Source organism: Vigna unguiculata, chromosome 6 (genome assembly GCF_004118075.2).
Source record: "Vigna unguiculata cultivar IT97K-499-35 chromosome 6, ASM411807v1, whole genome shotgun sequence".
Lineage (NCBI taxonomy): Eukaryota > Viridiplantae > Streptophyta > Magnoliopsida > Fabales > Fabaceae > Vigna > Vigna unguiculata.
In genome coordinates this window covers 33439580-33583758 of record NC_040284.1, presented here as the reverse complement: position 1 = coordinate 33583758, position 144179 = coordinate 33439580, and the positions used below count along the sequence as shown (strand labels likewise).

Below are 144179 nucleotides of genomic sequence, written 5' to 3'. Positions count from 1 at the left end.
AATTACATGCATATATTTAAATGTTTTTGGTGTTATTTTCTAAAAACAAAACTATTTGTTTGAGGGATTTCAATGTTACTTTTCAATCAAAATTAGAGTTTCATTATAAAAACTTTGATATAGAGTTTCATCTTAGAAATGAAATTGCATTTGATGTAAATATTTACTATGTGAATTATAAAAGTGAATTTTTAATTAATTAAAAATTGTTAAAATATCTAAAAGTACTTATATTTGTCTTAAAAGCAATTGCCGTATTGGTTACTACATGTGTCAGCATGGTCGTACTTATGTATAAAAAGAATACTTAACATTCTTGTTCACAAGTTAAAAAGATTAAAAAAATGTCTACAAAGTTAAAAAAATAAAAATAAAAGATAAACTTGTTAAATATATCTTTAATATATACCAATTATCACAACCATTGTTAAACTCAAATAAGTTATCAAACGATTAATAAATATTGCCGACTGGAAGTCAAATTTGCCAAATAATTTCTTATTAAAATTTAATTTGAAAGAGTTATAGAAAAGAATTTAGTACAAAGAAAATAAATAACATAACTTAGTGTCACATCTGTGTATATAGAACTACTTTTCCTTTTGGTGTAATACAACTACCACCAAATTATAGTGCATTCCCATTGTTTTGTTGATAACTTAGATTATTTATCATTAAATCCAACAACAAGCTCTTTTCATTGATGATTGCACAACATTATAGATCGAAAAGATATCATGGTTCTTTTTTAATTTTAGTATTAGGAAAAACAACACAGAGTTAAGGAATGATAAGTCTAATTTACATTAAAAAAATGAATTAAACTTATTTTTTAATTATTCTTGATGTAGAGATATGTGTTTTTTCATACATGTGATTCAATAACTTAATAATATATAGTATCAACATATCACACTGATATTATATTAAAAAATAAGTTTGGGTTTAATTTATCTTTACAAAATCAAATTTGTAATTGAGTTAATAAAAGGAGAAAAAAATATAAAAAAAGAAACTTGTCAAACTCAAAAAAGAATTAAAGGTTGAAACAAATTCCTGGGGCTCCACTACTGAGAATCTATTTAGTGTTAAAAGACAACTCCATCTTCGTATTCAACGACCTACAAATTTGCTTGAAGTGGCAAGGGAGAAAAAAAATATTACAAGTAGTGCAGGCACATAGAAATGTTTTATTTTATAGTATTTATATAGAAAGTATTGGTACTTAATCACTGTTCTATGGAGCACCCAGATTCGTTAATTTAACCACTGTTCTAAAGTACCTTTTTACACATCTTTTCACAATACTATATTTGTTGTGTTCATGGAGTTATTTTGATGAGGAGAAAGCGTATTTTGATGTTGTAATGAGAAGTGAGAGTTCAAAATTGAAACAACTACTTCCTCTGTTGTGTGAGTAATTGGTGATGAATAATGAATGTTCTTGACTACTCTCCATTCACCACAAACGCAGCCACCACTAAGATTCACCCTATATTTTTAGTCTTGGTTACTTTAACAGCTACCAATTAATGAATGTGTGTATGTTCCATAGTTTTCAAATAGTATATTATAAATAAAATAATTGTACTTAACATATTTTTAATTTAAAAATATTCAATTCATATTCTTGGATTTTTAATGGGTAAGTCAAGTTTTATCGTGACAAAATATGTTTGTCCCACCCATTTATCTCAATACATTTTTCCTTATCTTAATTTTTGTTGGGTTTTTATCATACAAGACATAAGTTTAGTGTTTATGTTTTTTTTTCTTATATATTATTCAACTTCCATTTCTATTTAATGTATGACTTTTAACTTGTATTAAGTTGAATTTTTTTCTTGAATTTTTACCGCAATGGATGGAACATGGTTCTCATAACCCTAACACGCGTAGGGTTGAATGAAGCGAAATCAGCGTGTATTTGAAAGAGAGTTTCCATTTGGGCCTGGACCGCTATGTTGTCTGCACCCCTTTTCCTCTTCACACTTCAAAGACAGCAACACCAACGTCCTATATAAATATTCTTTATCTTAATTATATTTTAAAATTATAAAAAAAATGTAAGCTACTTTTACATGTAATTGTACATCATAAATCATTTTTAACTATTATTATTTTTATATTTTCTTAAAAAATATAAAAGCACATAATACCTATTTTTCATTAATATTTTATAAAATGAATATATTATCTGAAAAAAAGAAAACAATTAAAAATATTTTTTAATATTTTTCATTTGTATTTTATCATTAATTTTAAATTTAAGTTTCAAAAAGATAAACTAATTTTAATATTAATTAAAAGTTATAGGGATAAAAATCATATTTAACAAAAAAAATAAATAAAACATAGTAATAGTCGATGTTGAGGAGTTCGGAGAGGTGAGTGTTTTTTCCTCTCAGGAAGAGAGGGAAGAACCTTATTTTATTGGGAATCGTATAATTATAAAAAAAATGTTTTAGTATTAAAATATATATTATTAACTTATAATTACCAAAAAAGTGTATGGACTTTACAAGTATAATCAGGAAATTGGATATAGTTAATGAAGTGTTAATTATAAATCGAGTTAATTACAATTGATTAATAATTAAAGATAATGATACTATGACTCTTATTTATTGACTTTCATTTTTTACTTTTTGACGTGACTTAGTGTGGATAATTGATTAATGTATTACTATCTTTTTTTTGAACCATTTAAGGACTCACACTAAATTACATCAAAGAGTAAAGAATGAAAGTAAAAAAAAAAATGGAGTCAAAATATAATTTTTCAATAATTAATTAGTGTTCAAACACACTTAGAGAAGTGAACTCAATAAATAGAGAATTTCTTGAAAAAAATATTGTGTAGGAATGTGTAGGAGATTAATTAATGAGTATATAGTGGGAATGTTATTCATTGCCAAAAGATGCGATGGTGGAAGAAGGTATTTGGCACGTTTTGAAGGGTATCCAATCTACTTTCTGCCTCTCTTTTTTCTTTCTATTTTTGTTGGGTTTTACCAATCTTTTCAAACTCTTCAAAGATAAAACTCAGCATGAAAGCATGCATGGATGATTGGAGTAGGTTGTAGGTGGCAAGTGATCACTAAACACTTTGAGCAAAAAAAAAAGTGATTGCTTCTAATGGAAGAGGCTAAGTTTTGCTTTTGTGGGTGAAGTTGGTGGAAAATTCAGTCCATTTTCACGAGGGCTAGTGCATTCTCACCCAAAGAAGAAAGTGCACGTCAAGGACCATGCACTAATAACTTTGCTATATATATCAAAGGAAACTTGCCCCATAGTTAATGCATTTCTAAAAACCCTTTACACTATCCTCACGTTAAATACTTCAATTCAACTCTACTGAGAGGGTACGAAAGATTAAAGATTTTCTTTTTCAGCAATGAAAGTTGTACAAGATTGAAGATATAAAAAAAGTTTTAAAAGTTTTGTCTCTCTTTAGTTTATTCAGAAACAAAATAATGGAATCCTGCGACCCCCACTAACCTAACTCTCATCCTTTTTCTGCTACTTTACATGTGTTCTTTGGCTTGGGTGTGCACTATTTGTGGTTTAACCAAGTAGCATGAAACATCAAAAATGACATTTGCTTCTCCTTTTAGATCCCAACCTACATCAACTTCAAAGTTACAATCTCAAACAATTGTCCAAGAAACACGCTTAAAAGTATTTTAAAAGGAAAATGATTTTTTGACTACTAAATTTTAATAATTTTTTTTATAATCTTAAGTGTCATCATCTAAGTAATTTTTATTTTTATTTTTTATTTTTAATATTTTAAAATTACTTAGAAGATCACACTTCATGTTATGAGATAAAGTGATTAAAATTTAGTAGTTAAAATATCATTATCCACCTTTTCCGAGCACATTCACCCTATTAATCAAGAAATGATATATTAATAATATATATAATTATTTGATAATTTTTTATTTGTCGTTAATAATATATATATAAAAAGTTGTAAAAACACAGGATGTTTTATCTAACCAACACCAAAATCTATTGGCTTTGTAAGATTGTATTCTGGTTCTTGAATTACGCACGCTCGTCATCTTTTTACCAAAGAACTTTTGCCTTAAAAAATGATAAAAATGGAATGGATCTGGCGAATCACTGAAAACAAGTTACACAGTTTCCCAGCCACACAAACCCACTCAAAATATTAAAATAAAATATTTTACGTGGCACGCACTTGAAGTTCAAATATGTGTATGTATGAAATAGTAATTTAGATAATATTCAATTCAACAATTCGCATCAGAGGAGAGAATAAAGTTTATGGTTTAGGTTTTTTTAAGAAAAAAAAATGGTTTTATTAACATTAAAATAAAAACCATTCATTCAAATAGCTTGAACCGAACTAATACAGTTCCATACCAAATTACAGGTTCAAATAACAAAAGAGCGTATGAAAATATTCTGATTTGATAATTCATATTTGAGATTCATGCAGCTGATGTTGACTTCCACTGCACACACTAGACTTTCACCGGAGAAGCTCCTTGTCCACTTATTAGTCTCATTTTCTTTTTCAAATGATTTATTCTGTTATCATACTCCCACAAAAATATCTATTTTTCCCAACTTTATCTTTCTTTGCTAAAAATACTGTTTAATCTATTTTTAAAAAAAAAATATAATATCTATAACATATATTTTTAAGTGAATTTTTCATTTTTTTATAAGAAAAAATTTTAAAACAAATTTACGCCAAGATATATTCATCTCATTCGTGAAATAATTTGTCCTAAAAAGTTTATTAAGATTTTAGAAGTGAATTTTAAGCCTAATTCAACCCCACAAAACTAGCTTGTAAGGTGAGGTTTGCATCTCATTTATATATTATGAATTGACCTTATCTCTAGTCGACGTGGGACTTCCAACAAGATAGAATTAATATTATTGGTTTCGCCATTTTTTTTAATTAATATTATTCACTCGTTTTATGGTTTTTACAAAAATATACTTTAAATGATTAATCAAACTTAATAGATTTGTATTCGTTTTTTATAAATGCAATTAGGAATGACATTGAAAAAGAATTAATACAATAATGTGTTGTTTAGTTATTTTTATACGGCTTAAATATACTTCTATTTCTTTCAATTGAGAAATTATATTTTTTATTTAATTAAAAAATTCTAATCCTTTGATTTGGATAAATGTTATTTTTAATTTTTGATATTAATAATATAGGGAATAATAGTCTACCCAACATCATATCATAATGTCATCTAATTTGAAAAAAATAAAAATAAAATTACCCAAAATCAAATAATTAAAACCTCAGACTTTATACTATCATGCATACACTAAAGTTTTATTGATGGCATATAGGTACAAAATTAAATAACTAATAAAGATAAAATATATTAAACATGTCTTACTAGAAATTAATACCATATTCATTTTTAACTATATCTGACAACACAAATTTCATTATAAGTTATAATGTTTAATATTATTATCTATTGCAACATATCATACATTAATTCAACCATAATTATCCTATAATTAAAATCACAATATTTATGTCCAAAACATAAACAAAAACAATAAAAAAAGAGCTAGCATAGTAAAATTTGCTTAGAAAATTTAATAAAAATATTTCTTAATTGCTTTCGGATTAAGATTTGCTTAGTGAATGAATTTATCAAATGCGCTAAACACATCAAAATATTATGGGCAGATCAAATCTAAAATTAATCATGAATCTATCTAGATAAGATCTGCTCAATAGAATTATGTCCAGTAAATATATTACACCAAATGATACACATAAAATTTAATTTCATTAGTACTACTAATGCCATTCAATTTGATCCTATCAAACTCAAATTTAAATATAAAATTAATAAAAAAAAAATCAAAGGGATAGATTACAAAGTGAATACGTAAAAGAAAGAAAAAAAGATAAAGAGGAAAGGAAAAAAAAGAAAGAAAAGGAATGGACCAGGCCCGAGGTAGTTACATTAACTTAAACACTTCTTATTAATTTTATATATATATATATATATATATATATATATAATTAATTAATTAATTGTGAAGTCTCTAGATGTTTGTCTATTTTTTTTTATTTAAAATAAAAAAATCCCCAATTTTGGCATGTCGTATCCAAATATTAGCCTAAAATTATTTTTCAGCTGTTCGTGTTTACGAAGCCATTAAAACACAACTTTGGCGGACTCGAAGAATCATCTTTAATTACACGGCATATAAATTTCTTTAGCTAATTTAAAGGTTTTATTTGAAAGAACACATTAATTTCATGTAATTTAATCAGACTAATATTTATTCTTAATAATGACCACTCTCTTTACAATCCAGTGTGATCTTCAGTCAAAGAAAAAACATTTATTTCTTTTTCAAAGTATTAATTAAATTTAAAATAATATAAAAAATTAAGATGATTAAAAAAATTAACAAAGATAAAAACATTTATAACAAGTTATTTAACTGTTACAAAATGATGACTAACAATTTTTTTTTTGTAGCAAAGCTATTAAAACACAACGTTGACATCTTCAAATCTTATCTTTAATTACACGAGAAGTGACAGCAAACTCTAAAAATGAATTCACAATAAAAACAACCGTATCTAGAAAAACAACTTTTAATGACCTCAATCAGTAGAAAAAACTCACGATAAAATTGTCCAAAAATTAGTACAAATTAAAAATTAGGGCAATAAGATTATTAATTATAAATAATTATTACAACAATTTATATTCTTATATTTATAAATCCAAATAATGTTCTTTATTAAGTTAAATAGTATTTTTATTACGAATTGGATTTTATGTCATAGAAAAAAATGATATTATTGTTTTTTGGTGTTATAAAAACCAGAAAAAGGAGTGTGGAAAATAATTGAGCACCACTTATTTTTGTGGAATCTACAGTGCACTGACTCTGCCTCTGTCCATAAATAACACTTCTCTCTTCTCTTTTCTGTGCAAGCCCAAGTGCATCACAACATAAATTATATATTGCGTCTCTCTCTTTTTCTTTCTTTCTTTCTTTCACTTTTCTTGTTTTCTTGGTACTTATCAAGACACTGCGATGGAGAAGTGGAACGTGGTGCATGCATTGAAACCAGTTCTGCTAATGGTGTTGGTGCAGGTTGCAAATGCTTGGGTCAATGTTCTCTACAAACTCGCACTTAACGATGGCATGAACTTGAGTATCATCGTTGCTTACCGCTATGTTTTTGCCACTGCTTTCATTTCTCCACTGGCTTTTCTTATTGAAAGGTTCTTCTTCCTCTTTCCTCATTCTTTCATTTTCTGATTCTGTCTGCAGATTTTTGTTAGCTACGATGTTGGAAATGATCAAAATGGAAAAGAATATTCTTTGTTTCGCAGTCAAATCGAAATTCAAGAATGGTTTTTTTTTTCCAACCAAACCACTTAAGAAGCCAAGAAAATGATTTGTGGGTGGGTCTTTTCATTTTGTTTGGTTACTATTTGGGATAAATTAAGAAGCAATAGCAATAGTGTATATGGTACCCACATGAAGAAATTAAGAAGATGACGATGAATAAAAAATGAATATGGTGTTTGTTGCAGGAAGACGAGGAAGAAGATGACTTGGACGATACTTTTTCAGGCATTCGTATGCGGCTTAATTGGGTAGCTAATGTGTTCTTTATTCATATTCCATATATGCTCTTCCACGTAGAATCGTAACCTTCTCTTAACTCTTTCTGCTACTTCATTTCATTGGTTTTTCTTTTGTTTTTTCATCAACTTTTGAAAAGGAGTTGCTATACACGTTAAGATTCAACCATGCACACTAACACCCATTTTTCTCAAAAATCATTATATAATTCCAATCATTACATGCCCCATAGTTTTAATTAATTACTATAAGTAATAAATAACATTCAAGTTTCTCTATCTGTGCGAGTAATTTCTTATATTAATCTAAGCCTAATTATTAGAGTGTTTGTTTTGATTAATTAAGAAGTTAAGCAACATATTAATAACTTTTTAATTCTTTAACCCTTATGAAGGTGGTGATTATTGGTATTTATCAAATTATCCTCTTCAATTATACTTTTAAAGTTCAGCTGGGACCATCAATTATTATTGTTGCGAGATTTAAGTGCGAGAGATTTCTAGAGTTTCTTTAAATGGATAGATTTCTTTTGAACGAGGAGACATGGTATTTTTGCAGCTTTAAACTGAAGGCTATAAGAGGCCAAAACAAAGGAATAAGTTCTGAAATTAGTATGGAATATATGTACTGTACCACCCCAACATTTAACCCCATTTTAGCTTCATTCATCTTCAAAGTTTTACATGGCTTTTTTTTTTTTTTTCTATCAAATTCATGTTTCTTAAATATAATAATGGATCACTATATCTCCTAATTTATATGACTCTTTAAAAATTATATATAATATTATTTTATTTCAAATTTATAATATTATATTATTAAAAATAGTTGTCAAGCACGTACTTCACACAAAGTGAGTATCAAAATATTATTTTCCTTTTTAATTACTTAAGTCTATCTTTTCCTCTAAAAACAAAAGTTATCTGACCATTTTCTTCTCAAATGTTATTTCTTCCAGACATTATAAATTATTTTTGAAAAGTATTTTCAACTATTGAAGAAATTTAATACCGATAAAGTATGGATAATTTCATATAAAAACAAATTAAAACACCAATTCTAATTTAATATTAGGATAATGAGTTTGTAACTTTTTTTTTATATGCGGCTCGTCTTAATTTTTTTCACTAACATGAATCTTTAACTAACATTGGAATTCCTACAAACTTGAGAATAAGAACTAATAATCGAGGAGAATAATATCAATCCACCTTTTCTCATTCGTTTGTTATATTAAAATATATATTCAGTTGAAAAACATGACTAACATATTAATATATTAATTGTTAACTGATTTTTTTATTTATTTATAGGTGGATGTTCAAAATATGAATATTACATTTTCATTGTGTTCTTAGTCAGTGGTGTGTTATTCTGTGTGTATTATATTTGTGTAGCAATTGATGAATATGTAGAATACTTGTGATGATTTATACGCAGTGGAGCATTGCCTCAAAACCTAAACATGGAAGCAATCGCTCTAACTTCAGTAACGTTCACTACTGCCATATCCAATCTCATCCCAGCCCTCACCTTCATCATATCCCTTTCTTTCGGGTAAGAAGCTTTGCATGTAAAAGCACCCATGAATATTTTCAGATTGTAGTCGTTTTAACTTTTGATTAAAATGAAAGTCCAATATAATATGTTTGTGTTTTTGGTTGAATGTGTTGAGATTGGAGAGATTGAATTTAAGAACAGGAGCAGGGAAAGCGAAGATAATTGGAACGATAACAGGAATTAGTGGAGCAATGATTCTAACTTTCGTGAAAGGCCCAGAAGTTCAGATGCTGTCGTTCCACATAAATCTTTTCAACCATCCAAACGGCAATGTCGTACATCCACACGCTACTTCTGGCGTTATGACCATATTCGGTGCACTCGCGTCTGTCGCAAGCAACGTCTCTTATGCACTATGGCTTATCATTCAGGTCGGTTTCATTAGCGTTCTAGCCAATGACGTTTAGGTGTTTGAAGAATTGTTTATATGAACATGGTTTTGGTTTTGATGAGTAATCTTATAGCGCAGGCAAAAATGAGTGAAAGATACCCTTGTCCGTATTCAAGCACAGCCTTAATGTCCCTAATGGGGGCACTGTTATCCGTTTCTTATGCATTTTGTGTTGAAAGGGATTTGAATGAGTGGAGATTGGGTTGGAATATCAGACTCTTCACTGTAGCTTATGCGGTATGTATTCTATCCTTCCTATTCATTATTTTTTTTATGTTTATTTCTATTTGGACTCATATATACTAACTCCATGTCTTCGTCATTGACTATCATGTTCTGTCACTGAATATACTACTATAATTGACTAATTGAGGCCATATACTTAGGTTTTTCATGTGTGAATTATTGATGCAGGGTATAGTGGTTTCTGGAGTGATGGTGGCTGTGATTTCGTGGTGTGTACGCGCCAGAGGTCCATTGTTTGTTTCTATTTTTAGCCCTCTTATGCTTGTGGTTGTGGCATTTGCTGGATCCACTATTTTGGACGAGAAGTTATACCTTGGCAGGTAAATATATATTTAATGCTTGTCGTTGTCTCATCTTTGCAATAATTAATGCTTATGTAATGCTCCAATACACATACGTATACCCTTACAAAATAAATTTTATACAACTATAGTTGTGTTACATATGGTTAACATCGAAGCTATTTTCTCTGCTAAGTGACATATCCCCTCACTCATCAACTTACAATAAAGTATTTGGCCTATCCTCCAAAAAAGGAAAAACCACACAGCTATTTGGTGTTTGGGTGGGATGTAGAGTTGGATCATGGTAAAGTAGTTTTTATTTTATGTATACCATCTCTGGTTGATACAATGGGGGATTTTTTTTTTTTTTTTTGTTGAAATTTGCTGGCACATAGATGGTAATGGAAGCCTTTAACTATTTAGTTTTTGTTGATTTCAGCATAATTGGATCGGTGATGATTATTTGCGGATTATACGTGGTTTTGTGGGGCAAAAGCAAAGAGATGATGAAGAAAGCGGTTTCATCAGAAAGCACCCATAAATTAGACACAGTTGAAATAATGGTCAAACCTGCAGTAGAAAAAAAGAGCAACAATAGCAATAGCCAGGCGAATGAAGTAATTGCGGTTGGAGTAAATGGAGAGAAGTAATATGTCAGAAGACCTAAACATGCCAAGTAATGTAGATAGCTTGCCATTCTTTTCTAATTGCCCCCAACATGCTATGGGAATTTTTTGTAGGGTTGGAGAAGGTGAGGCATGGCTAATTATAAATTCATTTCTCTTGTTTGTTCCTTCATTTTCTATATATACAGCATAACTTGAAAAATGGCTTAGCCTATTTGTAGTATCATTTTGATATTTTTCTTATGGTGTGTTTGGACGAGGTAAGAGGATAATTTATTTATTTGAAAATTTTGAATTTTTGAATTTATATTTTATTAACTTAAATTTAATTTATATTTTATTAGGTTGAATTTAATTAAAATTAAAATTTATATTATATTATATTATATTATATTATATTTTTTATAATTTAATTTAAGAATTTATAAAATATATACATTTTTTAAATATTCAGGATATGTGGGTATCCACGTAATTTATAGGATTTCAACGTAAATTTCCCAAATTGGTACAAAATTTTCCTTTCTTATGTACTCTACTCCTTTTCAAATCAAATGTCAAGTTGAATTAAAACACCATAAAAATGAAAAAAAAAACATGGTTTTCTTGAAAAAACCAATTCCTGTAATAATTTATTAAATTGTTTTATTTATCTTTCTTGAAAAAAAACTATTATAATTTATGGATGGTACGATTAGAATTTGTCTCGTTGTAATTTATGGTATAAAAATTTCTAAATTAATATTTATTTAATTAACTACAAAAGTGCACAAGCAAAAAGAAGATTAAATAAAAGGCAACAATCAAAACATATTTAACCCAAAAATATATTTTTCATACCAAAAATTTTAATAACATCAATTTTCTTATTCTACCTTACTTTTTTTTTTGTGTTGTATTTTTTTTATCATGGATAAATATCGACAAAGTGTACTAAAATATCAAATTCGGATACGTGTCAAACATAAATACATGACACAAATCGAATCAATACATCATAGTCGGTGACACAACTGGTTATCGACTATGACCACAGATAACGACAAAGATTTCCTTATTTTCGATGATATACGGTGACAATACCCAATTTCATCTTGGTAACAACGATAAAAAAATAATAAAGAGTAAAATTGATGTAAAAGAAATGGAAATACAAGATAAAAAGATGGAAAAAAAATGTATAAATTTAAGAAAGAATATATATTTAGTTTTTGTTGTTATTTTATTTTTATCTTATCTTACTTTTTTTTTGTTTTATTATATTTTGCTTTGGTTTATACTTATTTTATTTTTTACTTTCACCGTTATTTTATTTTACTACTTGTATTTTCTTTTTCTTTCTCTTACGAGTTTAAAAAAAGGGAAGTGATACATTAAAAAAAAAAATTTGACAAATTTTGACAAACTACTAAATAAAGTAAAAAAGTACTATTTTTATTACTTCTTTTTAATTAAAAAATAAAAATAAAAAGTTAATCTACTTTAATCCTATCTATAGAAAGTTTGTAAACTTTGTTAAAATATTTTTTGTCAAAACCTTATTTTCCTTAAAAAAAATGCAACACAAAAGAAGAAGAAAAAAAGAAAGTAAGGTACAGTAAGTTGCTGTTATTAACATTTTTGGAGAAGCTAGTTCGCACATGATCCGCATAGGCGAAACTCCGACTCTTTTCTGTTTTTATTTGTGCTGGGTTGTCATGGGAGAATGAATTTGTGTGTGATTGGAAAGATGAAACGTGAATATTTGGCCCTGGCTCCGGTTTGGTGTGAACGGAGATTCTCTGTTTTTTTATTATTTTGGTGCAGATAGAGTATGAAGGTGATTATGGGTGTATGATAATGGTGAGGAGTTACAGTGATGCCTGCGGTGTTGATGAAAATGAATATAGAATGGGTCTGTGTCCGAGTATAAGTGGCTGATTCAAGGGTCAAAGTGTTGGCGGATTATGAACGATGGTGATGGAAAAAATGAAGAAGAAAAGTTTGATATTGGATGAAGGTATGAGTCTGTGCTTGAAGATGAAAGCCGAAAGGGATGGTGGCACTGGTTAGGACTGAGTGTGGGTGCTTAGTCGTTGGTAAAGAACAAGAGTGAAATATGATGCTGCTGTGAGTTAAAGATGAATGTTGTCAGGTTGCAGGAGAATGAAAATGGAGATGATTGGTTTCGACAAAGGTGAATGAATGAAAGAAGAAAAATGACGCACACAACAGATTCAATGAGCCAAATAAATGACACGCAATATACGACCACATTCTCAAGCACACAATTGCATCAGTTTAATCTTAAACATTCAAGCACTTGAGTATTCAGAGGAAGTACCTAAGTACCTACCTTGCAGTCTTTATCAGTTGGTGGCTTCACCTCTCACAGTTCTTTCCTCCTTGGCTCGCTCGTTTCTCTCCCTTTCTCAAGTGCTATTCTCCCGTTTTATATTCTTCTTCTGTAATCCTCTCTATTCAAGGTCTCTCCAGAGAGCATCGCCTTCTCCCTCTGTGTTGCCTTTTCCTGTGTGTTATCAAACTGTATTTTTGAAAGATTGTAAAATCCTCTCCCCGGGTGTTAGGAAATTGTCCTCCTTCAAACGGCTCTCTCCCTTTGTCATGCTAGTTTCCCATTATATGCCCTGTTTGAATTTTCTTGTCAATGATCAAAAGGTACGAGGCAAGTTATCTTCCAGCCACCCCAACATTTCTCTTTTGTCCAAGACCCAAAAGCACATAAGAAACAAAATTTGAACGTGCATTTGTTGCGCCAACAGGGAAAGAACGGGAAATGATACATTAACAAAAAAAATTTTGACAAATTTTGACAAACTACTAAATAAAGTAAAAAATACTATTTTTATTATTTTTTTTAATTAAAAAATAAAAAGTTAATCTACTTTAATCTTATTTATAAAAAGTCTGTAAACTTTGTCAACGTATTTTTTGTCAAAATCTCATTTTCCTTCAAAAAAAAAACGCAACACAAAAGAAGAAGAAAAAAGAAAAAGAAAAAAGAAAGTAAGGTACAGTAAGTTGATGTTATTAACATTTTTGAAGAAGCTAGTAACGTGCGCTCTATATTTGGTCTTTGGGAGAAAGGGTGGCCTCCTGTCTGAAGCAGAGAAAAATATTTCCTTGTTTGCGATCCAGAGAACGAAAAAGAGGGAAAGGAGAACCATTGGCACCATTAAAAAAAGTCTCCAGCAGGTACGCACTGCATCAACATAACTGGTTTTGAGAGCACTTGCATGAATAATATAACTGCTTTTGTGTTTAGATAGCTATGTGTTATCTGTATGCAAAAACATTCTCCATTCACCATTTTCTCTCCATTCACCTTCAACAACCTCAAATTCACCAAATAAAACAGAAAAAACAAACATTACTCACTGCTCCAACATTTTCACAACAAAGGGCAGAAACAACTGCCGCCGACATCGCAGGCGGCAAATCTGAGTTTCGAGCGGAGGAGCATGGCCGCACGACGGTGATAGTGCTCCACATGTAGTGGCTTAAGTTTGAGTTGAACATTATTTTTGCTTACACACGCGCATCATTAATTTTATAGTACCACATTTGGTCCGGATAAATAATAAAATAAAATTGAGTTAAGAAATAATTAGAAAGAAAAGAAAAAAAAATACAAAAAAGAACACAATACAAATATGTATATTTTTATTTTCACTTTTATCTTATTTTTTAACTTTATTTTATTTTGTTTTATTTTTATTTTATCTAATTTTAATTTTAATCTTTTTTTCTTATTTTATTTTTTATTCTTTTATATATATATATATATATATATATATATATATATATATATATATATATATATATATATATATATGAAAAATGAAAAATGAAAATCAACGACATTTGCACTGGTATCCTTTTCTGGTCTAATTTGTTATATAAACCACGCACTAAAGCGCACTGATATGAACCATGCACTAAGCTAGACATATTAATATACTATAAACTACACACTAAGGGGCACAAATTTAATTTACTATGAACCACGCACTAAAGCAGGCGAATTTAATCCGCTATGAACCATGCACTGAGGCGAACAAATTTAATCTGCTACAAATCTCAGAGGATGAATCACCGAATTTAATTCACTATAAATCACGCACTAAAGCACACAAGTTTAATCCACCATAACTCACACACCAATGCACAAATATTTAATCTGCTATAAATCACGCACTAAGGTGCACAAATTTAATCAACTACAAATCATATAGTAAAATGCAAAAATTTATACAGTCCATTTATACATCGCACAAACATTAAGAATTAAATATTATTATAGTCTCAATGTCAAAGGTCTTACAAACATAATACAAACATAAAATCTAACCTAGATGATAGTTTCAATGTCAAAGGTCTTACAAACATAATAGAAACATAACATTGCTGATACGGCCATGGATATCCAACATCCAATTACAACCGTCATGCAATGCTTGAAGTATGACAACTTTCTAATCTTTCCTTCTTTAATACCAAGTATCAGCAGAGCCAAAGTGGTAATTCCAACAATGACTATTGTTCTAGGTATAAAATTAACAAAGAAAATGGCTAGTATAAATGGTATTATACTACCAAAAAATACCCCACGGTTAATAATATCATAATTTTAAATAATTTATACTTATTTTGTCGTTGATTGTTGCTTTTTCTATTATTTTTACGTTTTTTACTAAGATATTCAACCATCGGAGTTAGGAGAGTTGTGGTTACTAAAGAAGTAGAACTGACTCTTGTCACATCATCATTTATGCTTCTACTAATAACCTGACTGGTTATGAGTGCACCAATCTGAGCAACCCCTTCCACCATTTTTCTCCAAAAGGCTTCTTTTACATCATTTCTTTTCTTGTTCTGTTGTACCTGTAAATATAAAATCAGATAAGTATTCCAATTAAGAATATAAAAATAAATAAAAAAATTAATTGTAAAAAGATATGTAACTTTGATGAACTTTTAATCATGTTCATGCATTTGCATACAGTGTTAGATTTTTCTGTTGAGATATGTCAAATATTGTATTAGTTATAATTTAAGCGTATATATATATATATGATGTCCTATTCTTTGAAATAATATATTAGAATTATTCTTTACATCTTTTTTATATTTTCTCTGTTTTAAAAGCATTTCACAACATCAATGAAATTTATTTATCTGATTTTGCTGTTTTCTGGTTTAAATCTAGCTAGATTACCAATTTTCAGTTTGATAGAGTCTTTAATTGTGTTAATTCACTCATGCATAGATAGTTTTAAACCATTTTTCATGAAAAGGGTTTGGTTAAGATCAATTTTCAGAATTACACCCTAGTGAGACTCGAGCCATGATGAATTTATTCTTTGTATGATACAATCCTGTTTTCTAGTTTAACTAGAACTTGTAATGACTTAGTTGTCTTGGTTACAACTCTTGAAGTGATTTTAGGCCATTCTTGTTCTTTGGCTACTTCACCATACATATATACCTTGAATCATTTTATGATATAGTCTTGAAGCTTTTGCAACTTAAACTTACTAATTATTTTATGAACATGTTTCCAAAACAAGTAATAAAAATATATAATGAATATTTACGATTAAAAATGTTATTTAATTGTCATTGTCTAGTTTATAAGATAAAAATAAATTGCATTACTTACCCTTTGTAGACGCTGATTGATTTCTTCAAGGTACATTTCTTTCCACTCCAATTCTTCTCCTAGCCTTCCATGATCTATCATAAACTGCAAATTGAAGTAAATATTATAAAATGTATAATTTACAATAAAAATATATATAAATAATCATTTCAAGTCAGAAAAATATTTATATACTTGTAAGTTCTAATTTGTTTTTAATTTTGGATTTGAATCTTTAGAGAATATTTTCAAATCTGTTTATCGGTCCTTAGACCCCAAATTTATTTTTGCAGGGAAGAATATAAAAAACCGAATGCAATCTATATGTTTTTGTTTTTTTTTATAGATCTAGTTTGTGTTTATATATTTAATATAATTATTTTGATTGTTGTGTATCTATTATATCTTTTTTATTATGTAACAACTAAACATAAAGAAATAGGTAACAACTTTTCATAAAATATATTATTAACTTGTCATAATGTGTGATACTTACTTGTTCTAAGTGTTCATTAACACTCCCGTACATTCTCTTTATGTCATCAATTTGAACTTGAACTTCTTCTTTTTCTAACTCCACCTGCAAATTAAAAATATTAATAAAAAATATGATTTACAATAAATAAAATACATAAACACTGATTTCAATTCTAAGAAATATCTAAATATTTGCAATTACATTCAACTTAATATGAGTGATATTTCAATTAAAAATAGATGTGGAGCTGGAAATCAAGTAGCAGATCATCTGAGCCGTATAGAAAATTCAGTGGATCCTGATGAGTTTTTATATTCTGTTCTTATATTCAGTGGATCATCTTGATGGAGGCTAAAGCCACAAAAGCTAATGCCAAAGGAAATAATTAGTGATGAAGGATCCTATTTCTGTAATCAGGTTGTTGCTGCACTATTCAGCAAGTATGGATTAAAACATTAGAATATCCACTCCTTACCATGTACAAACAAATTGGATATATCCCTTGCTGTTGCAATTCATAGAAGTAGATTTTAGTATAATTTTAGCTTTAAAATTTACTGGTTTATTAACTTATTGATGAATTTGGTACATTTTGGTATTGATTTTCGGTTTTTCTTGTTATTCTGAGTTGCTAATATGTTTTTCAGCGTTGCTTTGTCATTTTAGACTTGCTTATATAGATTTTTAGTGTTTTTAGGTGAGTTCTTAGAAATTGCACCATTATACGTTCACTATTATGGTTTTGAACTAACCATGGATCAGTAGAAGTTAGTCTGAGTTGATTAGTTCTTAGTATATTGTTACATGATTCATTCATTCATTTTGAGCAGTTTGTACAAGATAAATGAGTTTGCAAATCAGATTTGACAAACTATTCCCTTTGTGAGACTTGTCCCTATTTTTCATTCTTTTGTGATTTCAGGCATGTAGGCTAGTGCTACAGAACTTGTGATGACTCTTTTTACATTGATTGGTTGGATTCATACTCTTGAAAGGACATAGACATAGGCCATTTTTTATGTTAGCCACTACCCAAATAAATAAAGACTACCCTGCACATAAATCCATTCCACTGACTTTGACAGGTTTCACTGGTTTGGTATTTTTCCAAGCCATTTGCATGCTCTCATGGGTTTTTAGACTACTAATTCTTAGTTTTTTTATATAGATTGAAGAAATCCAATGTAACAGTGCATTGGTATGCCACAAATACACACAGACAGAAAGAGTACCTCCACAAAACTGGTGCCCAACCAAGTGTATAGATATGATGACACCAGAAGAGGCATGAACAGGTGTCAAACCCAACGTTTCACACCTCAGAATCTTTGGCTCATTGTGTTATAAGCATGTGCCTGATCGGTTACCACGTGACTGGTGGATACAAGTTGCTTGATCCAGTTTCAAATTGATGAATCAGGCAGCTGGACCTGGAGAACCGCTAAAGAAGAATTGAGTACTTCCAAAGTGTTATTTGAAGATGAAAATCCAGTGGAACAAGAAGCACCTATTGTTGTTGATGGTGCTAGAAGATCAACTAGAGTTACACAACTCCCATCCCACCTTCGTGATTATGAGCTTTTTAATGACTCAGCTGTGTGGGCAGCTGAGTCAAACTGATGGAGAAGATGAGGGGAAAATACCACATTATTTTTGTTTACACATAGGTTAGTACCATGTTTCGTCCGGATAAATAATAAAATAAAATTCAGTTAAAAAATAATTAGGAAAAAAAATACAAAAAAACACAATACGAATATATATATTTTTATTTTCATTTTTATCTTATTTTATTTTTATTTTATTTTATTTTATTTTATTTTTATTTTATCTAATTTTAATTTTAATTTTTTTATTCTTTTATATATATATATATATATATATATATATATATATATGAAAAAGGAAAAATGAAAATAAAGACATGTGTATTGGTATCCTTTCCTGGTCTAATTTGTTATAAACTACGCACTAAAGCGCACTGATATGAACCATGCACTAAACTAGACACAGAGACAGATCAACCAAGGGACAGAGGGGTGTTGTAGCCCCCAACTTTTTTTGAAATTTTTTTATTTATGTTATATGAAAATTATTTTGTTTTTAATTTTTTAAATTATGTATAAGAAATTTGATTTTTTGAAAATTTTTAAATAATAAAAATATATACTGGGAATTGATAAGAATTAAAATAGGTACCTTTTTATTTATTTTATAAAATATAACATTTAATGCTAATAAATAATAAAGCATAAAATTAAATTTAATAAAAAATAAATAAATTTATTAAGATATTTTTTATTTTCTCTCACACTGTTTTTTGAGTTTCTCACATATTGTATCCACTTTAGACTTTTACTTGTTTTGTTTTCTTTTGTTTATGAAGAAAAAAGGAAGTTAGAACAAAAATTCATTATTTGTGCTCTCATTTTTGTATGCTTTCTTCTATTATTGAAGAAAAAAGTAATTCTTTTTTTCTCAATTAATAGTAAAATATTAGTTTAATAATTAATATTATTTTTTATCTTACGAGCATTTGGTATATTCATTTTTATAAATATAGAAGAAAAAAAAATGCACTAAATGTTTTTTAATAACTGGTTTTTAATTTTTTAATTGTGACTTGATTATCATATATATTTTTTATTAATTACATATCGCAATTTTTATTTAGATTATGATAAATTATCTTTTAGTATTTTTTTTAAAACATAAGTATATTGATGAAGAAATGAAAGAATAAATTAATTATTTAAAAAGTGATAAAATGGAAGCTACAGTGAAGAAGAAAATAGAAAAAATCAATCTTTGACAAAAATAGGAAATCAATTACATCTACTTGATTGATTTTTTAATCCGTCTCGTCTTATTTTAACTCTTCTTGTTTCTACAACTATATCAAAAAGATAATTTTCTACAATAAAAATTATCAAAATAAGATTGCAAAATAAAATTGAAGATGAATTTTTTTGCTAACGATATGATTATTTACATTAAAAACAAAATATAACTAAAAATTTTAGTATTGATTCAATTATTATTGAGTTCAATAATCTTACGGATCCATAATTAAATATATAAATTTTAAGTGTATTTTGGCACTCCACAAATGTCGAGCAAGATCCACCACTGGCTAGACATATTTAATCTGTTATAAACTACACATTAAAGGCGCATAGATTTAATTTGCTATGAACCACGCACTAAGGCAGACGAATTTAATTCGCTATGAACCATGCACTGAGTCGCACAAATTTAATCTGTTACAAATCTCAGGATGAGTCACCGGATTTAATCCACTATAAACCACACACTAAAATACACAAATTTAATCCACCATAAATCACGCACCAGTGTACAAATATTTAATCGACTGTAAATCACATACTATGATGCACAAATATAATCAACTATAAATCACATAGTAAAGCTGGGAGAAGAACACCAAGTTAGTTCTGGGAAGGAACCAAGTTAGTTCTGGGAAGGAAGAAGTTTCAAGAGGTATATTCTGAACTTCTGGCATTTTCACATCTCATCACGCACCGCACATCACCTTCATCTTCATCTTTGTCTCGTCACACAACTCACTTTCATCCCACCATCCATCCATATTTCACTCTGAAATGCGAGAACACCAAAATCTCACAAAACACATTCAACCTCTCTTCCGGCCTTCATTCATTTTTACATTTGGAAGACTGAAACCTAGTTTCGGGATTTAAAAGATGGAATATAGTTTGAATAAAGTGTGAAAGGTCGAAGAAGATGATTCCAGGCTCCAAAAGCACTGAATGTTTTCAAAACAGGGTCTCTCCTCTCCGTCCCTTTCCATCATGTATTTGGAATAAAAAATACAAATTTTCAAATAAAAAAGCCAAATGCATAGTCAAAAAATTGTAATAAATGAACTTAAATATGGTAATTTAACTTTAAACATGATAGCAGAGTCCAGACGCAAAGCTCTTATTACACTGTGAGTTGATGTGAAACATTTGTCTGCATTGAATTCGGTATCATTGCATGGTGTAATTGCATAGTGGCCTTGCTTTCATTAATGCATAGTGATCTAATATTCTTTTAATATAGATTTATAGTTTATATTATATTATATATATATATATATATATATATATATATATATATATATATTAAAAGTCATTTAAATTTAAATATATCATCGACCACGCCGTCTCATATATAGTTTTAATAATTTTTTATTTCAGATAATCTTTTGAAATAATTAGAAAAATAAAATGTAGTGATACCTGTCTGAATATCTGCATTATCATATGCATAATCTTATATTACATATACCTTATTCTAAAAAACAATAGTAGTCATTGCTCCAGCATTTTCAAAACACACCGAAAACCAACAAAGTGACAGAATCAGAAAAGAAAAACAGAGAAAGGGTAGAAGAAATCGTCGGCGGCTATTGCCGGCGGCTAGTGTGAGTTTCGAGCGGAAGAACATGGCCACACGATGGTGATAGTGCTTCGATACCACATTTTATCCGGATAAATAATAAAAATAAAATTAAGTTAAAAAATAATTTGGAAGAAAAGAAAAAAAATACAAAAAAAAAACACAATACGAATATGTATATTATTATTTTCATTTTTATCTTATTTTTTAACTTTATTTTATCTAATTTTAATTTTAATCTTTTTTTATTATTTCATTTTTTTATTCTTTTATATATATAAATAAAAATGAAAATCAACAACATTTGTACTGGTATCCTTTCCTGGTCTAATTTGTTATAAACCACGTACTAAAGCGCACTGATATGAACCATGCACTAAGCTAGACATATTTAATCTGCTATAAACTACACACTAAGGCGCATGAATTTAATCTGCTACAAATCTCAGGATGAGTCACCGGATTTAATCTACTATAAATCACGCATTAAAGCGCACAAGTTTAATTCACCATAAACCACGCACCTGCAGTGCACAAATATTTAATTTGCTATAAATCACGCATTAAGGTGCACAATTTAATCAACTACAAATCACAAAGTAAAACGCACAAATTTATACAATCCATTTTTACACCGCACAAACATTGAGAATTAAATATTATAATATTATTATATCTTAGAAAGGAGACTTCTTTCTACACCCATTGTTTTCTTCTCCACCCTCAACTTTTAGAGTATTTTCAATTTTACCCAAAATATACACGGGGTGTATGTAATTCGTTTGAGTTCTGAATTAGATTTGAAAATCTTGTATGTGTGATATGAGGTATGTGAAATTCCTATTTTAAATTTGATGTGTTCAATAATTATTTTTAAGTTATGGTAAAATATATTTGGATATGATATTAATCAGCTTAGATGGTAACTTTCCTCCAAATGATGTAAAGACGGACAAACATACCTTAGCATCCAATTTATGATGTTACGTATATGCTGTATATGCTTTTTGTATAAGAGAAGAGAAGAGAAGAATGTATGATGATTAAGAAAAAGGGAAAAGTATATATATCAAAAACTGATTGAGTGTTCTTTTATCTTACTTTTATTTTATTTTATTTTATTTTATTTCTTTTCATTTTTATTTTATTTCAATTCATATTTATTTTCATTTTTTACTTTTATCTTTATTTTCATCGTTATTTTATTTTACTTTTTGTATTTTCTTTATTTTATTTTCTTTTTCTTTTTCTTTCTCTTACGGATTTTAAGAAATGCAACACAAGAAAAAAAAAATAAAGTAAGGACAGAAAGAAAATTGATGTTATTCAAATGTTTGAAATCAAGCAGAGATTTTTCAAATTCTTGCTGGACTTAAGTATATTAATTCATTTCCTTATTAGTAGTTCCTTTCCTTATCTGAGGATGGTCTTCTGGCACCAATCTGAACAACCACTGATTATACACACTAAAAGGTGAAGCCAGTAACTTGTTACACTCTATATGTGGTCATGTGGTCGTTGGCAGGAAGGGCGGTAAAGGGTGAAAGAAAGAACATCATTTTCTTTCTGCACCCTATAATTTTTGGAATTTATTCTCTAAGTACAATAAACAATTCTAAAAATTATTTTTGGGAAGCTTTTTATGGGATGAAAGAGGAAATTTAATGGGGTATTTATCCATGATTAGGGATGTCAAAAAAATTCGTATCCGCGAGTATCCGTGGATAAAATCTGCAACAGATAAAAACAGATATTAAAACTGGATACCCGCTACCCGCGGGTATGGGTATTTTTGATACCCGCATGTTAACGAGGCGGGTACGGATATCATAGTATCCGTACCCGTGGATACCTGTACCCGCAAACTTACATCCCTTAACATTCTTCTCTTTCCTTTCTTTGACATTGGTCATATACATCAAACCTTATTTGACAAAATATACACCAAGGTACACTTATTTACCTTCCACCTCTGTCTAATGTCTAATAAAAAATTAATATTTTTATTTGATTTATCTCAATTTATATTATATATTAAAATAAAAATACTTTTTTGGAGGTGTTGAATATATATATATATATATAAATAAGCGTAAACACAGGTGCTATCGCGTTTGTGTGTACGTATTTTTTGAATTATATTAATAATTAATAATATTGTAATGTTATTAAGTTAATGAACAAAATAAAAGTATATTTATAAAAATTAAAGTGAAATGTATGGAGAAAATATGAGAAAAATAATTGTTGATGAATAGTAGGAGAAAAAAGAAGAAGGAAATAAGTAAATAATTTTATAAAAATTTGTAAAAGTAACCGTTAATTTTTTAAAATTTAATAAATAATTAAATTGTAAAGAATAAAGTTGAAATTATAAAATGTTTGAGGAAATCCCTTATTTATATATATATATATATATATATATGTATATATAAATAAAGGGAAAAATGTGGTATTTATGTCATTATCCTTATTAATGCATGCCCAGTTACATAATTTATTTTTCTTTTTTCTTTTTATGGTGTGATTTCTGAAAGTAATTGTATATAATCGAAAAAGGTGTGTGGACACCATCGTTTTTTTTAAATACTATTTGGTTTGTATTTTTTTAATTTATTATAAAAAATGTTGAAATTAAATTAAATTTTTATATAAATTTTATAATGATATTTTTATTAAAAATCATATTTTTATTAAATAATTTTTTCTTATAGTTAGTTTAAATTTATAATGAAAATTTTAAAAGAAGAGACCAATTTTGGATTTAAAATTATAAGAGGTTAAAAATCACGTAAAGAAATAAAAACTACATAAAAATATCATACAATATTATATTAATCGATTATATTATTTTATTTTTAATTTTTTAAAATTTTAAATCAATGATGTTAATCTTTACTTTTAAAATTTTTATTTTAATTTTAAATCAACTTTAACTCTAAATTAAAAATATGTAATAAAAATATGAATTTTAATAAAAATATTAGTATAATATTTATATAATAATTAAATTTGGTATTAGTTTAGAGAGGAAAAATTGTTTCATTTTAAAAACAAATTGGTTTGAATTGAACAAAAACAAAATATGTGAACTAAATTGAATATCAAATACAATGTTGACACATAATACAATGTTGCTTGACACATAACACAAGTTTGACTTGACTTGACAAGTGAACATTTCTTTAAATAAAAATAAAAGTAAAAAAAAATTATGAAATAATATGTGACGACTATTATTCATTGATGAACACTATTCATTGTCCATTAATTATTTAAACGATCATTAATTACTTAAGCATCGTAAGTAATGATCAAATTAAGTAAAATAGACGAATATTAAAATGAATTAGAAAAATATATATTAACACCAAATTAAAAAAAATTAAGTTTACGGTAATAAATTACAATAAAAAAATTATTTATTTAGATGTATATTCCAAATAAAAATGATCATGTTCCTCCAATATTTCAATCTAACTTTAAATTTAGCTACATTTAAACATATTTAAATAATTTACTAAATTTAGCCAAATACTTTAATAAAAAAAGGTAATGTCATTAATTATTTTTAGAGTATTAAAATTTGATCTATAGTGAAACTATTTTTTTACTCAGCTTTTTTTTTTAACTTCTGATCAAATTTATTGTAAAATTTTAAAATATTAATATATTATTTTAATAATAATTTTGAAATATAATGCAATTCATTCTCAATTTATTTATGTCAAGATATTTAAGATGAATTTAATATATTTTCCTTTCTTGCATCTAAAGACTACTAAAAAATCGTTTATTTCTTGTAAATTTTATTGCTACAAAAAAAAAAAATTGGCAGAAAAAACATGCACTTTTTCATGTGAAATGTTTTTCCACAAAAAATATTTTCGGATACATTTTAAAACAAATTTCATTACAAATACAATCCATTCACATACATACTTATTCACCATCTTCCTTTCTTCTTTTTTTTTTCTTATTTTTAGTCTAATGAAATTCCCCTTCTATTTCTTTTAAGATATTTTTTTTAAAGTGTTAAAACTAGATAGATTTTAAAATTCAGAAAAAAAAATCTAAAAAGTATAATTCTTTTAAGAAATCCTCGATTGACCAATCCAAATTATATCAAATTTTATAATTATATATTTCAATTAGATAATTAAATTATTATATGATTATCTATCTAAGAGCAAATATTAGAAAAGATAATTAGTGTGAGATGAGATCATATTAAAAATACAACTGATTGGTCAAATCCTACTTAACCATTTTATATATATGGTCAATGTAATCACATTTTCAAAACTGCAATATTTTCCAAAGCATTAAAACAAGTAAAAAGATGAGTAAGGAATTGATAGATAAGACGGACGAAATCAAGAAAGAAATCTAAGTTATAGAATAGCGTCCTTGAGGTGCCAGTAAAACAGCCAACAGGTGTGATATGAATTACTATTATCATTTCAATATATATCATTTCAATATATATGACATCAATGAAATTAGTAATACTTATCATTCTCACTTTTTCCCGTTAAGGTAGTAGTATTGAAATCTGAAAATATTAATAATTAAATAAGAACAAAATGTATTGAAAATTAAACTATGAAGGGTACACAGTCTGCAAAATATTTTCCAAAGCATTAAGTAAAACGATAAATAAGAGATTTGATAGGACGAAATCAAGAAAAAAAAAACCTAAGAAATAAATCTGTTATGGAATAATGTCTTTGAAATGCCAGTAAAGTAAAACAGTTAACAGGTGTGCTATGAAGTACTATTTTCAGCCATGTGTAGCTTATCATTTCAATATGTCATCAATGAAATTAATCCTAATACTTATCTTGTCATTCTTGCTTTTTCCAGTCAACTTTAACGTTCTTAAAACAAAAACTTTATTCATTTTTCATACGAAAGCAGAAGAGAGGCCACAATGTCAAAAATGATAACAGTCATAAAAGATATCAAAGAGCTTTTTTAGGTTTTAACCAAAATAAGAGAAAAAAAAAAAAACTGTAAATCTGTTCCCTCCTAGGATGGCTTCTAAAATATCCACTTTCACAAACAAACATTGAATGACTGAGTGCCATGGAACCCCAATGTATGTACAATCCTAACTCATTCTAACAGATTTTGTGCTAGCTAATTACTATCTCAGTTTGATTTCAAACTACAATTTCTCCTACTATACTTCAAGAAATATCGATCTGGTTGCCCAATGCATAGTTTTTCCCTATGCAAAGCAGAATCATCTTGCTTACGATCAAGTTCCATGCCACTATCTTCACTAACATTTATTATCCTGTCAGAACAACTTCCCTCCCCTTCCTTCTGCAGCTCTTCCCCGATCCCTTCACCATCAGATTCAGCTGTGGGCTCACCAACTTTTGAACCAGTTTCCATGCCACTTCTGCCAATACAGAGAACATTCAGACCAGTTGAAGAACCACTATCCAAAGATCCTACAGAAACCAAAGGCTCACATAAAGATTTACAAGAGTCCGCTAATAGCTTATCATCACAGGACACTTCATGCTTATAACGATAATCGGTATTCCTTGAGTTTGATGTTTTGCAAGACGAATCAACACTAGAAGACAACATCATAGGAATATCCAGGGAACTTGTATTCAATAAGCAGCAACTCTTTGATATCCTAGGCAAACAATTAAACTGCGGATGCAACTCAAAAGTCAATTCAGAGCCATCAAGAACTTCAAAAGCATCCCTCTTGAGAAGCGGATTCAAACCACACTCTTCCTTATTTGCTACTAGACCCAAAGCATTGTTTGCAATTTCAACCGCCCTTTTCGCCACCAAAGCTTTCTTCATTGCCCCCTCTCTAGCCCTAGCAGCTGCTTCAACCTTCTCCCCCACCACTCGTTTTGCGTCCTCAACCAAATCCTCCATTGACCTCTCCAAATTTTCATCGGGAAAAACCCTAGAACTACCCTTCTCTAGTATAATCCCACCATTTTCACCACCCATAACTCTTCTTTTTCTTCTTCTGGAAAGCTCTAAGTGTTTAGGAATCCAGCAATCCACACAGACAGAAAATTCAGAGCCCACAGAAGCATAGGACCACGGAGGAGCATTTTTGTATTTCAAAAAACAGGTTTTGTGAACAGAACGCTGACATTGATTGCAACGATATGATTCAAGAGACATTCCATAAAAACAATAGGAACACATTTGGGAAGATTCAACGGAAGAAAAACAATTCTTGCATAGGAGAACTACACGCCATTCGCTATAAAGGGTTCGGAGTCTGTTCTTACCGGAGCAGACGTCAACCTTGAAGCCACACGCATGACATTCGGTTAAGTTGGGCAAATCCCTAGTTTTTTTGTGTGTCGGAACGGAGTCTGAAAGATTTTCAGATGACTCTGGCTGCACCTCTGTTCGTTTCTTCGATTCGAGGAGCTTCATCGCCGGTGAAACTCCTATTATTCAGATCGAAGCTTCTGATAGGGAAATAAAATGTCTAGGGTTTTCACATTTTTTAGATTTGGGGGTCCTCAATGGATTTGGAAACAGCTTTCACGCGCTATCATTGCGAGTAGCAAGTTTTTCCTTTCTCCTTACAGAAAAAAAAAAAAAGTAAATACCCAGTTAACCAATTGCTAAAATTTTATAAATACAATTAATTTACTATCTTCATGAACTTAAATGAAAAAAAAAATAGTTTATTAAGTATGTAAAACATCTTTGAACTTCCTGCCTTTGATTGTCTATGTTAAATTTAATTTATTTTGACTAGCAACTAACAAATTAAATAAGTATAAGCATAATAGGAACCCACCAATATATAATAAAACATGGAAAAATGTATTTTTCATATACTATCTTACCTTTGGTTATTCCTTGTTTCTTATATCACCCAATAATAAATAGTTTCTTCGATTATTTATTTTAAAGTGTCATTGAAAATTGTTTAAAGAAAATAAAAAAAAATAAAAAAATATTTTACCATTATAATATTTATAATATTTTATTATTTTATTATTTTCATTTATATGTTATAATACATGGATATATGTGATATAAGATTAAGTAAAAAATAGAGATATAAACACAAAAGAGGTATTAAGGTGGTATTGAAATCTAATAATAATAAAAATAATAATAATAATAATAATAATTAAATAAAAACAAAATGTATTGAAAATTAAAAGGACATAATGAGAAATAATCAAGGAACATAAATTATAAATACTTGTACATGAACATTTTCGTACATAAGTGATACATGTCAAATTTTCTATATAGGTATCTTCATTAGAGTCATTTACACCATCTTAGTAAGTTTACTAAGTGACTTCCTAATTAAATTATGTTGATATGATATAAAATTTAATATTTGAATCTTGGTAAATAATATTGACATGTATAAAATTTAAAATTATGAATCTTAAACAATAAAACAGTAATCATAAAAGTAAAAAATATTTTAATATTTTAGAAATATATATTTTTACAAAAAAAAAATAGTTATAATATAAATTTTATAAAATGACTGCATTTAAGTAAAAAGTTACAAAATAAATAAGATATTAGAGCTGATATAAGTCTTTATTTATCGGTGGAAATTGTAATTAATATTTCTTCGAAATTTTGTTTCAATTTAATTTTTTATTTTAGAAATGCATGATTTAGTCATTTTAATCAAATTTTGTTAAATTTATTTAATATTTCAAACATGTTTTATGATAGTATCTAAGTTTTTTATATTTGACATATTTTTTCTTCCATATTAATCGAGAAATGCTATAAAACAAGTTTAAAACATTAAATAAACTTAATAAAATTGGACTAAAGAATAAAACTTCACACACTTTTAAAATTGAGTGAATATAATAATTTAAAACTTAGAAAAGAAAAACTAATTATTATTTTTACTAAAATTAAGAAATAAAAAAAAACATTCAACCCTTAAATATAATATTATTTAGAGTTAATTAAACATTAATAAACATATATGAGTATATTTGAAGAGTGGTCTATACTCTAATTATATTTTACTCATCGCAGACATATTGTAATATTTTTAGTTTTTAGTTATATAATTCTGTAAATCATTTATTTATATAAGCTAAAATTAAGATTATAAATATAGCAACCTCACAAAAATTATATATAAAGAAAACAGAAAATAAACAACCTAGACAGTATAAATAACCAATGTAAGGTGATTCAGTCCTTACTAGTCAATAGATGATTGCTCCCGACAAATAATATAGGAGGATACTTATTCTAAAGTCAATGTCAAAATCCATACAAGTTTAAATGGTAAACAAAACAATAATAATTTTTTCTCAAACTATCAATGATCATACAATCTCCTGTTGCATCGCTTTTGAAATGTTTATTTTTGTGTGTATTTAATTTATTCGTGTATCTATGAAAAACTAAAAAAAGAATCTGGTGGATGATTTTTTATGAAAGCAACATGTTTTGAAAGAGAAAAGCAAGCAAAAGCATCAATTTTCAGCAGGGCATTAAGTTACATTTGTGAACTGGTTCAAGGATTTTTACTAACTTAAAATGAAATTTAACTATTAATAAATATTAAACATTATTTTATTATCTTAAAATTCAAATTTTATATAAAAAATTATTTTATGTAATTTTCAGACCAAATACATGTTTAAATTAAATTCAAAACCGAAACACATCTAAGTTTTTCATTTTTTATATTAAATTTACTATTATTTGTACTGATTTTTACATTCTCATTTTTTTTCTATCTCCTAAGATTTTTTATTTTTGGAAATGATGTTGCAAGGTAATTTTAGAATCTAAAAAGTAACCAAGGATAATTACAGACCAACACACCCGTGTTTTATATTATATTATACAATTTAAAGAATAAAAAAGAAAGTAGGAGATTCTATCTTGTACTTATTATTTATATTTTATAAGCAAGGACTTCCTACAGTTAAAAAGCACCTGCACGGCGGTGCAGTTACGATCTAAGGATCATTATAATTTTCATAGTAGACTTTTAATCATATATATAAATCGAAGGGTTGAGATTTCGTGCGCCTGAAACAGCAACTGCAGGGAACTCATTTGCATAGATTCTAAGATCTTTGTAGGGACAATGGAGAAAAAATGTGGTCCACCTCAGACTCATGCCTGTGGGTAGGGTAGTCAGTTGAAGCGCGTGAAGGAATCTGATGCAGGTATAAAAGGAGGGAAGTTCAGTGGTGCTACTCCTTTTGGCCCGCATTATTGCATCTCTCTTGTGCCAGAGGCCGAGTCTTTCGCCGTTTCTCTCTTTCCTTTGTCGATTCCAACGCTTCTCTTTGCGGTTAGCTTTTCTTCTTCATGTTCTCTCAGATCTATCATCTTACTTCCATTTACGTCTTTTAATTTAACTATGCATGATCTCCTAATGTATTAACAATATTGTGTGCCTATTCTATTCTCCGTATCGTGTTTCTGCATTTTACCATCTCTCATTGCTTAGATCGTTGTTCTCTCAGCTTGCATGTGCTGTACACGTGATTATGCTGTGATTCTGTGAAGCCATAGGTCATAGCAAAAAGTCCTTGCTACTTTTCCAGAGTGTTTGAGGAATACGCGCTGCTTTAGTTATGGCTTTAAAGACGTGGTTGAATTATCTTCTGCTGATTGAGCATTTGAATGTTAATCTTTGTTTTGTTATTGGTGGCTGAGTTCACAATGATGACCTAGAATTAATTCTTTTGAATATGTGTATTCAAAGGAAAATTAAATAGATCTGTGTATAAATGTTGTTTTGCATTGACGGTTCCGTCTCCTTTTGCGCGGTCTTGTTTTGTCTTTGATTGATAGAAACTGTGCGGTTCGGTAGGTTGTGTTCCTTAAATCTATACACGGATTTGAGTGATGGCTTGGTTTCATATGTGAAAACTCGGTTTCTCACATCTGTCTTTGGGCTAATTGGTCTTTTGCTTTATCTTTTTTTTAGATTTTAGTTCTCATTTTTCTAATTTGCTCTTGCAATCCATTTATTTCAGGTGCTTTCGTGTTGCTGATAAAAAAATGGTTGGGAGTGTTCACACTTTAAATGAGGACTCGAGAATCAACGGAGCAGTTGAACCGTTGCCTGAGGATTTTGACGCAACAGCTTTAATCATGGATCCTGTACCTTCTTCACTTGTAGACAATGGCAGTGTCAATGAAGAGGTGCAGATCAATAAGGGAAAAGAGAAAAGACTAATAGTTCTGGGAAGAAATATCCATACCATGTGTCTGGAAGTCACAGAGCCTGATGCAGACGACGATGTTACTGGGGACCGGGAAGCTTATATGGCTGGTGTGTTGGCCAGATACAAAAGAGCTTTGACTGAAAGGACAAAACATCATTTAGGTTTGACAATATTTGCTCTTTTGGTGATCTTATTGCTTTTTGACTACATTTACGTACGTTTTTTACAAAATCAATCCATACAGATCTTGATACTGCTTTTGATTTTCCCCTTGGGATTTTGCTTAATTTACGAGAGGTTTCACACTCTGATTTATGACTAAGCAATTGATATACGTATGTGGTAAATTCAGTTTGCTTATTGCTGGTATCAACCTAACCTAGCACTACCAATCACCAATTAGCACTGAACCTGTACTTCTTTCTTTAGCTCATCTGCTCCCATGTCATCCTTTGTTCGGCTCATGTTTCTCTTTTATCTGTAGCGGAAATCCCAGCATGTTCTTGTCATAACTCTGGAATTCATTCAACCTACCTGCGTAATCCAGGTGTCACAAACAGTGTTTTAGAGCCCGGGTAGCAGGACAACCTCTATTCTAAGGATTTTCATGTAGTGTATAATGTAAACTCTATACATATATAACAAGACTCTTCACATAACGATGCATTAGATGACAATATGCTAGTCCATAAAAAAACTATTTTCTTACTACAACTTTTGTTGTAATTGTCATAGCCATAAAAATGATCTCCTTAGAATTAGAATCATCTACACGTAAATCCTATGTGTATTCTGAAGTCTGGATTTACTTGATGGTTTCTAACTCTGAAAGTCCAAGACCTTGATGATTTTCATAAAAAAAATCTTGAGAATAAATTGACGCAATATAGGAGATTCCAGTGTGTGGACGTAAATTCAAGTCCTGAATTTTCAAATTGAGATATTTTGATATAATATTCTTGGTTTTTCAAGGATTTTTGGACCTGTGCCAATTTAGTTGGGTGATTATTCCCTCATCATTTTATACTTGGGTAGATAATCTTTCATTTCCAAGCTTTAGGAAGCACTCTTGATTGTGTCTATTGCAGTGTTTGATACTTTTGATAATTTGTGGCTTCATTACATAGTAATCTGTCTTCTTCTGGAGCTAAATACTACCTGATTTTGAAGTCTGCATGTTGATGTTTTATTACCTTGGAATGAATTTACAACTTCCTCAATGTAATAGTAATACACTTTGCCCTTGTTTATATTTTGTTATATTCTTAGAGTGAATTGATAACTTCCTCGATGTTATTTCTGAATTATCTTGATATTGCCTTGGTATACCATGTTCACAAACACACAGTATTCAAATAGTTTTATCAGGATTATGCATAACTTTTGTTGCCCTCTTCAATTACCCTCTAGAGTTGAGTATAACTCGTTAAATTTATGAAAAACTTATTCCAGGGTACCCCTATAATTTGGATTTCGATTATGGTGCACTCTCACAACTTCAGCATTTTTCCATAAACAACTTGGGAGATCCATTTATTGAAAGCAACTATGGTGTCCACTCCCGACAGTTTGAAGTTGGTGTTTTGGATTGGTTTGCCCGACTGTGGGAACTGGAGAAAAACGAGTATTGGGGCTATATTACAAACTGTGGTACAGAAGGAAATCTCCATGGCATCCTTGTTGGGTTAGTTTTAGCTAGTCTTATTTTGTTCATCTTCAAAATTTGGCAAGGTTGTAAAGAACATCTAATATGGTTATATGACTTGTGCAGGAGAGAGGTTTTCCCACATGGGATTTTGTACGCCTCACGAGAGTCACATTATTCTGTTTTTAAAGCTGCTCGAATGTACAGAATGGAATGTGTGAAGGTTGATACTCTTTGGTCTGGGGAGATTGATTGTGATGATTTCAAGGACAAGCTTCTTCAAAATCAGGACAAGCCAGCAATTGTAAATGTGAACATAGGCAAGTTTCTTAGTCATTTCTTCTCTCTCTCCCATTCCCTTCCTCTTTACCTTGTTCATTCTAACCCTTACAACTGAAACAATTGCAGGTACAACTGTGAAAGGAGCTGTGGATGATCTTGATATGGTCATAAAGAAACTTGAAGAAGCAGGATTTTCACAGGACAGATTCTACATCCATTGTGACGGGGCTTTGTTTGGTCTCATGATGCCTTTCGTGAAACGAGTATGTGAAGATGTTACTATAAATTGTTTTAACTTGTATGAGATCTAATGATGGGATTTTCATCTGTTGTCCTTATTTGTTCCAATAGAAAATCGTGATGTGTTCTTATACTTGTGTTCTGGTTTAATGGTTTAATTTTCATCATTTTGGTTCTTCCTTGCGTAACCTGTCAATTTTCCGGTGGCTCATTTTGTCTTATATTTGTGCTTTTGCTATAAAGTCATAATTTTAATGATAGCAGAACGTCTATTAATGCTTATTGATCAACCCACTTTATATAAAGTATAAATGTGACTGTCACTATTATTTTACATGCCCATGAAACCGTATCATTCCGTTTCCATTTTAAAGTCAAGGAATGCTTATTTTGTTATATATTGGTTATATTTAGAAATAGGCAAGATTAAAATTTCATGCTTCTTGGTCAACCCATCTTGTGTGAACCTCACCATATTCTGCATTTGTTGTATTTGCTTTCAGGCTCCAAAAGTTACTTTTAAGAAGCCTATTGGCAGTGTCAGTGTTTCTGGCCACAAATTTGTAGGTTGTCCCATGCCTTGTGGTGTGCAGATAACAAGATTGAATTATGTCAATGCTCTCTCTAGGGATGTGGAGTACCTTGCTTCTAGGGATGCCACGATCATGGGTAGTCGGAATGGTCATGCTCCCATATTCCTTTGGTATACCTTGAATCGGAAAGGATATAGAGGTTTTCAGAAAGAAGTTCAGAAATGCTTGCGAAATGCACACTACTTCAAAGATCGCCTTGTTGAGGCTGGGATTGGTGCAATGCTTAATGAGCTGAGCAGCACGGTTGTGTTTGAGAGGCCACATGATGAGGAATTTGTACGCAAGTGGCAGTTAGCATGCAAGGGGAATATTGCACATGTGGTGGTCATGCCAAACATCACTATTGAGAAGCTGAATGATTTTCTGAACGAGCTTCTGGAGAAGCGTGCTACCTGGTTTCAAGATGGGAAGGATCAACCTTACTGTATATCGTCGGATGTAGGTGAAAAGAATTGCCTTTGTGCTTTGCACAAGTAATTGCAGCATCCAATTCAGAGTTTGTTGCTGTAGTTGATTTTTGGAGTGTTATGCAGTTTACTTGTCTTTGTTCTCAGAATTTTTATGTTATTAATAACATTTAGAATCTTCTTTGCTGTCCGTACTCTTATGCCTTAATTGTTATTACTTTTTCCGCTACTTAGCCTGTTATCAACATTGGTTTCGTAACCCAAGTAAAAGCTAAAACAAAAGGATAAAAGATTTAATGTCTATGTTTGGTTTATCTTTAAGTCACAGATAAAACAGACATATATATATGAAAAAAAAATCGTAATTTGAATTTATTATCATATTTTTTTGTCTCTTAATGCAGTGAATTCTTGAGAATTTGTTTAGTTTGACGAGAGTTGTCTTGTGCTGTATTAGTTGCTTTGTCTTAGGGCTTCAGAAGGAAAAAAAAAGAAAAATTGTGGTGGAGAGGGAGAAGGTTAGGGAAGAACAGAGCTTACACCAGTAACATGAATTTACTTATCTTACAACTTTTTATTATGATTTTTCTTGTCTAAGATTACATATCAGTAAGTACCCTTTGGATTATAATTGCGTCTTCTCTCGTTCCAGGAACTAACATGAAATTTTATCATATATATAATTTCATGTCAATTTTATACATGTAATGTAAATGAAGTGCATCATACTATCAGCTATGTAAAGGTTGGTACTAAATTGAAAATGATTCTACATGAGAGCAATTAGTAAAGATCAAAATTAACCATGCCTTTATACACGGGGTAGGTATACATAATTGTTAATTAATTTACTATTTTTATATTTTTAACTGTTTCGTTTTATACATATATTTTTTATTTATTTTATTATACATATATATATATATATATACATATATATATATATATACATATATATATATATACATATATATATATATATACATATATATGTATGTATATATACATATATATATACATATATATATATATGTATATATTTATATATATATATATATATATATTTATATATATATATATATATATATATATATATATATATATATATATATATATATATATATATAAAAGGATTGACATAACACTGTCACAAACCTTCTAATTCCAAAGTATCAACACGCAGAAAATACTCGCGTTCCGCTGAAGAAAAATAAAGGAGCATCAAACTTGGAAGTAACAAAAACTAACTTCCATATATATGAACACTTACTAGTCCACAAATTCCGAAGCACGAGTTATCAACGAATTTCTGTTTAGTTATTTATCACTGTTTGTCTATTGTTAAGTGTCTGTGTCGCTTCATTTATGAGCATAATTGAATTATATTGTTAAAATTCCCTATGTTTGAACTTTGTTTTTTTTTTTACCTTGATTTATGAGAAAAATATTCTTAGTATTCAAATACAAATGAGTAATTAAGTTGAAATTTTAACTCTTTTGCTTATTGTAAATGCAGAGAGAGATCAAGTCAAAGAAAATATACGATTAGTGTACAAGCAGATTTGTTGAGAGACAAGGAACTAAAATGAAGGAGGCAAAAAAACACCATCTTTAAAGAAGACAAACAAAATAGAAACTCGACATAAATGAGTTTCTCCTGGAATTGGATTTACTTATGTCAACAAAAGTTGTAGATACAGAAAGTGCATTCAGAATTTTGAAGATCCACTCAATAAATTACAATTTGTTTGGTAAATGTTTTAAAGTTTTGTCTCCTAACAACATATAAGTACGTTCTCTTTGAAATTTGGACATCCATCAATACGTAACAAAACTAAAATAAAAAAATAAATGAAGAGCTCCAATAAATTCATATATATGTTTTAGATTTTCTTCGTTCATATTTTTTTAATTATTCACTAGTATATTGACTCGTGCGTATGCACGGGACGTATTTATTTTATTTTGTATATTAAATAATAAAATAGTGAAAGTATTATATAATGAAATATTATGAAAATTAAGTTATATTGTTGTAAATATTGTTATTAAAGTAATGAAATAGTAAATCTAAGTGATGCAATAAAAATTTCAATTTTAAATATAATAAACAGAATTGATATCACAATATAATATAGTTAATTGATATCACAATATAATATAGTTAATTGAGCGAACATTTTTTTATTTTTTTTATTTTAAATTTTTTAGAATAATAATATAATTGCTATTATATTTATTTAACCATTAAAAATACTAATAATAATATTAATATAAATTATAAATTATAAAAATTTAAAAGATTAAAACTCTATTTAACAAAAGTATTTAGTATAACAAAATTTTCTATAATTAAGAAAAACACACTTATAATAATAACACCATTATGAATAATAATAATAATAATAATAATAATAATAATAATAATAATAATAATAATAATGATACCAATAATAATAATAATAATTATGCTATAAATATTAATATTAATGCTAACACTAAGGCTAATGTCAACTATAATAATTTATAATTATATATAAAGATATACATTAACAACAAAACAAATAAAAATGACAAGTAATTGAAATACGATCCCGTAGTAAATTAATTTAAGATGTGTGTCTAACTATAATAATAATAATAATAATAATAATAATAATAATAATAATAATAGTAATAATAATAATAATAATAACAATAATACCATTATAATAATATCTCATAGTGATAAAAATAATAATAATACAATAACTACATATATATAAAGATATATACATTTGTTGTGTCCTCTTTTGTTTATATAATTTTATCCTCTTAATTATTATTTGTTAAATTAAAATAATTATTCATAATAAAAATTATTTGTCTATTTTATCATTTTATTAATTTTAGTAACTATTTTTATAATTCAAATAATTACACAAATATAAAAATAAAATGAACAACAAAACAAATAAAAAGTGCTAGTAATTGAGATATAATCACGTAGTAAATAAATGTAAAATGTGTATTTAACTATAATAATAATAATAACAATAATAATAGATAATAATAATAACACTAAAATAATATCGCGTAGTGAAAAAATAATAATAATACAACTACATATATAAAGAGATAAATAAATAAACAACAAAACAAATAAAATGGTCAAATAACTAAAAGATGATTCATTGATAGTAAGTAAAAGTAAAATGTGTATGTAAACATAATAATAAAAACAATAATTAATAATAATAATAACTATTATAATAATTATAGTTCTAATTAATAATAATAATAATCTATAACAATATATAAAGAGATTATCTCTTTTGTGTCCACATTTCAAATACTAATTTTACCCTTTAAAATATAATTATTTATAAAAATTTTGAAAATTGACTCTTACTTTTACAAACTTTTTTATAAAATTGTTTATCTTTGCTATTTTCTTTTTCTCTGTTTATCAACCGTTATTCTTTTATTTTTTATGATATATTTCACTTTACTTTTAATAAATATAATTTTATTTTATATATTATAACTTAATAACATTACATTATCATCACTTACTATAATATCACGTATATTTAAAAAATGCATACACACAGGCGCAATAGTAATAATAATAATAATAATAGTAATATAATAATAAAAAAAATTAGTTAATAATAATAATAATAATAATACTTATAGTTAGTAGTAATACTAATCATAATAATTATAGTTAATAATAATAACAATAATAATTATTATTATAATTAGAGCTAATAATAATAATAATAATAATAATAATAATTAGAGTTATAATTGATAATAATAATAATAATATAATAAATATCATGAAAATTAGGTTATATTGTTGTAAATGTTATTATCAATTAAATGAATTTGTAAATTCAGTTTTAAATATAATAAATAAAATTAATATCACAATATTATGTAATTAATTGATTTTACAAAATAATTATAATAGTATATGACTCGTGTATCCAATTTTTTTATTTATTTCAAATACGTTTAGAATAATAATATAATTGTAATTATATTCATTTAACCATTAAAATAATAATAATATTAATATAAATTATAAAAATTTTAAAAGATTAAAAATCTATTTAACAAAAGTATTTAGTATAATAACATTTTTTATAATTAAAAAAAGCACTTATACTAATAACATCACTATGAATAGTAATAATATTAATAATAAAAATAATAATGATACTAATAATAACAAACAAATAATAATAATAATAATAATAATAATAATAATAATAATAATAATGTTTATCTTATAAATATTAATGTCAATGCAAATACCAAGGCTAATGTTGACATACTAATAATCTATAATTACATATAAAGATATATACAACAGCAACAAAACAATTAAGAAGGACAACTAATTGAGATATGATCTCGTAGTAAATAAAATTAAGATGTGTGTCTAACTATAATAATAATAATACCATTATAATAATAATATCTTGTAGTGATAATAACAATAATAATATCATTATAATAATATTCCGTAGTGATAATAATAGTAATAATAGTAATAATAATACACTAACTAAATATGTAAAGAGATACACATTTTTTATGTCCTTTTTTTTGTTTTTACTTTTTTATCCTCTTAATTATTTATTAAATTTAAATGATTATTCATAATAAAAAATTATTTGTCAGTTTTATTATTCTACTAATTTTAGTAACTATTTGTTTTCAATTCAAAAAATACCAAGACATAGAGATAAAATGAATAACAAAACAAATATAAAGAGCAAGTAATTGTAATATGATACCGTAGTAAATAAAAGTAAAATATGTGTCTAATTATAATAATAATAATAATACCACTATAATAATATTGCGTAATGATAAAAAAATATATTAATACTACTACTACTAATAATAACAATAATAATAATATTAATACAACTACATATATAAAGAGATAAACATCTTTGGTGTCCTTTTTATTTTATCAATTTTATCCTCTTAATTATTATATTTTAAATTTAAATAATTATTTATAATAAAAAATTATTTTTCAGTTTTATTGTTTTACTAATTTTAGTAACTATTTTTTTTTAAATTGAAATAATTGTTCAAATGGAAAGATAAATGAACAACAAAACAAATAAAAATAATAAGTAATTGAAACATGATTCCTACATAGTAAGTAAAAGTAAAATGTCTAGGGATGTCAAAAAAATATGTACTCGTAAGTATCCGCAACGGTAGGAAACGAATATTAAAAATGGATACCCACGGGTACAGATATTTTTGATACTTGCATGTTAACTGAGCGAGTACGAGTATCATAGTATCCGTACCCGTGGATACCCGTACCTACTAAACTTTAATTCATAAAAATACCTATATATATATATATATATATATATATATATATTAGTAAAAAACATTGTGACCTAATTTTTTCTAAGCTGCACATCTTGTCTTTTCTTCTGTCTTCATTTTTCCAACTTCAAGTATTGGTACATTGTCTTCTTCTAGGTACACCCCTTGACATTATTCTCTTTCCTTTCTTTGAAATTGGGCATATACATCAAACCCTATATAGACAGTGTATGGTATGTTTGTTGTCAAATGATGGAATCAAAATAAGAATACTTAAAACGTGGCAGTTGAATTTTATTATTTATTTATTTGTCAGGAATCAATCGGAGAAAGTGAGTTTATTGATCAAAGCACTAATTAAAGAATTTTCATTGTGTTGAAGGTCACTTTATATTTATTTTTATAATTATTTGGACTTGTATGAACTTGAGTTTATTTGAATTTTATATTTAAAATTTGACAGTGATGTATTTTATTTTATTTCAATTTATGATTAAATATTTGTTTCTTAAATAATTTTATAAATATCCGCGGATACCCGTGGTTACCTGCGGATATGAAAAAAATAAGTGGGTACCTGACATATATGGGTACGGATACATGACAGATATTTATCCAGCATGTATGGTATGGGGGGACTACTACCCGTACCCTACCCGACCTATTGACATCCCTAAAAATGTGTATCTAACAACAATAATAAAAACAACAACAACAATAATAATAATAATAATAATAATAATAATAATAATAACTATTATAATAATTATAGTTCTTAATAATAATAATAGTAATATAATAATATTAGTACTATAATAATAGAAATAATTATAATTAATAATAATGATAATAATATTTATAGTTGATAGTAATAATGATTATTAATTATAGTTGATAATAATAACCCGTGATGGATCTTGACCAATAATTTTGGAGGAGTCAAAATAATTTATAGTAAAAAATTTTGAACTCATCAATAATTTATTCGGAATAAAAATCTCCAGTTATTCCTTTTTGAATGTAAATAACCATATTGCATTCAAGAAATTCATCTTTCATCTTATTCTGAATTTTGTTTTGATAATCTTCGTTGTAGAAAATGAAACATTAAGAGTTAAATAAAATGAATTAGAAAATCAATCAAATAAAATATCGTTAATTTGTTTGTTTTTGTCAAAGATTGACATAATTCAATAATGGTTGACAAATCCTTCAAATTTGAATGAGTATGAACATCAACAATGAAATATTCGAGTGAAATTTTAAACTAATCATATATTTATCAATATACCTTTTTTTTTAAGTTTAAGACAAAAAAAATAATTTATCATAATCTAATAAAAATTGAGATGTAATTACTAACAAAAATATATAATAGTAATAATATTATATATTACAAATAAGAGTAATAACTTTACTACTAATAATGTTAATAATACTAATAGTAATAATATATAATAGTAACATATAATAATAATAATAACTATTATTATTATTATTATTATAATAATAATACTAATATTTGTTATAATTTTACTACTACCACTATAAATAATATTTATAATAATATATTATTAATAATTTGAAATTTTAATACTTATAAAAATAATACAAATAATAATATATTTATAATTAATATTATAGTTGAAATCATATAGGAAAAAACGTTGAACTCATCAATAATTTATTCTGAATAAAAATCTCCAATTATTCCTTTTTGAATGTAAATAACCATATTGCGTTCAAGAAATTCATCTTTCATCTTATTCCGATTTTTGTTTTGATAATCTTAGTTGTAGAAAATGAAACATAAAAGTTAAATAAAATAAGTCAGACAATTAATCAAGTAAAACATCTTTAATTTGTTTGTTTTTGTCAAAGATTGACATAATTCAATAATGATCGACAAATCCTTCAAATTTGAATGAGTATGAACATCAACAATGAAATATTAGAGTGAAATTTTAAACTAATCATATATTTATCAATATACTTTTTTTTTTAAGTTTAAGACAAAAAATAATTTATCATAATCTAATAAAAATTGAGATGTAATTACTAACAAAAATATATAATAGTAATAATATTATATATTACAAATAACAGTAATAACTTTACTACTAATAATGTTAATAATATTAATAGTAATAATATATAATAGTAACATATAATAATAATAACTATTATTATTATTATTATTATAATACTAATATTTGTTATAATTTTACTACAATTACTATAAATAATATTTATAATAATATATTATTAATAATTTGAAATATTAATACTTACAAAAATAATAAAAATAATAGTATATTTATAATTAATATTATAGTTGAAATCATATAGTAAAAAACTTTGAACTCATCAATAATTTATTCGGAATAAAAATCTTTAATTATTCCTTTTTTGAATGTAAATAACCATATTGCGTTCAAGAAATTCATTTTTCATCTTATTCCGATTTTTGTTTTGATAATCTTCATTGTAGAAAATGTAACATAAGAGTTAAATAAAATAAATTAGACAATTAATCAAATAAAATATTTTTAATTTGTTTGTTTTTGTCAAAGATTGACATAATTCAATAAAGGTCGACAAATCCTTCAAATTTGAATGGGTATGAATATCAACAATGAAATGTTGGAGTAAAATTTTAAACTAATCATATATTTATCAATATACGTATTTTTTTTTTAAGTTTAAGACAAAAGAATAATTTATCATAATCTAATAAAAATTGAGATGTAATTACTAACAAAAATATATAATAATAATAATAATATATATTACCAATAAGAATAACAACTTTACTACTAATAATATAATGTTAATACTACTAATAGTAATAATATATAATAGTACCATATAATAATAATACTAAAATTTGTTATAATTTTACTACTATCACTATAAATAGTATTATTAATAATTAGAAATATTAATACTTATAAAAGTAATACAAATAATAATATCATTTATAATTAATATTATAAATGAAATCATAAATAAATGAAAAAAATAAAAACAAATTGATTTTTATAAGATTTGAACCCGGATCCTTTTTTACCAGAGTTTTAAAATGACGAAAAAACTAATTTTTATGACACGTGTCAATAAAAGAAAATGAGTATTGTAGTAATTTTGGTAGTATCTTCTTTTCTTAATATGTAATAGATGAGCTTAATGCTACTTACATTCAAACAACAAGAATTAATTGAAAAAAGGAATTTGATCATGATTTAAAATGTATTATTTTTTCTTAATAGTTTTTCTTTGGTGATCATTGAGAAATCAATAATTATAAAAAGAACTTATAATCTAACCATTAAAAAATTAATAATTAATGAATTTAATGAATTTCAATAATATATTCTGGAAATACTATGTATATTATTTAAAAGGACAATAAGAGTATTTTTATATTTCCATAACTGTAATCATGTTTGATCCGGCAATGTTATCGAACAATTTGCCTTGCAGCATCTATGCATCCCACAATAACTAAAACATTTTGAGAAATTTGATTTTTCAGATGAAACGAGATATCTTTAAGGTAATATTAATCTGCCGCGTGATAAAAAAAAGTTGAAGCACCGAGCCATTACTTAATGCCACCAATAGATGTAATTGGAGGACTAGTTTTTTATGCAGGGGTATTTTTTTAGGCAACCATTAAACAGGAAAAAACAAGAAAATTCGTACTACAAAACTCAATAACAACGTTGGATCCATTCCAGAATACATCTTTCCAAATTTCGGAATAATGTTCTTATTAATCATAATCTAAGGTCTCCTCCATAGGCTCAAAACTTCACAATAAACACAATAATAACCATACCAGGATGATAGGTTGGTTATTATAACATCGAAAGTTCAGACGAAGTTATTTGGGAATGAAAATAGAACAGAATGCAATGACAATAAGCCATCAAATCCTTCTTTGTCACTTCAGTTTGGTGAATAGCTTGGGCGCGACCTGCATTACAGGATTATGATCTTGTCACAGAATACACAAGCAAACCAAATGACTCTGCTTATTTACTGACTAAATAATACTTACACATTTGTCAATACAAAACCAATAATCAAAATATTGTCCAGTGCAGTGTTTCTGCCCGGATTCATCGCCATGTATCCTTTTAATGCACGCCTGTAGCAAATTAAACGACAACTTTTCTCAGCTAAAAAAAAGATCGAACAAAAAATTTGTCAATTTAACACTCACTTGGGTATATGTTCGTCTAACAAGTCAAAATCTAAGGTGCCCCACAAATGATATGAGTACTAGTTCTCTAGTAAAAAGAGAGGAGCGGAAGCACGAGGAAGTCCCCCATGAAATTTTTTCTCATTAAAACTGTAACTTCTAGGATTCCCTATGATTAAGTTCCTTTTGTACTTGTGTTTAAACACTACCAAAAATTATGTGAAAAACACTTAGGGATCAGTTAGAAGAGCTTATCTAGGCTTATAAACATACGCAATTGAGAAAGTGTTGGTTTGGGAGCAGTATCATGTAAAGCAAATTGCAAAATATCGTGGAAAGCCAATATTCCGCTATATCATAGAGTCACATACATTTCATATGCATATCATAATTCATGAAAATAAAAATAAAATGCATTAAAATTAGCATAATGTTAGCTCAAAAGTTCATTTAGGCAGAGACTCGCTGGGGATGAAGAGGATGCAGGATGCATGCCAAAAACCCTTAGCAGTTGCAATAGTAGAAAGAGAGACTATCACCAATCCAAGGAATTTCGCAGTGCAATTACAGCTATTTAACAATACTGTTTGGAAGTGCTTATGACAATTCTGTTTGGGTCAAACATATCCATAAGCTGTTTTCAGCTCATTTCAATAAGCTCTCGTGATAGCTTAGCTAAACAGCTCACAGTTTACATGAAAACAGTTTTACCCAAATTTCTGTGAAATTGCAGAAACATGATACACATAAAAACTTCAAAGATAAGCACTTATTCAATAAACTCTTAAGTAGTTTACCAAGCAAACCCTTATTCACACGCTGCTAATCCCTCTACCAGCAGTTCTGTACAAACTTCCTTTATTTGGAACCAGAATCCCAACTACCCCCCTCCAAAAGAAAAAAGAACACAGCACAAGTTTCCATTCACCATAGAATATAATTAAATAGAAAAAGATATCAGAATAAAAGAAAAATAGCTAGATTATCATTGTGTGTAGCTCAACATAATAATTCAGCTTCATATCTATCGAGCCATTCATAAGCTATAAAACACCAGATAATGAGATCATATACCTTAAGCCAAATAAACCAGAAAACTCCAATATTTCTTCCCTACATTGTACTTTGTTCTCTTCATTTCTACACTCTAACTAGTACCCTCTCAATTTTTAAAAGAATAAATCTCGAAGAGGAATATCATAATTAACCAATAAATGAAAACTCAATCTATAGCTGATTTTAAAATTTTCAAAATAAAAGAATATCATATTGATAATTTAATTTAAGAATAAATCTCGTCTTTAAATGATCCAAAATATAATTCTACACTTCAAGAAAAGCACACCTGGTATTCCAGTAAAGGCTTTACACATTTTGGCTTGCAAGAATCTTCAAGATATCTCTTCTGATCAACAGGTTCCTCGTCGGCCCTAAGATTCATAAAACAATTCAAACATAAATGAAATGCAATAAATAGTATAGAATGCGTAAAATAGAAAAAAAATAAAGTAAAACATGCGAAAGACTCGGCAAAAGCTATTGCCGTGACACCACAATTACAATTTAAGTACCAATTGAATTAACCAAATTCAAAAATATGCCACACTTTCCAAATGAATTGAAGACAATAGAGTGGCACCTAAGTTATAAATTACTAATGAAGATAATTTAAATCGGCACTAGAAAAGCCATTCATATAAAGTTAAAAAAAAAAAAAAAAAAAAAAAAAAAAAAAAAAAACTCAATGCTTATGCAAATCTGTGAAGGGAACCAGGACTATCTTTTCCACAAAAAAAGGGTTCCATCAGTACATATTTGTCTGGGTCCTAAGAGATTATGGTTATACTAAACACAACACAAGCCCATCACAGAAGTCATCAAAGCATCATTTTCGAAGGAATTCATCCCACGCACAACATAACACAACGCAAATAAAAGCACGAGCGAACAAACACCGAATATATAGACTATTAATCAATAACTAGGTTTCAATAAACCACATCGGCTTGTGGCATACACCTAATAAGCATCCCTTACAAACTCTAGCCTTATATCATCGCAATCTCAGAAGGGATCACACCTAAAACACTTGAAATCAGCAAACCACCATCTTTCAGTTCGCACAGTGTGTCGCGAAACCCGGCATTAAAAGAAATAAATAAACGTTTGAATCAAATTGAAAGAGAGCCCCAAATCATTTTCGATCTCCACAGGATCTGGGGCAATCAAGCGTGCCAAATAAAAACAAAATCAATTGCAGCGAAACTTCGAGACCCTAGATTCAGATAGACGTAAGAAGGGCCACCATTAATGAAAGAAAAATAATAGATCTAGAAGATAAAAGGAAGAGAGAAACTCGGAGACTCACATTGCAGAATCGTTGCAGAGCTTTGATGATGATGGTGGGCAGTGTCGACGTTGGTTGGGTTTTGAAGAGCTTGTATTTTGGATCAAATAATACCGTGCCAATTAGGGTTGCATCCGATTTGGGTATAATTGGTCAAATTATACCACAACCACAATTAGATTTTTGTGCCTATTTCTTTTTCAATTTTACATTTTAACTCCACAATTCCTCGCACAAAATTACCATCTTTTTTATGGTCATTTAATAGATAATGAAATTAAAAAAAAAAGAAAAAAAAATGCACCTCACTTCTCTTTTTCTTACAAATCACTGTAATATTTCTCTGTTGAGATTTAAGGTGTATCTTTTTATATTTTTCAAAAACGATATCAATTTTTAAACTGTTCTTTGAACTTTCGAACATGTATTTGTGTCTTTTTAATTGTGAGATTATTATTAATAAGTAACTACATTTTTAATTAAAAACAAACATAGTTCTGTTTAGTTTCTTCTTTTAAATTAAAGTTTTTTTTTTGTCATGTTAGTCATCTTATATCTCGTGGTTTCTAAATAAAGTTATGATATCGTTTAATTATATATTTCTTATTTAAATTATTAGCAATCCAGTTCCGCTTTCCGCATATATTAGCTCCAACTTTTAAGTGATATGAATGTTATACGCACGAGGATGGTATAGATAGATACTAATGTACAAAAAACTACTTAACATTATAAAAATATGGGATTAAAAGTGAAATATGGAATAAATGACAAAATAAAGTTATAAAAATATACACATGTGATATTCTTGAATTTTTGAAATACACATCCTTGTATAACATTTATCCGTGTTACAAATTTTGAAATATACATATTTTTTATTTATTTTTAAATACACATACTTGTATATAGGTGTAGCAATGTGGGTCGATCCGGTCCATTTATGCGGGTTTGTGGTCCGACTCGCACAGGTTGCAGGCTTATGCGAATCGGGCCACTGCAGGTTCACTACCCTAGTTTACCCTACGTTTTTATCGCGGACCCACCCGACAGACCAGGTCCTAATTGTCACCCCTACTTATATAACACCAAATACACATATTTGATGTAATTTCTTTTAGATGAGTTCTAACTAAAATTAAAAAAATAAAAAATCCATTACAAAATAAAACTCAAACACCCAAGTCAATGAAAAATTTATATGAAATAGCTATATATATATATATATATATATATATATATATATATATATATATATATATATATATATATATATATATTAATTGACTTTTACATCTTCAATAATAAAGATAACTAACCTAAAATATATTTGATTATAAATAATACTAAAATACTTTCAATATTTAAACCAGCAAAAAGAATTTCAGAAGTTCGACTACAGTAATTAGTATTTTTTTTTTCTCCAAATTTTCATAATGCAATGAGATTATTTGCATAAATAAATAACACTTTTATATTAAAATCTATAGGGTGAAACAAGGATAAAAAATAACAAGAAAAAAGTTAATCCATCTTTATAGAATATCTTTCTTCCATTTACCTCATATATGGTTTATAACTCCTCCAGAAGAGAAAACACATGAAACTAAAGATAACCAAAAAAAAAACATGTAGTATTGATTATGGAATTATGGAATCTGAGGCAGAGTAAACAACTGTTGCAAAAATATATTATTTGAAAAGCATACATCTACAGGTAAGTATTATGATACACCGATTTTCTCTTCCATTGTGGGTGATATGCAAGTCATAAGAAAAGAGAGTAAAACTTGCACGGAAGGTGTTTGAGAGAAAGCCCAGTCAATGTTACTTTGCATGGAGAATCTTATTATAATAGAAATACACACAGTGTAATACAAGGTAGCGAAAGGCAAAGGGAACTAGTAAAACAGAAGAAACCCAACTCCTAACAAATATGAATGCAACTGAAATTTGTGGTGGATGTTGAACATCACTTCTTGGATGCTTGAACCAGTGTGGCTTACACATAGAGAAGAAGAAAGAAAGTAAGTATGAAGATGTAGCTAGTTAGGCATAAAGGTGATGTAAATCATGTTAGTAATATTCCAAAATCATTTACAAGCTTTGTTAAACCAAAGGTAACTGCCATGGCCATCCATCCTCCAATCAGAATCCTACAAATGAACTTCACCCTCGAAACTTTCCCTAAGCAGCCACTCAAAGCTCCAAACACAATCAAGGTAAGGGTCACCACACCCGCTAACACCGCCATCCTAATCCTGTGACTACTCACAGAGGCGGAAGCAAGTAGTGGCACCCCTGCACCAAGAGAAAAGGCAAGGGCTGAGGCAAAAGCAGCAGAATAAGGGTTTGGGAGTTTATGCTTCTGATCCATGTTTCCCTCTCTTTTCAGCTGAGCCAACTCAATATCATACTGTGAAGAGACCGAAACAAACTCTCCAATGGCCATGCTGCAAGCCCCAGCCACCAACCCTGCCACTCCAGACAGAATCATGCTCTGATCATCCCTTTCCACACCCCCCACTCCCATCATCAGGGCTGCCGTTGACACCAAACCATCGCTCGCACCCAAAACACCAGCTCTCACCCACTGTGCCCTCTTCGCATAGTCCAAACCCTTTCCCTCTTCGTCTCTCTCTTCTTCCACTTCCTGGTTCGACACTTTTAAACCCATTGCTGCAACAAGTTACACTTTTGTTATTGCATCGTCATTCATTTATAAAAAATATTTTTTTTAAGAAACTAAATTTTGATAATATTCTGAATAGAAGCAGTTTGAGATGACATTTTTTTTTATAGAAGAATGATATTTTGATTATCAGACAACTTTCTATTATAGTAGCATGAGGTGAGATATTTTAAGAGATTTTAAAAGATTAAGAATTAAAAAATAAAAAATTATTTAGAAAATGACACCTACAACTATAAGAGAAAGTTGTTAAAATTTAATAGTTGAAAAATTATTTTCCTTTTTTCTATGTTCCAAGACCAGAGATATCACTATGATATTAAAAGAAAATTGTCAGTACTAAAAATATTATCAATGGATGTTTAGACTCAAATGGCAAAGCTATGATACCACAATTTTTTTTAGAGTTTAAGATAAAAAAAAAAGAAAAAAAAAAAAGCAATACCTTTTAGAGTATGACAAAAGAAAAGTAATGAAGTCCAATTTTATAAGTAGAATTTAGCATGATTAAGTGTTTAAATACAGAAATAAAGATTTTAACAGCTGTATAATTAATAAGCATGGAATATAATTAAATATAGTAGATTATAATATTTGTGCATGGATGAATTTACGAAAATATGCACGAGATGTTGTGAACCGTGAATCATAAAAATTATTTTAAGTTTAAATTTCTTTAATTGCTGTAAAGAAATTAAAGTTAAGTCTTTTTCAATGTATTGTTCATGAATATGATTTTGGCTTGAAAATGTTAATTATTTAAATAAAGAGTTGTCGTTTGCAAATTTAAGAAAAGGTAAAATGTTTAACTACAGATTTTTTTTTTTTTTGACAAATGTATAATAAAAATACAATGACATAAAGAGTAACATAAGCATATAGTATAATTGAATACAAGCTTACTAGACATAACACATGTTTGATGGATATAAATTTATAAAAATGTGCACTTTGCCTTGTGAAGCATGAATCATAACAAATATTGTTCCAGTAGAAAGAAAAAAAAAAGTAAGTCTTTTTTTTAAGTGACATTTATGAATTTATCATGCGGTTAAATAAATTCAGGATTTTTTTTAAAATATATGAATAATTACACAAACATGGAATATAATATCATGTCAGTAGATATGGATGACTTTATGAATAATAATTTTTTTATGTCATTCGGAAACATGTATGTGTCCCTATGTGTCTTTTATAATTTTAAATATTGATTAAATTATTTTTTTAAGTAAATTTCAGATAAATTATGATATCATTAAACATTCAATATCAAAATAAATATATGCATTTTTTTACGATATAAAATATCAAAAATTAAATTATATGAATATGAATATCAAATAAAGATGAAATAATATAAAAAATAGTAAAAACAATCAAATTTATAACCTAAAAATAAATTGCAAAGTTAATATAAAAAATAATATAAATTTTATTAATTATCTAACAAATTAAAGATATTTTAATAACTCACAAAATATAAAAGCATGGATCATATAAGTACTAAGAAGAATATGAGATGCAAATAAAATTTAAGATGTTTCTCTTGAGAAATTAATATTTGGATAAACTAATACCGAAAAATAACAATTATAACAAGAGCTCTAAAGATTTTTGTTTTTCTAAATTCATAAATTTCAACATTGTAACTTTCTATACTATTATACTGTAATTATTACATTTAAATTTCTACAATTTTTCTCCAAAATATTTTTAAATAAACACTTGATGTAACATAAACTTTCATAATGTAGTATGCTATTTAAGATACAACCATAGTCTTATTACAAAATCATTGTCAAGAAAGTAGTAAAAAGTCATCCTTAACTATAGTTTATGATATTTTTACATGTGGTCTTAGACATTACATTTTAAGTTTGACGAGTGACTGGGACCAAGTAGAGGTCATTTTTTCTTCTGAGAGTAATTCCACCCAACTCAGTCATGTCAAGTTCTTCATTTTTCATGTTGTTGGGAAGCTTCCAATCAAAATGATAAAGTAACTGAGCAAGTGGCAACTCAATATTGGGAATGGCAAATGTAATGCCTGGACAAATCCTTCTTCCACCACCAAATGGGACAAATGCAAAGTCTGCACCTTTAAAATCAATGGAGTTATTAAGAAACCTTTCGGGTTTGAAACTCTCAGCTTCAGTCCAATACTCAGGATTTCTTCCAATTGCCCAAGCATTGATAATTACCCTAGTCTTAGAGGGTATCTCATATCCATTGATTTCACACCTGTCTCTACTTTCTCTGGGAACTAACAATGGCACAGGTGGGTGTAACCTCAATGTTTCTTTGATTATGGACTTTAAGTATACCAATTGTTGTATTTTTGTCTCATCCACATGTCCCTTCCTACCATACACTTTTCTCACCTCAGTTTGTGCTTTTTCCATCACTCTTGGGTTTCTTATCAGTTCTGACATCCCCCATTCCACTACGGAAGATGAAGTCTCACCTCCACCAATAAATATGTCCTGTAAAATATGGCTTAATATTATCATATATCTAAAAACAATTGTAGTTTCGAAACGAATACAATCCTAAGTTAATGAAAAAGTTAGAGCGGTATATAAAGTAAAAGACCAATGAATTGTTGTAAGATTTCAAAATACAAAAGTTGTCAATTTTTGAATTTTTCCTTTGAAAATTCAATCAACTTTTCATTTAAATCATAAATTATTTCACACCCTATCTAAAAAGTTAGGAGTTTAGTATACACCAACCTGGATGACTGCTTTAATGTTATCATCAGTTAATAAAATTTCAAAATCATTTTCCTGTTGATACTTGAGAAGAACATCAACTAGATCTTCCACTACTTCACCATTGCTTCTATTTTTGTGTTCCTCGATTATGTCTTGCAAAACCCTGTCAGTCTCTTTATGAATTTTCTCAAACTTCACATTTTCCATCATTTCAAACACTTTGTTAGAAGGATAGAGATCAGCTAGCGAAAACCCTCCCATAAGCTTCAATTGCTCCTCAATCTTTGATATGAACACTTGTTGATATCTGTTTTTTTTTCCAAAAGCCGCTCGTGCCACTATTCCATAAGTCATTGGGAAAATGTTCTGGGTGAGATTAATAGCACACCCTTCACTTGCAGCTATTTTCTCAACCAGTTCTGTCACCTCCTCTTCTCTTATGGACTGAAAAGATTGCACTCGCTTTGTCGTTAGTAGCTCCACTGTGCATATCTTTCGTACTTGTCTCCAATATTCTCCATATTGAGAGAAGACTATGTTACTGTTATTGTAAGAAACTATTCTGGACGATGCAAGGTTTGGCCTATAGGAAAAATTAACATCATGTGTTTTCATAACCTCTTGGGCTATCTCTGGTGAAGTGACTATGATGTTGGATACCTCTCCTAGTTTCAAGTGCATTAACGGTCCATACTTATCTGCCAAAAGTTTTAAGGAGTGATGTGGCAATAAACCTATCAACTGATGTAAGTTTCCTATGAGAGGTAGTGTCCTAGGTCCTGGAGGTAAATTGGTACCAGAATTGTTGGAACCCCAACTTTGAAGTAATTTGTATAAGATGAAGAGAACAAAGAGAATGGAAGTAATAAAGTAAACAGAGAAATGGTAGTAGTCACGAACCTCCATGGCCATATGATATGATGGTAGATCTAGGAGGAACCGTGAAAAAAAAAGCATGAATGAATAAACCAGGGCATCTACCACTTTATATATGTATATCTATATATATTAAGGGAAACTAGTTGTCACTTGTCATCCACATAAATTGTTGTTTATCATCCCGAGAATGTGGACAACATTTGTTGCCTTTAGATTACAATTATGAAACATGTGGCTCTTAATTATACCATAAAAATTATGGCTACCATGAACCAAAAAATTATCAATTGTACAATACTTATAATTATCATAATATTGACATCCACGTACAAATAAATTTAAGTATTTTTTCCGATAAATTTAAGTCTTTTAAGAGATACATAATTTCAGGGAAATAATTTGAACATTTGTAAATGGACTTTTTGAGGTATAAAATGTCGTTTTTTTTTATTTAATTTGTACGCAATATATTTAAGTGAATTCAATTATGATGAAATTGTTAGAAATAAGACAATAAAAAAAAAATCTTAGTGTAATCGTAGATATAAACATACACCTTGAACTACATTAAATTCTTTATGTTTATTTTTTTTTATTCTTTTTTTTATTACCATGTTTCTATCATAAATATGATTAATGCTTCACTAAAGTATGTATTGTTGATTTTTTTTTCAGCCTAGTTTTCCAGTGGTTATCATCGTAAATATCTGACACTTAAATTGACAGACTTGTTGTTTTTCTCATTTCCATGGTATAGATGGATCCACTGGTCACTTCCATATTTTTCTGTTTCAATGCTAAGATAATTATTTGAGATTTAACTGGACTTTTAGTTTATATAATTTATTCGATTTTTAATTTTATTGATTACGTACTCGCTCTTAGTTTATTTACTTCTCATTGATTGTAGTTATAATAAAGAATAATGATAGATTAACAATTAAATTTTGTCAATTTTTTCTTATAATTTGATATAATATTTTTTAATTGATTTAAAAGTATAAAAAAATTAAAAATGAAATACTGTTTAAAAATGATATAAAATTGTAAGAAAAAATTGTTAAAATTTAATTGTTAAAAAATCATTTTTCTATAATAAATTGCTGACATAACTGACTTATGCAAACAAGGTTATGTCTGGGGGTGGCAATGTGGGTCAGTCCGACCCGCATAAGGCCTGCACAATGCGGGTTGATCTGTCCCGTCCTGCACACTTTATACGGGCTGGAAACACTGGCCTGTCCCGCATATTTCTTGGTCCACGGGCCCGCGGGCTGACCTGCTTTATTTTTATTTTTATTTTTATTTTTTACTTTTTAAATTTTTTATAATAAAACTTTCGATGTTTAAAAATTGGAAACTTTAAGAAATTCATTAAATTAAATAAAGATTTTAGGAAATTGGATGATAAATTGATAATTCAACATTTTCATCATATTCATACAATGACATACACAATGTATTCTTTAAATTTTAGTACATTAAAAAATACATAATATTTATCTTCTCCAGTTATACAAAAATTTGAAACGTTAATGCAAGAGTCCATAAAAAAATAATTAATATACACAAGTACAAGTTTTTTGTTTTTAATTTTATGTGGGCCACAGCCCAGTCCGCACAGGCTGTGGACTTATGCAGGCTGGGCCACTGCGGACCTGTACACTCACTATTTTAGCCTACCCCGCGTTTTTTTTGCGGGCCTGCAAGCCCTAATTGTCGGTCCTAGTTACGCCTCTGTAAATATATTATATCACACGGATGTCAATTAAACAAAAAAATATCATTTTATATGATCTTTGACATTTTCAATATAACGTTTTCTTTTACATTCATATTTTTATTATTTCAATGTACATTTAAAGTTAAAAAATAAAACTTTTGATATTCTTTTAATTGCATTTTTTTGTCTTAATTTATATGGGTAGCGGGTTTATTGGGCCTGCATTAGTTGGATCTTCCTCACCAGATAAGTTGGCCCAGGAAGAACGAGACCACACAGGCTTGACTTCTGCTTTCTGCGCACCACTTTTTTCTTCCTACATCCCCATAAAAGTTGTAGTTCCCAGATTATCCTTCACTAAAATTATAATAAAAATTCATTGCTTATTTTTATTTTTTTTCGGAGTGAATTTCCAAATTTATAAATATCTTTCAAAACATCAATTCGAAATAGATTTTTTTTTTTCAGATTAAATTTTTCCAAAAAATATTTCTAAATCTAAAAATATCTTCCAAAATAATAATAATAATAAAAAAATTAAATACATGCTTCGAAAATCATTTATGAATCTGAAAATATTTTTCGAAAAATTCAATTAAAAAAAATATATTTCGAATTGGATGTTTCAAAAATTATTTTCAAAAAATAAATATTTTTAATCTAAAATATTGTTCCCGTAATAAGAAAAACATGGAGTATAAAATATATGAATAATTACGGTTGTCAATGACATTTATGAATTTATCATGGGTTAACTAAATTCAAGACTTTTTAAAATATATGAATAATTACTGTACACAAACATGGAGTATAATATCATGCTGGTCTAGATATGGACGGATTGATCAATATTATTATTTTTTTATCTCATTCTCATTTTCTTCAGGAGCCATATACACATACTCGCGTTCCTGTGTTTCTTATAGTTTTAAATAGGTTTAATTAATCGTAAGGTACCCAGTTTGGTACTAGAGTGTCAAATTGGTACCCGTTTTTAAAAAAATGTCAATTGCATTCCAATTTTTGAAAATTGCTTCAATTAGGTCCCTTTCAGACAGAGTTGACTAACGCCGTTAGTCAACGTGCCACGTGTCAATCTGTATTTTTTTTTATTTTTTCTTTAAAAAAAATTAATTTTTTTTTAAAATTTTTTTTTACAAAAATTAAAAATGCCATGTGTCAAGTTCCTGTGTGTGCCATGTGGCATTGTCAGTGCCACGTGACATTGTAATGCCACGTGTCAGTGTCACCATTAGATGTCATTGTTTTGATTTCGATTTGGTCCCCACATATGTCTTTTTGTTTCAATTTAGTACCTAAGTATGTGTATCTGATTCAATTTTGTCCCAATTTTTTTTTAATAATTAAAATATTTTTGTAATCCATTTTTTATAAGATTAAAAATAATTAAGTATAAATATTTTTACAAAATTAAGTACTAATATTTATAATGTTTCTCTTAATTTCAGACCAAATTTATTATTTGTATGAATGTTGTGCTATTTATAAGTACTAAAATGACTTTTACCACTAAATTTTAATATAAATATCAAATACTTAATTTTTTTTAAACTTTTATACTTAATTACTTTTAATTTTATTAAAAAATATTTTAATTATTAAAAATTATTATGTCAAAATTGAATCAAATACACATAAGTAGGTACTAAATTGAAACGAAAAAACATAAATGGGGACCAAATCGAAATCAAAACAATGACATCTAATAGTGACACCGACACGTGGCATTACAATGCCACGTGACACTGACAATGCCACGTGGCACACACAGGGACTTGACACGTGGCATTTTTAATTTTTTAAAAAAAAAATTAAAAAAATTAAAAAATTAAAAAATTAATTAATTTTTTTTTAAAAAAAATCAAAATAACCACAGATTGACACGTGGCACGTTGACTAACGGCGTTAGTCAACTCTGTCTGGAAGGGACCTAATTGAAGCAATTTTCAAAAGTTGGGATGCAATTGACACTTTTTTAAAAGCGGGTACCAATTTGACACTCTAGTACCAAACTGGGTACCTTACGATTAATTAAACCTTTTAAATATTGATTAAATTATTTTCTTGTAAAAAAGTAAATTTTACATACATTATTAAATATTTAATATCAAAATAATATATTTTATTTTTATAATATAAAATATTAAGAATAAAATTATAATTATATAAATATCAAATAATAACCTGATAAAAATCAAATAATTATGAAAAAAAATTAAAACGATCAAATTTATAACTATAAATAAATTGTAAAGTTAATATTAAAGAAAAATTAATATAAATTTTGTAAATTATCTGTCAAAAGATATTTTAATAATTTAAAAGATATAAAATCATGGATGATAGATATAAGTACCAAGAACGATATGAGATGGTAATGGAATTAATATGTACTTATATATTTTTATATTCATACTTAATTTAAAAAATTAAACATACCCACACTCATACACAATAAATAAATATTGATATAAAGGGGTAGTAGTTAGTTGAGGTCAGTAACGAGGGTTTGAATATTTTCTGGAAAATGTACATAATTTTTTTTATATAATGTTATGATTGCTTTTATTAAAATTAATATTTATTAAATATTATAATTATATTAAATTTATTTAATATTAAAATTTTAAATATATTTATTTTTTGTTTATAAAATTGTTTTCAAATTATACATTTGAATTTATAAAATTGTTATTTTTAGGTTAACTATAAAATTTGTATAGAAATTGTTGATATATAATGTTATACAAATATTTTGAATATAAATTTATCGATCTATATATTTATAATTTTAAAATAAAATTTAAAAAAAGTTTAATGTAAAATCTAAATTTAAATAAATTTAATATTGTTAAAAATATGTAATAGAAATATCACTTTTAATAAAAGCATCAACATAACATTTATATAAAAATTAAATTTGGTTTAAAATTAGAACACATGAAATTGAAATTTCTTTTAAAAATTTGGAACTGAAATCAAATCAAATTAACAAATATGAGAACCAAATTGAGATTCATACAATAATTTGACATGTCACCATATTAGATTGACACATGACACACTATAAACGTGACATGTGACATAAATATTTTAAAAAATTAAAAAATTTTAAATTTAAAAAAAAAACGAGGAGTTAACACGTGACACCTACTTAACGTGTTAGTTCCATACTAACGGAAATGACCTAATTATTACTCATTTACAAAAATATGGACCTAATTGAGACTAATAAAGTTATGAGGACCAAATTGAGATTTTGGTACAAAAATAAGAACTAAGAGAGTATTTTAACCTTAAGATTATTATGATTGAGATTTTGGTCTATCATATTACTTGTTAACAAACTCCTCTTATTTCCATAATCAATTACCTCAATGTAAAAAAATATGTTAAAAATCTCTCATCAATTAAGGATAACTAAAATATAATACAGTAAAAAAAAACTATAAACTTAGAATTGAAAAAAAAAACAATAAATTTTATGTTAAACATAATGTTTAGTGTATCAATAACTATTACATAAAATTTAAGATGTTTCTGTTAAGAAATTGATAATGAATTATATAACAACTATATTGAGAAGAGCTCTAAAGATAGTTATATGAAATTCATAAATTTCAACCCTATAAGTTTAAATATTATTTTAATGTAATAATGTAGAAAGTTGTAAAAAATAAAACTTATGTATAGTTTATGTTTTTTTTTTTCAAGAAGTAGGCATTACGTTTAAGTTTGATGAGTGACGGGGATCAAGTAGAGGTCATTTTTTCTTCTGAGAGTAATTCCACCGGATTCGGTCATGTCAAGTTCTTCATTCTTCATGTTGTTGGGAAGCTTCCAATCAAAGTGGTAAAGTAATTGAGCAAGTGGCAACTCAATATTGGGGATGGCAAATGTAATGCCTGGACAAATCCTTCTTCCACCACCAAATGGGATAAATGCAAAGTCTGCACCTTTAAAATCAATGGAGTTATTAAGAAACCTTTCAGGTTTGAAACTCTCAGCATCAGTCCAATACTCATGATTTCTTCCAATTGCCCAAGCATTGATAATTACCCTAGTCTTAGAGGGTATCTCATATCCATTGATTTCACACTTGTCTCTACTTTCTCTGGGAATTAACAATGGCACAGGTGGGTGTAACCTCAATGTTTCTTTGATTATGGACTTTAAGTATTCCAATTGTTGTATTTTTGTCTCATCCACATATCCCTTCCTACCATACACTCTTCTCACCTCAGCTTGTGCTTTTTCCATCACCCTTGGGTTTCTAATCAATTCTGACATCCCCCATTCCACTACAGAAGATGAAGTCTCGCCTCCACCAACAAATATGTCCTGTAAAATATGGTTTAATATAATATTATAATCTATCTAAAAACAAATGTATTTTTGAAACGAATGCAATCCTACATTAATAAGAAAGTTGAGCGATACATAAAATAAAAGATCAATAAATTAATAAATTGTTTTAAAATTTTAGATTAAAAATGATGTACAAATGATTTTTTCCTTTGGGAATTCCATCAAGTTTTCATTTAAATCATAAACTATTTGACATCCTATCTAAAAAGTTAGAACTTTAATACACACCAACCTGGATTATTGCTTTAATGTTATCATCAATTAGGAGACTTTCGGAATCATTTTCCTGTTGATACTTGAGAAGAACATCAACTAGATCTTCCACTACTTCACACTTGCTTCTATTTCTGTGTTCCTCGATGATGTCTTGTAAAACCCTGTCAATCTCGTTGTGAATTTTCTCAAACTTCACATTCGCCATCATTTCAAGCACTTTACTAGAAGGATAGAGATCAGACAGTGAAAACCCTCCCATAAGCTTCAATTGTTCCTCGATCTTTGATATGAACACTTGTTGATATTTGCTCTTTTTTCCAAAAGCCGCTCGTGCCACTATTCCGTAAGTCATTGGGAAAATGCTCTGGGTGAGATTAATAGCACACCCTTCACTTGCAGCTACTTTCTTAACCAGTTCTGCCACCTCCTCTTCTCTTACGGACTGAAAAGATTGCACTCGCTTTGTCGTTAGTAGCTCCACTGTGCATATCTTTCGTACTTGTCTCCAATATTCTCCATATTGAGAGAAGGCTATGTTAATATTGTTGTAAGAAACTATTCTGGAAGATGCAAGGTTTGGCCTATAGGAAAAATTAACATCATGTGTTTTCATAACCTCTAGGACTATCTCTGGTGAAGTGACTACGATGTTGGATACCTCTCCTAGTTTCAGGTGCATCAACGGTCCATACTTATCTGCCAAAAGTTTTAAGGAGTGATGTGGCAATGAACCTACCAACTGATATAAGTTTCCAATGAAAGGTAGTGTCCTAGGTCCTGGAGGTAAATTGATAGAGGAGTTGTTTGAATCCCAACTTTGAACTAATTTGTATAAGACGAAGAGAACAAAGAGAATGGAAATAATGAAGTAAATAGAGAAAGGGTGGTGGTAGTAAACCTCCATGACCATATATGATAAATGATGGTAGATCTAGAAGGAAAAGTGAAAAAGAACTTGAATGAATGCATGAACCAGGGCATCTACCTCTTTATATATGTATATATGTAGATTAAGGACTTATGGGAAACTACTTCTCACTAAATTTGTCATCCACACATAAATTGTTGTTTGTCATCCCCAGAATGTGGACAACATTTGTTGCCTTTAGATTACAACTGCGAAAAGTGTGGCTCTTAAATATATACCGTAAAAATTATATGTATTACGATGTTCACATCAACTAATGAATAAATTAAGTTTTTGGTTTTTTTTTTTAAGTCTCACATTCATTAGAGATAAGACTAATCTACAATATATAAGTGGGAGTAATTCTCATCTTACAAGCCAATTTTGTAGAATTAAGTTAGATTTAAAGCTCACTTCTAATATTTTTTGGATAAACTTAAATTGACATTTTGTTGTTTTTCTCATTCCCATGGCACAGATGGATCCACTGGTCGTTTCCATATTTTTCTGTTTCTATGCGTACGTAGATAATTATTTTAGGTTTATCTAGACTTTTAGTTTATGTAATTTATTCGACTTTTAATTTTAGTTATTTTAGTATTCGCTCTTAATTTATTTACTTTTCATTGATTATAAATTTATGAGAACTTGTCATAACTGACGCATGCTGGTAAGGAAACGATCACGCCCCTACGAAATATATCATACCACGACCATGGATGTCGATTAAACAAAAAATATCATTTTATACACTCTTTGATATTTTCAATATAACGTTTTCTTTTAAATTTATATTTTTATCATTTCAGTGTAAATTTTAAATTAAAATAAAAAACACTTTTGACATCCTTTTAATTGTTTTTTGTCTTAATTTATGCGGGTAACGGGCTTATGGGGCCTGGATTCTCTGGATCTCCTTCACCAGAGAACTTGGGCCCAGTAAGAACGGGACCACACCGTTTTTTCTTTTGCAGTTGATTTCTCTGATCCACTTGTCTAATTATTCGTTGAAATTAGTCTAATTGTTAATTTGTCTTTTGAATGATGGCCGATTCAAGAATTCGTACTATTTTAGAATTTTGGATTAAAGGATCTTGGACTTGTATCCTTGCAGGCTTCACTTAGCTGGGTACTTGACACTAATAGATATTTTAATTTTAAAATAATAATAATAATAATAATAATAAAATCAATTAATAAACATATTTAAAAAACAAAATAGTGACATTTTGTCAATTATAACTATTCATAGAAAAAAATGTTCTTGCATTTATAATCTAGCCAGTTTCAGTACAAAAAGAGTTCCACAGAAGAAATCAAATTATTAACTAAATTTAAATACGTCTTTTATTTTTTACCTATATTCTATTTGAATGTGATGGTAAGTATCTGGAACTTGTTTAAAAGACTTAAATCTCTTATCACATTAAGTGAGACAATTTGGGATAACTTATAAAATGTTACGATTAATATTGTCTTATATTTAATAGGGAAAAAGTTACGAAAGTTAGAGTTAAACAAATTCATTTCATTCTCGTTTTATTCATCTTTCTTAATCAAGCCGGCACAATAGATTTTTCTACTAATTTTCAATTTGAAGAATAAAACTATAAAAACTTTGGAAACCACGAGAAAGGTTTATATGATAGTAAATAAGACGAATGAAATAGTATAAGATGTGGATGCAGATAATTAGAATTATGAATGGTCGCTGTTTATTTATTTGTTCTCTGTGCAAAAACTCATTGGCTCCATATAAATCCCTTCTCTTTTTCTTTTCCTTCTCATTTCTGAAGGTGCAGTTTCGTCGGTGAAGAACGAATGTCTTTGTAAAAGCTCACGAGAAAAATGGTAAATAAACTCATCTCGATGGGTGTTGTTTGAATTCGTCTCAGTTTTTATGGATAATCCTCACATCGACCGATTATGAATATGAAAAATTTCTGACTTTTTCAATTGGATATAGGGATGAGTACATGGATTACGTGTCTTCGCTATTATATCTGTCATCACCATATCTCTCCTCGATTAAATTATTAAAATATTCATAATTAATTAAATAACCATATATATATATATATATACTTTCTATTTTTTATTTCTTATAATTATTTGGTTTGTTATAAAAACCCATTCACATCTTCAATATATTTTTCATCTTAACATAACATTTATGTAATTATGTTAAAATGATGTATGTCAATTAAAAAAAAATTATGTCTCACAATTGAATATTTCTATTTTTTTTAATATTTTTATTTAATGTATATTTTCCTTTCACATGTTTAATACTCTCAATTTAAGTTTTTAATAGCATAAACATTTCATTTATTAGGTAATATAAAAAAAAAACTTTACTTGTTATTATTAATTTTTGTTTCATTTGAATAACTCTTTTATTTCGCTAAAATAATTTTTGTTATTTCTCAACCATTGAGTATATATGTTGATATTTGAAAAGTTTTCTTAGATCTCTAAGGTATTTTTCATTTTATCATACCTTTAATCATACATTTTTTTTTGCGATTTCTTTCAATAGTTTATCAAATTTTTTATAAGACACACATTTGTTAATTTTTTAATATTTTTTTTCGTTGTTTATTTTCATCATGTAGAATACTATTTCAGTATATTTTATCTAATTATTTTTTTATTTTTTAACTCATTATCAATCATACTATATTTTTTTATTATAATTGTATAAATATCTTTTATTTACTACAATATAAAAATTTAATGTAATTGTCATAAATATTTTTCTATCACCATCCAACATATATTGGAGTTCAAAAGATACAAGATCTATGTGAAAATTTTATTACTATGTTTATTATTTGTTCTTTGCGTTATTTTGATCAAGTGATGTATTATAATTTTTATTAGTGTATAAAAAAAGATTAATTAGAAATTACAAAATTGAAGTAAACAAATATTTAAAATATATTTTAATTTGAATATTTGTTTTCCTTTCATATTTTTTAAAAAAATATTTTTAAATTTTATCAACTAGGTTTCATTAATGTTTGAATTTGCAAATTTAATAAATGTTTTTGTTTTCATAAAATTTTATTTTGTATTTTAATCTAAAATGTAAACAATTACGATTTATTTCAAAGTATTTAATATTGAAGAAACAATCATCCTCATAATATTGAATATTTAATAATATTATGTTTCATTCACCGTAATTTTTTATTATTTTATAAAAAATAATAAAAATTAATATTGAAGTAGTAAGAAAACGATTACAGATATGGGTACGAGATTATATCCGTTACCAGTGGGAATGAGGACGGAACAAAAGTTTGATACCCGTTGAAATTAAATATGAAGATGATGATGAATTTTTGTTTACGAAAATATATATGGGATAACGAAATCCGTCCATACCCCCGCCCTGTTTCCATCCCTATGAGAGAGAATATAAAGAAAGAAAAAAAATTCACTTCTTTAATGTTTCAAATTAAAATGAAACTATTCACAAATTTAAATAATTTATATACACGGCATTATCATGCATGTATATACATATCTTTTAAATATTTATAATATTATATTAATAAGTAATATGAATCAAATATAATAAATTAAATTATAGGTCCATAATAGTTATTTTTCAAATCCAATTCATTCGGCAGATAAATGAAAAAACAAATATACACAGAAAAAGTAAACATGAATATTATCTATAACAATATTAGCGTTGCATATGTGTACATATTTTTTAAATATGTACGATATTAATAGGTGATAATAATATAATATTATTAAGTTAATATATAAAATAAAATTATATTTATTAAAAATAAAGTAAAATATATAAAAAAAGATGAGAGAGTCATTGTTGATAGATAGAGAAACAAAATTTATAAAAGTAACGGTCAATTTTTAAAAGTTTAATAAATAATTATATTTTAAAAGGTAAAATTGGTATTTTGAAATGTGTACACAAAAGAGAGGGAATCCTCTTTTAAATATGAGAGGACAAGTTGTATGCCTATATTAAGAATGGATGATTCCGTCTTTTGTGTCCACATTTCAAAATACCAATTTTACCCTTTAAAATATAATTATTTATTAAATTTTTGGAAATTGATCGTTATTTTTACAATTTTTTTTTCTATTTATCAACAATTATTCTCTCATGTTTTCTTATATATTTCAGTTTATTTTTAATAAATATAATTTTATTTTATGTATTAACTTAATAACATTATATTATCATCACTTATTAATATAATATCACACATATTTAAAAGATGTGTACACGTAGGCGCAACAACATCTGTGTGTACCCTATTAGATATAAAGAGGAATCCCTCTTTTGTGTACACATTTCAAAATATCAATTTCACCTTTTAAAATATAATTATTTATTAAATTTTTGAAAATTGACATTACTTTTACAATTTTTTTTATAAAATCGTCTATATATGTTTCTTCCTTTCTTCTCTATCTATCAACAGTTATTGTCTCGTATTTTCTTATATATTTTACTTTATTTTTAATAAATATAATTTTATAACTCAATAACATTACATTTTTATCATCTACTAATATAATATCACGCATATTTAAAAGGTGCGTACACAGCGCTTGTGTGTATACCAGTACAAAAGAATAAGTTTATTTAAAAAAATATTTTTTTATTATGAATAATTATTTAAAATTTAAAAATAATAATTAAGAGATAAAATTAAAGAAACTCTAAAGAGGTATATACAATTTAGATATAGTTACATAGCTATAGATACAATAATTTTTAATTATTAAAATACAAAATATTATAAGTAATATTGATTAAATAAATTTTTATTGTGAGTAATTATAAAAATTTGAAAAAGTAGTTACAAAAACCATAAAAATATAAATAACTTTTTTCATAATGAGTAGTTATTTGAATTTAAAAAAGTAATTTCTAAAATCATAAAATTGAAAATTATTTTTTGTATGGTTAATTATGCTTTGGATCTTTCATAGATTTGTGAACTTGCACTTAAGTCACTGTTGAATTTTGGTGGTAAGTCAATGGAATCCTATAAGTTAGATATTTCTGTTACTTACGGGAGTTGTCTTGCACCGTTACCTTGTTCGCTTAAATATTGTCACATAATATATCATTGTAAACTATTATAATTATGATAATCTCTCTGAAAGATTTGTTATTGTATTTACCTAAAATTATCCTTAAAGTTAATAAAAAAAATATAAAATATGAAATAAAAATATAATATAATATAATATTACAAAATAAAAAATTATAAATTATAAATTATAAATTATAAATTTATTAAAAAATGGAATATAAAATAAAAATACATAATTTTATGATTTAAAAATGTATAATTTAATAATGTTATAATGTTATAATTGTATAATTTAATGGTGTTGTAATTTAATAATTTTTAAATTTATAAATTAATGGTTTTATATTTAAGCCTTTTTTTATAAATAATTATTTAATTTTTAAAATAAATAATTAAGAAGATAAAATTAAAAAAACAAAAGAGGACGCCAAAAAGAGAGTATCTCTTCGTATTTATAGATTTTTTATAATGAATATTTATTTGAATTGAAAAAGTAATTACAATATTTATAGATTTTTTATAATGAATATTTATTTGAATTGAAAAAGTAATTACAAAAATGATAAAATTTAAAAATGGTTTCTTTACTATTATGAATAATTGTTTAAGTTTTAAAAGTAGTAATTAAAAAGGATAAAATTGAGAAAAAAAAGACATCAAATATGTATACATCTTTATATATAATTATATAATAATATAACTGAAAATAGTTTTTTTTTATTATAAATCCTTCTCTAAGTTTTAAAAGTAATAATTAAGAAAGTAAGATTATAAAAATAGAAGAGGACAACAACCAGGTGTATCCTCTTTATAGCTATAGATTTTGTGTAACGAATAACTATTTGTATTAACAAAATAATTACTAAAATGATAAAATTAAAAAATATTTTTTTATAAATAATTATTTAAGTTTCAAAAGTTGTAATTAAGAGCAAATATTGGTAAAACAAGATAAGACATTAAAGAGTTGTATCTTCTTTTATATATAATTATAAAATGATAAAACTAAAAGTGGTTTTTTTACTATGAATAATTATTTAAGTTTTTTAAGTAGTAATTAAGATGATAAAATTGAAAAAACAAAATAGGACACTAAAAAGGTGTATATTTGAATTTTTAAAAAATTACCAAAATGGTAAAATTGAAATTTTTTTATTATGAATAATTATTTAAGTTTTAAAAATAGTAATTAAAAGGGTAAGATTGAAAAAAATAAAAGAGGACACCAAAAGAAGTGTATCCTCTTTATATATAGTTATACAATGATAAAAGTGATTTATTTTTTTTATTATTATGAATAATTATTTAAATTTTAAAAGTAATAATTGTATTTGTGTGGTTAACAACGAGCGAGTGTCGATTGGATTTTTACCCAATATTTATAGTTGGATTGTCCACAGAATTTCACTCTAGAATCCATTTATGTATGCAACAACTAGCAACCGGTGGCCAAAGTTCCTCTCACAGTATTAGCAGTTGAACTCTCCTCAGGATTCTATATGGTATCCTCTTATGCACATTATGCACAATGCCGTATAGAAAACCAAACCCAACGATGTTATAACAAGTTAACCAATGTTATAATTAACATAAACAAATTAGTAATCAAGTTTAAAAAGTGACGAAACTTGATTAGATTAGTCCTAATCACAAGTTCATGTAAAAAAACTATAAATACAAATTAGAAGTATTTATTTTTTTCATGAATCGAATCATTGCTAACTTTATTAACAAATTGCTTAAGTGGATGTTTGATCCATACCCAAAACAAAAGTTATGTACCAGCAAGAGAAAAATGCGAGCAAAACATTTTAATATGGTTCTCATATATTTTAGCAAGAATAGAAAAAACTAAACAAATGAACAAATTACAATGCCTGGCAACAGGGTCGATCTTAAATCTGAATTAAACGTAAACAAATTGTTATGATCTTCCAATTTGAAAATTTTTCCTTGGACTTGGAATGCAGTCAATGCCTTTACTCCTTCTTTTCCCCTTTTAAAAATTATTGTTCCTACATCATTCTCGTTTGTTGAATCTATTAAAAACACATTAATCCAATTTTTCTTAAGCGCAGTCATAATTAATCCACCTTTCTTAATTTCAATTTGATTTTGATTTGAATAACTCCATGCAAACGTTGAATAATGGTTGGAATAGCAATGGTGGAGGAGGTGGATCTCATGGCCACACCATAACTTTTCAAGAATTGGTCGGCACTCATAGGGTCCACAAGCCCCATCGTAGCCACCATGCTGATGTGGCACAAGACCAAACACACCGTCCAAATCAACATCACACAAAATGGACGGCTCAGACTTATTCCTATGCTATTACGGTTCGGTATACCTCTTTTTCCTTTTTAAACAAGGAATGGTTCGGTATTGTTTTTTTCAATCAGTGGTTCCGTAGCCTCAGTTTGAATATCATATTAAAATTAATTCTTATACATTATTTAATTTTTCAAGTCTTTACATAAATTTTCATTTAGTTTCAATTTAAAAATTAGCCACATAAATTAACACACACATCCACCTTAATTTATCGATATGATTTTACCAAACAAAACAAAATAAAATGAAATAGATATATCTTATATCTTACAATTCAATAAAATAAAGCATAATAACTCGCTTCATAACAGTAAATGCATTTAAAAAACAACAATCACATTACTTTTTTTAACAAAAGTTTATATTACTAATAGTGTTAGGGAATTAGGCATGTACTCTTAGTGCGATAAACCGATAATTTAATATAATTAGACATATATCACTAAAAAGTTTCAATCTTTATTTTAAATGGTTGATTTGATGAATCATTAATTTTTTTAATTGATTTAATAATGTAAAATGATCTCGTTTTATTTTTAAGTAAATTCCAAATAATTCCCAGAACAATGATTCGGTTTCAAAAGAAAAAAAAAAGGCCGTGTTTTTTTGTTCGCTGTTTGATGTCCGAAAGAGTCCACTTTTCTTTCTCAACATTCCACAGTAGTCTCATATATTTTTCTTCGGGATAGGTTTATCCCAAACCAAACGCCCCGAAACGGCGTAGTCCATGTCCAATGTTAATTTACATTTGAGTTTCATTTCACCGTCATTTAGCTCTCTTCATTGAATATAAAGCTTCTTCTTTAACGCTTTCCCTCGAAACACTTCCCCTACTGTTGTAGCTGCTTCTGCCTTTGCTCCATCCCCGAACCACTTCCTCTGCAAAACGCGTTTCGCTCACGCAAGGTGTGTTTCGATTACCACTTCTCCGATTTGCGTTTTCATGTGATTCTTTGGGATGAAATTTTTGTGTTTCCGTGCTGCTTTTTGTTACTGGATCCGCGAACTTCTTTTTTGTTTTCTGGATCGTTCTTTTTTTTACTTCGTTTACTCTTGCTCATCTGGATCTACTTCGTTGCTGCATATTGTGTGTGTATGTTTCGTTTTTTTCTTAATTTTGTTGTTGAGATGTTTTCTGATACATCGGTTTTGATTTTCTGTTCGTTTTCATGCGATTATAGGCGATCAAATTCAAAGATAACATTCTTGCTTAACTTGTTAATTATATCTATGTGTTTCTTGTTTTTACTGTACGAGTCGAGTCTTGTGGAAATGTTTTCCTATGCATGCTTCCGATCTTTCGGGTCTGTTTATGCTATGAAATCATTTTGGGTATTTGTTGGTGTATTTTTGTATAATTGAGTGATACTGAAAAGATCTCTCTACTAGTTAAAACTTTTAATTGTTACATATTATTTCTCTTTGGCTTTGTTATTTCTTGCCCTAAACAAAGTTTTTCCCATTCTTGATACAGGTTTTAAAAGATGGCTGATGCCGAGGACATTCAACCTCTTGTTGTTGATAATGGAACGGGAATGGTCAAGGTTAGGATATGTTTTGTTTTGCCAATTGACGAGTGCTTCTTGTGTTAAGGACAGATTACATTTGTGCTTGCAGAGTATTCGTTGCTATAATATTAATATATTTTTTTCTGCAATGTTTGCAGGCTGGCTTTGCGGGTGATGATGCTCCTAGAGCTGTGTTCCCCAGTATTATTGGGCGACCGCGCCATACTGGTGTAATGGTTGGAATGGGTCAGAAGGATGCTTATGTGGGTGATGAAGCCCAATCAAAACGAGGTATACTCACCTTGAAGTATCCCATAGAGCATGGCATAGTCAGCAACTGGGATGATATGGAGAAGATTTGGCATCACACGTTTTACAATGAGCTTCGTGTTGCCCCTGAAGAACACCCTGTACTTCTTACCGAGGCACCACTCAATCCCAAGGCCAACAGAGAGAAGATGACCCAAATTATGTTTGAGACTTTCAATGTGCCTGCAATGTATGTGGCAATTCAGGCTGTCTTGTCTCTGTACGCCAGTGGACGTACTACAGGTTTGTTTCTGCAATTGGTCTTGGATTTACTATTTACTATGTTGTGATCATGTGACTTCAATTGGATTCATTCAACTAATCATGTGAGTAAATGCTGTAAGTTGGCTAAGTTCTGATTTTGTGAATACAAGGCAGTTTTAAAGGTTTTATGTGTCACATATAAGTTGGAAAGTTTGGGAAGCCGGTGTTCTTGAATTTATGTGTTTATACTTTAAGCTTAAGATCAATGGTATACAACGGTCAATATTCCAAATGTACAGAGTGGGATGTACATGCATTTCAACATTAATTACTTTTGATCAACATTATTTCTTTATTGGTTTGTGTTGTTTTGTTGGTATTAAACAGGTATTGTGCTTGATTCTGGTGATGGTGTAAGCCACACGGTGCCCATATATGAAGGATACGCTCTTCCTCATGCAATTCTTCGGTTGGATCTTGCTGGCCGGGACTTAACGGAGTACTTGGTGAAAATTCTTACTGAGAGAGGATACTCCTTCAGCACCTCTGCCGAAAAGGAAATTGTCCGTGATGTTAAGGAGAAATTGGCATATGTGGCCCTTGATTTTGAACAAGAAATGGAGACTACTAAGAGTAGTTCTGCAGTAGAGAAGAGCTATGAATTGCCTGATGGACAGGTCATTACAATCGGTTCTGAGAGATTCCGTTGCCCTGAAGTATTGTTCCAGCCTTCTCTAATTGGTATGGAAGCTACTGGAATTCATGAAACGACATACAACTCAATCATGAAATGTGATGTTGATATTAGGAAGGATCTGTATGGAAACATTGTTCTTAGTGGAGGGTCTACTATGTTTCCCGGAATTGCTGATCGTATGAGCAAGGAAATCAGTGCTCTAGCACCTAGCAGCATGAAAATCAAGGTGGTTGCACCTCCCGAGAGGAAGTACAGTGTCTGGATTGGTGGTTCTATCTTGGCATCACTAAGTACCTTCCAACAGGTTTGTACCCAGCAGACCCCTCCCCCTTTACGTCAAATTACCTATAAAATGGATTAGTTTATGGAAGTATTGGGTGTTTATTTTATTTTCTTATGTATGCAGATGTGGATCTCTAAGGGTGAATATGATGAATCTGGGCCAGCTATAGTTCACCGGAAGTGCTTCTAAGATGGGTCAAGTTGAGCTGGATGGTTATGAAGCTCTTAATGCTCCCAGTCCTGTGCCATATTTCCCTCAAGCTTGGTTGACTTGTTGGATATTTGATGCTTTGGGTTTTTAATAGGTATATCTAGTTAATGAACGGATTTGTAAGTTGAGTATGTTATATGTTTCCCCCGTTAGGTCGTTGGAAGCCAGACTTTTTATGCAGTTGGCGATGGCATTTGAACGTTGTAGGTTCTGCTTGGTTTGATTTTCCTTTTATTCTTTTTTTATGCTGTGGCAAAAAAATTAGGTGCCTCGAGATAGGAGGACGATAAGTTTAAGCATCCTTTTTACTGGAGGGGTTTTTGATTTAGTTTCTGTTGATATTAATTATATGCTTAATTGGTTATGTTTGAAGTACAATGAGAATGTTTTTATTGTTTGAGGTGATGAATCCCTTTATATACAGGAATTGGTTAGTGTGAACAAGAATCGAGGATTGTGTGTTTTTGTTCCATGCCGATAATATTCGAGAATAAAGTCCCGGACGAATAAAATATGAGCTCATAACATCCAGATATCATTCTAGATAACTTATTTGAATTTGTTTGCCATATGGGTTAACTAATCTCATTTAACTTATCGAGTGTTTTTTATCCTAACCTCACTTTAAACCTTTATTTATTTATCAATTAATATTTTAATATTTAAACTTATCTATCACAATCACCAAACCTTCTATTTAAAAGAAAATGTTCAATGAACTTTAAGAAAGCTTATAAATTATATTTTTGTGTGTAATAAAATAAAATAAAGAAGTAATCCTATATTCTTCTTTCTAGATATTGAATTCATTAGATTTAATTAAATATAATAGTATGTTTTTGGTAATACTTATTTTATGGATTAGAAATTGAATCATCAATGAGAAGAAAAATAAAATTAATCAAAATATTTTTAATTTGTTGATCTTTATTATTTGTTTTATGTATTGGAAAATGATCACACCGGTAATATGGATTAGGTAAAAAATAAACTATTTCAAATATCTTATTATTATTTTTCCTCTTAATGCAGTCAATTTTATCACTTAGAAAACGTAATAAAATACACATAAATTAAAGTAAATAAAATAAAAGCAAGCAACAATGGATCCTTTATTGTTTTTATCTTATTTCTTTTTTTTGAGGTATTTTAGAAATTAATTTACATATTGATTTGTGCTATGAAGTTTAAAAAGTATAAATAATACTTAAAGTAAAAATAAAGGGAAATTAGTATCTAAAAACTGAAAAAAATAACTTTTGATGAATTTTGTTTTTTGTTTATTAGGTAATTTTTTAGTATTTAAACTTATCTATCACATCCACTAAAACTCTTATTTAATAGAAAATATTTAATAGTTTAAGCAAGATAATGAAAAATATTTTTTAAAATGTATTACAAGAGAACGAATAAGTAATCTTTTATTCTTCCATTTGGATACTGAATCCATTAGATTTAATTATTGTGCTGTAAGTTTCACCTTATAATTCCATGATATAATGCTAAAATTAATTTCTAATAGTAATAATAGTTCGTTTTTTAATGTATACATATATTATTCATTTTTCGTATGCGAAAAAATTAGACAAGTAGACATGTACTATTATTTTTTTATCTTTATAAAACATATATATATATATATATATATATATGTTGAGAATATTACTTAATATCTTTTTTATTTAAATTAGTTTTTAGAAAATATTTCAGTTTTAGAGATATGTGTCAGTTTTAGAAATTTGTTATTATTTTAGATTAGGAGTGAGATATTCTAAATATTTTATACTTGATATTTGTTATATTTTGCTCTATATATAGAGTATATCAATAAAATACAAAAACATGTTCCTCCGTATAACATATCACATATATCTCTCATATATCTCATATCTCTCATATTTTCAAAAGCCCTAAAAATCCCAACAATATATTATATCTGTTTCGGGTGTAGGGATCAATAGCCTACTAAAGAACCTCTTCAAGCTTACTCCACTTCTTACTGCAGCGATAACTTCTTCTCCAAGAAAATCTACTCCTTTGCTCGATCGGCTGGGATGACGATCGGGGTACCTGTCTAAAGGGCTTCGATGCTTAAGTCAGTAATGAACCGATCGGTGTATCAATGTAACTGCTGTAATAAATGCGAATTAAAGATACCCACCAACCTACCTTTGGGCCCTATTTATAGTTTTCGGTGTGGGCCTGTGATTAGGGTTCCTTAATTACGGCCCAATGATCCTTTAATCAAGATTACTGACTCGCTTAACGTTAATTAACCCGACTGACTGGTTGTTTGACCGTGCGACCGATGGCCGCTTGACTGGATTAGTTATACCCTGTTTTTAACAAGTGAACGATTCGTGTATGGCTGATCGACTGATGAACGTATGTAAAGGACTATGCGAATCTAGAGATTGAGCGACCGATCGACCCGATGGTTGATCGACTGATTGTCCTTTATTAAGTTAAGGTGCTGTTCGTGTGGGGCCGATCAACCGATGTCACATTGGAGATCAGAATGTCACTCGTTTGTGCGTTACCGATTGACCGATAGGCCTGAATGTGGGTGGCTTGCGAAACCGATCAACCGATTGCTTCTGTGACTTATTTGTGTAACCGTTTGACCGATGGTCTTACGACTTGTTCAGCAGGCCGTTCGACCGATGGTCTTACGACTTGTTCAGCAGGCCGTTCGACCGATGGTCTCTTAACGTTGCTATATGTTGTTTGTAGAACCGATTGACCGATGGTCTTATGCAATTTGTTTACTAGGCCGTTAGACCGATGGTGTTTTATATACGAGTTTTTCCAACCTTGTCCGATGGGCCTGAGGATTGGCTTTGGCCGATTGACCGATGGACATACAGTACAATATCAAAGTAAGTTTAAAATATAGTATAAATATTAAAAAAATATCTTTCATCATTGCATATTTCAAAGTTAATTACATAAAATAAATGTATTTACAAGTTAAGGATTGATGCTTGATTACCGTTACCATACCATCATATTTGTAGTTGAAATCTTATACGGGCCTTTTCAGGGCTATTTCTTCATGCACCTTTTTAGAAATCAATTTTATAAAGGGTAAAATGGTTATTTTGAAAATTTGAGGAGGTGCAGAAAGTAAATGTCCCTTTTCCGAGTTAGATGAGTGTGGTTGGACTTGGGTCCCATCTAATTGGGTTTTGTTATGCAAATTTTCTGGTTTAGAATGTGTTTAGCAAAAATAATTCACTGAATGAAACTAATCTATTCAGTGAAATGGTCAGAATCTAGTTACCATGTTTATGAAATTAAAAGATATAAATAGGCATTTTGAAAAAAAAAAAATTAAGAAAAAAGAAATGGTGGAAAAAATGTAAAATAATTTTATTGAAATAATTGAGAAAATTTTGGAAAGATATTTTTTTTTCTCATTTTTCATAATCTTTTAGTTTGCTTCGTTATTTTCATGTATTATTGGTTTATTTTTAATTCAGATAAAATGAAAGCATCTAATTCTTGTGTATTAGTTTTAATTATATATATATATATATATATATATATATATATATATTGTTAATGATTTGATTTTTATATTTAATATTTTATATAATTGAAAAATCATAGTATAAATCTTGAATATGTAATTCATTTTAAGCGTTTATATACTTTTTTGTCTCAGATTAAATTTATTGGTAGTGTTAAAGTGAATTCTGTTCTTAAATAGTAGATTATTTGACACTCAAGGAGAGAATTAGAAGTTATTACTACTAAGAATCAATAATTAAATATATTAATTAATAAAATAATATTTGTAAATAAAAATTTACAAATAAGGGTGAACAAGGTATATTGCAAAATAAATGTTACCACATATTAAATGTTCTTGTTAACGAGAGTCCTTAATTAATAAACATTAAAATTTACAAACATTTATAATTAATTAAGTATAATATTAAATAAAATATGACCTAATCATAATTAATGCAGTTTTATTTTATGAAGAATGCTAAACAGTGTTCTAAGGACACGGGTTAAGAAATAATTCATGTGTATTTGGTATCTTTATCTTTACATTGAAAACTGAAATAGTTAAATACATTAACTAAAATAGTATTAATGCATATAATAGATTTTTTAAAAACAAAAATACCCTTTTAATTTTTAAACAACAATTTTCTGATACAAAATATGACTTTGAAATTTTTAAAATTTTACTCAAATTGATACTTTAATTGTTTAATATTTTTTTTTTATAATTTTAGATGTTTAACACTATTTTTTTTGCTAATTTTTCTATTAATTTAAACTTTCTTATGTTTAATTATATTTAATTTTTAACAATATTAAAATATAGTTATTTTATTATTTAATTATTTTTTAATTTTTATTGATGAACATTAAATAAAATATAAAACACACAGTACAATAATTATTAGCATTTTTGTCTTTTTAAATAAAATAAAATTGTATTAATGATGATTAGATTAAATTTAATTTAATATTATACTTACTTATGTATTTCTTGTAGGATTCAATGTATATTAATTATCTTAACCAGTACCCTAAGAGTACTGGTTAACAAGATTAACAATAATACCCGTAAATATTGTACTGTTGTTGTAATATTTTATTTAATGTTTAAAAGTTAAAAATTAATTAAATAACTAAATTTTAATGTTATTAAAAATTAAAATATAATTAAGAATAAAAAAAATTTAAATTAACAAAAGAAATAAAAAAAAATATTAAACATCTAAAAAATTTACAAAAATAAAATTTTAAGTATGTATTTGAAATTTAATTGAGTTTCTAAAATATTTACTTTTACTGTTTATAAATTTTAAAGGATATTTTTTCTTTATAAAATAAATTATAAGCATTTATGTTATTTTAATTAATATAATTAATTATTTTAGTTTTCAACGTAAAAGTGAAAAAATTAACGTATATTAATTGTTCTTTAACTAATGACACTGGTTAGCATTCTCTTTTATTAAATTAATATTAATATTATAAATTATACAAATACATCTCATGAAAATAATAAATTTGACAACTATCTTAATTAATTTAATTATTATTTTTTACTATTTTATTGCATAAAATGTAATGTTAGATTTAATTAAAATACAGATAATAAATATTTATAATTTAATGTAATTAAATATAATATAAGAAAAAATATTTAAAAATCAATAAACAACATGAACTTAATTTTAAATATATATTAAAATACGAATGTATAATTTAAATCGGTCCATGCATAGCACATATTCTAAATAAAGTAATTTACCATAATCTACTAGGTATTCAACCACAGCAATTGCAAATTATTTAATTTTGAAAAGTGATTTTTGTAGATGTTAATTGTGTGTTTGATGATCCAAAGAGAAAAATAGTCCACTTTTTTTTTTCTTACATTTTCTACAGGACAATAGTGGGGCATACTTTTATTCGGGACAGGTTTATCCCGAAACCAAACGCACCTGAAACGGCATTGTCTGAAGTCGAAAGTTCATTTCATTTAAGTTTCATTTCGCAGTCATTTAGCTATCTTCATTGAATATAAAGGTTCTTCTCTCTCTGACGTTCTTTCGCGAAACTCTGCCCCTTGCTGCTGTTGCTACTGCTTTTGCTGGTGCCACCACCGAACCATTTAGCCGGGAAGCCACACTTCGTTCGGGAAAGGTGTGTTCTGATCACAATTTACGCGATTTGTGCATTCAAGTCATTTTTTGGATTTTTTTTTTCTTTCGAATTTACACGCTCTTTTCGTTACTGGATCGGCAAACTTCTGTTGTGTTTCCTGGATCAAAAATTTTTACGGTTTCGTTTTCTGTTGCTGATCTGGATCTATTTCCCTGCTGCATCTTCTTGTGTGTGTAGGTTTCAGTTTTTGCTTAATTTTGCTGATATATGCTTTCTGATGCATCGGTTTGTTTATATGCGATAAATGGGTGATCAAATTGGAAGATGCAATTGCTGCTTAGCTTGTTATTATATATCAGTGTCCTGTTTTTATTGTACGCGTCTAGTGGAGTTCAGGGTGTCAGTGACAAACTTGGGTTCAAAAATCAAAATTTGGAGGGTCGAAATAATTAAAATTATAGTACAGGAATTCAATATATTTTGATAACGTTATCACTTAGAATTGATTGTGAGCATTTAATGACATTGTTTAATTTTTTTTTAATTATATGTTTTTATTTTAATAATGAGGCTATTAAGGTTTTCTTATATTATGATTTTGTTCCCTTGTGTAATATTCAATAAAAAAAGTTGGAAAAGTTATCCTTATTTTTTTTTTTGTGAAACATTGTAAGAAACATCCTGTCTTTATTAAAAAAGTGTATGAGAATACACCAAAAAAATATTTTTCAAAGAATTTAAGGAAATAACATTTTTTTCTAAAATTAAAGAAAAACTTGTACTTTAAAAATGTGTACAAAAAGCTCACTAAAGGAATCCTCTAATTTGAGTCATATCATATTGCATCACTTTTCTTACATAAGGGATTAAAATTAGAATCAGCCGGTCCCATTTTATGTTTCTTATTTGTCCCTGTAATAATTTCTTGTCATGTCGTCAAAACTGTTAATTTCATTTAATGTTCGTGTGCTATATTTATTGACTTAACAATAATACAAATACAAAATATTATTGAAGGAAAAGGGAAGAAAAAACATAATGGAGAGGTAGTTTTAATCCCTCTTACACCATACTGAATATATAAAAGTTGTGAAAAAAATGGGTTGAAAATAAAAAATAGAGTTTTACATTAGAAAAAGACAATTAAGTAAGTAAACGGGTAATGTTTAGAAAGTGTCACTGAATTAATCATAAGAATAAATACGTAATGGAAAATGGGAAAAAAGGTTTTTCAAAATGGAAAATGCGTGTAAGAGTGTGATCTTGTTCAGAACCACTGTTATCCGATGTTCACCTATTTGTCCTTGCGGCCCAGTAAGAGTTTGTTGCCTTCTCTGGTAAATATGTAATGATATAGTCCCTACCATTTAACTCCTGACGGGAAGAGGAATAAGAAATTCGGACCTATGTCCTGTTTGCAAAGCTAGCAGTCAGAACATTATTCATACCTTTAGGGAATGTCCTCCTACGAAGGCACTATTGATGAGATTATTGAATCGCAGGGATAGTCTGTCTTTTTCTTGCCTTCCTACTCACAAGTGACTTGTTTCAGATCTCCTTCCGAACAACCCTGTTCAGAAAAAATTTACTGTCCATTTTGGTGGAACTATAGATTTTATTTGGAGAAATGTTCTAATGCAAAGTGGGAAATCAATTCAGTTATTTTTGTTAAAAGTCCAGAAGTTTTTAAGACATTGAACATTGAACTTATGCATATTGTTCAAAAATAAATGTCTTTCTGCTAATGATCCTCATTCCTTGTTTTTAAATTTGCCTAACCGGGCTTGGTTAAGATAATTGTGATGGTGCATTTTTCATCTGTTGGTCAGAGAGCTTCTTGAGGAATTGTATTAAAAACCATCTCGGGATTACCTGGCTGGTTCCTCTGTCGCTATCGGGATCCTTCCAGTACCCATGCTGAACTTTGGGTATTTACCTTGGAATAGAGATTGTGGTTTCAAGTTGCTGCATTTGGAACCTTCTCACCATAGGGTGCTCTTCCCTTCATCCGATACTCCCTTTAGTTCAATCCATCCTGAAATTAGCATCTCTGTGGATTTTCTTCCTGGAAACATGTATACATAGAATGCTACAGTGCAGCTGATGCCTTGTTAAACCTGCCCTGTCCATGCATATGGAAACTAGAGTTAAAAAGATGTAAATTAATAAAATAAATCGAAAATAACTAAATATTATCTTCTTTTTTTCAATGATTAAAACCTTATAAGTTAGTTATTATTTTTATATCTTTCAATGATTTACATTTACTAATACTCAAGGAATAAATAATTTAAAGAATATTTGAAGTTCTTAAAAAACCTTATTAGTAATAAATGAAACTATACATAATGGCACCCGTCACCTATAACTAAGATCGCTGCTGGCCATGCTTGCTTCTGATCGTTCGTGTCTGTTGATGATTTTCTCTGCATTTGCTTGAAAATGATGGGATTTACATGTTTCTTTTCTGGTTTGAACAAAAAATGAAACCATTGTGACTAGTGATTGATGTATTTTTACACAATTGATCGACAACGAAAAGACCTCTCTAGTAGTTCAAACTTTTATTTGTTGCATATTCTTTTGTTTGGTTTTATTATTTCCCCCCATAAACCACATCTTTCCCGATCTCTGCTACAGGTTTTAAAAGATGGCTGATGGGGAGGACATTCAACCTCTTGTTGTTGATAATGGAACTGGAATGGTCAAGGTCAGACTATGTTTTGTATTGCCTATTAATAAGTGCTTCTTCTGCTATTTTAAAGATGGCTTGCTTAGTTTTTCTTGCTATAATACTAATTAGGTTTTCTCCAATGTTTTGCAGGCTGGTTTTGCAGGTGATGATGCTCCCAGAGCTGTGTTCCCCAGTATTATTGGTCGACCGCGCCACACTGGTGTAATGGTTGGGATGGGTCAGAAGGATGCCTACGTGGGTGATGAAGCCCAATCAAAAAGGGGTATACTCACCTTGAAGTATCCTATAGAGCATGGCATAGTCAGCAACTGGGATGATATGGAGAAGATTTGGCATCACACATTTTACAATGAGCTTCGTGTTGCCCCTGAAGAACATCCCGTACTTCTTACTGAGGCACCACTCAATCCCAAGGCCAACCGAGAGAAGATGACCCAAATTATGTTTGAGACTTTTAATGTGCCTGCCATGTATGTGGCAATTCAGGCTGTCTTGTCTCTGTATGCCAGTGGACGTACTACAGGTTTGTTTCTGTGATTTATCTTTTATTTACTATTTACTATTCACTGTACCGTTATCATGAGACTTCAATTGGATGCAATCAACTTATCATAATTGCTGTAAGTCGGTAAGTTCTGATTTGAGAATAGGATACACTATCCAAAGTTATATGTGACACAAAAGTTGGAAACTTGGGAAATCCGCTTGATGTTCTTCGTGAATTGATTTTGTTCTTAGTTTTAGCCTAGTTAAATTATATACAGCAGCACTATTCTACATGTACAGGGGAGGGATATTCATGCATTTCTATATTAGTTACTTGTGACCAGCATTATTTCCTTATCCGATTGTGTTGCTATGATTGTTTTAATCAGGTATTGTGCTTGATTCTGGTGATGGTGTGAGTCACACGGTGCCTATATATGAAGGTTATGCTCTTCCTCACGCAATTCTTCGGTTGGATCTTGCTGGTCGTGATTTAACGGAGTACTTGGTGAAAATTCTTACTGAGAGAGGATACTCCTTCAGCACCTCTGCTGAAAAGGAAATTGTCCGTGATGTGAAGGAGAAATTGGCATATGTGGCCCTTGATTTTGAACAAGAAATGGAGACTACCAAGAGTAGTTCTGCTGTGGAGAAGAGCTATGAATTGCCTGATGGACAGGTAATTACAATAGGCTCTGAGAGATTCCGTTGCCCAGAAGTACTATTCCAACCTTCTTTAATTGGTATGGAAGCAACGGGAATTCATGAAACGACGTACAACTCCATCATGAAATGTGATGTGGATATTAGGAAGGATCTGTATGGAAACATTGTTCTTAGTGGAGGGTCTACTATGTTTCCCGGAATTGCTGATCGTATGAGCAAGGAAATCAGTGCTCTAGCACCAAGTAGCATGAAAATCAAGGTGGTTGCACCTCCCGAGAGGAAGTACAGTGTCTGGATTGGTGGTTCTATCTTGGCATCACTAAGTACCTTCCAACAGGTTTATACCCAGCAGACCCCTCCCCCTTTACGTCAAATTATCTATAAAATTGATTAGTTTATGGAAGTTTTGGGTTTTTATATTATTCTCTTATGTATGCAGATGTGGATCTCTAAGGGTGAATACGATGAATCTGGGCCAGCTATAGTTCACCGGAAGTGCTTCTAAGATGGGTCAAGTTGAGCTGGATGGTCATGAAGCTCTTAATGCTCCCAGTCCTGTGCCATATTTCCATCAAGCTTGGTTTGACTTATTGGATACTTGATGCTTTGGGTTTTTAATAGGTATATCTAGTTAATGAATGGATTTGTAAGTTGAGTCTGTTATATGTTTCCCCGTTAGGTCGTTGGAAGCCAGATTTTTTATGCAGTTGGTGATGGCATTTGAACGTTGTAGGTTCTGCTTGGTTTGGTTTTCCTTTTATTCTTTTTTTATGCTGTGGCGAAAAAATTAGGTGCCTCGAGATAGGGGGACGATAAGTTTAAGCATCCTTTTTACTGGAGGGATTTTTGATTTAGTTTCTGTTGATATTAATTATATGCTTAATTGGTTATGTTTGCAGTACAATGAGAATGTTTTTTATTGTTTGATGTGATGAATCCCTTGTATACATACACCATTTGGTTAGCGTGAACAAGAATCTAGGATTGTGTGTTTTTGTTCCATGATAATGATATTCAAAGAATAAATTTCTGGACGAATAAATAATGAGCTCATAGTATCCCGACTAATCATTCTAGATAACTTTTTTGAATTTATTTGCCGTATGGGTTTTTTATCCCGACTAATCACATTTAACTTATCGAGTTTTTTTATCCTAACCTCACTTTAAACCTTTATTTATTTATCAATTAATATTTTAATATTTAAACTTATCTATCACAATTACCAAACCTTCTATTTAAAAGAAAATATATAATTAACTTTAAGAAAGCTTATAAATAATATTCTTTTATGTATTATAAAAGAAAATAAAGAAGTAATCTTATATTCTTCTTTCTAAATATTGCCTTTATTAGATTTAATTATTGGATTGTAAGTTTCACCTCATAATTGTATACTATTATATTAAAATTAATTTGTAATAATAATAACAATAAATTTTTTTACGAAGAAAAGTTATGCATGTATTCATGTGTTATTCATCATATGGAGAAAAGTTATGTGTATGTTTATCTATGATGTAATTCAAATATATGTTTATTAAACCAAGTTTAAGTGTAAATATTAAAACCATGTCTTTCATCATTGCATATTTAAAAGTTAGTTGTATAAAATAATTTCTCTTAGTTCATATTTGAATATGTATATTACATAACTATTCCACATGGTACAACTAATTCCACCGCCACTACATATTAACAATTATACAATTAAAATAATTCAATAACAGAACCCAAATGATATGAAGATGTTAATATTTTTAAATAAAAGCATTGCAATTGCATATATAAGAAGCTTAAATGCCAGAAATAGATTAAAAAATATTGACATTTGAGCTCCGTTCACAATTCCAGGAACCTTGAAGAAAGCGAAGAAGTTTGGTGTTCACTAAACTGCACTAGTAATCTTGTGAAAAGACCACTATTTCTGATCACATAAAAAAAAATCTTATAAATAAATAACAATAATGTACCTATTTAAGAAATAATCATAGTTTCAATATCTTTTACAACTATTTATAACTTGAATATGCAAAATTAAAATTCATTGTGAACTTATATAGGTTCTGGTCCTTAAAGAAATCTCATCTTATTACTATTAATACATCAATTAACAAGTGGATAAGTGAAGTCAGTGATATTTAAATAGTACTAATAATTTGTTATTTTTTTAGCAACATAATAATTTTATGCTTCTAACTGTCCTCTCGCAAATTTCCATTCCCAAATCTGTTTTTTCTCCGACATCACTCTTCCCTCGTGATTCTCGCATCTCTTCCGCATGGCAAGAGGCGTATCGCAATCTCAATCATCAACGTCCGCTGCCACCACGCGACCGGGCGTGATGGCTCCCCGTGGCTCCGCTGCCGCCACCGCCGGGATGCGCCGTCGCCGTCTCGGAGCCGGTAGCAGCTCCGCTTCCGTCGGAAGCGGTTCCGGCACAGGAGGAAGCAACATGCTGCGGTTCTACACCGACGACGCTCCCGGCCTCAAGATCTCGCCGACGGTGGTGCTCGTGATGAGCCTCTGCTTCATCGGTTTCGTCACCGCTCTGCACGTGTTCGGCAAGCTCTACCGCTATCGATCCGGCGCCGGCGTATGATTCCACTACCAGGTCACAGATCTGACGATGACCGCTTCTTGATCTGGATCACGAAATCCGGTTCTCGTCTCGGTATTCGAAACCTTCGCTTTTTAACTTACGCACTATTTTTTTAATTAATTTTGTAAATCTTCTTATGGCTTGATTAGGCTTCCTGTTTCTCTAGCTGTGAAAATCAGTCTCTTCATTCATTTATTACTTTTTTATTTCATTCCATTATTACACTTTTTTGCTTAAATTTCCAAAAAGACAAAAAAAAACGTTTGCGATTTTAGCCATTTCTGTTATCACTGTAGCTTGACTTGCGTAGAAAATTTCTGTTAATTATTGCTTTACCAGCGACACCTTTATTATAGAATACTTTTAGTGAGAATAGGAGAATGATACAATTGAACTGTGGTTTTACGTTGCAAATACCATATTTGAACTAAGGATTTATATGTTGCTTTGGAAAGGTTGTCTCAACTCAATAATTACAAGAACCTGAATGTATCACCGTGGTGACGCATTTGAATGTACCAAAGTAGTTAAGTTAGATAAATTAGCAGCAAGTATTGCCTTTGTCTGTATATAAGGAAAAGGTATAAGTCTGTGTATATTTGAACCATGTAAATTATCAGTTTCCAGGTTCTTCTTAAGATGTATATTTCTAATACTTGATGTTGACCTTTGAAGAAAGGGATTGATGACTATCTCATTGGATGGACCACCTGGCTGTAAAGGTAAAAAAATTTATAAACTCTTCCGTTAATGTTTGGATAAACTGTTCATAAACATCGAAGAGAATTTTTTTTTTCACTAACTAAAATTAAGTGAAGTTAAAAAAAGTTTATGATTTTTTTTTTACAATTTGGCTTAGGGAAAAACTGATTTCCCTTTTTTTTGTGTTTACAGAAAATATAGTTTAAGTATATCTTAGACTGATTTTGTTTAGTTAAATTAACTAGATTTCTATACAAATTATCCTCATTAGATTTTTCTTTCCAGAGTGAGTGTAAGTGTAACCGTCCAAAGAAGGTATTGTTAGGTCACTTGGTTGAGAATTCATTCTGCCGAACCTATCTTCAGTCATTGAAGAGAGATTCGATAGTATAAAGTGCAAGTCTCCCATCAAGGATAGAGGCTGAATCTGATATTCTTTTTTTTTATCATGAAGGATAGGCTCATGTCATACTCTCGTGTTTGTGTCTGTTGGTTCTTTTGATTTTTCTCATTTATTCTTAGATGATTAGCCTCTTTCGTCGAAGTAATATCTCCTAGTCATCCATGTGTGGCAGCAAAAGTATTCAAAATGATCGAGTGGGACTATAAATTTAACATCATATCAAATTTATTTATTTATAAATTTATAATCTTTTATAAAAATTTGGTTAACAGCAAAGAGTTTTATAAATAATGTGTTAAAAGTGTGTTATTATTTGTTTATATTGTAGGTGAATTGCATTTATGTTAAAAAGTGGGTTTGGACGAATTAGCTCACATAAGAATCATAGATTAGTTTTATTCGTCCGTCTTTATAATGTGGTATTGGATCAGCTGGCATAAATAAAATCTTAAAAACAAAAACTATATATAAATGTTATAATAATAATAAATTTGTTTTAATATTTCATATTTTGTTGTAATATATAATTTGCATTTCAATAATAACATTTGGAGGAACTTCCATTTTTTTCTGTGGGAACATTTTTGTGGGAATCTTGGATAAAAAAAGCATTATAAAAAACATGATTTTCTCGTAATTTAATTTACAAAACAATATATATATATATATATATATATAGTATACCTTTTTTAGTAATTCAAAAATATAGATGGGATTGGCAACATAATTGGGATCAATTATCTTGCTTCTCCATTGTTAGACGAGTTTACCTGAGAATTTAATTGAAATGAACAGGTATGTTAAGATATTTTACATCATTAACAAATCAGGAATTATCAAATTGAAAACAATTACTTTAGTGTTATATCTTTAACTGAATGAATTAGCAGTCTATATAGCGTATCAAAATTGAACCAATTAAACGCGTTTGCCACAATGGTCAGTGAACGCAGGGAAAGAAAGCTGACAAGAAAAAACAGAGTATTAATTGTTGCAAAATTAATTATCACCTTTCCAAAACAAAACATACATCCTAATTGATTGTAGCAAGGACGTAAAAAGCCTATACAAGTAAATTACATAATCAACCCTCAATCTCAAAATCGATGGTTGAAACAGTTAAAAGACCTACTTCTGACTTCTGACCCCAAAATTTTGAAAAATAATTAAAAAAAGACACTTCCCTATTATTTCCCTATAAGCCTGTGGAAGGCGAATGAATTTGAACCCAGGCAAATTCATGTGTGTAAGGCAAACTTGCATTGCAAGAGGCTTCACATGCATACACCACAATTGAAGCCCAATCCAGAGAGTCCACTTCATTGTCAACGCCGAAGTAATAAAGCAACTGTGGCAAAATCTGACACCACCAACATTAAAAACTCAGTATCCAAAGAAAATGTACAAAACATTTGGTTGAGCAAGCAAAAAACAAAAGTTTTAGATGCAGAACAACATTCATCTTCAACCACTGATATCTAAAATAAGTACCTGAAATTCACAACACATAGGTCCACTGCAGTAACTGCATCTAGGGATATCAGCATTTGATGGCCGACCACTTGAAAGAGGCCATATAGGCTTAGCATTAGTATTCCTATAATACCTGATTTACCAAAACTGTAATTAGACCCAATATATTGATAAATCCAATGTCATCAATCCGGCTATCATGCAAATTCATCATTTTGAACACACTAGTACACAATATGATTATAGGCAAATGCAGTTTTATAAGGGGCTGGGAGAAATTTGGATTCATAATTTAAATTCTAAACTGTCTCCATACTTATAATTTAATAAATAACTTAGCATTGTTAAGCTAACAGTTAACACTCCAGCTACTTTTGTTAAATGTAACTATGACATGTTCCAAATGAATGGATCGTCTAAAATGTTAGGTTAATCAGAGACAAGTAGCAATATGAATATATTTCCACTATTTCCCTGCTTATTTTAGTTTTTTATCCCAAAAGGCAAGATATTATATTTGTCAAACATTTTCACCTATCCCGTTTAGTAACTAATCTGCCTCCAAGGGCACACAAGCAAATTCACCATAGTTAAGCATTCTAATTTGGCAAATCTTTATCACCTTAGCACTTGTTCAGGGGCCTTGTCGATGCATTCCTGGAAGGAGGCCCAACTATTTTTGTCAGCGTCACCCTGTTCATATACAATACAATTAGCGAATAATATACATAAACTAGAAACAATCTTATTAAAATGATAAAATTGATACCTGAAAGCTATCAAAAATTGAATTCATTGTGTCATCAGTCCTGTTCCTTGAGATCAAGGAATTAGACACGGTATTTTCCTCAGACATGTCTCTACTATATTCACTTTCATCTTCAATGCTGATCTCAAATTCAGGCCAAAGATTCTTGCTTCCACCTGAATGATAGTGAAGAATGATCTCAGGTGTAAACTAACAAGAACCTAAGTAGATGTCATAAAATTTAATACAGTGATGCATATGTTTTATTTCGGAATGGTGATTTTAGGTTTCATAAGAGATACAATTTTAAATATCTTATCAAAGTGGTTTTATGTATGAGCAATATCGTAATTAGTCTCAGCATTTTTACATTTCACCTAAAAGTGACTAATAATTTCGTTATCAAAGAGAAGCAAACAAACATTGCAACAAAAGTACACAACTTTAAACCACTTGACCTCTATGTGACCCGAGCAAGGTGGTTTCACTTTTGTTGGATCCAGAAACAGGGGAAGAAATTTGTATCTGAGGACAAGCAATTTTATGCCCTGTACGCCAACTCATAGCCTGTGAGATGGAAGAGAGAAAACAAGTATCATGGGAACCAAATTTGTGGAAGAAAACATACAGATACACTAAATTAATTCCATTACCTGGTGTTTCTCAGAGCAATACCGTGCCTGTTAGCAACTACTACAAAGCTTGTCTCCTTTCCAAGTGCCACACCAATCACAAAGAACAGCTGAAAAGTAAGCACACATTGCATCAAAATTGCAGTAGATTCAGGACAATTTGTTTCATAGAATGCACTCACATGTAGTCCAAAACCTAAGTCACCAAAAGTGTTAATCCACTTTAATGGGAAAGCACGACATACATCACTTACATATTACAATGCAATTATGCAAGTAACCTGTTCAGGTTAAACAATTATGTTAGAATGAAATCAGAAAAAAAAAATCCCTGATAAAAGTGTGGTCCCACTGTGTACAGTCACAGATCGTAGTCATGAAGTCCTTTTCACTTCATGCAGGACTCCTCAACACTAGTACTCAATACTCAGTGCTCAAAATGAGGTAATCATGAATATAAATATTCAAAAATAAACATACACAAACCCAAGCTAGAAGGTAAATAGGCATCTAATCAACAGAAACAACAATCTCTCTTCACCATACAAAAGCAGAGGATCTCTAAACAACTACAAACATGAATGGGATTATTATCAACAAATGAAGTAAAACTATTATAATGGTGACTACCTACCTCCACAGCCAGCAGGTTTGTGACTCTCGTTATACTGAGGGCATTCTTCAGAATAAAATGGATTAACACGTCTTAATTGACAACGGAAGACCTTCACACTTTAATTAAAAAATAACATAATCAGATATAAACAACCAAAGTAACTAAAACAATGTAAAAGGTTGTTTAAGAGAAAATGATCCCTGACCTTCTAGATGGCTTCTCTGGATGGTGTTTCCATTGCTCGTGTTGATCCCTGAGGAGGCATTTCATAGAGGGACACATAAAAACATACAACATTCGGTGAAATGCAGTTTCCTGCTCAGTTGGTGCGTAAACCTAGAAATTTTCAAGGGTATAGCACAAACCTAGAAATTTTCAGTTGGTGCATACAATATGTCACAATCCACAGGTAGAGCACAAACCATACATATGTCAGACAATCATGAGGCATTAACTTCATACCTGAAGTAAAAATTGTAAAGGGTCACCACAAATGTCACACCCGAATGATCCCCCAGATGGTATATTCATAGGATCAAGCCAAGCCTGTTATTCACATCACAACAGATCATACACCTGTCCGAAACTGAAACTTTCTTTGTACATCCAAGAAGTAAGATATAAGTAAATTGTAAATGAATTCAATGAAAAGGTAAAGTACAGGGACTCCTCCAGCTTTGCTTGGGAAATATTGACGTTGAAGAGACCATTTATTCTTTGGCTTGTCAACAAAGCCAAGTGTGATGGGTTCATGTTCTTCTTCTTCTTCATCGTCATCAACATCATCATATTCCTCTTGATCTTCTACATCATCATTCTGCATAACCTTGAGCTTGTCAACCAGATCTTCAATGGCATCAGTATCCATGTGTTTAGGAATGAAACAGAAATGGCTAGTCTGCGAGATAGTGAAGACTGAGTGTGTAAGTAGCACATAAGATTTTATCATTACACCAGAAATATATAGCTGTAAACCTGATTGAAGACTGGAATATCTGATCAAGCAATCTAAATTTGAATCATGCAGCCGAACTTAGATACCAAACAAATAGCAGAAAAAAATTATTCAAAAAATTGTTCACATAAAGCCTACAAAGTCCAGACCAGTGTTATTAAAATTCAGCTATGGCGGCACCATGGCGGATTTGCAGCCTGTCGCCACAAGAAGGCAGTACGAAGCTGGTTTCTTATGGTGGCCGCTTTTTGCATAACAGGTGGCAAATGCTGAACGGTTAAGGCGGAACAGCAACGTGGAAAAGGAGATATGCAGTAGCGTGGAGAAGAGACAAAGGCAGCAATGTGGAGAAGAAGTAGATCAAACCTATTTAGGAGGAGCAGCTTTAGGAAGATAATCTAGTTGATTTTGGGTAAAAGACCCACCTAATGTTGTTTTAAAAATTGGACCAAGCCCAATAAATTTATTTTAACCTAATACCCAATAACCTAACCCACCTCTCTCTTCTTCTTCTTTAATCTCAGACCTTGCGGCTTACCACCTTTGGTCGTCACTCACCGCCATCCGCCGCCATATGAATAAATTGAAAGAGTAGTATTCTAAATTCTTAGTAGCTACCTTACCTTAGAATTTCTTCCTAAAAATTGAGCTCCTACATCTTAAGAGTAGCTACCTTACCTTAGAATTTCTTCCTAAAAATTGAGCTCCTACATCTTAAGAGCACCGCTACTCACAATGTTATCCCAAATAGCGATTCCTACGATTCAAGCCTGTAAGTGGCTGTGGACGGTTAGCAATGGCTAAAGGTTGTAAGCAGCAAGGTCTGAGACTAAAGAAGAAGGGAGAAGTGGGTTGGATTATTGAGTATTAGGTTAAAATAAATTTATTAGACCTAACCCAATTTTTAAAACAACATCAATTGGACCTTTTACCCAAATCAATTAGGGTTATCTTCCTAAAACTGCCCCTCCTAAACAGGTTTACCCTACTTCTCACGTTGTCTGTCTCTTTTCTACACTACTGCACATCTGTTCTAGCTCACCTCTCTTTTCTACACTACTGCACATCTGTTCTACCTCACCGCTGTTGCGCCTTAAGCAGTCGCCATGGACCGCCATGAGAAACCCGCTTCGCCACTACCTTCCTGTGGCGGCAGGCTGCAAAACCAGCACCGGTTTCTGCCATGGCACCACCATAACCGAGTTTTAATTAGACTGGTTATTATGCCTATTTTTGCTGTCAAATAGTGAAATGTTGGGTCTGCACTTATCAGTTTTTGTTTTCCATGTTATTTCTAATTTATAGTTTACTTTTTATCTTTCATTTACTAATTAGAATGTATCTAGGTAGTTGCTTAGCATCTCCTTTTAATGATTTGGTAGTCTTAGTCCATCTTTAGCCATTCAAGTTCATTTTTTTTAGGTTTTCACTAGGCAGATTTTAAGTCTCTTGTTATTTTTTATTTGTGACCTGTTTCCCATCTTTCTTTTGTCAATTAGAACAAGTAGTTATATAGGAGTTTTATAGAGTAGTTTAAACCAGTTTTAAGATTTTATAGTTTTTAGCCTATTCTAGTATTAGTGTTATTAAACCACCACTTTAAACTCGATCAAGACTCCCAAGCCGGATCAAAACCAGCCTTCGTCTGCAAACTACAACAAAGTGTCAGAAGAAAACTCATCAAAACCTCAAATCCCACAAACACTGGAAACAAAATAACCGCATTTCTACCTCCACCATTTTCCTTCGAGAAACTTAACGAAACTGAAAACCGTAACCTTTTTTAGCCCAGCATTTTCAACAGAGACCCAGTACAATTAAAAAATAGCATGATTTGAAGAAACCCTCCACAAACTATCAGAATGAAATAACAAAATAAAACTAAGAGATTTATAAGGGGGTTCTATAAGGTTCACGACCCGTCTGAGGCTCGATCGAGCTGTACAAAACAACAAACGCTATGAATGCAAGGGGAAAGGCAAGACCCAACCCCAACACGAACAAAATACCCCAATACAAGAGAGAAAACACTTAGAATTTGGGAGAGAACATACCCAGAATACAGAGATCTGTAGGTGAAGTATTAGCACTAGTTCCTGATATGAAATCTACAGAAAAATCAGAAAGAGATCACTTTTACACTGCAGAAGATACAAGGAAGCAGAAAGTCACGACCTTTAGGTCATAATGGTAACAACAACCTCTTCTCTTCTTACACCTCCCTCCCCTCTGCTCTCTCTCTTTCTCTCTCTCTTAAGATTGATGCAGCAAAAGGTTTAAAATATGACACTTTTTTTCTTTCTAAAACATAAAATAAAAGTCATTATTTATTTTCTTTTCTTTTTTTTTTTCATTTTTCCATAAATAATTTCAATTCTTCCTGACTTGTTTAATATTTTGCTGATAAAGACCAATTAGCAATATATGAAATATATGGAGTTAAAGATATTAAATAAATTTCATTTTTCCTCTTCTCTTGTTTTTTTTACTCATAGTTGAGAAAAAAATATTTTACATAATATTAAACTAATCTTCATCGATAGATGGCCCGTCCTCTTTAAAAAAATTGTTTTTTCTTTCTACCAAGCACAACATATTTAAAACTTTCCGATATCCCTGCGAAAATGAACATGAATTGACACTCCTAATTTTATTTTCCTCTTGCCACGAGAGGATGGGATTTTACACATAAAAGAAATTACCTTCGGGGCAGTATGCTTCTTAATAATTTCATTTGACTTGAACATCACATCTGACATATAAATTGTGATTCAAAATATGATTCAAAATCAACAAAGAAAAATTTTAATGAATAAAAAGTCTTCTAGCCAAACTTTCATATAATTGGTGGAAGTAGAATTTTCCACAAAACACATATTAGTCATATCTCAGAGAACTCATTGGTGAGAAGTTATTGCACCCTTTTATCTTCATAGTCCTTTTTTATTATTGGGATTGAATCACAAATTCTACAACATACTATTCTCCTTTCAAACAACAATTAAGTTCATTAAAGAACAAATAAGTCTGCACGCAGCCAGTGTAGTTACAAATTACAACCTCCAAAGCAATTTTCACTACAGAAACAGGTTAAAATAAATTTTCATCTGAGCAATGAAAACAGTACACAATACAAATCAAAACGCCGTAAGATTCAGAATACTCAATCGACATTATAAAGTACATATACCCACCCAAATGAACAAATGAACACAACACATCAAATAACACGGTCAATTTCAAGGCAAACACGATTAGGGCAAAAAAGATGGGAAATGGGGAAAATTTTCACACGAATCACGATTTAACGAACCTGTTATTGCTCACCGCCGCTGCCGTAGGTTTCGACTCCGACGCCACCTTGATGATCTGAGCTCAAACGCGTCTTTCACAAGCCCGTGACGCAACCACTGAGTTGAGGCTTCGTTCGTGATTGGTAGATGAGATAGAGATGAGTGCTGAGAGTTGAGGCTTCATTCGTGGTTGGAAGAAGGACAATGACAGAAACTGAGAGAGATGAGTTGAGGATTAGGGTTTCTAGGCTGGAATATACATATTGAGTCTTTGCTGAGATTAAAACGGTCGTTTTGCTGTCACTTAATAAAATCTTTTGCTTTTAACTGTCCATTTAAACCATATAGACTCCAAATCCCGATCTATTATTAGTCGCTAGTTTTTACTTATTTATATTTAAAGTTTTATTTTTTATTATATTTTTGTATGTTAATATATATTTTAATTATGTGAACTTTAATTGATTAATTCATGCTTTTAACTATTACTTTTACATATTAAATTGATTTATTATAATTAATAGTTAAAATTTATTTTATAAATATTAACAATTTAAGTTATTATACTTTTGTATCCTTTCAATAATATATACTTTTTAATTTTATTATAAAAATAGTCATCTTAATCTTATTTATAAAATGAAACACATAATTTTTATTGTATTTATTTTGATACTTAAAATCGTGTTTAAATGTAATAAACTCTAATTATTTTTAATAATTTATATTTAAAGTTGTTTTGAGATTGAGTTATCTCTCTATTAGATTTAAGTTGATTAGAGATTAACTCAACCAAAGAGTAAGAAAAGTTAAGCATATCCAAATAGTAAAACTTACTCTAACTACATCTATATACTTGTATCAACAATTTCACTACTAATTATTATACCTGTTTGTGTTATACCTTGATGAATTTTCTTATAAATCTCCCTTCTAAAGCATTATGGATCTCAGTTCAGTAATATCTTGTACCTGGTAAATAAGAAAATTAGGTAAGTCTAACAATGAAAAATACAAAAATAGAAAATTAACTACTAAAATGATATGCAACTAATATTGTCTTCATTTATGAAGTAAAAAAATTACATATACATTGAACCTATCATAGTTTAGGTAAAGGAAGAAAAGATTGTAAGGAATATTATGTATAATCATACGTGTTAATTTGTGCGTCTTAGTGCGTGGTTTATAGAAAATTAAACATGTGCATCTTAGTGTGTGGTTTATATCAAATTAAATCTATGTGCCTCAGTGCGAGATTTATATCAGATTAAATCTATGCACCTCGGTGCTTAGTGTGTATTTCATAATGGATTAATTTCGTTTATCTTAGTGCGTGATTTATAGCAGATTAAATCCATGCGTCTTAGTGCATAATTTATAGTAAATTAAATTCATTCGTCTTAGGGTATGATTTAAAGAATCGCTATAAATTACTTTACTTTTTTACTGGTATTTTAATACACATCTTAATTACTTAAAATAATATTCCAATACTAATACAATTATTATCATTTGAATAATGTATAGGTTAAAAATATGAAATCTATATGTACCCATATTTAATGTTGTTCTTAAAATTAAAAATTTCAAATTTTCATAAAATTTTACAATATAAATCAGAATATGATTCTCTATGACACATCCAAATCTAATATTTTTTAATAAAGGAATTTTAGGAATTGAAAAAGATAGAAAATAAAATTAAGACGTAACTGTCATGGCAAACAAATTAAATCCTCTGCGAGTTAAGCAAAAACTTTTTCATGATTGACAAGTCAGAGGAATAATTTATATCTTATACAGGATAATGATATATAATTTTTTTTAATGCAAAAACTCTAATGTTCTGTCCTTTCTCCACGAGGTGTTGATGGATTTTTTACAAGGATTTAATAGAGAAGAAGTAATTTGAAGATTTACATTTTTAACTAAAATTTTGATATATTAGATTTATGAGCTATTATTTTTATATAATATTTAAATTTGTCACTTGTATACAAATGTGAGACTTAAATTTTAACTTTTGATTAGTACTACTGCATACGTGAACAGTTGCACTTTTGTATACAAACTAACTGCAATATAGACTGCACATGGTTAATCATCACCCAAATAAAAAAATGGTAGGATGGTGAATGAAGACAGGGCTCGATGGCGGGTGCAAGCATCTTCAACTCTTTCAAAATCACTTGAATCATTCAATAAACCCTTTTCTTTTATTATCACTTTTCTTTTTAAAACAAAGGTTAAAATACTCCCTTAGTCCATGTTTTTGTTGAAAAATCTCAAATAGGTCCTAAGATTTTTTTTAGTCTCAATTAGGTCCATATTTTTGAAAATGTGTAACAATTAGGTCCATTCCGTTAGTATAGAGTTAACGGTGTTAAAGATGTGCCACGTGTCAGCTCCACATTTTTTTAAATTTTTTTTAATTTCTTTTAAAAAAATTTAATTTTTTTTTAAATTTTTTTTTGAATTTTTTGAATTTTTTTTTTGAAAATTATTCATGCCACGTGTCACGACAATATTGTGCCACGTGTCAAGTCAGTAAGGTGACACGTGTCAAATCATTATCTGAATCTCAATTTGGTCCATATATTTGTTATTTTTATTACATTTCAGTCCATTTTTAATTTTTTTTTAAATATATTTATTTTAACTTTTTACAAAATTGTTTTAAAATTTTATATTTAAATTTATAAAATTATTAATTTTAAACCAATTCTAACATTTGTATATAAATTATTTAAAACAATTTTGTAATAAGTTAAAATAAATATTTTAAAATTTTAAAACAAAATATAAAATAAACTTAATATTATTAAAATGTTTAATAAAAATATCATTATAAAATTTATATAAAAGTTAAATTTGATCTTAATTTGGAAATGATGAAATTGAAAATTAAAAAAAAAATGAACTGAAATGTAATAAAAATAACAAATATATGGACCAAATTGAGATTCAGACAATGATTTGACACGTGTCACCTTACTGACTTGACACGTGGCACAATATTGACGTGACACGTGGCATGAATAATTTTCAAAAAAAAATTCAAAAAATTCAAAAAAAAATTTTAAAAAAATTAGAATTTTTAAAAAAAAATTAAAAAAAATGTGGAGCTGACACGTGGCACATCTTTAACACCTTTAACTCTATACTAACGGAATGAACCTAATTGTTACATATTTTCAAAAATATGGACCTAATTGAGACTAAAAAAAATCTTAGGATCTATTTGAGATTTTTCAACAAAAACATGGACGAAGAGAGTATTTTAACCTAAAACAAACGACTAAATAAATAAAAAAAATAAAAAAAAGCTAAAATGAAATAAAAGTACAATAAAATATATTAAACTCAAAGAACGTAGAATAAAACAGAACAAAATGAAAATAAAACCAAATAAAGAAAAAGAAAAAAAGTAAAATAAAATAAAATAAGACAAAAATTCAAAATAAAATAAAATAAAAAGTTAAAAATGGATATAAAAATAATATAAGATAATAACAATAGTAATAAAATAAAATAACATAAAAAATCATAAAATAAAAGTAAAACGAATTTAAAATAAAAACAAAACAAATAAGATGAAAATAAAGTAAAATAGAAATATATATTTATGCTCGATTAAATATTATGTTTTGTATTTTTTTTACTTTCTTCCTAAATATTATCTAGGTCTAAAATTTATTATTATTATTTTTTTATCCAGACGAAACGAAATTGGGTGTCGAGAATGCTAAGAAAAGTATCTTAGATATTTCTCGTGAATTAAATCTTTCTCAAATCTATTTTGGTTTGTTATGTTATTTTTAATATTACAAACATTAGAATGATATCTTGTTATAGCTTTTAGTCTCTAAAAAAAATAATAATAAATGAGTTATAGGAACTAAATATTTTCGTTTGTTCTTGTATAATAGTTGTATAATAGTGTCGAAAGAAATTGTGTTTATTTCTTTTTATATATGTCTTTTTAAAATTTCAAAATAGCACAACTTTTTAGTTATATCTTTATTTTTATCCTTATTATGTATCAAAAGTAACTTCGAGGTTAAATTTTGCATACCAATACATCATAATGACACTCATAAACATACAACATATAAATAAAATATAGTAAATCATACAAAATAAATACACTTAGTCGACTATCTTTTATTACTCCCTAAATAAGCAATATATGTCGACTCCTTCTCAATAAATTTGAAATCATTTCATTACCTTCATATATCACGATAAATCAACAAAAACTACTCTTGGATAAAAGGAATATCCAAGATCGTATGTTCATAAAACACACAAAAGATGTTGATTCAAAAATGATGATTGCTTTGAAGAGTATAAATAAATTTCATCCTTTTCAAGAACTATAAACCTATACTTTTCTATAAATTAATCAAACCAACCCCATATATTGTAATATAAATCTACGAAGAGATCATGTCAAAACCATTCATATTAAAAAAAAATTATTTATTCAGTACTAATAAACAAAGAAAGACTAACATTTAGTACTAATAAATTATAAAATATTTTAAATTTTATTATAATTTATTTAAAAAATGTTTCCGTCATTTATTTAATTTAAAATTATATCTCTCAATCTAAATGAAATAGTTGTTACGCTTAGGAAAAGTGACATGAACAAAGGACAACCCTCCATAGTGGTGATTCAAGATGACCTTGAATTGAATAATCAATACCCAGAAATGCAAGCAATATACTAACTCTTTTGGGTTCACAAATGTAGTTAGTAAGAATTTGGTATTTTATATGTAGTTGTTTATCGTTATTTGAGTTTGATGGCATAAACTGATAATTTACTTATTATTTTTTAGTTTATACCTTACGATGAACTAGATTAGTTAAGAGTTAAATTTTTCTTTAAATACTGTTAAATAACTACTATATTTGTTTAAGAAAACTGATGTATTTTAAACAAAAAAATTATTAGAGCTACAACATATATATATATATATATATATATATATATATATATATATATATACTATTGTATTATTTTGACCTTATAGTATCTTAGATATGAATGCAATCTAGATAAAATCAAACTTTAATTATATTCAACAACCACTCTGTTAACCAAATTATTGAGTTTAAGTTTATTAATATATAATTTTATAAAAAAATATTGAATTAATTCTCATTTTGAAACTTAGTAACCGAGTTATTGTGTAGAAATAAAATTTGGATTTTATCCTGCATTTATGAGATTTAATATCTTTAGCAATAATTGTGTATACATGAATAGGTAACTTAGACGCAATTGCAAGAGGAGAAGGCAATAGTGCGCACTGTCTAAACACATAACTAAGAGGAGGCATGAGATAAGTGAGAAAACCAAACTTTCCAATTTTAGTTTGGTTTGTGCAACATGCTAATGTCTTTTAGTGACACTTATGAGTAAGCTTCCATCAACATTCTCTGCACCCTTTTTCATTTTTCACCGATTAATGGAATTATCAGACCCACTACCCACACCCTTTTCTGCACTTTTTGTCTCCATTTTTCTCCTATATTGTGTCTTAATTAATTCATGTTAATCAAATTTGGCCTTAATATTCAAATTGATATTTGCTTCTTATATATATTCCAATTTTTTTATAGTTAGTAAAAGAATTTTAAGTGTATATATACCATATACTCACTACAACAAAAATCACTTTAGACATAAAATTATGATATAAATTATAAAAACTGTGGTCTAAAGATTAGACTACAATTTTTTAGGTGTGGTATATGTGAGTGTAGTTATAAATAATAGACAACGATTTTTAGTATGACAATATTTTTAAAACCGTTGCTTAAAATTCTCACAATAGACAATAATTTGACATGTTGATTTTATACCTTACCTATGTTTTTAGACCACATTTTACTAGTTTTGCCTATATAGTTTAAAGCAACAATTATATAATTATGGACTTTCATGATATTTATACATCATTTATAAAAATATTGTTTATTATATGTTTAAGCTACATTTATTTAGTCGTTATGGTCTAAACTATAAATTATTGTAGTGACTCTTAGTAGTATGATACTAATTTTTGTTTTACGTTTTATATTTGTATTTTTATTATAATTCAACATTAATTATATACAATATATCATTGACAATTTAGAGATCGATAACAGAACAAAAATCATTCTTCTCTTATTTATTTTTTCCTTATTGTCATTATTATTTTACATTGGTATTGAATTGTTAATATAGTATCATAGTCAAAAAATATTATGTTCTTCTTATTTTGGGATAGTTGAAGCATTACTGTTTCAAAAATGGTAGTATTTTATGGAAATGGGTTCTCTTTTGACTATGTTATAAAGATAAATTAAGTGCTTCTCTTATATGCATGAGTCTTTTCCTTCTATACCAAATAGGAAAAAAATAATAATTATACCAACATTTCATTTGAGGAAAATATTACACATAATGATGTCTTAAGAGATTCAAAGAATAGATATACTACTTTTATTACTTTAATGAAAATACAAAAGGGTCATTCACATTATTAAAATCCTGTAATTAACATAGCTTCTATTAAATTAAGTTTGTGCGAGATTCCATGATATTAAGAAGTAATTACAAACTTAACTATATCATTTTATAAATTAAGTACAAATTAATTTTATTGATAAAAAATATTTTTTAAATATTTATAATAATTTAATTTTTATTAATTTCTTGTAATATTTTTTGTAAACAAAATTATTATTTTTTTATTAATTTCAATTATTTAATTTTATATATTGCATATTTTCCAGTTAATTTTATGCGATTTCTAAAAGTATTTTTCATCTAATTTTATTTGAGATTTTATTAAAATTTTCAAACTCGAACGATTTATAACTTTTTATTGAGTCTTATAATTTAAAACTATTTTTTTTTAATTGAATGACATGGTATTGTTTTACTTCATTATATTCTTTTCTTGTTTCACATCGTAAAAGGTATGAGATTTTGTTATTAATATAAAAAATTTATTACAATAATATTATTTTACATTAAAAATATTATTTTAATATTGTTTTATATTAATAATAAAACTTTATATTTTTTTAATGTTTAACAAGACAAAATAATTACCATATAATTTAATCGGTGAAAAAAATTATATAACATAAATTCAATTAAAAGTATAAATTTTTAAATGCAAGATATATAAATATAAAAAAGTTAATAGACATTGAAAGCACCTAAATTTATTAATATCTCAAAACTTGATTAAGCCAAAAATATATGACACTAATTTAATAAATATTATAAAAATTAAAAGAAAATAAATATAAAAGTTATAAACTAATTTAAAAATAAAATTAATTGAAGTGATAACAAAAGTTACAAGCTATTAAAGTTTGTTTACAAAGTACTCTAAATTCAAACTAGTTTTTTTTTTTTTTTTTTTTTCTGTAAGCATAAAAATTAGTTAAAGTTTCTTGTCAAATATAAACCAAAAACACACTCAAAAACAATATTAAGCTTCCACCAAATTAAAAGGAATACTTCTATACTTATAAAATTATATGAAATTATTTAAATAATTTAGAAAAGAGATAAAAGAGTTTAATCATTCAATAATTTTTTAAATTATTATCACTATTCTCAGTAAGTCCATATATTTCATTCAATTTAACTGTTTTGAAAATGAGTTGCATACCTCTTTTCAGGTAAGACAATGAAATAAAACGTTTAATTTTCATAAAATTTTAGAAAGTTCTATTTTATTTTTTATTTTAAAAATAAACTTAAAAGAGTTTTTATATCTAAATAAACTTTTGAATTTAATTACAAACCTAATTAGTCTTATTACAATATCAGGAATTTTTTAATGTTTTTTTATTTCTTATTTTGAACGGACATCATGTCTTTAAAAAAAAATGCACCACATGATTTTTCAACAAAGTCATGGAAGTTAGTGCTTGATATTTGTTTTATTTAATCATTTTGTACCCTTAGAGGTAGAAATCAAATCGAACACATTTTATAAGAAAAGAAAAAGTTGATCTAAAATTTTTAAAGAATGAAGACCCTAGACTTTTTTATATTAAAAAGTAGGAGAAATTTAATTATAACCTGATTAATAAATATAATTGCAGTTTATGCAATGCATGAATCCATCAAACGTCTTCTTCCTTTAAGGTGAATAAAAATAGAAAAATAAAAAGAAAATATGAAAAACAAGAAAAAAAATATAGTCGATTGATTAAATTTTTTTATGCATAAAAGTGTGCTAAAATATATATAGTTAATTACATTTTTTAATTATAAAATAAAAAGTAATAAAATATTTATAATATGATTAATTATATATATGTTTATTAAATAATTACTGATACCTTATATAACTGATTATATTAAATTATAATTTTCATGTAAGTAATCCTTTATTCATATTTATATTTTAATCAAAAAATAAAAAAAATTACTTTTACTTATTTCAATTTTTAATAGAAATGAAGTTATTCTATTTTTATTTTCATTCTTTCAAACTACTAAACCAATGTAGGTTTTGATTATAAACATTTAAAAGATAAATATTGTTAAAAAGGTAATGTAAGAAAAGGTAAAAGAAAGAAAATGCATTATAATGTTGTTACAAAGAAAAAAAGTGTAAGTTACTCCATAAGTTTAAAGTAGAAGAAGACAAGTTCTTCACCGATGGTAATGGGAGGAGGTTGAATGAAGAATCTGGAAAATTGACCTAGGAGAAGACTTTTGGCACGTGTCAGGCGAAGCAAAAAGTGTGTGGTATTTTGACACTAACAACTGGGAAACAAACAAAAACAGCCTCTTTCAACCATGGAATCTGCATCCCAATAAAACCCTCCCTACCTCACAACACAATTTTCCAACAACAAAACTCGATATTAACTTCTCAACTCTTCTCTATTACACTCTCTACTACTGTTTTTCAAGTGCTTAACAACCCACTTATCCACTCAGATTCATTTCTATTGGTGGCGGTGGTTGGTAGCGTACAAAACAGAACCATGAAAAATGTGTGCAATGTGGTGCAGGCCATGAAACCTACCCTGCTGATGCTGGTGGTGCAAATAGCATTTGCCGGTGTTAATATCTTCTACAAGCTTGCCGTGAATGATGGCATGAGCTTGAGGGTCATTGTTGCCTACCGTTTTCTATTTGCCACCACTTTCATTGCTCCACTTGCTCTCATTCTTGAAAGGTACCATTCGTGGTTCAATCTGATATACCTTTTTTATAATTTGTTACACTCACTTGTCTTTATACAATTTATTATTATTATTATGATGTTCTTTTGAAGAGCTTGATTTTCATTTCTGGGTGAAAAACCTGGAGCAATATATGAAAACGAAAGTTAATGAAGAGAAAGAGAAAAGAAGGTGACATTGTTTTGGTGGTTGATGATTGGCAGGAAGAAGAGGACAAAGATGAATCGGACCATACTGTTTCAGTCATTCCTTTGCGGCTTATTTGGGTATACGTTGTCGTTTAACTGTTCACATGCGATTTTCTTGTTCCTTAGCTATCTCTTCTCTAGACAACTTTGATTTTGAACCAAATACATGTCATGTCATGTAAGATGATGATGAGTTTTGTAGACTGTGTTTTTGCACCATGAATTTGTATAAGTAGGTAGCAATATTTACGCGTTATTCTTCTGCATCATCGAACTGTTTTTTTCAGCTGTCTCCCCTCCTCCGGCAAGTTTTCAGGAACTTTCCATGAATAATGTCTTTATTCTATTTATTATAAATTATAAATATACTACTCTTTCTTTAACTGCAATAATTTATTACTAATAAATACCGATTCAGTTATTAAAATTATTTTTCTTTTATCTCTGTTTGGCAATACTTTTTTTTCTTTTCAAAATTATGTTTCAAACACTCCTTCTTACTTTCATATATCTGATTCTAATAAATGACATTTGGAAAGGTTTAATTTAGATGATTTTAATTAAATAGTCTTTCTTAATTGGAAAGAGCATGATGTGAGAAAAAGAGAAAAAAAATATTAGAGATGATAAATATCTTTTATGTGATATTAAATTGAGTATATTACATTTTAATATACACTTTTATTCATAGTAGTCCTTTTAAATTACTCAAGGTTTATAATTTATTAGATAATTTAAAAATCGTTAAATATTTTTTTCACTTTTTCTCTTCATTAATTGTTTTTAATATTCACACAAATTCACTTCTAATATTGTTTTGATTATATTTTTTTATGTCCTTTAGTTCAGAGGGTAAAAAAAAATACAAATTTTAATTTTATTAGATTAAGTAATTTTTAAAATACATATATAATATGTTTATTTATTTTTAATATTTTTATTTATAATTTATATTTTAATTTGAAAATATCTGACTTAGTCAATTTCAAATATTCAATCAACTAAATCTAAATGTGTCTTTCTTATATTGAATCTTCAATAATATTATTAAGTTTTTTTTGTTATATTTACTTTTTCTTATAATAAACTGTTACTCAATTTGTTAGATCAAGAATACATATATAATATGTTTATTTACTTATAATATTTTAATTTGTTGTTTTATTTTTTTATATAATATTTCACTCACTTAATTTTAAGTATTCAATCAATTAAATCTTTAAATTGTGTGTCTTTCTTATATTAAATGTTTAATAATATTGCGTTTTTTCTTATAAATTTTATATTTATTCATCTAATCTTATCAATATCCCTGAAAAGTAAATGTAAAAAATTGAAAAAAAAAATGAAAAAAAAAGAAAAATTATAAACTCATATAGAAAATATACAAGCTAATTAAAACAAGTTATCTATAATTTAATCTGTTGAAGTTATAAACTAATTATTCAAGATCTTATTAATACAGGCAAATAAATTTATGTTCCTCTTAAATTAAGTTAAAAAAACCAATTTTTTGCTAAAGACGGGTTTTCTTGTTTTATTATAAAATAAGTGGTAATATAAAAACAAAAGGTGAAATTTAGTGATTGAATAACTTTTGTTATTTGTTATTTTTTTTTTTTAAACGAACTGGTCTTGATTTAACATGCAGGGGATCTTTAGCTCAGAATTTCTACTTGCAAGCTCTGTCGTTAACATCTGCAACATTTGCATCTGCAATGGCTAATCTTGTACCAGCCATAACCTTCATCATGGCCGTTTGCTTTGGGTAAACTTAGTATATTCCTCATTTTTTTTTCTTCTCAAATTCTCCTGAATTCACTTTTAAATTAATTTAACTTAATTGTTTAATTATTTTCAGTTTGGAAAGATTGAATTTGAAAACAACACCAGGGAAGGCCAAAATAATGGGTACATTAATTGGAATTAGTGGGGCAATGGTGCTTACATTTGTTAAAGGTAAAGATATTAAGATAGGAACCTTTCACTTCAATCTTTTGCATCAGAAGGGTGCGCACCCGCAGGTGCATGCCACCGCTGGTGCCAACATCGTCATGGGTGCTTTGTGCGCACTGGCTAGTGGAGTCAGTTATGCGTCCTGGCTCATCATTCAGGTAAATAAATTTTTTTCGTTGTTTAATTCAGATTTTCTTTCGTGTTTTTCTCATAAACTTTTAGCTTCTAACTTTCTCATGTTGTTCAAATCTTAATTTTTGTTTTGAAATTTAATTTTGACCAGGCGAAGATGAGTAAAAAATACCCTAATCCGTACTCTAGCACTGCGTTGATGTCACTGTGGGGAGCATTAGTGTCCATCGTGTTTGCACTTTGCCTTGAGAGGGACTGGAGTCAGTGGAGGTTGGGTTGGAATATTAGGCTTTGGACCGCAGCATATGCGGTATTAATCTTTGCATAATTTCGTAAGTTTTTTTATTGTCTAAAATGTCAATATAGGTTCTATCTTTCTATGATTAAATACAAAATGTTGTTGTCTGAATGGTGTTGTAGGGTATTGTGGTTTCTGGGATTATGGTGGTTGTGATTTCATGGTGCATCAAAATGAGAGGCCCATTATTTGTCTCTGTTTTTAACCCTCTGATGCTAGTGATAGTGGCCTTGGCTGGTTCTACCATGTTGAAGGAGAAGCTACACCTTGGATGGTATGTAGTGTTTTTAGAATTACAATTATTCAGGTTAATAATCCAATCATAAGGGTTTAGCATTTGAATATGCAATGATGTTGACTGTTTCAGAAATGAATTTGTTTCAGCATTATTGGAGCAGTGCTGATTGTGGGTGGCTTATACATGGTTTTATGGGGTAAAAGTAAAGAGATGAAGAAAAGTGATGAATTGGTGGCAGCACATAGCCCCCATGAGGAGGAGTCTGTTAGGGTGGAAGTAGTAGTGAGGGGTGAAGTAGAAGATGAAAGCAAGCAAAAGAAAAGACATGAGAATGATGAAAAGCTAGAGCAGAATTCACATGTAGCAAGTGAGAGTAACCAAGGAAGAGATGAGGAAAAATCTAATACTCTTCTATGTACTTAATATGCTTATGCTTTAGATTGTACTTAGGAATAGATACGGATGATTCATCCATGGAAAGTATATTATCCTTTTCTAACCCAAACCAACTTGCTAATGTCATTTTTAGTAGTTCTGAAACATTGAAAACACTTTTAAGCAAGTTAACATGAGTTTTAACACCAAAACATAGTGGCTACTGGGGGGTTCAAAGAAAAATGGGCTAGCCAGCCCATTATGGAAAGGAGTGTAGAACTAAATAAGGTGGTGTAATTAGTAAAAAAGGTGTTGGGCTAGCTAACTCATTGAAAAACGCGTGTTAAAATAAAATCAGTTGGTGTAGGAAGTGAAAAGGTGGCTTCTCCCTGCACCCCCAAACCTTATCTTGTACCCCCAATAATTACCCTTATGATCCTAATCAAAAGTATGAAATGGATTCCGAAATCCGTTTTATAAATTTTCATGTTTTTTTATGAAACGGATTTCGGAATCCGTTTCAGAAAAGTATGAAACGGAATTCAAAATCCGTTTCTAGAAAAAAAATTAAAATTTGTGAAACGGATTTCGGAATCCGTTTCAGAAAAGTATGAAACGGATTCCGAAATCCATTTCTAGAAAAAAAATTTAAAATTTGTGAAATGGATTTCGGAATCCGTTTTAGAAATGTATGAAACGGATTCCGAAATCCGTTTAAAAAAAATTAAAATTTGTGAAATGGATTTCGGAATCCGTTTTAGAAAAGTATGAAACGGATTTCAAATTCCGTTTCAGAAAAGTATGAAACAGATTTTGAAATCCGTTTCACAAAAAAAAATTTAAAATTTGTGAAACGGATATCGGAATCCGTTTTAGAAAAGTATGAAACGGATTCCGAAATCCATTTCTAGAAAAAAAAATTAAAATTAAAAATGTGGTTGTCGTTGATGTCGCTGTGGGAGGGGTCGAAGGTAGTGTCGAACTCGACGGCAAATGAGGTTGAGCTGGGGGAGGGTTGGGGGAGGCCCATGGAGAGGGCGGGGAAGTGGGTGGAGGAGGCCATGAGGAAGGCGAGGCCTTCGCCGGAGGGGCAGGAGGGAGAGGAGAGGATGGAGAAGGAGAAGCGGGAGGAGAAGGAGGCAGTAGAGTTGGTTTTGGGGTCAAGAAAATAGAGAGTCAAAAGGGTAATTATTGGGGGTACAGGAGAAGGTTTGGGGGTGCAGGGAGAAGCCCCCAAGTGAAAAAGATGTGTTGGGGTCCATTTGGAGATGGTGTGTGAACGAAGATTGAGGGGGTGTAAGAATTAAAAAATGAAAACCAAATAGACTCATTAGCTAGAAAGGCTATGCTAAAGGGTGTAAATTGAAAACGGGGTGTAAATAGTATAACTAATTATTGGGTTAAGTAGGTTTTTAGTTCTTGAACTTTGGTCCAAAATTGGAATTTGTCCCTAATCGAAACTTTGATAAATTTTGGTCCCTAAACTTTAAAAATGAATGAATATAGTCCTTTTAACCCAATTTTGTTAATTCTTTTTTAAGTTTCGAACACATCTATCAGTAAATATTGGAGTTATTTACACCGTTTGACACATTCTCTACTCAATATTTACTGAGAAATTCGTTCGAAACGTAAAAAAAGTTAACAAAATTGGATTAAAAGGACTATATACATTCATTTTTAAAGTTTAGGGACCAAAATTTATCAAAATTTTAATCAGATACGAATTCCAATTTTGAGTCAAAGTTCAAGGATTAAAAACATATTTAACCCTTAATTATTTATTTATTTTATTTATGTAAATAAAATTATTTTTGTACCTTTTATTGAAGTTAATAAAACACATATTATTTTATCCTTTTTCTAATAATTTTGTTATTTGAATAAAATTGAGTGCTGAAAAAAAAATGCTGAAATTATAGTAGTCCTTGAAATCACAAACAAATTTAATTCGCTTTTGAATCATGCACCAAAGCAAAATGATTTAATCCACTATAAATCACAAACTAAGGTGCACAAATCTAATCCATTGTGAACTAAACACAAAAATATATGAATTTAAAAATTTATCTGTGTTATAGAATAGTTTCTTTGAAATGTCAGTAAAACAGTGATTTATAATGGTTCTTAAATCACACACTTAAGCCCAACGAATTTAATTCGTTATAAATCATACATTAAAGTGAAATGATTTAATTCATTATAAACCATATATTTAAAGTGAAATGATTTAATTCATTATAAACCACACACTTAAACGTATACATTTAATCCACTATAAATCACTGTTTTAGGGACATTTCAAGAAAACCATCCCATAACACATAATTACATATTCATGTTTAAGAGAAAAAGTCCCTCTCTTACTCTTAAATAGCTCAAGACGAAGCAGGTATAAGGAAGCAATTAAATGACGTTGATACTATCATAACTATGCAATAAGCTAAAAGAAATAAGAAGCAATGCTTAACAGGTGACATTTTTTAAAACTTTGTTTCTATACTTCCAAATAGTATTAATGTTAATATGGTAATTACAACAGTAACTACCATCCTATAATTATATTTAAATACAAAAAGCATTGGTATAAATGGTATTATACCACAAAGAAAAAATATCCTACAAATAATACTCCAATTATTTTTAATAATTTATATTTAAGGTTGTCTTGAGATTGAGTTATCTCCTTATTAGATTTAAGTTGATAAGAGATTAACTCAACCATAAAAGTAAAAAAAGTTACGCATATCCAATTAGTAAACCCTACTCTAACTACATTTATATATAATACTTGTATTAACAACTTCACTACTAATTATTATACCTATATGTGTTATACTTTGGATGAATTTTCTTATAAATCTCTCTTCTAAAACATTATGGATCTCAGTGATATCTTATACATGGTGAATAAGAAAATTAGGTAAGTCTAACAATGAAGAGTTTACTTTATTGCAGGATCTTTAAAGGAAGAATTCAACAACAATAAAATATTAGTTAAATCACATAAAAAAATCAGTATCTCTTCAAATTAATAAATTTGATTTTTTTTATACAATTTTTTCGTTTAAAATCAACTTACATTAATATTTAGATTCCTAATTTTATTATTTTAAGTGATAAAAAAGTACTATAGGAAAAAAAGCAATTGGTGAGTTTTATTGTTTCAAAATATATATATATATATATATATATATATATATATTGTATTTTATAGTTTTATTTTTTGAGAAAAATAAATAAGTGATAGCAAGTTTTGTTGTTTTTAAAATTATAAAAAACTGTAAGCTACTTTTACATGTAATCGCACGTCATAGATCATTTATAATATAACTATTGTTATTTTTATATTTTATTAAAAGATATAAAAGTAATACCTATTTTTCATTATTATTTTATAAAATGAATATATTTTCTGAAAAAAAAAGAAAAGTATTAAAAATATTTTTTATATTTTTCATTAGTATTTTACCATTTATTTTAAACTTAACTTTTTTTCTTTTTTTTTAACTATGCCTTTAAACAAAAAATAAGACTTTGACATAAGATAAATAAGGCCTAAGGGTGAAAAACAAGAAAATAATTTATCATGAAAAAAACAACAGACAATTCTCATGCTTAATCACTCCTCTTTGGTGAGTTAATAGTTTATCATACCCTTGCTAATTTAACACTTTTCTAGTTTTAGTACATTTTGTTCTTTCCATCAAATACTTCTTCCTCTTGTACCTCTTCAAGCTTTATTTGGATGGGAGAATGAATTTGAAGAAGTGGATATGATAGAAAAAATGAATGAATGTGATATTAGTTGGATTAACATAAAGATGATAAAAAATTAATTGATTTGTTTATAAAAATTAATATATGCATATCAAATCCTATTTGATGTGATGTTTAATAAAATGTATTTATTTTTGAAGATTTCATCTCTTGAGTTCGATAAAAGGTGATACACGCATCACTCATGCAAAGGTAGTCTTATATTTTAGAAAGATGGAATGTAAAAGAGACTTTATTATATATCTAAACTTTTTTTTTTTGAAGTTTTATGCTTAAGACCATATATTATGGCATTATGGTTTATGAAGCATCTCTACCATTATTGTATGTGGAAAGAGCAACTTTATGCTGAGCTGTATATGCCTATATAGGATTTGCAGAAATAAAACTTTGAATAGACAACACTAGGCTTCTCATAGATGACAATGACCTTCATTTACACGCCTTAAAAAAATATAATAACGCTGCTTAGATGCATTACCAAAATAAAATATACTAAAATAATAGCAAGTATTGAACCTTAGCTTTGACTTATTACGCGGATTGCTGAAAAAAAAAACTTTAATGCACCTAATTTTCCCAAATAAATGAAGTAAGTTGTAATAATTGGTAATCAGAGGTTGAAGTGCGTGCAGCTGAATCATGCATTTTTTGATAAAAGAAGATAAATGAAAAGGATGCAGAGAATTGACTTTGGTAACAGAAGAAAAAGAAAAGTGATAATCACAAGAGTCATGAACTGGTTGAAACGTGGCCAACTTATTGACAAGTTGCCGTCTACAATATGAATTTCTATGTCTATTTATTTCAACCTCATCAACACCTTTTCTTCTTCACATTAGCATCATTATAAAATAACCATTTATGTATTTGTGTAGAGAACAAATATCCATTATATTATATATATATACACACACATATGTTAGTGTGCTAGCTTATATATAGTATCATAGTCCTATTTCATATACACAGTTGCACTTGCAGTGATGATGATGGTGCTCTTTGTTTTGTCTCTCTTATTCTTCTCATTCTTAATGGTTTGTTCTGATGGTCAGCTTCAAGTGGGTTTCTACTCCAACACTTGTCCTCAGGTAGATTCCATTGTCCGCGACGTTGTTAGAGAAGCTGCTCTCTCTGATACCAACATGGCTGCTGTTTTGCTCAGACTTCATTTTCATGACTGTTTTGTTGAGGTAATATAGTTATATTATTGATAATAATAACAACATAGTTTTTGTTTGTATGTATATATATATAACATGCTGCAATTTCTTCTGGTTTTAACTATTGAAATGGATGGGATAATTTCAGGGATGTGATGGTTCAATTCTGATCGACAATGGTCCAGAATCAGAGAGAAACGCATTTGGACATCAGGGGGTTAGAGGGTTTGATGTGATAGAAAAAGCCAAGGCACAATTAGAAGGTTCTTGTCCTGGTGTGGTTTCTTGTGCAGACATAGTGGCATTGGCAGCTAGAGAAGCTATTGTCTTGGTACTTACTAACTTCATTATTATGAGTTATAATTCATGCTTTTTCTCTTGTTGATTCAAGAGTTTGTTGTTGTATATGTTTATATCAGATCATGTTTGATATGAATGTAGGCGAATGGACCAACATATGAAGTTCCAACGGGTCGGAGAGATGGGTTGGTTTCAAATGTTTCTCTTGCAGATGACATGCCAGATGTTAGTGATTCGATTGAGCTACTCAAGACCAAGTTTCTGAATAAGGGTCTCACTGTCAAAGACCTTGTTCTTCTCAGTGGTATTTTCTCTCTCACACACTATGCTATCTTTATGATCCTGAATAGGTGAGATCATGGTTGTTGAAGAGGAAAAGTGATATGAACCTTGGCAAGAAAAAGCAAACTAAAAGACGTGCAATGGCCGAATTACCAAACCTATATATGAAACTATTTTAGCAGATGTTACTGTCCGCTTTAGTATACAAAGAAAGCAAGTGAAGAAATTCTGAACCAATTTGGGAAATTGATGTCGAAGTCCTAGGAATTATCAGAAGACAACTTTTAATTATACCATAAATTATAACAGTAATTATACCAACAAGGAACGAAGAAAGAGAAATTGTGATGAAAAAGATAAAGAAAAAATAGTATAACTTATTGCAGGAATTGTTTTGGAACACGGTATCTTTTGTTCAAATATATGATATGAGATCATCATTTTTTTAACTAATCTCTTCCTTTTTTGACAAATTTTCACCATTCAAGAAACCTTGACATAACAGCTACCACTTTAATTTATTAATAAACTTAGTACCTATATGATTCTGAATAGTTAGTTGCATATAGTCCATTTATATCTGTTTAGCATAATTTCTGCTAAAAGATGTATCACGTTTTGTATTTGATAGATGATATATAAATGTTACATGTGAGACTTGTTTGTTTAATTCATGTCTTATCAGGAGGAAGAGATATTTAAGTTTACATAGCTGTAAGAATAGGGGTTCATTTGAATGGTATTATTATCATTCTGTGTGCCAGCTTTCATTTCCCTTTTCTTTTATACTTAGCTTTGGTTTCATTGGTTTGGTTTCACCTAATTCATTGACCGCTTAAAGTTTCGTATGAAACCCAATGCAAAATGGTGGCAGATGAGACAGTTCTTATCTTACAAATGGTGCACATGCAGAGTTACAGTTGCAATCCACATTAATTGGTATTAATATTGATAGAGATATGTATGCTTGTTTGTCCCTTTCTCTTACATATTTATTTTTTGTATTCTGATTACTTGAGAACCTATAAATACTGAATTTATGATAAATTAACTAGGTTCTGTTATATGACAGTGACAAATATGGTGTGGTTAAAGATTGTAAAAGTTAGTGTTTTGTTTTTGGTGTAACATTGTGATTTTTGAAAATAATCAGGTGCACATACAATTGGAACCACAGCATGCTTCTTTATGACTAGAAGACTGTACAACTTTTTTCCAAGTGGTGAGGGATCAGACCCATCGATTAGTCCAAATTTTCTTCCACAGTTGCAGGCAACGTGCCCTCAGAATGGGGATGTTAATGTTCGGCTAGCCATTGACGAAGGTAGTGAACAGAGTTTTGACGTACACATTCTGAAGAACATAAGGGAAGGTTTTGCTGTGTTAGAATCTGATGCCAGACTTAATGATGACATAGCCACAAAGAATGTTCTTGACTCTTACTTTTCTCCATTTGGTCAAACGTTTGAGCCTTCTTTTGAAGCTGACTTTGTTGATTCATTCGTGAGGATGGGTCAAATCGATGTCAAGACAGGTTTCCTTGGAGAAATCAGGACAGTGTGTTCACAATTCAACTGAAGTAAATAAGCAACCAATAATGAATTTATTTATGGCTTCTGGTTTTGTTATTTTTTTTAGGTGGAAATCTTCCTCTGCTTTATATTGTGATTTTATATGTTATTATAATAAGTGTTTTCAAGTTTTCAATGGGCACTTCATTTGTGTAAAGGATCACACCCATGGGAAAATTTGTGTAAATGTTGACTGGGATTTAAGTTGTTTTTTAGTTGCTGTGGGTTAATAATAATGGAGTTCGTCGATTCTACATTTGCTTCATGGTAATTTGTTTAAATGCCGTCTGTATATCCGAGTATAATCAATATTTCGATATCTGTCTTAATCTGATATCTGTCTTAATCTATTGTTTTTATGACACTGTACGAATTTCATTCGCTATGAATCATGCATTAAAGCAAAATTATTCACCGAGGCATACACACATTTAAAACATCACGTGTGTTATGAAATAGTTTTCTTAAAATGTCACTAAAATAAAGTAATTTATAGTTATCCTTGAAATCAAATGGTGAACAAATATAATTCGTTATAAATTATACACTAAAGCAAAATAATTTAATTTACTGTAAAATACGCATTAAGACACACAAATTTATTTCATTATAAATCATTGTTTTATTGGCATTTCAAAGAAAACTATTTCATAATATAAATTTACATATTTATGTTTAAGACAACAATTCCTCTTGTTGCTCTTAAATAGAAAAATAGAAGAGGTCTAAAGGGACAATTAAATGATATTGATGCTATCATAGCAATTTAATAAATTAAAAGAAGTAAAAAACAATGCTTAACACTTAGACAGTTTTTAAAACTTTGTTTATATACTTCCAAATAGTGTCAATGTAAAGCTGGTAATTACAACAATAACTACCGTTCTATAATTATATTTATACACAAAAAATATTGGTATAAATGGTATTGTACTACAAAGGAAAAAAATCCAATAACTAATACTACAGTTATTTTTAATAAGATATATTTAAGGTTCTCTTGAAATTAAGTTATCTCTCTATTAGATTTAAGTTGATAAGAGATTAACTCAACCATATAAGTAAGACAAGTTAGACATATTCAATTAGTAAAACTTACTCTAGCTACATCTACAATACTTGTATCAACAACTTCACTACTAATTACTATACCTATTTTTGTTATAACTTCAATGAGTTTTCTTACAAATCTCCCTTCTAAGTCATTATGATCTCAATAATATCTTACACTTGGTGAATAAGAAAATTAGGTAAGTCTAACAATAAAGAATATAAAAATTAGGAATTAACTACTAAAAAGATATGCAACTTTGATTGTATAATTTTATTCATTTATAAAGTAAAAAAATTACATATACATTGAACCTATCATAGTTTAGGTATAAGGAAGGAAAGATTATAAAGAATATTATGTATAATCATATATGTGTTAATTTGTTCGTCTTAGTGCGTGATTTATAACAGATTAAATATGTGTACAATGTGATTTATGACAGATTAAACTTGTGCGTCTTAGTGGATGGTTTATAATGGATTAAATATGTATCCTTCTGTGGGTGATTTATGTTGGGTAAAATTAAATGTGGATAGTTGGAAAAATGCTTTAAGATTAGAAGTTCATTATAATATTTTGATAGTATTAGGTAGATCTATTTATTGTGGTTTGATAGTAGTTATATTTAATATAGTTGAAAAGTTATATCTAAAGACATATAAAAGGCCCATGTACAAAACAGAACAAGTCATAATATATAAAGTGTTTATCCTTATAACGTATTAAATCTGGGCACATCAGTACTTATTTTTAAGTGGATTAATTTCGTTTATTTCAGAATGTAATTTATAACGACTGAAATTTGTGGTGAATCTTAGTGCGTGACTTATAAAAAATTCAATTCCTTCGCATTAGTACATCATTTCAAGGACTACTATAAATTACGGTTTTACTCGCATTTCAATGCACATAATAATTACTAGAAATAACTACTAGAAATTTCAAATTTTCATACAATTTTACAATATAAATCAAACCCTGATCCTCTGTGACACACATCCAAATCTTTAATATTTTTTTAATAAAGGAATTCTAGGAATTGAAACAGATAGAAAATAAAATTAAAACGCAACAGTCATGGCAAACAAATTAGATCTTAGGGAAGTTAAGAAAAAACTTTTTCATAGTTAACAAGTCAGAGGAATAATTTGTATCTTATACAGGATAATGATATATAATTTTTTTTAATGCAAAAACTCTCATGTTTTGTTCTTTCTCCATGAGGTGTTGATGGATTTGTTTATGAAGATTTAATAGGGAAGAAGTAATTTGAATTTGATTTACATTTTTAAGTTAAAATCTTGATATATTAGATTTATGGGTATTTTCTTTTTCTTATATAGTGTTTATGAGACTTAGATTTCAACTTTGATTATTTCGGATCTTGAGACATATATATAGAGAGAGTAAAGATATAAAATAAATAAGAAAGATAAATAATAATTATCTTCAGCAAACGTGTTCCACTTGTTATTTTTATAGTCTGCAGTGTTGGTGGTGTTACCCTTTACTACATTGTGACAGTTTTACAAAACCCAAATTGACTGAGGATTGTGACCACCGTTCAGCCTTTTTGAGGCATGAATTAACATTTGAGTGCTCTAAAAAAAGCCATATTTGTTCGTTTACGTAATGTTTTCGTCATATTCACCAAGCCGCCAAAGGTTGTTAGCTATGAATAAAATTGTCATTCTCATTCGTGATTACAAAACTTACATGAAGTGAAAATTAATTAAAAGATAGGAAAATTTAGCCTGGACTCTCATTAGAAAACTTTTGTCGTTAAAGTGGGCGTTGAAAAGGTCAAAGGGTGAAGTTAGCGTACCAAATATGGAAAAGCCCAGTTGTAATGAGTAGAGTGAAACTGGTTTCAAATGGGTATTAACGCATACAATAATATCATTGCATTTCTTTTGTTTTCCACGTTTTTATGCTAAAAAAACGGGGAATGCTTACCCAATTTGAGCTTAGGGGTTGTAACCAAACAGAGTAACAAAGAAAGAGAAGAGGAATTCGAGAACAGATAGAAAAATCTATCTACCTTTTCCTTTCTTATCTTCTTTTTTTCGTTTTCCTGTAACAAAATCTGGCATGAAGGTTCCAACAAAGACAACATTTTATACATGCCAGAGATATCCGTAAACATTTGTGATTAAGACAAAAAAAAAAAAAAAAAAAAAACTTCCCAAATCTCAATAACTTCCTTCTTGTTCTCTCCAAGCAGGTTGAAAATAAATTTGCAGGGTTTGAACATATTTAAGGGGGTAATATTGAAGTTTGGGTCTGAAAAGGTGAGGAAATTAGAATATCTAGGAGGTAATAAAGCAAAGCATGCCACAAAGTTCAAAACTGAGAAGAGCCCTTGGGGCAGTGAAGGATCAAACAAGCATAGGCCTAGCGAAGGTGGGAAGCAGCGCTTCACTTGCAGACCTTGATGTGGCGATTGTGAAGGCAACGAGGCACGATGAATACCCTGCAGAAGAGAAGTACATAAGGGAGATTCTGAGCCTCACATGTTACTCTCGAGCATTCATCACTGCATGTGTTAACACCCTTGCAAGGCGTCTCAACAAGACTAAGAGCTGGACTGTGGCTTTGAAAACGATCATTTTGATCGAAAGGCTGCTATTAGATGGTGATCCTGCGTATGAACAAGAAATTTTCTTCTCCACTCGACGCGGGACTCGTCTTCTCAACTTGTCTGATTTTCGTGACAACTCCAAATCCGGTTCATGGGACTTCTCTGCGTTTGTGCGCACGTGTGCGTTGTTTCTAGATGAAAGGCTTGAGTACAAGATGCAGAGCCGGCGGGGGAGACGTGGCATGTATAGTGTTGATGAAGATGAGGAGAGAGAAACAGAAACAGAAACAGAAGAAGCAGAAATAGAAAAAGAAAGAGAAATGGCTGTAAGATCCACACCAGTAAATGACATGAAGTTAGAGCAAATCTTTTCCAAAATGCAGCATTTGCACTTGCTGCTTGAGCGCTTTTTAGCTTGTCGCCCCACAGGTTTGTAATTGGGATTATTGGATGAAAAAAATTTCCTTCCAAAGTGCGTCATTTATTATCTTTCATCATCATATTGAACGTGTTTATTTAATCTATCATGAAGGATCAGAAATGTCTTCCAGTTAGTGTTTACACATTAGACATGCATAAAACAATGTTATTGGTTATTTGAATGCAACAGGGGCGGCAAGGAACCATCGAATTGTGACAGTGGCTCTGTACCCGCTCGTGAAGGAGAGTTTTCTGATATATTATGATACAACAGAAATACTGAGTATCTTGATTGATCGGTTCCCTGACATGGAGGTACGCGAGTGTGTGAAGGTGTATGACATATTTTGCCGCGTCGGGAAGCAATTTGAGGAGCTAGACCTCTTCTACGGATGGTCTAAGACCGTTGGAATTGCACGCTCTTCGGAGTACCCTGAGATTGAAAGGATCACGTTAAAGAAGTTAGAGGTCATGGAAGAGTTTATCAAGGACAAGTCCGCATTAGCACAATGCAACAGACCTGAACTACTAGAAAATACGAATGAAAAAGAAGAGGAGGAACCGGAACCGGAACCAGAGCCAGAACCGGAAGAGGATCCTAATGCGACGAAGGCACTACCAGCACCTGAGGAAATCAAGGTGGAAACGGTTGAAGAAGTGATGGAGGAGCCAAAGGAAGAAAAAGTGGTGCAGACAGAGGGTGATTTGTTGAATTTAGGAGATGACACGATGACTAGTGAATCACAAGGGGATAAACTGACCTTGGCCTTGTTTGATGGAGAAGCAGCAGCAGCAGCGGCACCAGGTTCCACACAAGCGCTTCTTCCATGGCATGCATTTGATGAAGAGGCAGATTGGGAAACAGCACTTGTTCAATCAACATCGAACTTGTCGAACCAAAAGCCAACATATAGTGGTGGCTTTGATGCATTGTTGTTGGATGGCATGTATAAACACGCAGAGATGAATAGAGCCATGCAGGGAGTAGGGTATGGGATGAGTGGAAGTTCTAGTAGTGTGGCACTTGGTTCAGCTGGAAGGCCTGCAATGCTAGCATTGCCAGCACCCCCAACAACAGGACCTGGAGATTCCAATTCCTATTCAGATCCATTTGCAGCTTCTTTGGCTGTGGCACCTCCCTCTTACGTTCAAATGTCAGATATGGAGAAGAAGCAGAGGCTATTGATTGAAGAACAGATGATGTGGCAGCAATATGCAAAGGATGGCGTGCAAGGACAAACAGCATTCGCAAAACTGCACTCTAACAATACTAATCATTTTTACAATGGAGGCTATCAGCAAAATTACACCAACTTTTAACAGAAGACAGGTTTTTCCTTCGTTGGGACCTGTCCCTACCCTTTCACTCTTTCCCCCTATTCTGAATGGCAGAAAATTTTACTCATCACATTAGAAACACATGTTTTCATTATTTTATTAGAATACGAATGCAAAAAGACATTAAAGATTACCGATGCTAACTAAGATCGCTTACAAAATCTAATGGTGTTAAATGTTTTCTTTCGTTGCCCACTTCAGAAAGCTAGTAAAATACTGTTACGAACTTTTTCCTGAATAAACCCACCCAATCGATTTGACACGAACCGAATTTCATCCAGATGAGTTAAATTTTAAAATACTAAATGATACTAAAACCTATCCGTGTATCCAATTAATAATGACATTAATTATTCAATAACTCAATTTTTACTATATACAGTAATGTTTAAACAGTACAACATTTCAATTCAAAAACAATTGGCAATGTCTTCTGGTTACTTCAGTTCAGGTTCTATTCTCACTGATAATCAAAATTCAATTGATTTTATCATTGAAAGTTTGCTCTCGATTTAATTACATAAATCCCATCAAATTCGTAACAAAATATTTTGCCATTACTCCTTATAAAGAAAAAAAAAAGGGTACAAAATTAAACTAAAATTAGTTTTAATTTTTAAGGATTCATTACAAACATCGTCCAATTTTAAAAGCAAAGTTCAAATAATCAGTCATCAAATTACTCAACGTTTCTTGTTTACTTGGTTATCTCATTTCATATTTCTATTAGTTGTTCTTACTCCCATCATCTTAAAGTAGAGAGAACACAAGTATGTAGTCATTTTACCTTTTCATTTTAATCTTCAGCGACATCTAAATGTAGAGACACATTGTCAGAAACCAAAGGAGAAAAATAAAATGACAACTACAATAAAGGACGGATTCATCGACAAGATCGCTTTAATGTATGATTTTGTCACCCGTTCTCCTCTAAACCCAAGTCATACAGATCCAATACAGTACATGCTACTTGTACCAGTTATTTATACAAGCTAACATAATTTCCTAGCACACAATTTAAGATCATATCATAAATACATTGAATTAACATTTTATGTTTGCTCTTAGTTTAGCACCTCTACCCCAAAAGACAGACTAAAAAATGTAACTACAGACAAATATTCTACACTCAAAGGAATTTTACGTAAAGAACCTAGAAATAATTATTCGCAAACTTATTTAAGACAAGTGCAGACAACTTAACTAAGTATCAAACTCCAGAACAAATTTATTGCACCAAATGGCAAAGCCACGAGAATTGTTGAAGGCAATGCCAACTCACTAAAATTCAAGGCTGAAACTTAGTCAGAGGACTCACTAGAACTCACAAAATCATGGCTCCTCTAAATCAATGGCTACTTATACAGTTAGACACGATCTAAAAGTGTAAGAGGAAGGGGATGTAACTACAGCTTCACAACTATATAACCATTCCTTAGCTTAGTTAACAGTATACGTATGGACACTTTGAGGACTGCACTTCACATATATGATCCCAAAACACTATATCTATCCGAGGCACCCCCGAATAACTAGGTAACCCAGAAGCTAAAGAATAGAGACAAGGCATACGGACGAATAGATGAAGGCTACCATAAGAGATAATCAAGAGAAGGCAAACAAATACTCACTAATATCAGTGATAGTTTTCATTTCTCGATCACATAATAAGGTATTGCGAAATAATAAATATAACTAGCAAATAAATCCACAGAGAAACAAAACATTCCAACATTGCAGAAACACAAAAGCTGCAAATCCTAATTCTCAACCTAGAAAAGAGATGTTCCCTTGCCCTTCTTGTCACCACCAATCTCAAAGTGCTTGCACCTCTGCACAACATAAACAAAAACAACAATCAGCCACATACATCCCAAGCCAAAAATACACCAACCCAAATAAAACGTAAAGTTGTTCACACCGACCTTAATTGGGTGTTGGGAGACATGTTTGCAACCCTGACATTGCAACCTCAAGACAATCTTCTTGGTGGTCTTAGCCTATTAAATGAAAAAAAAAAATCATCTATCAGCAAACAAAAATAAAGGTTTTCAATTCTATGGGACTAATAAATAGGACGCAGATAAATGAAAAGAACAAAAGGAGTAACCTTCTTGTGGAAAACAGGCTTAGTCTGTCCACCATAACCGGATTGTTTGCGATCATAACGGCGCTTTCCCTGAGCAGCAATGCTATCCTTACCCTTCTTGTATTGGGTAACCTTGTGCAGAGTGTGCTTCCTGCACTCCTTACTCTTGCAGTAAGTCTTCTTCGTTTTTGGAACGTTCACCTGTTCACGGCGAAAAACGTTATACCAAAAACGACCTAACGTCCAATTCAATTCAATAGAGGCATATTCCTCAATTTCAAATCCAATTCACTAAGCTAGGGCTTTGGAAAAATTTAATTGATTTCGAAAGATAAAAAAAATATCTAAGGCCGATGAGTTGGTGATAGCAGAGTTATCTAGTGACGGTGAATAACAACTGAAGTGCAAAGATGGAGGAGAAGGTTACCATAGTGACGGCGCGTGCGATCGGAATCTGAAGAAGTAGGGTTCTGATGTGCGCCGCGAAAATAAGGCCACCAGTGATAATGCCCTGCGTTTTAATGGCTTTAGGAACTAGGGTTAGACGGACTGGACCAGGCTTTATTTTTTTGGAAAAATATTACAAAGGCCCAATTTGAACTAACGCTCACCCGCCCCTTATCCACTCCTTTTAGAATATACATCCTTTTCTTATTTTCTGTTACTTTTTAAAAATTGAAATCCTAAAAATAATATTATTAACAAATAATATATATATATATATATATATATATATATATATATATATATATTAATTTTTGTATAGTTTCCGTGGCTGTAAAGTGAAGACAATGTGCTCAATAGAGGATAAAATAGAACAAAAACAATAATAATAATAATTGATAGCATATTAAGTAGTAGGAAAAAAATTGGCATTTGCTTTGAAGTTTGAAACATATCCTTAATCAATTTTTCACGTCTAAAATTAATATAATAAATAAGTGAATGAAGGTCTTTTTCCAATTTGAAAACATGGATATATTTTAAATTTTTCATGTCAACTGGTTGCAAAAGACGCTAAAACTAATCACTTTAGCTTTGACATGATCCGTGTTAGTTTGATGTAAATAGCATAAAAGAGCATTCAAAACACTCAATATATTGTTTGAAGTTGATGTGAATTCACCAACAGTAAACTCTAAACCAAATCCATTGTTTATTTATCAACTAAAATTAAATTGAGTAACACATTATGATCCGATTGTGTCACAACGTTACTTTGTTTTGACATTGCAAAAAGTTTTTACCATTGTTCAACATCCTTCATGCTCTGTGTCAAACATAATCAAAGCCATCAACTTTTGTTTGATAACAGATGTTTTGGTTGATCAATGTCAAGGCAAGTAGATGTCTGGTCGTTTAGCTGCTTTTGTATTAAACAATCTTACTATCACTTGAATTTTAAGTGCTTTTCTATTAAACATCACTGGCTTTGATTAAAAAGACATGTGATCTCCGTAAAAAAAAAAAGGCTGTTAAAAGTTTTTTTTTCATGTTTGTGCTATTTTTCTGTGCTTCGCCATTTAAGTCTTCTTAAGGAATTTATTTAGAAAATTAATAGCAAAAGTCATTAAAGAAGTTTTAAATAACTTACCTTGATATCTACTCATAAGGTTGTAAAAGATTTACTTTACAAATTGGGAGAAGAACTCTCATGATTAGAATATGTTGTTATTATTAAAACAAATCAGCATTCTATTTCAACATTTCCAAATCAATCCAATGTCAAGACAATTTTCTCGTGGAGACGCCCAATCTCATCCCTACAGAAACCAAGGTCTCCAGTGCTCTGGTGCTATTAGCCAGAAGATCTTCATCAATTGCAATTGAATCCTGCAAAGAAAAACAAAAATGTCACTGCGTGCATATATTCCAATCCAATCTTCAGCTAAAAGCTCTGTAACGATGAAGTTTCAAAAATGGTAATAAATATATTAATTCTTTAACATCAATTGTATATTTGCATTGCATCAACTATAACCAAAGAAATGGTGGACTTTAGTAACGTAGTTTTCTTAAATAACATTTGTCCAAAGTTCATTCATATAAATCACATTTAAAAAATTCACAAATTCGATCAGAAGTAATTATTACGCGTTAACTGGCTCTACACTCAATATATTTTACCAACAAGTCATTGGTAGAGTAGTTAATGGATTTTCCCTTAAATAAATTATCGAATTCAAGTCTTTTGAATTTGTGAAGGGAAAATACCATAAAAAGAAAAAATCCATTAAAACTACAAATTTTCACTAATACCATCCATAGCAAGTGAGAACGCATCAATCTCCATCATCATTTGTACAATCCTATCAAAACTTGAATTTAAAAAAATCAATTATGGCATCCTCCTTCAATCTGAATATTACACTAATTTTGGCCTGTATATATAATAGAAATGCCAAGGAGCATGCATGCTAAACTTAGTAATATAGTTATAGTTTCAAGTGAAACATTTAAATTTAATTGGATAAAGGATTTTCTAGCCCTTGTCTGATAGTCTGATAGTTTTTCTTCAAACAAGAATGACATGATAAAGACGAATCATTTGTATGATATACTAAACATATAAATCAGGTCAGCAATGTCAGGAATAATAAACACCATGTCCAACGAAATAAATTTCAAACATTCTCACAATAAAAATACCAACCTTTTCAAAAACGCAAATGACAGTGCTCCCACCGAATGAGAAATATCCAAACTGTAAATTAAGCACACAAATGCCACTTATAAACAAAGACAACATATAAGAAACGAACAACGGTAACAATTGTAACTTGACAAACCTCATCTCCCTTCTTGACAGAGTCACCCTTTTTCTTTGTAAAATTAATGCTACCAACCATTGTCGCTCCTATTGCAACAAATGCCACCTGAATCCAAATTATAAGATGGTGGTCAATACAGGTTTGAGATTATAAAATGGTAGAGACAACAAACTATAGGTAACTCGGGAAAAAAGTATAAGGAACAAATTCAGAAGGATACAGTCAAACAAAAAATTCAGACACAACCAACCTTTCCAAATTCAACTGTTGAAATTATTGAAACAACTCTCTTGTTGTCCGTGAAAACATTACAGTACTTGCTATTTACAGCAATGGGATTGACCTGAAGAGTACGACACTATCAGGAAAAATAAAGTATGAATTGACAAAAAAAAAGAGTATATATATGTGTGTATATTGAGAGAGAGTTTAGTGGTTATTTATACACTTACAGTGTTAAAGAAATCTATATTATCAAGTTGTCAACCCATAAAAAACCACCAGTATGAATTGTAAGGAGATTATAGTAAAAATAAAAAACTGACATGATAATTTGTGATTGGAAGAGAATGTAAAATTACTTTACACTATCTGTGCGTATAACCTATTTTCTCTATATATCTATCTATCTGTGTGTGTGTTTCCTCAAGTTATTATTACACATACAGTATACAAGCATCCGGGGATATCTACAAATTGCTCAACAGTTCCTGATACTGGAAAGTGGAAACGGTGATAATCCTGTAATAAATACATATTAGAATTAAAATTTGAAATCAAATTATATAAAAATTTAAAATAACTTGGAAAGAAAGCAACAAATACCTGTGGTGCCAAACGGAAAATCACCATTGTTCCATCAACAAAAGCGCTGGAACACATATCTTTCCCCAAAAGACCTTGAACTGAAAACTTTCGACCCTAAAAAGAAACAAATAGTGACAAAAACATTTCTTTTGGCATAAATAAATAAAGTGAAAATATTAAAGGACAAGAAAATGAGGGATATCCTAACATTTTAGGGAATATAATTTTCTTTGCCTCTAGCTGGCAACAATTTCATCAATGGGCTTAGCTTAATATTATATTATAACTTCTTGGAAATAAAAAGTGATGAAACGGAAAAATATCATAAAGAAAAAGCAGTGAACATAGTGATGATAAGTTAACTTCCAGTTACCACAAACACTACGGAAATTTCATCGTTAAAATTGTTTAAGCATCTAAATTGTTTTGTATGTTACCTATCAAGCTTGATTTCATGCAAAACAGTGCATGCCAAAAACAAACCTGAGATTGTAATCTCATATTTGCAAAACCATTTCCTCCCTGCCCCCCATCTCTGTCCTAAAGTAAGGTGAGTCAAACAGGCCCTAGTTCAATAAATAAAATCACAATAATATCATCTTATTTAATTCCAAGCTGAAAATAAGAAATACTTTCCAGCTTCTAACTGATTTTGAAATTTGATTGTAATATATTTAAAACAAACTGCATCATCGAGATCAGAAGTCTTCCATATTCAAGAGTTGTAAGAAAGAGGTGAAGTACCTTGATCCAGAATCTTTTACTATCATCAACTGATTTAAATGCCGAAAGACGGCAATCAGCAGCACATACAGCAATGTCATCACGTTCAGCAGAAACTATTGGTCTAGAATCAGGCTTTAACTCTCTAATGAAAAATTCATTGAATGTCTGCACAGACCATAATTTAAGATCTGTAATAATATTATGTGACAAAATAATCACTACTGTTTAAAATCCCACACACTTTTCAGCACACGCATTGCTCCGAATTTCCGTTCATCCTTACTCCAATTTTTTGTACAAACAAATTTGTATATTGCTAGCTCAATGGAAAACAAATTCTTTCAATTCCCCCTTAAATAAACTTATGTTAAGATCAATAGAGAAGATCTATTCAACTAGAAGGCAGTTGAGATTCTACAACAATCTAACTGAAACGGTCAGGGTGGAGGCAAGATTGACATAAATTGTTGGTTTCAAGACTGGCTGGGAAAAGTAAAATTCAACGAGTTGATATACTTAAATCGGGAATAGAAGCTGTTAACAACAGAAATGTTTGGGGGTTCACAGGAATGGGGGTCATCGGATTATTTTAAAAAATAGACAAGAGAGCGATGCTACAAAGCATGGCAATAGCTTTAAGGAAACATGGGACAAGGTTATGTTTGTTGAAAAAAATTAGCAGAATATAATGTTTAACTTCATTAAAATTAAGATATAAGACTGTATGCATATGATGAAATGAAACAACGTTAGTTTCAGCATAATTGAACTGAACAGCAAAGCGTACTAAAACAACTAACAGGGTCAGAAAGTGTTGTCCGAAGCAATTATGCATCAATAACATATCAACTAAAACTCATTACAAAGTTTGGCCTACCTTAAAGTGTTCCAGTGGATACTTGACCTCAGCCAAATTGATTTGATCCTACAGACAACACAACAGTTACATTTATTATAAGAAGAAAGTAACAATAGAAATACAAGTGCAGCGCACGAAGAACTAAAGCACAAAACAGAAAAAAGAAAGGCACCCTAATCGGTTTGTAGAATAATTATTTTGTCTCCTGACTGAAAATAAACTAAAGAATAATGAACAAAATCAGCAAAAAGTAGTTCAAAAATACTTGAACAAAAAGAACACTCATACAACAAAATTTTCGAATTTAACCCTAAATACACACTAACTTTTGCATCATACATGATTTTCGAAAGAAACCATAATGTTGAATTACAGGGCACCGTAATAAATGAAACCCTGGTCAAAACTTAGTCAAGAGGCACTGCACAACTACAAACTTTCGTATGTCAAAATCAAAGTATGCGATTCACAAAGAACTAAGAGAAGCATTGTTACACCTTAAAAGATTCGATAAATCTTGGAATATCTGCAGACGATTCAGGTGAATCCATTCGTGCTCCCTGCTTTTCAGAAATGCTTTGCAAGAGCTCCTTCACCCCTGCATACGATAGATTCACTAATGTAAACACAAAAAGTAACTCTATGAAAAAGAAAAAAAAATCATTCAAATCCATTTTGAATCTATAAATTGGCCACAATAAGCAGGTTTCAAGTGATCCGAATGCCATAAAGATTCATTATGACAAATACTTTTCCAAAGAACTTCCCATCATTTATAATTTTTAGAATAAGTTGTCTTAAATAAAATTTATTGAAAAGTTACTAGTTTCTAGATATAACTTTTTCTATCCTCTTCTCTTCACTCTAGTACATTGTTTCTGATACCTTGAAAGTTAATTATAAATATAAGATCTTAAGAGAGAGAAAATCAACCTCTCAAATTCATTATCTATTCTTATGTATTTTTCTCAAATATAATTTACTTACAATAAACTAAATCATCTTAAAGAATGGCAGCTAGATCTAATATCTGTACAGCAATTTTTAACAAGCAATATTCTATAGCATTAACCCTACGAACAACAACACCTCAGCAACTGCCACATGGCCCACAATAGGGAGTGGTGATGACTAGCTAATGGTGAAGCTATATATAAACGAAGCCAAGCACTTCTTTCAATCATTAATAGTAATAAAAAAAATTATACCTATATCCATTAGGCCAAGGCCTATTTTAGACTGATAAATGGCTCTCATTGACAAAACAATCTTTTTGTCAATTATTTCTTCAACAAGCCTTTGAGACTTCCGATCATATACCTGATGTCAAAGAAGTTAATACTAAATAACAAGTTGAGAGGGTCAAGAGGCACACATCTAGGTTTAAAATTACCATAATTGACCCATAGAAATAGAATTTAATGAAATTTCCTAATTTCTATGTTGGAAATTCCCTCACAGAATCATAATCCCAATTGCATTCATATCCATGGAATTCCATAGTAACTAAGTTGATTCATTCCGGTCAACTAGCACCCTAGAATTTGTCAATTCCTAACTTCCATACTGAGAAATCACCCTCCTCATTTTTGCTACTGCTGCACATACTGTCAACATCCCAACCATTACCCACACTTCTCATCCCCTACGCACCATATTCACACAACCAGTGCTGTAGAATTAGGAAATTGGAATTGAATTTAGAATTCTAATTCAACGTCTAATTATTTGTATAACTCAAAAAAAATGAACAATCTATAATTCCAAAAAGAAAATGGAATAAAAATAAAAATTCTAAACCATTTTTCCAATTCCATAGTCCAAAGATATCCTAAGGATATATCTATTTCACTGCCTTGATGGAGATGTATGGAGATCTTAAGCCAACACAATTCAAATTGTCCATAATTTAAAAAGTGTTATGCATGACAAACATTGATATATGGTAACAGCTGAAAAGGGTGCTAGGATGATATGTGTTAGTAAGCATGGAAGCCTTTCTTCTAATTCTGTTGGATGTGATTGGGCAAACCCAGTCATTATCAATGCAAAGAAGAAATTTCAAATAGGTATGAACCTCCTGAAATGACTCGAAACATACACTTATGTCTAATATATCATATAAATGTACTTCAATTGTTAAATAAAAAGAAAAAGGAAGTTGGTGGAAAATATCGTGGACCAGGATATGGGATGCACTTGATCCAGATCGAATTCCAACATCATAGGATGAGAAATGGGCCCATTCGCTCAGTTTGAAGAACCACCTATATAAACAGAAAGAAAAAAACAAGTAATTTTTGTTGTTGTCATATGATGCAAATCATAAATACATAACCCTAGTAAATAAAACTGAGGTATAATCCATTAGGTCAATAAAGACTATGCTCTCTCTCATACCCTGTCTGTCATTAATGCCTAAATTAGCAGAAATTTGAAGAAATTTACCCATAAGAAGCCTGCTTATCAGTCAAGAATCCTCCAGTCATCACCTGGTTACCAGTCCCTTCATCAAAACAAAGAGTCAAGTGGATCATGCTGTTCAACCGGTCAGAAATCTGAAGAATCTCACCACACACAGGACAGCAATTCAATAATGGTTCCCTGCAATACCAGAAGCTATATAAGCAAAATAAAAATAAAATAAACTAAAAACTTCAAAGTAATTCAAATAAATTAAAATTGTAAATCATCAAATCATAAAAAATGATATAGAGAGGCCAGTTAAATTACTAAGTACCGTCGAACTTCTAGCAAAAGAAGACAACAGTCATACAAAATTAAAACTTTTATCACTTCTAACTTAGATAGGACATTACTGTTCTTGCTGAAAAGTAAGAAGTGAAGCCAACTCTTCCATGCTCACAACACCATCTCCATTCTTGTCTGCTGCTTTGAAGAGCTCTTCTTTCTGGTGAAAAATAATGTATTGATGATAGAGTAAAACTTGTACACATAAAACTAGTTATCATATTATAACTCCGTTTCAATATTCGCATGGTATAGATTCATTATTTTAACCACAAGTTCCACACAAGCTTGCAGGGAAGATTTGGACTTCAATATAACCAAATTCCAGGTTCTAACTACTAACAATCAAGATGTCACTGGTTGATATAAAGTATAGAACTTGAAAATAGAAGGACGGCAAATCAGACTCAAATGTGAAAACCAGGTACACAAGCAAATTAAAGATAGTTTGGAAAGATAATAATTCATAAATATAAGGTAATGTGAGCACATTAAGTGCAAAATAACCACTCGGGTATGAACCTTGCTGTTTGCAACTTGATTGCCAAAAGCATCAATTAGATCAGAAAATTCAGAAAGTGAAAGCATCCCATCTTCATTGTAGTCCTGCATCAAACATCACTTCTCAGGTTGATATTAAATGTTAGACGGTGCAACATGAGAACAGTATATTCAAATTACAAAGACGATAAAAAATTACATGTTGTGCTTTCCATGATTCGTAGATTCCAAATACTCTAGTATATATTCAATCAGTTATAGCAATATGTACAACATCTTACGAATGTGTGTTAATATTGAAACAAGGACTCGTAGGCACAGCCATAATGTGGCTTAATATCACGATATCAGTACCCTCATGTAAAGGAATGAAATTATACATCATCACTTTTTGCGTTACCTTCGTATGTCTTTTTATTTAAGCCACACATTAGGCACATGTTATCAAAAACAGAGGGAGATCAAACTTACCACTATAGATAGAATGCGTTTAACAAAGCCTTTCTCCGTTTCAATTGGATCCTGTTAGTATGCGCTTATTATAGTTAGAAACTCCTACGATACACAAATAATATTAGAATTTATATCATAAGCCATATACCTCTACAGAGCATGAAATGGAAATGTTGCCAACCACTTTTCCAGGCACTGACGGATCTAAAAGGTTGAATACCTCAGCCTCAGGATCAGAATCCTGCATGATCATATCATTCACAACAAAAGTGTGTAAAATGATTAGTGCTGAAACAACAAAGAATAAACCAATAAACCAATATATTAACAATTCTAAACTCTCTAATTTGTCTGTTTCCTCACCTTGGTCAGAAATTCAAGTAGATCAACCTCACAGTATCCAACAAGAGTATTGCTGGAAAGTTTGTTCGTCTACATGTGAAAAAATATTAAACTTATATCCAGTATTTAAGGTAAACATTTGCAAACAAAATAGGCAACAGGAGATGCAGAATGAAAACATTTCAAAAAATTTACTCTGTACGGTATATTTTAAAAAATAGGGGACACCGACAAAAAAAAAATGCTTTTGAAATGCAGGAGAAATATGGCGCAAGATTCATTTTAATCTGACAAAAGTGACATCATCCCCCAAAAGATGTTTTAGAGTAGTTCATATGGAAGGAAAAGACTAAAAGGTCATAATTCTTTTAACATACCTCGAAGACGGAAATTCTTGCAACATGAGCCCCATTCTGTTCCAAAAGAAGTTTCTTTTCCTGTAGAAGAAAAAATCAGTCATACAGAAGAAACATAGTTTGAAACACCTTTTCAGCAAAATACTTAATTTGAAACAGTAACAGTTTAGAGTACTCACTGAGTTCCAAACGGGTTTGTCTGTGCTGCACCAACGATAATAAAACGAAATCAATACACAAACCACAAACTATTAACAAAAAGAATAGACGTCGCAGAATTGACAAATAGTGGTTGTGAGATGAAGAGCTTAACCTGTCAGAGGTGCTCGTACGAAAAGTCTGTTCTCCGAGAGAAACGCACGCAATCCATTTATCTTTGAACTCCATCTCCGCCTGCAACACAGAATAACAAGAAGAAGAAGCAGCTGCGTTAATTAAGTAAATAGTAAATGGAAGATTAAAAAAAAAAATAGCAATGTGCGTACGCTAAGGAGAGCGAGGAGAGCGATTCCGGCGAAGTTATCGGCAGTTAATGGCTTGTTAGCGGAAGAGCCGTTGCCGCTTTGACGGCGGTGGAGGTGACGACGCAAACGCTCTTTGAAGCGAGCACGGCGCGATCCCTTCGGTTCTGACAATTTGGAGTGTTCATGACCCATGCCTCTCTCTCTCCCTCTCTCTGCTAGCAAATGTTTCAATCCAACGAAGAATTGGATGACGAAAACGTTGATTAGGTCTCTTACTGATTCTCTTACCGTGCTGAATGAGGTTGAGCTGAGTAACAAGTTGGTCAGTAATGGTGACCATTCATGGATGCACACATGTTCAACAACCACCTCGATACACGGTTGAATCATGAATGTTGCTAGTGCGCTCCACGTCAGCACAGCCACTTCATCCAACCCTTTTAGATATTTTAATATTTCTATTCATACACCGTATTTTTTGCTTTTATATGTTTTGAAATTTATTTAAATATGCTACTGATTTCTACGATCTTATTTTTTTACCATTTTAATTTTTACAATATAAATTTTATTATTTATTTCTTGTGATGGTAATTTCATTGGCAAGGAATGAGGTGAGAGACAAAATATTGTATTATTAAAACATGTCATACATAGTATTTAAGACAGTTTTATGACTTTCATCACTTAAAACAAATTGAATAAAACCAAATCAGGATAAATTTATTATATTAAATAATTAAATAAATATATTATAAGAATTATTTACGTATACAATATAGAAATATTATTATAAATTCATACTTGTTAGTTTAAAGGATATCTTATAAATATTATATCACTTTTGTATACCGATACTTAAAAAAGTTAAATATATTTTTGGTTCTTAATGTTCAGTAAAAATTGAAATTAGTCATTCTCTGAAACATTGACTTAATTTAGTCATTTTAACAAAATTTTAGTCATTGACTTAATTTAGTCATTCTCTGAAAATTTTGATTTAGTCATTTAAACAAAATTTTGTTAAGTTTATTTGACATTTAAAACATGTTTCAAGACAATTTCTTAGCTAGCATTGAAGCGAAAATGTGTCAAGCGGAGTAAACAACTCAAATGCTCTCATGAAACACGTTTAAACGTTAAATAAATTTAAAAAGATTGGTTAAAATGACTCAATCCAAACATTTCTAAAGTTTGAGGACTAAATTAGACCAAAATTTTAAAAGGAACTAATTTCAATTTTCACTGAAAGTTAATGAACCAATAAGATATTTAACCCTACTTCAAAACATAAACAATTAGTACGTTTTTAATTGACATTATATTAACTGAAACAACAAAAAGAGAGTTAAGAACCAAAATGAAAAAAAAAATGGATATATTGAAAAATCCTAATAACATATTTAGTATTTTAATATATTTATATAATTAAAGAAATATAAACCACACTCTTGAGCTTCTTCTTAAAAAACTTTTTTTTCTTTATTTCTCAACCATAAGAACATGACATCATGAGCCTTTGTTCATTCAGTTGTATACAGTTTCTTTCTATGAGCAAGTGGGTAATATTAATACATATATTCTATTTGAATAATTCAATTTATCAAGGTTAACACTTTTTAATTATTTGAAGTCTGACCTTTAGCAAGTCTTTTAAAAAATAAATTAATCTTACTATGGTTTCAATATGAATATTAAAATTTTAAGTGTATGTTTAGATTTAAGTTAAAGAAGTAAGTTTTCTTGAATGTCAATGGAAATTAAAAGTATGTATGTTTTAGATTTGAATCTATTAGTCGTTTTAAATTCTAACATTCAATGAAACAGAAATGCTTTTATACTGAATAAATAGATTTAATTTTCAATACTTTTTAACTTACCTTTCAGATTTGAAATATGAAAACAAACACAACCTAAGTTACCATTCTTGAACAACGATGATTTTATAATTCTTTTTCATCTCTTTAATTTTGGAGTTTAACTGAAAAAACGAAAATAATGAGAGTAAACAAAAATAGAAATAAAAAAATAAACACAAATTTTAATAAAAATATTGATTGTAAAACTTTTAAAAAATGAATGAAAATAAAATTATAAATATTTTCTTTAAAAAACAAATAAATGGTTAATGAAAATGCCACTTTATTCTTACAAAATTACCGTTTCACTTTTAATCCATTTTTACTTAGATTCACACTTCATGTATGGCGTGAAAAGAATATAATAAATTAAGTAGTAGATAACAATTATAATGCATCATGCTATAATTTTATCCTAATTTATAACTATATATATATATATATATATATATATATATATATATATATATATATATATATCATTGTGTCATTTTTTTAAATTTTTATTTTACCCTTTCTAGTGTAATAAATTATTTAGTATTTTTACAATAATTTAACATGATCTTACAATTTCGTCTGCTTCTATAATCTATAACAATATATAAAGAGGATTCATCCTTTGGTGTCCACATTTTAAAATACCAATTTTACAAAATCGTCTATCTCTCTCTGTTTCTTCTCATCTTTATTTATTAACGATTATTTTCTCATCTTTTCTGATATATTTTACTTTATTTTTAATAAATATAATTTTATTTTATATATTAACTTAATAACATTGCAATATCATCATCTACTAATATAATATCACACAAATTTTAAAAATATGTACACACAGACGATAAGCCTGTGTTTATGCTAGTAATACATAGAGAGGATATCCTCTTTTGTGTTTATTGTTTTTAATTTCTATTTTACCCCTTCTAATATAGTAAGTTATTTACTATTTTTACAATAATTAATCATGTAACCGTTATTTTACAATTTTTTTTCTTTGCAACAACATCATTTCATAATTGTTGATTTTTGAAAGAGGAAGACTTCTGTTCCTGAAGTTGCCCTGCATTGCTTATTATCTTTGTTTTGAAAAATTATAAGTTGCAAATATAATAAGCAAAAGTTATAAGTTGTAGGTCATAAGTAAATCACAATATTTAATGTCATTTTTTAATTATTTAAAATTCAACAACTTATGGACCATGTCTTCTTCAGACAATTAAGAAGACTCCTTCATGGATAAATAATAAATTTTATTTATTACTTATACATAAATTCAATTGCTACATAATATTTATGTTATTTACATATATATTAACAAAAATATTTACTTTTTATAAAATGCAGGAAAGCTGAAACACATCCTAAATATCAATCTTTATTTAATTAAAGAAGAGTTTAAAGATGTAAATCTATGGTACTTTAATTTACTACTGTTTTTTTTTACATCATATATGTAGTAAAGATATATTTCACTTTGTTAACGAATATAAATTTATTGTATACGTGGACTTTAAATTTTAGACACCCACTAAAATAGTTTGTATATTTATAGACAATTACCATTGTCTCAGTCACATATAACACATTAATCTCAAATCTTGATCAAATGTATTAGACATTTTGATGCACAATTTTACGAATTTATTATTTATTGCTTTCTTTTCTAATTAATCTACATATACTTATATAAATTGCCTTTGATTATTCTCAAATATTATAGATATAGATAAATAGTATAGATAATGATAATTATGCATCATACCATAAATATATCATAACATGTTATAAATTATAATATAATCTATATATATAATAATAAAGGGAAATCTTCTTTTTGTGTCCATATTTTATAATATCCGTTTTACCCTTAGTTATTTTAAAAATTAATTATTTTATAAATAATTTACTTTTAATCATTTTTCTACAAATATCTTTTGAAATCTCTTTTGTCTTAAATCATTAAATTTTCTTTTTACATATCTTATTTTTTATTAATTTTATATTTAACAACTATTTAAAAATTATATATTTGTTATTGATCTTAAATTTCTTGAAAATTAAAAAATGCGAATACACATACGCGACAACGCCTATGTATTTGCTAGTATATTAGAAGACGGTTATTTCACTTTCCATGAACATGAAAATATTTTCTTTTATTGTAGATATTAATTTAATTATAAAAAATTACTGAATTTAAATAATAATTATTTAAAATAATAAAATATTAAAATAGTTATTTTAATTTAAAAATAAATAAATTTAAATTAACGAATATTTTGAAAAGTAAAAATAAAATGTAGTTATTTTAGTTTAAAATAACATTTATTTAAAAAAAAATAAAAAAGAAAATTGTGTACGATAAATCTGTTTATATATAGATATAAAACAATGTCACTTAATTTAAGTCATAATTTATTTATTTTTATTATTTAACGATCTTAGATCCTTAATTATATATATTATTTTCGTGATCGCTTATCTCGTTTGATCGATCTATGTTTATCTTTATTTTTATATTTAATTTCAATTTTCTTGAAAATTATGAATAGTTGAAAATAATCTCATATATATCAAAATATATCATTTACGAAAATTAATATATAGTGAATACTTTAAAGATATATCTTATGTAGTTCTATCGAAGATGTAAAATATGATTCGGATTTGAGAAGAATTATTTCTTTTATTTTTATTTTAAAATGGATAACAATTATAAAGACATGAATTATTGCTTACAATATATGAATTAAAATTATAATCTGTATCAAAATAGAGAAGAGAAAAGATATTTTTTTAATTTATAATAAAAAAAATATCAATTTTTATTAGATTTGAAGTAAATTAATAAATGATTATTTTATAAAATTAATTTTACATTTATTTTATTATTAAAATAAACATCTCCGTCGTAACTTAAATTCATATAAATTATTAACACCATTATTTTTTTTTATCATTAATAACTATAATTTTTAGAACATATAATTCATATGGTTAACGATTATTTTGTTGAACTAAAATCTAGAATAAATTTTTTTATAACTAAAATGAATAATAAATAATTGTTAATATATAAATCACAATATATTATATTTAAAATATATGATAAAATTATACTTTTAAAATATAAATCAGAATTATAGATTCAAGATAAATAATTTTTATCATAATAAAAATTACATTTAACTCTCTCATCACTTTTTCTTTAAATTAAATTTAAATTTAAAATATAAAATAATGATAAATTGAAAGATATGTCTTATTAAGATAATTAAATATGTGAAATTGATAACAATATTGCTCTATTAAACAACTCTCAAAATAGTTCCTACAAGTCCAGTTTGATACAAATATTCTATTTTATATTTTGTAGATTTCCTATAGATATTTTAATAGATAGAGATAAATAATCATAAAAAAATTTGGAGTGGTAAAAATATAGATAATAAAAAATTTCATTTATTGTAAACCATTAAGAAAATTATATAATTACCTTATCATTTATCATTTTTAAATTGAACGCTATCAAATCGCAATACTTTATACCAATGTTACATAACTTTAACAAGATATTCAAAAATAGGAAAGAATATTACCTTATGATATATACTATATCTTTGAAGAAGATGTATTTACATTACATAAAAGCACTGAGTAAATATAGGCATAACAAGATAAAGAAATTAATAAAAAGATAAAGAAATCTTAAAGATAAGCACAGGAATAAAAGATTCAGAACTTAATGTGATCTTTTGAGCTTATATAAATGAACCCAAAGTCAGAATATAATTAAAGTGAGTGAGTGAGTTTCGTAATTAGTATCCTCAGTTATTTCTCAGCATTCGTATTCTCATATCATGATTCGTATTCTGGGGTTGGTGGTGCCTCTATCGTTGGCATCATATGTGTCGTACCATGTTTCAGTGTCCATGTTGTGTGATGCAACTGCATCTCGAACACACGTGGTGCTGAGTTGCACAGCGGGATTCCTCATTTGGTGTTACATATTATTATCGTTCTGTCGCCGATGCAAAGAAATGTTTGTATCAGATTCAGATGATGATGATGATGACGAAGAATTTGTAGACATTGAGACTCAAGAAATACGTAGAATAAGGGAGCTTTGGGAAATCCTAGAAGCAGCTTGTTTTATCAACAAAGCCATGACAGCATTGCCTCCTGCTGAATGCTTCTGTGAGGACCAAACCAAGGAATCTCGGTCTGATAATTGTTGTATTTGCTTGGAAGAGTTTAAGAATGGAGACTTCATTCAACCGTTTGGAGTGTGTCGTCATGAATTTCATTCCTCCTGCGTTCAGTCTTGGGTGCTCGCTGGAAACATTACATGTCCACTTTGTCGTCAGAAGTTGCCAATTAATGTTTAGAAAGACCATCAGAGTCTTATGTTTGTGTTGTTTTTATAATTCTTCAAAATGTGGAATCACAGAAACACTTGTAATGTATACATAGGATATAGGACTGGTTTGTGCCAGATTTTTACAATAAAAATCATGTGAAATCTAATAGCATGGATTCGCATTTTTTTTTTTCATTTTGGTTTTATATAGGAGAATGAATTTTTTTGTGTAATGAATCAGTGCTAATGAATAAAGAGTTTGAAGTTTAAATTTTCATATCTTCGAGTAATTAAAATGGCGGAAACGATTGCGAAAATTACAAAATAAATATGATTACTTTGAAGCCATGGAGATATATAGGGTTCTGGAAGTTGTTTTGACGAGGTGAGAAATTATTGGAGGAGTTGGTATGATTAAAGAGGAGAAAATGGGATACATAAGATGTGAATCAATTTAAGAAATTCATGCAATTTAACTATGTATATTATAAATTTAATATTTTTTAACTCAACAATATAAAAAAGATAAAAAATTAAAATAATTTTTAAATCATAATATATAAGATACGTTTTACATTTTTAAGTTTTCTATGCCATATATTTTTAAAATCTCATATATATATATATATATATATATATATAAAATCTCATTTAATTATATTTTATTTTCCCTTTCAACTTAAAAATATTTATTATTTATTATTATGTAATATTTTTTTCGAAATAAAAAAATGTTTTCAATGAAAAAAATAATTTATATTTACATAACCTCATTTCTTATTTAAAATCTATATCTTAAATTATTCAGTACAAAATTTATGTGAATTCAAGTTCTATGATTTCGAGTATAACAAAGATGACTTGAAAATTTTGAATCTACAATGTAATTAATATATATTATTTCATGGGAAATTAATGTCTAAGGAAAAGTAGGTAAAAATTAATATAATATATTCTAGGACACCCTTAAGGAAAAGTAAGTAACTGAAGTCTTACAAATTTGATTTGTAGGTGATTTTCATTTATATAGAATGTTCATTATAATGACTTACTCCGATAAAAATACTAGGGTCATTGTATTGAAATTAAGTGTATTTGATTACATGAACTTGAGAAGTATCACATAATAAAGAACACTTTTAAATTTATTGTCATAAAATTTTAGATTAAATATTTTTTTTTTAAATTCATCAATGATATATTTTTTATTAGTGTAGGAAATAAAATATTTACCTTTCTTTTATAAAATGTACATACAATTTTTTGTTCTAATAAATGTCACACTGATCCATAATTATACGATGTATTAAATTAAATGAATAAATAAAATAAAATGTGTACAGTGTCCCGAATTTAGCTGAGAAAAAGTGAATAAAAGTTATTTATTTATTTTTACGGTAAAAAAGCAATTGGTTTTTATGAGTTGTGTGGTCATTCTTACGTCATCCAACAGTGTTCATATTGGCCTACTGCGCTTAAAAAGGGAATGATAGATTGACCTTTTGCCCCCTCAAAGCAATTTTTAACGAACCAAATATACTGTGGTGTATGCCACGACAAACTAATATTTTAACGTTAGTCAAACGCACTACGGACGGATATATTCACATAAAATATAGATTAAATATATTTTTATCTTTTAATTTTTAATAAAAATTAAAATTAGTTTTTTTTTTAAAATTTGACCAAGTTTAGTCCTTTAACTTTACAAGTGTTTATATTTATTCTTTTTAATCAATTTTTATTAAGTTTATTTGACGTCTTAAACATGTTTTAAGACTGTTTATGTCAGGTTTTACAGAGGAGGGTTTCACCGGGAAGAACACTCTCAACCCAAAACCTCCGGGGAGAACAACACCAATGAGACCTGAGCCTAACCACATAAGACACTGACACCACTCTCAACCAAAAACCTTAAGGCAATGGGTTTATGGGCCTTGATCCTTATATGGTTCTCTACTTTCTCAATTCTGGTCAATGTAGGACTTAGACTCACACTTGGATTCCTAACATGTTTATTGACTAACATTGAAGCATGAATGTGTCAAACACTATAAAAAACTCAAATGCTACTATGAAACACATCTAAAACGTCAAATCAATATAACAAAATTTAGTTAAAATGACTAAATCCAAATATTTATAAGATTGGAGGACTATATTGGATCAAAGTTTTGAATAGGGACTAATTTCAATTTTCACTGAAAGTTAAGAAACTAAAAACATATTTAATCCTAAATTCTACAATAGATAAGAAATGAATATGAAATATCTATGAGTGCAAATATTTTTTATATTTGTATATTAAAAAGGTGGATATACGTATTTTTCAGATATCCATGCTATATTATAATTTAAATTGAAAAATATTAATTTTGAATGAGTTATTTTTTATTTTATTTTTTATATTGTTATTCAACACTATTTAAATCAAATTTTTATTTTATTTAAAATTTATGAATGTTATATATTATATTTATTTAGATTTATGATTAAAATATGTTGTTAAATACTTTATTTTTTTGTAAATATTTATAGATATTAAAAAAAATATGTGAGTAACCATATAACGAATACTTTACACAAATATAAAGACGGGTACATATTGAATATTTATTTAGTGAATAAAATACGGAATACTATCCGCACTCTACTCATCCGTTGACATTCCTAGCTTTGGATACAAAGAACAAGACAGTTTTTGCACTTGTTTTCCTCCATGCTGAGTTATTTCGTCTGCCACAGCAAAAAAACTGACAGCATTTTTCAATTTTTATTGCCTTTTCCCCCTTTGGAATCATTTTGTTAGGGGTTGACTTATTTTGAACCTTTATTTGTTGACTTTTGGTGGTTGCATGGATCCAGTGGTGTAATTAACTTCATTCGAAAGCTACATAGGTGTTGGCCTTACAATCATTCTCACCAGTTGCTCTCTCATGGCAATGTTTTAAAAAAAAATCATCATCATTATCATACCAAGAAAACAAGCAAGCTAAAATGTCAAGATTGTGATACTCAGGTTGTGTCTTTCTATCTACACAAGTTTTGTTGCAATCAACCAAAGCTTTATGCACAAGTTGAAAATCAGGCCCATTGGGAAGGTTTCATGACTTGAGCAATCATTATAACGTCCATTTTTGATTTGGCATTTTCAACTTTCCACGTTTAGTTCTGTACTCCTTCTAATTATGTGTTTTCAGTAATGGTTTTTGGGTTTTCAATTTTATCAAGTACCCTAAACCACACATACACTTGCGTTTCTCTCTCCTAAAGTCTCAAGCACGGGTGAGATCATTGCAATCTCATTAAGCAATCAAATAGTTGTAAGGGTGGCTCAGACTTGTTTAGTGATTTGTGTGATAGACAACTACTCGTGGAAACCACAAAAAGGTCAAACCGCAGCATGCTCATGTTTTTTTTTTTTTTTTGTCTAATTATACAAAAAAAATGTTGAAAGAATCTCGTTTGAAGTACATGGACCAAACACTTATTTCCAACACTCATATTACCTTTAAGTTCTTTAGTATGATGTTCTCCTCACCTAACTTGTTCAATTCTTTCTTCTATTCGATATCTTTTTCTCCTTCTGCTCGGCTGATCGGGCGATTGGGGTACCTGTGTAAACGGCTCTGATACTTAAGTTAGTTTGAGTTCAATCGGGATATAGCAATAAATGCGATAATAAATGCAAGTTAAAGGTCCTTATACCAACTTACTTTGGACCTCTATTTATCGTTTTTGGTATGAGTCGGTGATTAGGGTTTCTTAATCATGGCTCAATTGCTTTTTAGACTTGATTATTGACTTGTATTACTTTTAATTCACTTTTCACTTATTGATCCAGTTTTGGTGTGGCCGTCCGATCGGAGGACCGTGCGTCTTGTCGGATGTCTTCATAAATGAGGATATCTCCACAGCGGTGGAGACAAAGTTCAAATAAAAATGAACGCGGGACTGTTTGGTTGCGAGCTCTCTTAAATCACTCGAGAAAGATTGCTATATCAACGTCCCAAGGAAAGATCCGCCTATAGCGGACAGCCTGCGGCCGCTTGTCCTTGGTCCGCCTGACCAATGGTCCGACAGTAGACCATACATTACAAATCTGATTAAGATCAAAATTTTCTTTTAATTTAAGTTTTGAAGCAGGTTCAATTACTCCAGAATCTTTCTTTCTTTGTTTATTATGTTTGTCCCAAAACTTGATTTTATATCAGTTCAATCTTGCAATACAAAACAAAGATTTGGTTCAATTCTGTGGCCCAAAAATTTCACTAATGGTGTCATATCATGGGAATGGTAATATTAGAATGAATGCATTAACAGATAATAGAATGGATGCTGGTGATAAAGATAAGCACCCCCATTTCTTTGGACTCATTCGTTTTTTTATCCATTCTTTACCTAATCTACACTCTAAGCTTTGCCATTAAATTACAATGCCTACCCTCGTAATTATCTCATCTCTTGTAGTGGATAAAGAACCTCATAAGAAAAGAATATACTGTTCTATTTGTCACTCATGTATTTGTTTTATGTAAATTTTCATAAAGTTTGAATGAAAAGTTTATGTTAATATATATGAATATGTAATAGAATAGTGGTGGTGGTGGGGGCATGAAAGAGTGGTAGTAGTGGTAGTGCTTGCATCACACATGACTTGATGCTACCCTAAGCAGGCACCCATATAATGCAAGAAAAGTAAAACAACAACGACAACACAAAAGGGAAACCCTTCTTTAGCATTGTGAATCAAGACAACTAGCCACCAAATACCATCAAACAAACCTCCCAAAAGCAACACAACTTCGTAGTTTATTGCTCAATGCTCAGTTCCAAACTTCCCTTACAGTGCTCTTTGGGCTCCACGTTCCTCTTCCTCTTCTCACGTTTCATCAATCTTTTTATTCTTCTTCTCTCAACCATCCTTCCCTCTCACTCACACAAATTAATCGCCATTTCATATATTTTTTCTCCATAAATATTATTCTTTTGTATACTTCATTATCATCTTTGCTTTTCATTCTTATCATCATTCCGGGTTTGCAGGGTTAGTGAAGCATTTTAATGGATACTGTGGTGAAAATTGTGCACGTGTCCTTACGCAGAAGAAAGGGCAAAAAATAGTGAAAGGGGCTATATAGGTAGCTCCGTGAGTGAGTGAGTGAGTGGGATCTTTAAAAGCATAACGTCATAGTACATAGAAATATTGTTTGGGCATGAGATGAATATTTTACATAGTGCCCCACTTGAAGAGCTGCTATGAAAATCTGGCTAGAGCCACTTCAGTGATTACAATGCCACCTACACTACACCTGCCAAATAACATCAACCATTACAAGCAACCATTATTTTAATTAATTATCCACTTGCGCCTAATTTCATCTAATTTGGTAAGCTTATTTCATCAAGATCATCATCCAATGACAAGAATACTTCATCCAAACATGAGAGCTCTGTTCCATTGTCCTCCTCTCCATTACGCTCATAAACACGACATATCACCCATTTCTTGTAATCCTGAATTAATCAAAAATCACCAATCAAATCAAACTGTTGCACCACATATATGCAAGACTGTCATATGTGAAAACTCATCATCATTACTTAGAGAAAGTAACATTTTTTTTTTAACTTCAACTATGGTGTAATCAGGTTTGTTTATTTTGGTATGTTTGTGTCTATTTATGCGTACGCATATTAGTGTATATGAATGTGTACTAACTGCTTTTGGTTGAGGTTTTCTTTTGGATGATCTGGTAGAGGAAGCAGAATCTGATAGACGATACTCCTGCATTATCCAATTGGTTTTGATACCAGCAGCGGCTTCTCCTACATGAAAAACAAAATATTTCTTCATGCCAACTCTCTTGTTGTTTGAGCTTGAAACCACTGGTTCTTCCATTCCCGTTGGTTTCCAATACCCATTGCCAGTGACTCTATTTTGTGTCCTTCTGCTGTAGTAGTACCATTGGTTTCCCTCAGCCAAAGCTCTACCTGAACACTTCAATAATTATATGCATACTACAACATATTCATACCTAATTAACCAAAGTTCAACATCCTAGCTAACTATATAGATATATGCATAGTTTGTCATCTACTTTGAATCACAGGAAATTATTATTCCATGTATAAGATAACATGTTCCAATCCAACTCCAACCTGATATTTGCATAACAAAGAACCAAATTCGATTAACTCTTACATGCAACATGAGTCCAGACTGTACAATATTTCTGTGTGAAATATGGCATGGAAAGAAAGAGGTGTATTGAGAGTTTGGAAGCGTAACAGTACCATGAAGTTGCCATGGATCATATTGATAGAGCTCAAGATCAGGGATGACATCCGGGTGGCAAGGCAAAAGTGAGGCTTTTCGGTGAAGGAAATGGACAACAAGCTCTTCATCTGTGGGATAGAATCGAAAGCCTGGTGGAAGGTTGACACTGGTATCTGCCATTGAAGCTATAGGAGAGGCAGGGGAAGATGAAGGTAGCTATATAGGAACTAATGAATGGATAGATTATATATATAGCAGGGTGTGACGTGAAATTGAAGATGGCGTTTATCACGTACAAAACAGATACATTTCATCAAATATTTGATAATTCTTTTTGGCACGGTACCACTCATAGTCCAAGCAAGCAATGCACCAGATAAGGGAACCTCATGGTGATGATCACACTTCATGCTGACATCATCCACCTGCGGTAGTACGTGTCGCATACATTAAGATGGGTTTGGTCTTAGGGCAATTGAGCTGGGGTGACCCACCTCTTGGAGTGTATCTTTATATGCTTCATAATTATCAGCAATTATTAATGTTTTGTGATTAAAATATGGGAGAGCCTTTTTGTTTCAGTCTCAACCCATATGCTTCTTCCTAGCTATGCAATGAATGAATCAGCAAGAGTAGCACAGTGGGAACTGCACCTACATCCCACGTCAACCAAAGCAATCAATTATTTCTTTGGAATGTGGACTTTAACTAACACAGAAGATTATAACTAAAACTATTTTACTCACTCACTTTTGGTGGAGCCATGGAAACTCCAACACAACATTATTTATATATGATTAACCAATTATTAAGGAAAGAAAGAAAAGTACGTGATGGAACTTCACTAACCATGAACCACCTTGCTTATAACTCATTCTAACGTTAATTAACTATATTTTTTCAGTTTATTGATGTCTTTTCTGATTTAGAAGTTTGGTAATAATTAATATTTATTTATTACCTTAAAGTAGACATCATTATTACCTTAAATCTTATAGATATTTACTATTTACAGTAGAAGTTTGCACGGTGTCTTTCGTGTAAGTCGTTCTATGTTAACTGCTCAATTGTGCTTCATAAAATAGGGACGTGAAAGGGTACCTAAGTACCTTTCTTCTTGCACTGGCAACAGAACTTGACCAAACTATGGTTATCAACAACCAAAACAATTAGTTCTGCATTCAAATTCTTTTACCGTTTCTGGCTTCATATTCTCTTACCATATCATGATAACATTAATCTGATTCAGAAGGTTTTGGCATCAGATTAAAACAATGCTTGTAGCAAACAAAAAAGATCGTAGTGTGTTGGGAATAACATATTACACATGTGTGGAAGTGGAAGCACTACCGTACCGTACTGTATCTTTCTGGTAGCTATGCCCCATTTCTGGGCTCTAGTGGACCAAGAGTTGAGGAACATCTTTCCATTCAAAAGGTGAATTCCATCCACACAAGGCCCAGTGAGAAACATTCCTAAAACTATGAGCCAGTTTTTTCTTCATACTCATAACCTTGGTACTCTCACACTATAGCCATCTTATTGGTTCTCAGTGCTTGCTCCACAAACAAATTGTTCACACCCACCCTTAATAAGGACAGAGGAAAGAAACACTCGTGAAACAACCATGAAGTTGCATTATGTCACAATATGTTCTCCATAACTTAATCTTATCTCATACGAAGTTTATTTAATTTTTTCTAAGATTTTTTTTGAGAAAGTCTGTACAAACTATAGTTTCTTAAACAATGCATTTGTCTTAGTACCACAAAATTTCATTACAAATAATAACATTACTATTTCAATACTTCATTCATTTTTTTTTATTTTTTATTTTTTATTTTTTTTTTAATTTTTTTAACAAAGTCTTCACGGCAAATGTCTATCATGAATTTATTTAGAAATATTTCATTCATTTTCTACTTTTCATGCGATTAAAATATTACAATTTTTTTAAGAAATTGATTGATTGATACTTTAGGTTTTAAAAATAAAATAATCTTAATTTATATATTTACTGTCATTTTAATCTTATTACAATTTTTTTAAGAAATTGATTGATTGATACTTTAGGTTTTAAAAATAAAATAATCTTAATTTATATATTTACTGTCATTTTAATCTTAAATATTTTTTCTTTTAATTTAGACGATAGAATTATTCATTTCTACCTACAAAAATGTATTTTATTCTCTTATACTTATACCTCCAAAGTCATCAACTTCACATCTAGCCTGAAAACATCCATATACAACAATTTTAGTATTTGAAGGAGAATTAACAAAAAATTTTCCCACCCTCTTTTTCAAATTTCAAAAAATCAAATTTATTTCTCCAAATTATTAAAAAATGGTATCAAACACACAATTTTTCCCTTCCTTCCTTTTTTCTTTCTTTTTTTCTGACCATTAAGTCATCTTATCACTTATTTTCTCAACAAAAAATGATGATCTTTCATTAAAATGTTTTGAAAGACCTACCATATTTTCCTTAAGAGTCCATTTTATAATCTGATATACTTTTCAATGGACTCATTTCTGCATATGAAAACTTAAAGTCAGACTTCAATGCATCATCAGAACCTTGAGCACCATGAGAAGATGAGAGCCAGCAGAATCCTCTTCATTGTCGAGGCTTCCACATCCAAACGTTAAATCACAACTTCTGAAATTTAAATAAAAAAAAATCATATTTAGATTTTAAAAGATGATTGCAATGAATTGATTAGCATTTCAAAACATAGGATAAGATAAGGAAATTTATCCCAAATAGGAGATTGCTTACAATATAATTGAATATATAATCTGAAATATCACATAATTATTATAGAGACATACACAATGGATCATGAATATCAAAACAAATATTGAAATGATAAAATGAATTTGTTTATGCACGTGAGACTGTGTGCATGTTGGTGCATGTGTGTGGAGTTTAGTTTCTCTTTTGTCTAACACATATCGAAACTCTACTGGAATAATAAAATAGTCTCTTTCCACCTTTTATTATTTAACAAGATATATGAAGAGACAGTGTTTT

At 29.2% G+C, this 144179-nt stretch overlaps 16 protein-coding genes and 1 pseudogene across 20 annotated transcripts; 9 read left to right on the top strand and 8 right to left on the bottom strand.

The window, feature by feature from the left end:
* The first annotated feature begins 6966 nt into the window (after nucleotides 1-6966).
* On the top strand, nucleotides 6967-10974 carry LOC114186556 (WAT1-related protein At1g68170-like). Of its 2 annotated transcripts, none has more exons than XM_028074491.1 (7): nucleotides 6967-7274; nucleotides 7590-7652; nucleotides 9082-9198; nucleotides 9317-9572; nucleotides 9671-9829; nucleotides 10007-10158; nucleotides 10562-10974. In XM_028074491.1, exons 1-7 carry the CDS (start codon nucleotides 7084-7086, stop codon nucleotides 10770-10772), a joined length of 1149 nt encoding a protein of 382 aa, XP_027930292.1. In that variant the 5' UTR covers nucleotides 6967-7083; the 3' UTR covers nucleotides 10773-10974. The 2 variants fall into 2 exon arrangements, with proteins under 2 accessions (XP_027930292.1, XP_027930293.1); XM_028074492.1 differs by having other exon boundaries at nucleotides 7197-7457.
* Nucleotides 10975-30474: 19500 nt separating this feature from the next.
* Nucleotides 30475-34849, top strand: LOC114187937 (serine decarboxylase 1-like). Its single transcript, XM_028076365.1, has 6 exons — nucleotides 30475-30605; nucleotides 31297-31649; nucleotides 32941-33172; nucleotides 33260-33453; nucleotides 33542-33678; nucleotides 34159-34849. Exons 2-6 carry the CDS (start codon nucleotides 31322-31324, stop codon nucleotides 34723-34725), a joined length of 1458 nt encoding a protein of 485 aa, XP_027932166.1. The 5' UTR covers nucleotides 30475-30605; nucleotides 31297-31321; the 3' UTR covers nucleotides 34726-34849.
* Nucleotides 34850-43679: 8830 nt separating this feature from the next.
* Nucleotides 43680-46778, bottom strand: LOC114186987 (cytochrome b-c1 complex subunit 6). Its single transcript, XM_028075084.1, has 4 exons — nucleotides 46580-46778; nucleotides 45557-45641; nucleotides 44068-44157; nucleotides 43680-43983 (listed from the first exon to the last, which is right to left on the bottom strand). Coding segments are annotated over exons 1-4 (210 nt in total). The 5' UTR covers nucleotides 46582-46778; the 3' UTR covers nucleotides 43680-43950.
* A 1530-nt stretch (nucleotides 46779-48308) lies between these two features.
* Nucleotides 48309-49229, bottom strand: LOC114186537 (vacuolar iron transporter homolog 4-like). Its single transcript, XM_028074472.1, has one exon. It carries the CDS (start codon nucleotides 49092-49094, stop codon nucleotides 48630-48632), a length of 465 nt encoding a protein of 154 aa, XP_027930273.1. The 5' UTR covers nucleotides 49095-49229; the 3' UTR covers nucleotides 48309-48629.
* Nucleotides 49230-51014: 1785 nt separating this feature from the next.
* LOC114187558 (cytochrome P450 71D10-like) lies at nucleotides 51015-52933 on the bottom strand. The gene is made up of 2 exons (XM_028075837.1): nucleotides 51986-52933; nucleotides 51015-51736 (listed from the first exon to the last, which is right to left on the bottom strand). Exons 1-2 carry the CDS (start codon nucleotides 52922-52924, stop codon nucleotides 51125-51127), a joined length of 1551 nt encoding a protein of 516 aa, XP_027931638.1. The 5' UTR covers nucleotides 52925-52933; the 3' UTR covers nucleotides 51015-51124.
* Nucleotides 52934-58168: 5235 nt separating this feature from the next.
* On the bottom strand, nucleotides 58169-60123 carry LOC114187686 (cytochrome P450 71D10-like). Its single transcript, XM_028075996.1, has 2 exons — nucleotides 59191-60123; nucleotides 58169-58931 (listed from the first exon to the last, which is right to left on the bottom strand). The coding sequence occupies exons 1-2, from the start codon at nucleotides 60082-60084 to the stop codon at nucleotides 58320-58322; spliced, it is 1506 nt and encodes a 501-aa protein (XP_027931797.1). The 5' UTR covers nucleotides 60085-60123; the 3' UTR covers nucleotides 58169-58319.
* A 7995-nt stretch (nucleotides 60124-68118) lies between these two features.
* On the top strand, nucleotides 68119-71118 carry LOC114186733 (actin-101-like). The gene is made up of 5 exons (XM_028074721.1): nucleotides 68119-68408; nucleotides 68977-69046; nucleotides 69169-69562; nucleotides 69911-70524; nucleotides 70627-71118. Exons 2-5 carry the CDS (start codon nucleotides 68987-68989, stop codon nucleotides 70690-70692), a joined length of 1134 nt encoding a protein of 377 aa, XP_027930522.1. The 5' UTR covers nucleotides 68119-68408; nucleotides 68977-68986; the 3' UTR covers nucleotides 70693-71118.
* Nucleotides 71119-76187: 5069 nt separating this feature from the next.
* LOC114186734 (actin-11-like) lies at nucleotides 76188-81127 on the top strand. Its single transcript, XM_028074722.1, has 5 exons — nucleotides 76188-76389; nucleotides 78991-79060; nucleotides 79175-79568; nucleotides 79921-80534; nucleotides 80637-81127. The coding sequence occupies exons 2-5, from the start codon at nucleotides 79001-79003 to the stop codon at nucleotides 80700-80702; spliced, it is 1134 nt and encodes a 377-aa protein (XP_027930523.1). The 5' UTR covers nucleotides 76188-76389; nucleotides 78991-79000; the 3' UTR covers nucleotides 80703-81127.
* A 1145-nt stretch (nucleotides 81128-82272) lies between these two features.
* Nucleotides 82273-83558, top strand: LOC114187189 (protein transport protein Sec61 subunit beta-like). 3 transcript variants are annotated; one of them, XM_028075354.1, is made up of 2 exons: nucleotides 82273-82871; nucleotides 83475-83558. In XM_028075354.1, exon 1 carries the CDS (start codon nucleotides 82479-82481, stop codon nucleotides 82797-82799), a length of 321 nt encoding a protein of 106 aa, XP_027931155.1. In that variant the 5' UTR covers nucleotides 82273-82478; the 3' UTR covers nucleotides 82800-82871; nucleotides 83475-83558. The 3 variants fall into 3 exon arrangements, with proteins under 3 accessions (XP_027931155.1, XP_027931157.1, XP_027931156.1); XM_028075356.1 differs by having other exon boundaries at nucleotides 83420-83558; XM_028075355.1 differs by lacking the exon at nucleotides 83475-83558 and adding an exon at nucleotides 83255-83452.
* A 1325-nt stretch (nucleotides 83559-84883) lies between these two features.
* Nucleotides 84884-91933, bottom strand: LOC114188148 (annotated as a pseudogene).
* An 8581-nt stretch (nucleotides 91934-100514) lies between these two features.
* On the top strand, nucleotides 100515-104303 carry LOC114189078 (WAT1-related protein At1g68170-like). The gene is made up of 7 exons (XM_028077786.1): nucleotides 100515-100839; nucleotides 101050-101112; nucleotides 102686-102802; nucleotides 102896-103148; nucleotides 103274-103432; nucleotides 103543-103694; nucleotides 103805-104303. Exons 1-7 carry the CDS (start codon nucleotides 100646-100648, stop codon nucleotides 104079-104081), a joined length of 1215 nt encoding a protein of 404 aa, XP_027933587.1. The 5' UTR covers nucleotides 100515-100645; the 3' UTR covers nucleotides 104082-104303.
* A 4395-nt stretch (nucleotides 104304-108698) lies between these two features.
* LOC114186633 (peroxidase 43) lies at nucleotides 108699-111392 on the top strand. The gene is made up of 4 exons (XM_028074596.1): nucleotides 108699-109006; nucleotides 109125-109307; nucleotides 109418-109580; nucleotides 110712-111392. The coding sequence occupies exons 1-4, from the start codon at nucleotides 108800-108802 to the stop codon at nucleotides 111134-111136; spliced, it is 978 nt and encodes a 325-aa protein (XP_027930397.1). The 5' UTR covers nucleotides 108699-108799; the 3' UTR covers nucleotides 111137-111392.
* Nucleotides 111393-114168: 2776 nt separating this feature from the next.
* LOC114186771 (putative clathrin assembly protein At1g03050) lies at nucleotides 114169-118070 on the top strand. The gene is made up of 2 exons (XM_028074781.1): nucleotides 114169-115193; nucleotides 115375-118070. The coding sequence occupies exons 1-2, from the start codon at nucleotides 114515-114517 to the stop codon at nucleotides 116502-116504; spliced, it is 1809 nt and encodes a 602-aa protein (XP_027930582.1). The 5' UTR covers nucleotides 114169-114514; the 3' UTR covers nucleotides 116505-118070.
* Nucleotides 118071-118121: 51 nt separating this feature from the next.
* Nucleotides 118122-119198, bottom strand: LOC114186772 (60S ribosomal protein L44). The gene is made up of 4 exons (XM_028074782.1): nucleotides 119039-119198; nucleotides 118633-118812; nucleotides 118448-118522; nucleotides 118122-118354 (listed from the first exon to the last, which is right to left on the bottom strand). Exons 1-4 carry the CDS (start codon nucleotides 119039-119041, stop codon nucleotides 118295-118297), a joined length of 318 nt encoding a protein of 105 aa, XP_027930583.1. The 5' UTR covers nucleotides 119042-119198; the 3' UTR covers nucleotides 118122-118294.
* A 989-nt stretch (nucleotides 119199-120187) lies between these two features.
* Nucleotides 120188-128996, bottom strand: LOC114187844 (phosphatidylserine decarboxylase proenzyme 2-like). Of its 2 annotated transcripts, XM_028076224.1 has the most exons (22): nucleotides 128663-128996; nucleotides 128491-128570; nucleotides 128357-128381; nucleotides 128199-128258; nucleotides 127843-127911; nucleotides 127628-127720; nucleotides 127498-127548; nucleotides 127048-127131; nucleotides 126594-126685; nucleotides 126223-126378; nucleotides 125957-126041; nucleotides 124983-125094; nucleotides 124272-124372; nucleotides 123793-123840; nucleotides 122934-123080; nucleotides 122673-122729; nucleotides 122208-122303; nucleotides 122049-122123; nucleotides 121633-121725; nucleotides 121401-121487; nucleotides 121265-121315; nucleotides 120188-120444 (listed from the first exon to the last, which is right to left on the bottom strand). In XM_028076224.1, exons 1-22 carry the CDS (start codon nucleotides 128831-128833, stop codon nucleotides 120337-120339), a joined length of 1941 nt encoding a protein of 646 aa, XP_027932025.1. In that variant the 5' UTR covers nucleotides 128834-128996; the 3' UTR covers nucleotides 120188-120336. The 2 variants fall into 2 exon arrangements, with proteins under 2 accessions (XP_027932025.1, XP_027932026.1); XM_028076225.1 differs by lacking the exon at nucleotides 122673-122729 and having other exon boundaries at nucleotides 128663-128994.
* A 5364-nt stretch (nucleotides 128997-134360) lies between these two features.
* On the top strand, nucleotides 134361-134888 carry LOC114188632 (RING-H2 finger protein ATL47-like). The gene has a single exon (XM_028077199.1). It carries the CDS (start codon nucleotides 134361-134363, stop codon nucleotides 134886-134888), a length of 528 nt encoding a protein of 175 aa, XP_027933000.1.
* A 5145-nt stretch (nucleotides 134889-140033) lies between these two features.
* On the bottom strand, nucleotides 140034-141443 carry LOC114187367 (NAC domain-containing protein 104-like). The gene is made up of 3 exons (XM_028075609.1): nucleotides 141158-141443; nucleotides 140583-140854; nucleotides 140034-140377 (listed from the first exon to the last, which is right to left on the bottom strand). The coding sequence occupies exons 1-3, from the start codon at nucleotides 141318-141320 to the stop codon at nucleotides 140243-140245; spliced, it is 570 nt and encodes a 189-aa protein (XP_027931410.1). The 5' UTR covers nucleotides 141321-141443; the 3' UTR covers nucleotides 140034-140242.
* Nucleotides 141444-144179: the final 2736 nt, after the last annotated feature.

Excerpts from the sequence above, each read along its gene's own strand:
- LOC114186633 (XM_028074596.1), top strand. The coding sequence starts at position 108,800 with ATGATGATGGTGCTCTTTGTTTTGTCTCTCTTATTCTTCTCATTCTTA. Across the intron at positions 109,007-109,124 it reads TTCATGACTGTTTTGTTGAG|GGATGTGATGGTTCAATTCT; the intron begins GTAATATAGTTA and ends GGATAATTTCAG. Across the intron at positions 109,581-110,711 it reads AGACCTTGTTCTTCTCAGTG|GTGCACATACAATTGGAACC; the intron begins GTATTTTCTCTC and ends GAAAATAATCAG.
- LOC114187558 (XM_028075837.1), bottom strand. The coding sequence starts at position 52,924 with ATGCTTTTTTTTTCACGGTTCCTCCTAGATCTACCATCATATCATATG. Across the intron at positions 51,737-51,985 it reads ACATTAAAGCAGTCATCCAG|GACATATTTATTGGTGGAGG; the intron begins GTTGGTGTATAC and ends CATATTTTACAG.
- LOC114188632 (XM_028077199.1), top strand. The coding sequence starts at position 134,361 with ATGATTCGTATTCTGGGGTTGGTGGTGCCTCTATCGTTGGCATCATAT.
- LOC114187189 (XM_028075354.1), top strand. The coding sequence starts at position 82,479 with ATGGCAAGAGGCGTATCGCAATCTCAATCATCAACGTCCGCTGCCACC.
- LOC114186537 (XM_028074472.1), bottom strand. The coding sequence starts at position 49,094 with ATGATGGGAGTGGGGGGTGTGGAAAGGGATGATCAGAGCATGATTCTG.
- LOC114187367 (XM_028075609.1), bottom strand. The coding sequence starts at position 141,320 with ATGGCAGATACCAGTGTCAACCTTCCACCAGGCTTTCGATTCTATCCC. Across the intron at positions 140,855-141,157 it reads TGATCCATGGCAACTTCATG|GTAGAGCTTTGGCTGAGGGA; the intron begins GTACTGTTACGC and ends TGAAGTGTTCAG. Across the intron at positions 140,378-140,582 it reads GAAAACCTCAACCAAAAGCA|GATTACAAGAAATGGGTGAT; the intron begins GTTAGTACACAT and ends TGATTAATTCAG.
- LOC114186734 (XM_028074722.1), top strand. The coding sequence starts at position 79,001 with ATGGCTGATGGGGAGGACATTCAACCTCTTGTTGTTGATAATGGAACT. Across the intron at positions 79,569-79,920 it reads TGCCAGTGGACGTACTACAG|GTATTGTGCTTGATTCTGGT; the intron begins GTTTGTTTCTGT and ends TGTTTTAATCAG. Across the intron at positions 80,535-80,636 it reads CACTAAGTACCTTCCAACAG|ATGTGGATCTCTAAGGGTGA; the intron begins GTTTATACCCAG and ends TTATGTATGCAG.
- LOC114186771 (XM_028074781.1), top strand. The coding sequence starts at position 114,515 with ATGCCACAAAGTTCAAAACTGAGAAGAGCCCTTGGGGCAGTGAAGGAT. Across the intron at positions 115,194-115,374 it reads TTTAGCTTGTCGCCCCACAG|GGGCGGCAAGGAACCATCGA; the intron begins GTTTGTAATTGG and ends TGAATGCAACAG.
- LOC114186733 (XM_028074721.1), top strand. The coding sequence starts at position 68,987 with ATGGCTGATGCCGAGGACATTCAACCTCTTGTTGTTGATAATGGAACG. Across the intron at positions 69,563-69,910 it reads CGCCAGTGGACGTACTACAG|GTATTGTGCTTGATTCTGGT; the intron begins GTTTGTTTCTGC and ends GGTATTAAACAG. Across the intron at positions 70,525-70,626 it reads CACTAAGTACCTTCCAACAG|ATGTGGATCTCTAAGGGTGA; the intron begins GTTTGTACCCAG and ends TTATGTATGCAG.
- LOC114186556 (XM_028074491.1), top strand. The coding sequence starts at position 7,084 with ATGGAGAAGTGGAACGTGGTGCATGCATTGAAACCAGTTCTGCTAATG. Across the intron at positions 9,573-9,670 it reads CACTATGGCTTATCATTCAG|GCAAAAATGAGTGAAAGATA; the intron begins GTCGGTTTCATT and ends CTTATAGCGCAG. Across the intron at positions 10,159-10,561 it reads GAGAAGTTATACCTTGGCAG|CATAATTGGATCGGTGATGA; the intron begins GTAAATATATAT and ends TGTTGATTTCAG.
- LOC114187937 (XM_028076365.1), top strand. The coding sequence starts at position 31,322 with ATGGTTGGGAGTGTTCACACTTTAAATGAGGACTCGAGAATCAACGGA. Across the intron at positions 31,650-32,940 it reads AAGGACAAAACATCATTTAG|GGTACCCCTATAATTTGGAT; the intron begins GTTTGACAATAT and ends AACTTATTCCAG. Across the intron at positions 33,173-33,259 it reads CTCCATGGCATCCTTGTTGG|GAGAGAGGTTTTCCCACATG; the intron begins GTTAGTTTTAGC and ends TGACTTGTGCAG.
- LOC114189078 (XM_028077786.1), top strand. The coding sequence starts at position 100,646 with ATGAAAAATGTGTGCAATGTGGTGCAGGCCATGAAACCTACCCTGCTG. Across the intron at positions 100,840-101,049 it reads CTTGCTCTCATTCTTGAAAG|GAAGAAGAGGACAAAGATGA; the intron begins GTACCATTCGTG and ends GATGATTGGCAG. Across the intron at positions 103,433-103,542 it reads TTTGGACCGCAGCATATGCG|GGTATTGTGGTTTCTGGGAT; the intron begins GTATTAATCTTT and ends ATGGTGTTGTAG.
- LOC114186772 (XM_028074782.1), bottom strand. Across the intron at positions 118,523-118,632 it reads AGCCTGTTTTCCACAAGAAG|GCTAAGACCACCAAGAAGAT; the intron begins GTTACTCCTTTT and ends TTCATTTAATAG. Across the intron at positions 118,355-118,447 it reads TCTCCCAACACCCAATTAAG|AGGTGCAAGCACTTTGAGAT; the intron begins GTCGGTGTGAAC and ends TATGTTGTGCAG.
- LOC114187844 (XM_028076224.1), bottom strand. The coding sequence starts at position 128,833 with ATGGGTCATGAACACTCCAAATTGTCAGAACCGAAGGGATCGCGCCGT. Across the intron at positions 127,721-127,842 it reads TACTTGAATTTCTGACCAAG|GATTCTGATCCTGAGGCTGA; the intron begins GTGAGGAAACAG and ends ATGATCATGCAG. Across the intron at positions 121,488-121,632 it reads CAACAGTTGAATTTGGAAAG|GTGGCATTTGTTGCAATAGG; the intron begins GTTGGTTGTGTC and ends ATTTGGATTCAG.
- LOC114187686 (XM_028075996.1), bottom strand. The coding sequence starts at position 60,084 with ATGGTCATGGAGGTTTACTACCACCACCCTTTCTCTATTTACTTCATT. Across the intron at positions 58,932-59,190 it reads ACATTAAAGCAATAATCCAG|GACATATTTGTTGGTGGAGG; the intron begins GTTGGTGTGTAT and ends CATATTTTACAG.
- LOC114186987 (XM_028075084.1), bottom strand. Across the intron at positions 44,158-45,556 it reads AGCCTTTACTGGAATACCAG|GCGTGCATTAAAAGGATACA; the intron begins GTGTGCTTTTCT and ends AATTTGCTACAG. Across the intron at positions 43,984-44,067 it reads GGTTTTGTATTGACAAATGT|GTCGCGCCCAAGCTATTCAC; the intron begins GTAAGTATTATT and ends CCTGTAATGCAG.